Source organism: Nicotiana tomentosiformis, chromosome 12, assembly GCF_000390325.3.
Source record: "Nicotiana tomentosiformis chromosome 12, ASM39032v3, whole genome shotgun sequence".
Classification (NCBI taxonomy): domain Eukaryota; kingdom Viridiplantae; phylum Streptophyta; class Magnoliopsida; order Solanales; family Solanaceae; genus Nicotiana; species Nicotiana tomentosiformis.
In genome coordinates this window covers 22690865-22835043 of record NC_090823.1, presented here as the reverse complement: position 1 = coordinate 22835043, position 144179 = coordinate 22690865, and the positions used below count along the sequence as shown (strand labels likewise).

General features: G+C 37.5%; 8 protein-coding genes across 9 annotated transcripts; 3 read left to right on the top strand and 5 right to left on the bottom strand.

The window, feature by feature from the left end:
- Positions 1-36769: 36769 nt before the first annotated feature.
- Positions 36770-38938, bottom strand: LOC138902349 (uncharacterized). Its single transcript, XM_070190205.1, has 4 exons — positions 38785-38938; positions 38024-38616; positions 37782-37882; positions 36770-37367 (listed from the first exon to the last, which is right to left on the bottom strand). Exons 1-4 carry the CDS (start codon positions 38936-38938, stop codon positions 36770-36772), a joined length of 1446 nt encoding a protein of 481 aa, XP_070046306.1.
- Positions 38939-42685: 3747 nt separating this feature from the next.
- Positions 42686-48047, top strand: LOC138902348 (uncharacterized). The gene is made up of 6 exons (XM_070190204.1): positions 42686-43076; positions 43218-43641; positions 43702-44070; positions 44485-44660; positions 45300-45490; positions 47892-48047. Exons 1-6 carry the CDS (start codon positions 42686-42688, stop codon positions 48045-48047), a joined length of 1707 nt encoding a protein of 568 aa, XP_070046305.1.
- A 9347-nt stretch (positions 48048-57394) lies between these two features.
- LOC138902347 (uncharacterized) lies at positions 57395-61063 on the bottom strand. The gene is made up of 4 exons (XM_070190203.1): positions 60868-61063; positions 58844-59253; positions 58454-58609; positions 57395-57829 (listed from the first exon to the last, which is right to left on the bottom strand). The coding sequence occupies exons 1-4, from the start codon at positions 61061-61063 to the stop codon at positions 57395-57397; spliced, it is 1197 nt and encodes a 398-aa protein (XP_070046304.1).
- An 11592-nt stretch (positions 61064-72655) lies between these two features.
- On the top strand, positions 72656-85052 carry LOC104108520 (enhancer of rudimentary homolog). Its single transcript, XM_009617581.4, has 4 exons — positions 72656-72795; positions 75925-76018; positions 83998-84118; positions 84592-85052. The coding sequence occupies exons 1-4, from the start codon at positions 72661-72663 to the stop codon at positions 84683-84685; spliced, it is 444 nt and encodes a 147-aa protein (XP_009615876.2). The 5' UTR covers positions 72656-72660; the 3' UTR covers positions 84686-85052.
- Positions 85053-86477: 1425 nt separating this feature from the next.
- LOC104108521 (pectinesterase inhibitor 6-like) lies at positions 86478-87216 on the bottom strand. The gene has a single exon (XM_009617582.4). It carries the CDS (start codon positions 87153-87155, stop codon positions 86568-86570), a length of 588 nt encoding a protein of 195 aa, XP_009615877.1. The 5' UTR covers positions 87156-87216; the 3' UTR covers positions 86478-86567.
- An 847-nt stretch (positions 87217-88063) lies between these two features.
- LOC104108522 (probable folate-biopterin transporter 2) lies at positions 88064-95774 on the bottom strand. Of its 2 annotated transcripts, none has more exons than XM_009617583.4 (5): positions 94667-95774; positions 91284-91543; positions 91079-91174; positions 89451-89621; positions 88064-88958 (listed from the first exon to the last, which is right to left on the bottom strand). In XM_009617583.4, the coding sequence occupies exons 1-5, from the start codon at positions 95037-95039 to the stop codon at positions 88353-88355; spliced, it is 1506 nt and encodes a 501-aa protein (XP_009615878.1). In that variant the 5' UTR covers positions 95040-95774; the 3' UTR covers positions 88064-88352. The 2 variants fall into 2 exon arrangements, with proteins under 2 accessions (XP_009615878.1, XP_018630474.1); XM_018774958.3 differs by having other exon boundaries at positions 94699-94854.
- A 16123-nt stretch (positions 95775-111897) lies between these two features.
- LOC104108523 (mediator of RNA polymerase II transcription subunit 30) lies at positions 111898-115623 on the top strand. Its single transcript, XM_009617585.4, has 3 exons — positions 111898-112449; positions 114608-114706; positions 115173-115623. Exons 1-3 carry the CDS (start codon positions 112072-112074, stop codon positions 115269-115271), a joined length of 576 nt encoding a protein of 191 aa, XP_009615880.1. The 5' UTR covers positions 111898-112071; the 3' UTR covers positions 115272-115623.
- Positions 115624-116781: 1158 nt separating this feature from the next.
- On the bottom strand, positions 116782-117642 carry LOC138902346 (B3 domain-containing protein At2g24670-like). The gene has a single exon (XM_070190202.1). It carries the CDS (start codon positions 117640-117642, stop codon positions 116782-116784), a length of 861 nt encoding a protein of 286 aa, XP_070046303.1.
- Between the last annotated feature and the right edge of the window lie 26537 nt (positions 117643-144179).

Here is a 144179-nt window from a genome sequence, read left to right as displayed (position 1 = left end):
TCGACGGAACTCTAAAAAGGAGGATTTTAATGAAGAGTTAGGTCATCAGTGGGATCGGTGCACTGCTATAGTCCTAGATTGGATAATGAGCTCTGTGTGAATAGAGTTAATCACAGGGATTTTGTATGCAAAAGATGCGAGAACTAAGAATATTTGAGGGAACAATTTGATAAAGTTAACACTTCACGTGTGTATCAATTACACAAGGCAGTTGCGACTATTACCCAAGGATCTGACAGTGTGTCAGACTATTTTTCGAAACCTAAAAGTCTGTGGGATAAATTTGATAGTATGGTTCCTCCACCATGTGACTATTCTAGATCTAAGATATTTTTTGAATTCATGCTAAAGCAAAAGGTTTTACAGTTTTTAATGGGACTTAATGAGAGTTATGAACAAGCACGAAGCCAGATTCTCATAACTAGGCCAACACCAAATATCAACAAAGCTTACTCTATGCTTGTTGAGAGGGAGAGTCAGAGATCAGTAGCTAATGCTTCAATGATTGGAGAAAGAAATGATTTAACGGCCTTATTGGCTGGAAGAGGAGACAATTACCAGAAGCCTAAAAGAAATTGGAACTTGCAATGTGACTGCTGCAAGATGAAAGGCCACACAAAGGAAGGTTGCTACAAACAAATTGATTATCCTGCAGATTTTAAACACAAGAAGAAAGGGAATGGCAATACAACCTATAATGTTCATATTGAGAATTGCAACCCAAACATTCTAGCTGGTGGTACTGACAGGACTGGGATTCCAAATAAGATGACTGCAGGGGATCTGCCAAAGGCACCTCAACTTACTGCTGAATAATACGATCATATCATGAAGATGCTCAACAAAGATCTACCTAAAGAGACTATGACCAATATGAAAGGTATAGCTCACTCTTTCATGACTAGGATAGAAAAGTGGATAATTGACACACGAGCAACTAACCATATAGTAGCCAACTTAGACATGTTAACTAACATTAAGACAGTTAGTTTAATGAAAGGTATAAAAGTACATCTACCTAATGGTTATGTCATAATAGTGACACATATTGGTAGCTGCAAACTCACAGAAGAAGGGGACGTGCAAGATGTATTGTATGTCCCTAATTTTTAGCTGTTTCTAAGATAACCATGGATCTCCACTATTTTGTTTCTTTTCTACCCTGATTTTTGCTTGTTCCAGGCCCTCTCCACTGGGAATGTGAAGGGGATTGGTAGAGAAAAGGATGGCCTTTACCTGCTAGTTCCTAAAGCTTCTACTAGAATCGGACATAATGAGCAACTAGCAACCAAGGAGGATCTACTACTCCGGCATAAAATATTGGAACATGCATCTGGAGGGTCTATGAAAGAATTACTTGGGTACAAGTTAGAGGATTGTAAATCTATTGTAGAAAGCTGTGATGTTTGTCCACTAGCTAGACATGTACGATAGTTTTTTCCTATAAGCAGTAGCAAGTCTATTAAAGCCTTCCAATTATTACACCTAGATGTATGGGGACCCTATAGCACACCAACATTTGATGAAAATAAATGTTTTCTTACAATTGTGGATGACTTTTCTCGTGTGACCTGGATATTCCATTTAAAACTAAAAGGTGATGTGATAAATGTTCTTAAATATTTCTTGAAGTAGATACAAACTCCATTTATTGGATTAGTACAGACTGTTAGATCTGACAACGGTGGTGAGTTTGTCAGCTCAGAAATGCAAGATTTGTTTAAGTCATTAGGTATAGTTCATCAAAGAACATGTTCTTATACACCTCAGCAGAATGATGTAGCTAAAAAAAGCACAAACACCTTCTAGAGTTGCAAGGGAAATTAGATTTCAAGGGCATATTCCACTACATTTCTGGGGACATTGTATTTTAGTTGCAGCATATGTGATCAACAGATTGCCATTACAAATACTTACTGAAAAGTCATCTTATGAGTTGCTATTTGGGAAGAAACCATTTGTCACTCATTTGAGGACAATTGGATGACTTTTCTATGCTAGTGCTATGCCAAGAACTGACAAGTTTGCAAGCATGGCAGTAAAGGCAGTTTTCATAGGATATTCTGGTATCACTAAAGGTTATGTGTTGTATGATTTGGAAATGCACATATTTTGTGTCAATAGAGATGTGATTTTCAGAGAGACTGTATTTCCATTCCAACTTAACAGGGATCCCTCAATACACCCATCCTTGGGATCCTTTCTAGATGAATTGCCTACTACTGGCACTATAACATAAGATATGCCTAATGATACAACTTCTACTCCTGTTACCACACCAACTTCTGATTCTGCAGAAGTTATTCACTCAAATGATGCTGGTGTATCTTATTCTACTCCTACTCCTACTACTGAACATACTCCACCTACAGTTTCAAATACTGTTGAAGTTGGTGAGGAGACTACTCTTTCTTTTGCAACAGACACTACAACCATTCCTCTGAGGAGGTCACATAGGGAATCTAAGGAACCAACTAGGATGACAGATTATGTCACTACAGAACTTATGGGAACCATATCTTATATCCTATTGGTAACTATATTTCTTATGCCAGATTGTCAATTTTATATCAAGCTTATCTGAGTGTGTTATCTTCTATAGTGGAACTTAAGTCTTTTTAGGAAGCCTCTAAGGATAGGATATGGTTTGAAGCCACGCAAGCAGAAATTCAAGCACTGCAAGATAATAAGACCTGGGAACTGGTTTCCTTACCTCAAGGGAAGAAGCTAATTATTTGTAAATGGGTATACAAGGTAAAACTCAAAGCTGATGGTAAAGTAGAAAGGTTTAAGGCACGACTTGTTGCTAAGAGTTATAACCAAAGAGAGGGTCTTGATTACCATGAGACTTTCTCTCCAGTGGTTAAGATTGCAACAATCAGAACTATTCTTTCTCTTGTTGTAGTACATAGTTGGGTAGTCCATCAATTGGATGTCTATAATACTTTTCTCCAAGGAGATTTGATTTGCATGATGAGGTCTACATGGAGTTGCCTCAGGGTTTTACAAGCTAGGGGGAGTCTGGTGTGGTATGAAGACATGTAAAATCCTTTTATGGTTTTAAGCATGCAAGTAGACAATGAAACTTAAAGCTGAAAGAAGCTTTGTTGCAGTCTCACTTTCAACAAAGCAGCCTAGACCATTCACTATTCATCAAACAATATGGCACTAACATTGTAGTGATACTTGTATATGTGGATGATATGTTGGTCACAGGAAATAATTTGCAACTCATTGAATATACTAAAGCAACCTTACATCAAGCATTCAAATTTAAAGACTTAGGGAAATTGAAATTTTTCCTTGAGATGGAGTTCAGCAGGTCCAACAAAGGCATACTATTCAATCAAAGGAAATATGTACTGGAAATTATATCAGAATTAGGACTTAGTGGTGCCAAACCAGATTGGACTCCTTTGGAAACCAATGTGAAACTAATATCTCCATAGATTGATAGGTTGGCAGGAACATCAGAAGATCAACTACTTGAGAATGCAGGGGAATACCAGAGGCTTATTGAGAAATTGTTATATCTAACCATGATTAGGCCTGACATTTCCTTCTCAGTTCTGACCCTCAGTCAGTTACTATAACAGCCTTAGAGATCTCATTGGGATGCAACAATGAGAGTGGTAAGGTATGTTAAAAGGGAGTCAGGAATGAGGATACTATTGAGCAGCTAGAGCTCAAACCAGCTGAAGGTCTTTTGTGATACAGACTGTGCATCATGTACTAACACTAGGAAATCAGTGTCAGGATACTTGGTCAAGTATGGAGACCCCTTAGTCTCGTGAAAATCCAAGAAACAAAATACAGTCCCAAAAAGTTCAACTGAAGCTGAGTATAGGAGAATGGCCAGTGTTGTTTCTGAGGTTGTATGGTTAACAACTTTATTAAAGAAGTTGGGAACATAAGTTGAGCAACCAATTATTGTGTATAGTGACAGCAAAACTGCATTACAAATTGCAGCCAACCCAGTGTTCCATAAGAGAACAAAGCATATAGAAATTGATTGTCACTTCATTAAACAAAAGATTCAAGAAGGGCCTATAAAAATACAACATGCGGGATCAAGAGATCATGAAGCAGACATATTAACGAAAGGTATGGGAAGGCCACAACACGAGTATTTGATTGGTAAGCTAAGTGTGCTAAATGTATTTGCACCCACTAGCTTGAGGAGGGGGTGATGAAATAGGAGTAACCTGAAATGCATACACGAAGGGGCTATAGTTGTAAATATGAGTGTAGACAATTAGTGGCTACTTAATTTATTCACACGTGTACAGTTAGTTAGGTGGTTAGAAGTGTATCATATTTTCTTTATATAGTTGTGTTCTCATTTTACAATGTAACCAATAATTTATTCTCAATATAAAAATTCTCTCTCTACATTTTTGTTCTCTACTTCTTTGCATGAGCTACACGATAGAGTTAGGGTTTGACATTGCCTCTAATCTGTAAAAATCATCACCTTCCCTGGACCCTGCGTGAATATGAGATATTTTATTCACTGCCAATATTTATATATATATATATATATATATATATATATATATATATATATATATATATTGAGGGATGGATCTTCCCTGGGTATGGATCTTGTCCGAAGCATTTATATAGATGGATGGATCTTCTCTGGACATGGATCTTGTCTGAATCATTGATATTTGGGGATGGATCTTCCCCTGGGCTGGATTGGCCTTATACAGTACTGAGTGACTAACTATCAGTCGATGTGTACATATGTATATATGGGATGGATCTTCCCTGGACTGGATTGGACATATACAGTACTACGTAATTGACTAAATTGAGATTGTGAGTGCACGAGTTTTTTCACAAAGGCGCATCACATACAACATGTACATTGGCATGTATATATAGAGAGATGTAACATTCCTCATATCATTCATAATTGATCTATTTTATTTGTACTGAGTTTAACTGTTAAACTTGAAAGCATGCGTACATTTCTGTACTATTATTTCTATATCGGACTGTACCTGCTGAGCTCGTCACTACTTTCAGCCCAAAGGTTAGTCTTGTTACTTATTGAGTTGGTTGTACTCATACTACACCCTGCACCTCATGTGCAAATCCAGGTGCTCCCGGATACGACGGTTGTTAGATTTCGGAGTTATTTTGTTGGAGAATATCAAGGTAGCTTCTTGGCATCCGCGTACCTTGACTCTCTTTTCTTTCAGTTATTGTACTGTTCTATGTTTTCAGACAGTATTTTTATCAGTCAAACTTTATTATTATTTAGATGCTCATGTACTCAGTGACACCGAATTTTGGGAGTGTATTTATATCCAGTATTTGTTGGATTTTCTCTTAAATTTAATTATTATGTTTTCAGTATTTAAAAAAAATAGTGGGTTATTGATGTTGTCAGCTTGCCTAGTATTGAGATAGACGAATTCACGACATGTGTGGTTTTTGGGGTCATGACACCGTTACAAGAAAGTGTTAATTTTCTTTTCGGTTAGCCTCAATCTTTGAAACTTACATGTCGTATAAGGTTTTTAAATTTCTTTATATGAGGTCCTAAATACGCTGGACGTAAGCCTTTATTTTTTAAGCCTTTATTAAAATTTAATGTTATATTATTTAAATAAGAAATAAATTTATGTAAAGTACAACCTTTAAACTCCTAAATAGGAAAGTAAAATTTCAGTTCATTTTAAAATCCTAAATATTAGGAAAGTATCTTAAATTATGATTTTATCTAATATGAGATCTATTTTAAAGGGCAAAAAAGACAAACGAAATTTTGCTAAGTGCCTTCGTGCTTGTCACGACCAAAAATTCTAACATGTCGTAATGACACCTATCTCGATACTAGACAAGCCAACAATCTCAATAAACCACAACTTCTTTTAAGTTTGAAAATATAATATTTAAACACAATCCACAAATCTCGCAAATACCGATACAAACACTCCCAAAACTTGGTGTCACTGGGTACATGAGCATCTAATATGAATACAAGTTTAGAAAATACGGTCCATAACAGTCTGAGACCAAATACAGTAAATAAGGAGATAGGGAAGGAGAGGCAAGGTCTGCGAAATACGGCACCTACCTTTGAATCTCCGAAAAGTCAACCGTGCGAAAGAACCAATACCCGCTATATTCGGAAACAACTGGATCTCCACACGAAGTGTAGGGTGTAGTATGAGTACAACCAACTCAGCAAGAAACAATAATAAATAAAGAACTAAAGATAGTGACGAGCTACACAATTATAGTTCATTTCCAGTAATTCCAGTAAATAATAGACATGCTTTCAAATCCGACAGCTTAAGTCAAATCAATTTTATACAGTTCAAGTTTATGTAATCCGGATATAAAATCTTTCAGAGATTTCACAACAATGACAGATAGCAATTAAGTGCAACAACAAATGAAAAGCAAGTACATCCTCTCAGGGCAATAGTCACTCAACTTGTCACAATGGCTCAACCACTTGACTCTCAGCCCTCAACACTCACACTCAATGGGTACCCGCGCTCACTTGGGGTGTACAGACTCCGGAGGGGCTTCTACAACCCAAGCGCTATAATCCGCATGGATAACTCACGTGTTATAATATCTCGCACGGATAACTCACGTGCTGCATGGACAACTCACGAGCTATAATATCCATACCTCACCGACAGGCCTTTGGCCTTACTTAGTCATCAACCTCTCTAGTCTCTCGGTCTCTCGGAAATCACAAAGATCAACCCAAACAAAGATAACATAGTGTATCAACAAAAATCAAGAAAGACTGAGATATGATACGCAAGTAAAATCATGACTTAGTACAAGACAGCAATTAGCAAATAATTCAACAAGTACGCGATCTCTGCGGGTCCCAAAAGTACTATCACATAGCCTAAGCATGATTTACAGTCAAATTTTATTAACACATAGAGAGCATATAGCTAACAACAAGTTATTCAACTTTACATCTTCACGGGACGGACCAAGTCATAATCCCCTCGGTGCATGCCCGCACGCCCGTAACCTAGCATGTGCATCACCTCCAAAATAATCACATGACACAAAATCCGGGGTTTCATACCCTCAGGACCAGATTTAAAATTGTTACTTACCTCAAGCCGTATAATTCTTTATTCTACAATGTCTTTTCCTCATGAATTGGCCTCCAAACGCCTCGAATCTAGCCACAAATAATTCGATTCAGTTAATAAAATTTATTGGAATTAATTTCATAAGAAAATACTAATTTTTCATAAAAATCCAAAATTTAGTTCAAATATCGCCCGTGGGGCCCACGTCTCGGATCCCGACAAAAGTTATGAAATCCGAAAGCCAATTCAACCACGAGTCTAACCATGCCAATTTTACCAAAATCCGACCTCAACTCGACCCTCAAATCTTCAATTTAAACCAAGAGGGTTTTCTAAATTTTTCAACTTGATTCACCCAATAAATGATAAAAATAACCATGGATTCGGGTAATTTAACAATATTGAGTTAAGAATACTTACCCCATTGTTTTCCTTGAAAGTCTCCCAAAACTCGCCTCTTCCCGAGCTCCAATCCGTCAAAAATGAAGTCCCATTTTCAGAACTTAAACTCTCTGCCCAGTCATTTGCTCTACGCGATCGCGAAGTACAGTTTTCCACTGCCCAGATTTAACCTTATGCGATCGCGAAGCACAGTTTTCCACTACCCATATTTAACCCTACGTGATCGCGGACTTTTCCACCCGACGCAAAGCTCACTCTCACAGGCCTACGATCGCGGATTCGTCCACACAAACGCGAAGCACAAAACGCGTGATCTCTATTTCTGCTCCACTTACTCTACGCGAACGCGAGCTTCTTCACGCGTTCGCGAATAACAAACTCGCATAGATACGCGATCGCGTCCCTCTTCACGCGATCGCAAAGCATAAAATCATCACTGCCTCAAATAAGCTTACGCGATCGCGAATGAATCCCTACGATCGCGTACAAGGAAACCAGAACCTGCTGGAACCAGAACTTCAGCTATCAAGCCAAGTCCAAAAAATGATCCGTTAAGCATTTGAAACTCACCCGAGGCCCCCGGGACCTCAACTAAATACACCAAAAAGTCCTAAAACCTCATACGAATTTAGTGGAGTCTTCAAATCACATCAAACAACACTAAAAATACGAATCACACATAGATTCAAGCCTAATAAACTTTGAAACTTTTAATTTCTACAAATGACGTCGGAACCTATCAAATCACGTCCGATTGACCTCAAATTTTGTACATAAGTCATAAATGACATAAGGGGGGTATTTCAATTTTTAGAATTGGATTCTGACCCCGATATCAAAATGTCAACCCCCCGGTCAAACTTCCCAAAAAATTCAACTTTAGCCATTTCAAGCCTAATTCCTCTACCGACCTCCAAATAATTTTTTGGACACGCTCCTAAGTCTAAAATCACCATACATAGATATTGGAATCATCATAATTAAATTCCGAGGTCGTTTACATATAAGTCAATATCCGATCAACTTTTTCAACTTAAGTTTTCAATTATGAGACTAAGTGTCTCGTTTCACTCATAATTCCTTCTGTACCCGAACCAACTAACCCGGTAAGTCATAAAATAACTGTAAAGCATAAATTGAGTAGTAAATGGGGGAACGGGGTTATAATACTCAAAACGACCGGCCGAGTCATTACATTCTCCCCCCCCCCTAAACAAACGTTCGTACTTGAACGGGTTTAGAATCATACCTGGAGTCTCAAATAGGTGTGGATATTTGCTCCGCATCTCCCGCTCAATCTCCCAAGTAGTTTCTCTAACTGGCTAGACTCTCCATTGTACCTTCACTGATGCTATGTTCTTTGACCTCAACTTTCGAACTAGCCCGTCTAAAATAGTCACCAGCTGCACTTCATAAGTCAAATTATCGTCCAGTTGTACTGTACTGAAATCCAGAATATGAGATGGATCCTCGACATACTTTCGGAGTATGGATACATGGAACACTGGATGAACATCTGATAGACTAGGTGGCAAAGCAAGTTCATAAGCCACTTCCCCAATTTTCTTAAGTATCTCAAAAGGCCCAATATACCGAGGGCTTAACTTGCCCTTCTTCCCGAACCTCAACACACCCTTCATGGGTGAAATCTTGAGCAGAACCTTCTCCCCAACCATGTAAATAACATCACGAACCTTCCTGTCGGCATAACTCGTATGTCTAGACTGTGCCATGCGAAGCCGTTCCTGAATCACTTTGACCTTCTCTAAAGCATCCTGAACCAAGTCAGTACCCAATAGCCTAGCCTCACCCGTCTCCAATACAAAGCCTCATACGGAGCCATCTAAATGCTTGACTGGTAGCTATTATTATAAGCAAACTCCGCGAGTAGCAGAAATTGATCCCAAGAACCCCCAAAATCAATGACACAAGCACGTAGCATATCCTCTAATATCTGAATAGTGCGCTCGGACTGTCCGTTCGTCTGAGGATGGAATGTTGTACTCAATTGAACTTGTGTGCCCAATTCTCGCTAAACTGCTCTCCAAAACTGTGATGTAAACTGCGTGTCCCGATCTGAAATGATGGACACTGCATACCGTGTAGGCGAACAATCTCGCGGATATAAATCTCAGCCAACCACTCCTAAGAATAATTGGTACCAACTGGATTAAAATGCGCGGACTTAGTCAACCGATCTACAATCACCCAAACCGCATCAAACTTCCTCAAAGTCTGTGGAAGCCCAACTACGAAGTCCATGGTAATACGCTCCCATTTCCTCTCCGGAATTTCAAGCCTCTGAAGTAATCCTCCTGGTCTCTGATGCTCATACTTTACCTGTTAATAATTTAAACACCGAGCTACAAATCCAACTATATCTTTCTTCATTCGCCTCCACCAATAGTGTTGCCTCAAATCCTGATATATTTTCGTCGCACCTGGATGAATGGAGTGCCGCAAACTGTGAGCTTCCTGGAGAATGAACTCACGTAAACCATCTACATTAGGCACACATAGCCTGCCCTGTATCTGTAATACACCGTCATCTCTAATAGTGACTACCTTGGCATCACCATATTGAACTGTGTCCTTAAGGACAAGAAAATGTGGATCATCATACTGGCTCTCTTTGATGCGATCATATAAAGAAGACCGAGAAACCACACAAGCCAAAACTCGATTCGGCTCGGAAACATCCAATCTAACAAACCGGTTGGCCAAGGCCTGAACATCCAAGGATTAAGGCCTCACTATTACCGGTAAGTATGCTAAGCTGCCCAAACTCTCTGCCTTATGACTCAAGGCATCGGCCACTACATTAGCCTTTTCGGGATGATAGAGAATGGTGATATCATAATCCTTAAGCAACTCTAACCACCTCCGTTTCCGCAAATTAAGATCTTTCTGTTTGAACAGATGTTGTAGACTCCAGTGATCGGTATAAACCTCACAATGGACACCGTACAAATAGTGCCGCCAAATCTTTAAGGCATGAACAATAGCTGCTAACTCAAGGTCGTGGACTAAATAATTATTTTCATAAACCTTTAAATGTTTGGACGCATAGGCAATCACCCTACTGTCTTGCATCAGCATTGCGCCGAGACCAATATGCGACGCGTCACTATACACAGTATAAGACTCTGAACCTGTAGGTAACACTAATACTGGAGCTGTAGTCAAAGCTGTTTTGAGCTTCTGAAAGATCTCTTGACATTCATCCGACCACCTGAACGGAGCACCCTTCTAGGTCAATTTAGTCATAGGATTTCATCTAGACGAGAAACCCTCCACGAAGTGCCGATAATAACCGGCCAAGCCGAGAAAACTCCGAATCTCAGTAACTGAAGATGGCCTGGGCCAACTCTTAACTGCCTCTATTTTCTTCGGATCTACCTTAATCCCTTCACTGGACACTATGTGTCCCAAGAATGCCACCGAACTAAGTCAGAACTCACACTTAGAGAATTTGGCATAAAGTCTTTCCTCTCTCAATCTTAGCAATACAATACCCAAGTATTGTGCATGCTCTTCCTGGCTACGTGAGTACACCAGGATATCATCAATAAATACTATGACAAATGAATCAAGTTATGGATGGAATATACTATTCATCAAGTGCATAAATGTTATTGGGGAATTGGTTAGACCAAAAGACATCACAAGAAATTCATAGTGGCCATAACGAGTTCTGAACGTCGTCTTTATAATATCCGAATCCCGAATTTTCAACTGGTGATACCCAGATCTCAAATCAATTTTAGAGAACACCATCGTTCCCGGAAGCTGGTCAAATACGTCATCAATACGCGGCAAGGGATATTTATTCTTGACTGTAACTTTGTTCAACTGCCTATAATCGATGCACATCCGCATAGTACCATCTTTCTTTTTCACAAACAGAACAGGTGCACCCCAAGGTGACACACTAGGCCTAATAAACCCCTTTTCAAGGAGTTCCTGAAGTTGCTCTTTCAATTCTTTTAACTCATCTAGTGCCATATGATACGGAGGAATAGAAATGGGCTGAGTGCCCTGCACCAAGTCAATACCGAAATCAATATCCCTGTCGGATGGTATACCCGGCAGGTCTGCAGGAAATACATCCGGAAAGTCTCGCACGACCGGTACTGAATCAATAATTGGATTATCTGCATCAACATCTCTCACAAAGGCCAAATATGACAAACATCCCTTTCCCACCATACGTTGGGCCTTCAAATAAGAAATTACCCTGCTAGGAATAAAATTTAGAGAACCTCTCCATTCAACCTTTGGCAACCCCGGCATCGTCAACGGCACGGGTTTTGCGTGACAGTCCAGAATAGCATGATGATAACGCCCAACTATACCTTTTAAAAAGGACTAAGCGGTCATTGCAAATATATTTCGGCTAATAAGTCCGAAATAGAATCCCACAAGGAATTAACCTATCAAACACAACTACTAGACTCGCACAAATTCACACAATCAATCTTCAGAAATATTTAAGTAACATATTGGGTTTTATTAACTAAATATTACGTAATGAAAATGTAATAATTAACAACTAACTACGAACAGGTTGTAAACAAGAATTGGAATGATCTAAGGTTGTGATTTCCCCTATTGCCGGAATCCTTTCTGCTACGTTTCCTATAAATTTTCCTGAGTCTTCTCTACCGATCATGAGCACTCTAACTGTCGTAACTCTCTCCCAAGTAATTACCATAATTTACTAGACATATTCTCCCGAATTACGCTAGCTGGCATTAAGTACAGCTCGCTCAGATCGCAACAAGGTTTCGTTATCCCTAATCCCACCTTTAAACCTTTGTATTGATCCCTCATATACGTTTAGGAGTGATGTTGTTCAACAACTACCTAAATATGCACTCTCTCCCGAGTAATACATACTAAATAGGCACAGCTGATTGAAGGGTCCTTCAATCAACCACAAGAATAATATAGTTGAACAAATAAAGAAAATACTATGGCAAATCTATATTAACGTAACAAGAAAATCATCCTTCAATAGGTTCCATCAAAACCCTAGATTAGGAAGTTAGCTATTCATACTCATAGTAACAATATCCCAAATACTTTTCATAATTAAAATATAGAGTAAAGATGAAAAGATGAAAAGATGAAAAGATGAAAAGATGTAGAAATAATGATTCTAACTCCAAGGGGTGATTCCACCAGCTCTTCTTGCCTCTAGCTGCCCAAAAACGTGGTTGCTGAAAGAACCCCCCTTCCAAGTGGTGTTTTTAGATCTATTTATACGTGTAGAAGAAACCCTAAATGTGTGGGCCGAGTCTTAGTCTAACCCGAAACGAATTAAGTCTTCAAAAGTCGGATTGGACTTGGCCTCAGGCCTGGCGTCGCCAGCCTAACGCTTGGAATTTGGCTGGCCTCGCCAGGCTAAAGCCTGGTCCAGCCTTGCCTTAGGCTGGACTCGCCAGGCTAAAGCCTGGTCCAGCCTGGCCTTAGGCTGGCCTCACTAGGCTAAAGCCTGGTCCAGCCTGGCCTTTGGCTGGCCTCGCCAGGTCTCTCCTTTTCACTGTTTTCAAGCACACTTTCAACCTTTAAGTATCCATTTTGCTCTACTTTCATCTCCAATTCACCTACACATAAAATAGACTCCATTATGCAAAAATAAAGTGTAATTTATCATTAAAGCATGTAAAATGCAAGGCACATAATATATGAAACTATGGAATTATAGCCACACATCAATACCCCACACTTAAACATTGCTCGTCCTCGAGCAATCAAACTACACTTATAGATATGACCTTTTAAAGCAATTCTCCTAACTCATTACACCAAGAATTTTTTTTAAAATAGTTTAAGCACACAAGTGTGACATCCTCGCCTTAAGATTCGACTCACAAATACCATGCCTTATTCACAATTCACTTACTTACTCTAACATGGATGTCAACAACATTACCTTTCCTTTATGAATCACATGCCCTCACACAACAAAAGAGATTAGTTCCACACACAATAAATTTTAAGACCGTAGGAACTCAAGATAGGAAGAATTCACTCGCTCTCAGAAATAACATTCATATGCTACAAAAGATGCACCATAGGCTTTCCCGTAGTGTAATACTCTACTAATCGAGTTCATTCAGTCTAAGATCAAGTAGGACTTTCATTGGTTGTAATGTAGGTTGCGGGTCGGGTAGGATACATTTTGGATATGAGTGACTACACCTCCCTTAAGAACTTTAATACATATACTTTAACACACATCACATACTTATGTCAAACCATAACTTTCCACCTTCACTTCAATTTATATTCCCCATATTTCTTTAAGTATAATTACATTAAGAGTCGCAACTTTTCAAAGAATATTCTTTTTCCCAGCAATGCAATTTTATATATATATATATATATATATATATATATATATATATATATATATATATATATATATAATAATTTTTTTTTCGATTCAAGCGGCTCTTACTTTTTCAAAACAGTTTACCTTTCTCCTTATTTCATTAGTTCTACTCAAAAACCAAACCAATCACCCCACACTTTAACTTTTACAAAGTTCATAACAATTCGAGTGCTCATTAGAGGTAAAAAGGTTCAAATCTTGTAGTGTGGTTGCCAAAGAAACAGGATTACAGGCTCAAAGGGGTTAACTACGTTACATAACTTTTAGGTGGGTAAACTATATATATCTGGCTTAACAAAGAAACGTCTATATCACTTCTCAGACTGAACAAGACTACTATTTCGCTTTGCACACACAGGGCAAGTTCTAGATATCAAATGCAATGCACAGAATACATACAAAACTCACACACACATGGCACATAACTCACTCAGGATTGGTTTCATTGCGACACTCCAGTCAAAGCAGTTAAGCAAAATTAGGAATCTACGATTTAAGGTACTTATACGAGAGTCAAAAACTGAGCCTAAGCGTCACAACCATAATACTAACTATTTTCAAGGCATAACAAAGCTAAAAGATATTGCTACAATTAAATGCATAGCTTCGTGGTTCCTACTCCTAAAAATTAAAACTAACTACGCCCGGTTCAACTAAAAGCCCCTGGAAAAGGACTGCGGCCCAAAGAAAAACCAAGGGGGAATTACTACACTACCTGCACACGCACAAAAAAATCTTTTTGGTATTTTCTTTTGACTTACTTCCCTCAAGAAAATTGTCTGGGAGATCCATCGTCGGGATGAGTCCAATTTTTTTTTTTTTTTAGCCAAATCAATTACTAAACAACTAAAACACATACTAAAACATTTAACACTAAATAACTAAATGACTAAAATTAACCATGTACAAGTCCCCACCCCACACTTAGATCATGCATTGTCCTCAGTACATGCACAAAATGACAAAACACGAAAAATGAGTAGGGTGTGAAGAAACTCCCTGATCAAGCAACGTCTTCATCCTCTGACGCTCTCCACTCCTCATCATGTTCGTCCTCCTCCTCATCATAATCATCTCTCTCACCATCTGACTGCTCTGGTGTGTTGATATCTTCATCATTGGGGAGTCTGTATCCATTTCCTAACCCAACCAACTGCTGGGCATGAGCATTGAGCGGGTACCGGTGCTCCAATTCAGTCCTCTCCTCAGATGTGGCATGTCGACCTCCTATCCTTAGCTGCAAATCCATCATCCCATAGAGATGGGCCATAAAACTATCATCCCGAGCGTTGCGCTCGGTACTTGTCAATGATGTCATGGCAGTCTCTTCTTTCATTCGGAGGCTAGTGATGTCCATTTATCATAGGGGCTGATCAATGGTGTGGTCAAACTCTGGATCCTCCTCAACCTCCTCGTGTCTTAAGTACTGAGTTAGAAAATTGGCAAATGGCATTCGATCGATCTTTTTACTCGTTCTGACTACAGACATCTGGTAGCGGATCAGATGACCCACATTTACCCTTTGACCTGTCATGAGGAAGTAGAGTACACAGGTCCTCTCACGGCTAATGAGTGTGTCATGATTGCATGGTAGGAGCCGTGCATTTATCAGTTTAAGCCACACTTGAGCCTCCGCCCTCATCTTCTTCTTGGGAAACCTCTTGTGCCGATTAGTTATCTTATCCCGAACCCATGCTGCCATAGAATCGGCACCACAAAGCATGTGTCTCAACTCTCTGTATGTAGGCCGGCGAATGAAGTTGTCCAATGGATCCACAGGAACAGCCGGAGCACCTAAGAAGTTACATATGGCCGTAGGTGAAAAATCTATCAATCGTCCACGAATCGGCACCAGCTGTTCAGTACTCTGCGGATCAAACCCTGCATAGAATTCTCGTACTAAGTTGAGATTAATGTTCCTTGTGTTCTTGAATACATAGCTCAACCCCATATCCTGAATGCCCCTCCAAATTGCCGGATACTTTGCTTTCAAGCTGCATTCATTGATAGCTGCTTCCGGGTGTACATGTTTAGGCCTACAACTCCTGTACCAATCCTTGGTGTGTGGTGGTATATTTTTGATGCCAAACTCCCGTTGGCCTTGTGGTTGTTGACGCATAGCTGCTATAGCTGCCACAGCTTGTACTCCACTTAGATTGGAGGTAGCTCCCCCCCCCCCCTTTTCTCTTCTTTGGGGGAGGTGCTGAGGTCGCCTTTAATTTAGCCGGCACAGTGGAAGTAGCCTTGGCTTTGCCTGTGTATTTTCTGTGAGGCATCGTTGTTCCTACACAAATAAGCAGTAGTTAGATAAAACTGCATTACACATTACACACAAAAAAAATTCTGACTTTTCGAGGTTACTCAGACTTCACCTCGTCTTTTCTTAATATTAGAATTAAAGAAGAATATATGGGCTACCCGCGAGCCACACCACACTTAAGATTTTATCGTGGTGTATGACTTCATAACACTAGTCTATTAATCCCGGAGACTCGGGCTCCAATGGGGACAAGGAATTCCATTGAGGCATTATATCAAACACTTAAGATGCATTAGTGCCATGGGATTTCTTATGGACATGAGGGATGGCCTCATCCTCCCAAATCGGCTTGGGGGTTCCGTACTACCACATGTTTTCATAATCGCAACACCATTCCTATGGGGTTTCATGGGGTTGGGGCACACAAACTCAAAACCACAATGAAGAACAACCACCAATTGTTTTTTTTGTGTAATTACATGTACCTCTCTCGAAATTACAAAGTAAAGAGACTAAATCATACCTTTGAAGCTTTTGAGAGGAAGAAGCTGCCTGAGAATTTCTGATTAGTGTGAAAGAATAGCAAGACTAAACTTGACTTCAATGGGGATGGGGGAGACCACTATGGCAATGTGTTGTTGAGTGTTTATGGGTGAGGGCAATTCATGCAGTGTTTTTAGTTGAGAGCAACGTTGATGAGAAGATGTGTGTGCTTGTGAATTTCTTTTCTAAAGCTTGATGTGTTTTTGGGTTTAAGTGAGGTTAGGGTTATATGTATTGTGTTCAGTGTTTAGGGCGTGTAATGTGAGGAGGTTCGGTTAAAATAACGTAAACTGGGCCAAAATAACTTACCTGGCGTCGGCTGGCACAGTACCTGGCATTAGCCCGGCGTCGCCAGCCTAAGGCCAGGCAGACCCTAGCTTTAGCCAGGCATCGCCAGCCTAAGGCCAGGTAGACCCTGGCGTTTGCCAGACGTCTCCAGCTCCAGCGCCTGGTGTCCGTAAGGTGATGCTAAAACCCTGTTCGACTTGCCCAGCTCGCCTGCAAACTTGTTAGTACCTAAAAACAAAACAAAAAAAAGGAAGAATACTAACTACACTAAAAAAAATCAACTACGAATTGGGTTGCCTCCCAACGAGCGCCTGATTTAACGTCGTGGTACGACGCAGATAATTGCACTTAAGGCTCGCTTAACCTTGGTGGCTCTAGCAAATGAGTCACCAACACTACCTTCGCATCTTCCATGCCCAAATAATATTTTAACCTGTGCCCATTGACTTTAAACGTGTGAGAGTCATTTGATGCAGCAATCTCTATGGCTCCGGTGGGGTGAATCTCCACCATACTAAATGATCCCGACCATCATGACTTTAACTTGCCCGGGAATAACCTCAGCCTCTAGTTGTATAGCAATACCTTATCTCCGGGTTTAAAACTCCGCTCAAGAATATTTTTATCATGCATTATTTTCATTCTCTCCTTGTATAATCTTGTGCTCTCAAAAGCGTGGTAATGATATTCATCAAGCTCGTGCAGCTCTGTTACTCTACTTGTGCCTGCAGCTTCTATATCAAGATTCAACTATCACAGTGCCCATAAAGCTCTATGCTCCAACTCCACTGGTAGCTGACATGCCTTCCCAAATACCAATTTATATGGCGTCATACCAATCGAATTTTTGAAAGCGGTACGATAGGCCCAGAGTGCATCATCTAACTTTCTTGCCCAATCCGTTCTTGTAGCATTCACAGTCTTTGTCAAAACACTCTTTATCTCTCTGTTCGACACTTCTAATTGCCCACTCGTTTGTGGATGATATGGGGTGGCAACTTTGTGACGTACACCATACTTTTCTAACAGCTTTGCGAAGGCTCGATTACAGAAGTGAATGCCTCCGTCATTGATTATCGCCCTTGGAGTGCCAAATCGGGTGAATATGTTCTTTCTCAAAAAACCAATTACTCCCTTAGCACCATTTGTCGGGAGTGCTGCAGCCTTCACCCATTTCGACATGTAGTCCACAGCTACGAGTATGTATTTGTTGCTATATGAGCTGACGAAAGGCCCCATGAAATCGATTCCCCACACATCAAATACTTCTACCTCTTGAATTGGGTTCATAGGCATTTCATGTCGGCGGTAAATATTCCCAGTTCGTTGGCATTCGTCACAACCTTTCACCCATAAGTGTGCATCCTTGAACATTGTCGGCCAGTAGAAGCCCGATTCCAGCACTTTCGCGGCGGTCCTTACTCCTCCGAAGTGGCCACCATATGGTGATGCATGACAAGCCTGCAAAACAGAAGATTGGTCTATCTCGGGGATACATCTTCGGATCATGTTATCAACACAAATTCTGAACAGGTAAGGCTCATCCCAATAATACATGTGACAGTCATGAAAGAACTTTTTCTTTTGAACAGAGGAAAGGTCATAGGGAATAATACCGCTTGCCAGGTAGTTTGCAATGCCTGCATACCATGGCGTTTCCTCCAATATCACTGCTAGCAATTGTTCATCTGGGAATGTCTCAGTTATATCTTCTACCTCGACTTTCTTTTCAGCTCCCTCCAACCTTGAAAGGTGGTTTGCCACTTAGTTTTCTGCCCCTTTTCTATCACGTATCTCCAAATCAAATTCTTGTAGCAAAAGAACCCAACGGATCAAGCGTGGCTTTGACTCCTTCTTTGCTATTAGGTACCTAAGTGATGCATGGTCAGTATAAACAATCAATTTTGAACCAATCAAATAAGACCTGAATTTGTCGAATGCAAACACCACAGCCAACATCTCTTTCTCAGTCATGGTATAATTGAGTTGTGCACCGCTTAGCATTCTGCTTGCATAGTAAATTGGGTGAACCAGTTTGTCCTTCTGCTGCCCCATGAATGCTCCTATAGCATAGTCACTTGCATCACACATGAGCTCAAATAGTTGTTCCCAGCTGGGTGCAACGATAATTGGTGCAGTCACCAGTCTCCTTTTCAGCTCCTCAAAGGCTAACCAGCAGTCATCAGAAAACACAAAAGAATGATCCTTTTCAAGGAGTTTACATATGGGGTTAGCAATTTTAGAGAAATCCTTTATAAATCGCCTGTAGAACCTGGCGTGTCCAAGGAAACTTCTTACTGCCTTAACTGAAGTGGGCGGTGGCAATTTCTCAATCACCTCAACCCTAGCATGGTCAACTTTAATACCCTTACTCGACACTCGATGCCCCAGCACTATACCTTCTTGTACCATAAAATGGCACTTCTCCCAGTTCAACACTAAATTTGTCTCCACACACCTTTTTAACACTCTTTTTAAATTATGCAGACAGTCTTCAAACGAATCCCCCACCACAGAGAAATCATCCATAAAGACTTCCATAATATCTTCAACCATGTCAGTGAATATGGCTAACATACACCTCTAAAAGGTGGCAGGTGTATTGCATAGGCCAAACGGCATTCTCCGAAAGGCAAAGATGCCATACGGGCAAGTGAATGATGTCTTCTCTCTATCCTCAGGGGCTATGGAAATCTGATTGTACCCCGAATATCCATCCAAAAAGCAGAAGTGAGACCTCCCTGCCAGTCTATCAAACATTTGGTCAATGAATAGTAAAGGAAAATGGTCTTTCCGGGTGGCTGTGTTTAGTTTTCTATAATCCATACAAATTCGCCAACCCGTAACTGTACGAGTTGAGATCAACTCATTATTATCATTGGGCACTACAGTCATTCCACCCTTCTTTGGCACACACTGAACTGGGCTAATCCAGTTACTGTCAGAGATTGGGAATATGATTCCCGCATCTAACCACTTGATCACTTCTTTATTCACCACTTCTTTCATGTTGGGGTTTAGCCTTCTTTGATGTTCTCTGAAAGGTTTGTGCCCATCTTCCAATAGAATCTTATGCATACAAAATGTTGGGCTGATCCCCCTAATATCTACAATGGTCCAGCCAATTGCAGTCTTGCATTCCATTAACACCTGCAAAAGTTGTTCTGCCTGCACATCTAACAAGCTGGATGAGATAATAACAGGTAAAATGGATTTAGGTCCCAAGAAAGCGTACCTGAGGTGAGGAGGTAACGGTTTTAGTTCCAACTATGGTGGCTCTTCAATTGACGGCTTAGCTGGAGGTATTTTTCTTTCTTCTAAGTGTAAGGGCGCAAATTCAACCTCTCTTTTCCAGTACCCTCGCCCTTCAATGGCCAAAACCCACTCGGCCAAGCTTTCACCATTCACTTCTTCTAAGTTCATGAGGCATGCTGCTATAGGGTCTTTTGCATTCAGAGTCTCATCTTCCTCCTCCAAGATCACATCCACATCTTCTATCAGAGAGCAGTTAGCAAACTCACTGGGTCGCCGCATAGATTTCTGCACATTAAACGTTATCTCTTCATCGTTCAATCTCATCTTTAGCTCTCCAATTTCACAATCAATTAGGGCTCTACCAGTGGCCAAGAATGGCCTTCCCAAAATTATGGGAATCTCCTCGTCAACCCGGCAGTCTAAAATGATAAAATCTGCTGGGAAAACAAACTTCCCCACGTGTACTAATACATCATCAAGGATACCAGAGGGCCTCTTCACTGTTCGGTCAGCCAGCTGTAACAACATAGACATGGGTCTAGCTCTTCCAATGCCTAACCTTTTGTAGATAGTCAAGGGCATCAAGTTTATGCTTTCCCCCAAATCACAAAGTGCCTTAGCAAATGCATAGTTGCCTATTGTGCATGGGATTGTGAAACTCCCTGGATCAGATAACTTCTCAGCTATGGGTCTTGTCACAACAACACTATATGTCTGAGTCAGTGTAACAGTGGCCAAGTCTTGAAAGTCAAACTTACAAGACATCAAGTCCTTCATCATTTTTGCATAGCTAGGCATCTCCTTTAAGGCATCAATCAATGGAATGTTTACCTAAATTTGCTTCAACATCTCCAAGAATTTCTTATATTGCTCATCTTTTTTATATTTGGCCAATCTTTGGGGGAAGGGTGCTGGAGGCCGCTTCTTTAATGTGGTTTGATTTTGAACCTGCTCTGACACTGTTTCTGTTGCCTTCTCTTGCTCTGACTCAGTTTCCTTTGCGACTTCTTTTTTTTGCTTGTTTCGGCTGGCGCATATTATACCATCACCTATGTTAACCCTGTTGAGTCATCTATCTCGATGGGTATAGGCACAAGTGTTTCAGTAGGCTGGCTTTCGCGAGCCATCTCTTGATCCAGATCTAGGTCTCTACCATTTCGTAGACTCACTGCCATAAGCTATTTCGGGCCCTGTTCTTTTGGATTGACTTGTGTATCTGCAGGTAACGCCCCTTGGGGACGATTGTTTAGGGCCATAGAAATTTGTCCTAATTGAATCTCAATACCCTTTTATCGTTGATTCATGCGAGTCTAACCTCTGTTGCATTTTTCCTGTGAACCCAATCAATTGTTGCAGCATTCCCTCAAGTTTAGTAAACCTATCCTCTGGTCTCATAATCTGTTGTTGTTGAGGTTGTTGATAAGTCAGTGGTTGATTTTGCTAGATGTAGCTCTGTTGCCTTTGGTAAGGCGCAACTTGACCCATTGGTCGCATAGCTCCAGGATTGTTGTTGTTATTGTACTACTATTGCGCAGGTCTATATTGTTGATTATGTTGACCCCAATTCAGACCACCTTGCCTCTATCCCCCATAGTTGGCTACATAGTTCATATCTTCATGATATTGATGGTTGTCACCTTCCGCACTCCACGAGCAAACATATGGTTGGTTAATGCATGGTGTACATAAGCCCCCATTAGTTGTGTCAACTATGTGAACCTGCTACCTCTGGCCTGATTCATCAATCTTTTTGGTGAGGATACTCTTTTGTGTCATTAGAGTGGCCACATTCTCAACTATGAAGTTGTTTGGGTCCAACGCCACTGAGTGAACTACCGGAGTGATCGTGGAGGCTCTAGTCATCCATCCTGAGTTTTGTGCCATCTTATCAAGTAGGATCTTGCATTCTGGGAATGTTTTACTCAGAAATGCTCCACTTGCTGAAGCATCAACATTGGCCTTTAAGCTGTCAACCAGTCCCATGTAGAATCTCTGCCCCAACATCTGATCTGGAATATCATGATGTGGACACTTAACCAGCATGCCCTTGAACCTCTCCCATGTTTCTTGTAGTAATTCTGTTGATCTCTGCCTGTAGCTTAATATATCATTAATCTGTTGGGTAGTTTTATTTGGTGGGTAGAATTTGTTCAAAAATTGCTTGACTAATTCCTCCCAAGTAGTGATGGAATTTATGGGGAGTGAATTAAGCCAAGTCTGAGTTTCTCCTGTCAGCGAGAATGGGAACAACAAAAGCTTTATTGTGTCCGGTGTTACGTTAGGTTGCCTTTGCGTTAAACATATTGACATGAAATTCTTTCTGCTGAGCATCTTTAATGTGTGACCCTGAGAACAGTCCCTTGTTCTGCAACAAATGTAGCATGTTATTTGTGATTTGGAATGATTCTGCTTGTATATGAGGGACTGCAATTGCGGTTGCCAGATTATCGGTGGTGGGTTGTGCCCAATCATATAATGTTGTTTCTGGTACAAGAGGCACCACACCCCGATTGTTTGGTTCATTCTCATTGTTTCTGTTGTTTATTGGATTTTCTATTCCGTCCCCCATGTTTGGTTCGATTTCTTCTCTTGAGTTTCGTTGTTATTTGCTTCTCTTGTTTGCACGATTTAGTGCCTTGAAAACTTTCTCAGGATCTGATATCGCTTCAAGCAATTCACTAGTTCTTGAGGAATTCCTAGGCATGCACCTGTAACGCCCAAGACTACAAACGTTAAAATTTTAATGTATTTGGTTTTAAATGGGAAAATTGACTACACTAAGAATTCTAGCACTTTTTTTTAGCTATAATTAATATTGTTAAGTCCCCGACAATGGCGCCAAAATTTGATAACGCCCAACTATGCCTTCTAAAAAGGACTAAGCGGTAGTTTCAAATATATTCTGGCTAATAAGTCCGGAGTCGAATCCCACAAGGAATTAACCTATCAAACACAGCTACTAGACTCGCACAAATTCACACAATCAATCTTCAGAAATATTTAAGTAACATATTGGGTTTTATTAACTAAATATTACGTAATGAAAATGTAATAATTAACAACTAACTACGAACAGGTTGTAAACAAAAATTGGAATGATCTAAGGTTGTGATTTCCCCTATTGTCGGAATCCTTTCCGCTACATTTTCTTTAAATTTTTCTGAGTCTTCTCTACCGATCATGAGCACTCTAACTCTCGTAACTCTCTCCTGAGTAATTACCACAATTTATTAGACATATTCTCCCGAATTACGCTAGCTGGCATTAAGTACAGCTCACTCAGATCGCACCAAGGTTTCGTTATCCCTAATCCCACCTTTAAACCTCCGTATTGATCTCTCATATACGTTTAGGAGTGATGTTGTTCAACAACTACCTAAATATGCACTCTCTACCGAGTAATACATACTAAATAGGCACAGCTGATTAAAGGGCCCTTCAATCAACCACAAAAATAATATAGTTGAACAAATAGAGAAAATACTACGGCAAATCTATATTAATGTAACAAGAAAATCATCCTTCAATAGGTTCCATCAAAACCCTAGATTAGGAAGTTAGCTACTCATATTCATAGTAACAATATCCCAAATATTTTGCATAATTAAAATAGAGAGTAAAGATGAAAAGATGTAGAAATAATGATTCTAACTCCAAGGGGTGATTCCACCAGCTCTTCTTGCCTCTAGCTGCCCAAAAACGTGGTTGCTGAAAGAACCCCCTTCCTAGTGGTGTTTTTAGGTCTATTTATATGTGTAGAAGAAACCCTAAATGTGTGGGCCGAGTCTTAGTCAAACACGGAACGAATTAAGTCTTCAAAAGTCGGATTGGACTTGGCCTCAGGCCTGGCGTCGCCAGCCTAATGCCTGGAATTTGGCTGGCCTCGCCAGGCTAAAGCCTGGTCCAGCTTGGCCTTAGGCTGGCCTCGCCAGGTAAAGCTTGGTCCAGCCTGGCCTTAGGCTGGCCTCGCCAGGCTAAAGCCTGGTCCAGCCTGGCCTTAGGTTGGCCTCACCAGGCTAAAGCCTGGTCCAGCCTGGCCTTTGGCTGGCCTCGCCAGGTCTCTCCTTTTCACTGTTCTCGAGCACACTTTCAACCTTTAAGTATCCATTTTGCTCTACTTTCATCTCCAATTCACCTACACATAAAATAGACTCCATTATGCACAAATAAAATGTAATTTATCATTAAAGCATGTAAAATGCAAGGCACATAATGTACGAAACTATGGAATTATAGCCACACATCACATGACATGGAGACAACCAATCCATACCTAGGATTACATCGAAATCAACCATACCGAGTAATAAGAGATCAACTCTAGTCTCCAGTTCCCCAATAGTTACCACACACGACCGATACACACGGTCTACAATAATAATATCGCCCACCGGTATAGACACACAAATAGGTGAAACTAAGGACTCACAGGGCATGTCTAGATAATGAGCAAAATATGATGATATATATAAATAAGTGGATCTAGGGTCGAATAATATAGAATCCTACCTATGGCACACTGAAACAATACATGTGATCACTACATCTGAAACAACAGCATCTGGCCTGACAGAAAAAGCATAGAATCGGGCATGACCGCCACCTCACCGGCCTCCCCCTTTTGGGCAACCCCTAGCTGTGTGACCTATACCCCGAGCTGGTTGGACGGGTGGTGTAAATGATGGTGCCTTTGGTCGAGAACTCTGTTGTAGATCCCCACTCAACAACTTAGGACAATCTATCTTGAAATGACCCAATTCTCCGCACTCGAAACAACCCCTCCTCTGATGGAACTGTTGCTAATGATAACCCGAGGAATTACCTGTAGAAGCCTGGGGGGGATGAGGCATGATGAGAACTCTACACTGGTAGTGCACTAAATGAAGACTATCATGAGTGAGCACTGTAAGAACCATGGCTAGTTGATGCACCACGATAAGCTGGACGAGTCGCCTGAGCATGTCTGAAAAAATGACCCATTCTGCGGTAAAACTGACCCCCTGAAAGAACGCCGCTGAATTTACCTGAACCACGAGGCCTCTTAGCCTCCCTCTCAACCCGCTCCTGACTGCGAACTATCTTAATCTGACGAGCAATGTCGACCACCTCGTCGAAAATAGCACCAGACACACTCTCTCTCTAGTTATGAGTAATTGTAGCTAAAAAGTGAGGCCATCTATGAACCTCCTGATCCTTTATCTGTCTGTGGGAGTCAACCAGATAGCATGATGGGCCAACTATGAAAATCTCATCTCATACTGCATCACGGACATATCACCCTAACGAAGCTGCTCGAACTGCCTGCGCAGCTTCTCTCTATGGGACAGAGGCACGAACATCTCCAGGAATAGACCGGATAAATGCTGCCAGGTAAGGGGTGCTGCACCGACCAATCTACGCCTCTTGTAAGCCTCCCACCATCTGAAGGCAGCCCCAGAAAACTAAAAAGTAGTAAACGAGACCCCACTGGTCTCCAGAATACCCGTTGTCCGAAGCATCCGTTGACACCTATCTAGAAAACCCTGAGCATCCTCTGACTCAGTACCGCTAAATGGTGGAGGTAGAAGCCTCTCAAATCTCTCAAGTCTCCTATGCTCATCGTCTTCCATAACAGGAACTACCGGGGCTTGAGCAGCTGTAGCCGGCTGGGCAAGTAGTACCCCCGATTACTGAAGTCATTGTACTATCTGGTCTAGAGTATGGGCAATAGGGGTATGAGTACCTCCCCCGACCTGAGAAGTGGCAGGTGCGGCCTGAGCCAAAACCACCTAAGCAAGACCAGTAAAAACTAGCAATATATGGGCCAGAGCCTCGTGAAGGCCTGGAATCACAATAGGTGTAGTTGATGCCTGAGTTGGTCCCGCCAGCTCAACAGTATCCGGAATCTACTCCTGAGCTGGAGCAACAGGTGGTACTACAGGTGCTGCTCCAACTGCTACACGAGGTATACTTCGATCTCTACCTCGGCCCCAACCTCTACCACGGCCCCGGCCTCTCGCGACCCTAACTGGTGGCACTGGTGGCTGGCCGTCTGATCCGGTAGTACGTGTCATCACCATCTATGAGAGAATAGAATAACAGAAATTTAGTTTTCGGAATCAGCAAATTCGCATGACAAAATACAAGAAAGTGAAATTTTCCTAAGGGTTCTGCAGCCTCTCGCAGATAAGTACAGATGTCTCCATGCCGATCTGCAAGACTCTACGAAACCTGCTTATGACTCTTGAGACCTATGTAACCTAGGCTCTGATACCAACTTGTCACGACCCAAAATTCTAACTTGTCGTGATGGCGCCTATCTCGATACTAGGCAAGCCGACAATCTCAATAAACCACAATTTCTTTTAAGTTTGAAAATATAATATTTAAACACAATCCACAAATCTTGCAAATACCAATACAAACACTCCAAAACCTGGTGTCACTGAGTACATGAGCATCTAATATGAATACAAGTTTGGAAAATATGGTTGATAACAGTTTGATTCCAAATACAGTAAATAAGGAGATAGGGAAAGAGAGGCAAGGTCTGCGAAACATGGCGGCTACCTCTGAATCTCCAAAAAGTCAACCGTGCAAAAGAATCAACACCCGCTATGTCCGAGAACACCTGGATCTGCACACGAAGTGCATGGTGTAGTATGAGTACAACCAACTAAGCAAGTAACAATAATAAATAAGGAACTGAAGATAGTGACGTGCTACACAGTTATAGTTCATTTCTAGTAATTCCAACAAAGAATAGACATGCTTTCAAATCTGGCAGTTTAAGTCAAATCAATTTTATATAGTTCAAGTTCATGTAATCCGGATATAAAATCTTTCAGAGATTTCACAACAATGACAGATAGAAACTAAGTGCAACAACAAATGAAAAGCAAGTACAGCCTCTCAGGGCAACAGTCACTCAACTTGTCACAACGGCTCAACCACTCGGCTCTCCGCCCTCATCACTCACACTCAATGGGTACCCGCACTCACGGGGGGTGTACAGACTCCGGAGGGGCTCCTACAGCCCAAGCGCTATAATCCGCACATACAAATCACATGCTATAATATCCCACACGGATAACTCACGTGCCATAATATCCATACCTCACCGACAGGCCCTCGGCCTTACTTAGTCATCAACCTCTCTTGTCTCTCGGTCTCTTGGAAATCACAAAGATCAACCCAAACAAAGATAACATAGTGTATCAACAAAAAACAAGAAAGACTGAGATATGATACGCAGGTAAAATCATGACTGAGTACAAGACAGCAATTAGCAAATAATTCAACAAGTACGTGACCTCTGCGGGTCCCAAGAGTACTATCACATAGCCTAAGCATGATTTACAGTCAAATTTCATTAACACATAGAGAGCATATAGCTAACAACAAGTTATTCAACTTTATAGTTTCACGAGACGGACCAAGTCACAATCCCCTCGGTGCACGCCCGTCACCTAGCATGTGCGTCACCTCCAAAATAATCACATGACATAAACTCCGGGGTTTCATACCCTTAGGACCAGATTTAAAACCGTTACTTACCTCAAGCCGTGTAATTATTTATTCTGCAATGTCTTTTCCTCGTGAATTAGCCTCCAAACGCCTCGCATCTAGCCACAAATAATTTGATTAAGTCAATAAAATTTATTGGAATTAATTCCATAAGAAAATGCTAATTTTCCATAAAAATCCAAAATTTAGTTCAAATATTGCTCGTGGGGCCCACGTCTCGGATCCTAACAAAAGTTATGAAATCCGAAAGTCCATTCAACCACGAGTCTAACCATACCAATTTTACCAAAATCCGACCTCAACTCGACCCTCAAATCTTCAATTTAAACCAAGAGGGTTTTCTAAATTTTCCAACTTGATTCACCCAATAAATGATAAAAATAACCATGGATTCGGGTAATTTAACCAATATTGAGTTAAGAACACTTACCCCATTGTTTTCCTTGAAAATCTCCCAAAACTCACCTCTTCCCGAGCTCCAATTCGTCAAAAATAAAAAATGGGACTAAGTCTTATTTTCAGAACTTAAACTCTTTGCCCAGTCATTTGCTCTACGCGATCATGAACAATCACACACGATCGCGAAGCACAGTTTTCCGTTACCCAGATTTAACCCTACGCGATCGCGAAGCACAGTTTTTCACTACCTAGATTTAATCCTACACGATCGCGAACAATCACACGTGATCGCGAAGCACAGTTTTCCACTGCCTAGATTTAATCCTACACGATCGCGGACCTTTCCATGCGATCGCGAAGCTCACTCTCACTGGACTACGCGATCGCGGACTCGTCCATGCGAACACGAAGCACAAAACGGATGACCTCTATTTTTGCTCCACTTACTCTACGCGAACGCGACCTTCTTCACGCATTCGCGAATAACAAACTCACATAGCTACGCGATCGCTTCCCTCTTCACGCGATCGCGAAGCACATAATCATCACTTCCTCAAATAAGCTTACGTTAATACAAATGAATCCCTGCGATCGCGTACAAGGAAACCAAAACCCGCTAAAACCAGAACTTCAGCTATCAAGCCAAGTCCAAAAAATGATCCGTTAAGCATCTGAAACTCACCCGAGGCCTCCGGAACCTCAACTAAATACACCAACACGTCCTAAAACCTCATACAAACTTAGTGGAGTTTTCAAATAACATCAAACAATATTAAAAACACGAATCACACATAGATTCAAGCCTAATGAACTTTGAAACTTTTAATTTCTACAAACGACGCCAGAACCTATCAAATCACGTCCGATTGACCTCAAATATTTCACACAACTCATAAATGATATAACAGAGGTATTCCAATTTGTAGAATTGGATTACGACCCCGATATCAAAAAGTCAACCCCCCCAGTCAAACTTCCCGAAAAATTCAACTTTTGTCATTTCAAGCCTAATTCCTCTACCGACCTCTAAATAATTTTTCGGACATGCTCCTAAGTCCAAAATCACCATACGGAGCTATTGAAATCATCAGAATTAAATTTTGAGGTAGTTTACACATAAGTCAATACCCGATCAACTTTTCCAACTTAAATTTTTAATTATGAGACTAAGTGTCTTGTTTCACTCCGAATTCCTTCCGGACCCGAACCAACTAACCCGGTAAGTCATAAAATAACTGTAAAGTATAAATTGAGCAGTAAATGGGGTAACGGGATTATAATACTCAAAATAACCGGTCGGGTCGTTACAGTGCTTTTAATATAGTATAGAATAGATAGATAACAATTGCTATGTACTACTCTGATTTATGGTGTTTGATCCCATAGGAAATATGGGTCTATCCATAAGGGGTGTTCTAAGGCACATTAGGGTTATTAAAGTTAACCCTAATTATTTTAATATAAGTATTAAAAAATATACAATGCTCTGTATGCCTCTTAGTCAAACGCTAAGTTTAGATTGTGATATTGGGGTTGCTCGGATATATATCATAACAACCACTGGCCACCAGTAGTTCTAGATACGGTTCAAATTTATGCTTCTGCTACAGGAATAACAAGTAAGTTCTCTGTTTATGATTTACGTAACTTCTAATATGTTTAGATTGTCGCGTTCTTTCAGATCCATTTAAGGAATGATTGTTTATTTTGAACAATCTCAGTTGTGGTTGCCTTTTTGGACAAAAATGATAGCTTACTACAAATTAGCCACTTAAAAAGAATTACATTCTCTTGCTTCCAGATAGCACGAAGCCTATATGCAGGAAATTGAGTTTGTGGATATATGCGAACGAAATATATATATATATATTTGCACTCACTATTGGGGATGCCGACTCCGGAGGGGCTCCTTCAGCCCAAGCGCTATAACAGTCAGATCCAGGCATAAATAAATAAACATGCTGTGGCGTGCAGCCCGATCCCATAAATATCATTCAAAATCTCCAGTCTCTCGGGCTCTTAATGACATGAAAATCAACCCGACATGATGATATGATGTATCAATAAATAACAACAGAGACTGAGATATGATATGGAAGTGATAGATGTGACTGAGTACAAAATTATAAATTTAAACAAATAATTCAATAGCAATACGACCCATGCGGATCCCAAAATATATCGACACGTAGCCTAAACATGATCTTTAATATAAGTCTCAGCTCAATTTCTCTAACACGTGGAGGTTATGCGGGTAGTGACATTTATTTATATTGTGCAACTCCACGGAATCAATTAAGTCACAATTCCTATGATGCACGCCACACGTCCGTCACCTAGCGTGTGCGTCATCTCCAAACAATTCATACAACAAGTAATTTAGGGATTCATACCCTCAGCACCAAGTTTAGAAGTGTTACTTACCTCAAACCGTGTAATTCTTTACTCCGCTATGCCTTTGCCTCGCGAATTGGCCTCTGAAAGCCTCGTATCTAGTCACAATTAATTCGATTTAGTCAATACAAATTATTAGAATTAATTCCATATGAAAATACAAAGTTTCCAATAAAATTCGAAATTTAACTCAAAAATTGCCGGTGGGGCCCACATCTCGAAATTTTACCAAATTCCGACATCAACTCGACCCTCAAATCTTCAAATTAAACCAAGAGGGTTTTCTAAATTTTCCAACTTAATTCACCAATTAAATGTTAAAATCAACCTTGGATTCGGGTAATTTGACCAATATTGAGTTAAGAACATTTACCCCGTTGTTTTCCTTGAAATTCTCCCGAAAGTCGCCTCTCCCCGAGCTCCAAATCGTTAAAAAGTCAGAAATTAAACTCTCTACCCAGTCATTTCTTCTATGCGATCACGGACCAAGTCCTGCGATCGTGAAGTACAATTGTTCCACTGCCCAAAATAACCTTACGCGATCGCGAATAATTCCACGCGGTCGCGTAGAACAAAAACTCCATCAACTCGAATACACACTACGCGAACACGAAAAGATAGTCGCGAACGCGGACCACTGCCATTCCAAGCTACGCGATCGCATAACACCACACGCGACCGCATAGAGCAAATCCTTCCACTGCCCATATCCTCCCTTCTTCACTGCGAACGCGACAAAGGCCACGCGTTCGCGATTCACTGGCCCATGCAAGCTTCGCGATCGCGTATGCATACCTGCAATCGCATAGAACAAAATATGATAGCAATGACTCAAGGCTTCACGATCGTGTCCCCTCTTACACGATCGCATAAGAGGAAACAAGAACTGGACACCAGAAATTCTTCAGCAGCCTTCCAAGTCCAAAATTGATTCATTAACCATCCGAAAATCACCCGAGGGACCTCAAACAAATATACCAACAAGTCCTAAAACATCATACGAACTTAGTCGAAGCCTCAAATCACATCCAACAACGTTAAAACACTAATCATACCCCAATTCAAGCTTAATGAAATTAAGAATTTGCAACTTCTCTATTCGATGCCGAAACCATTTAAATCAAGTCCGATTAATCTCAAATTTTGCACACAAGTCATAAATGACATAACCGACCTATTCCAATTTCCAGAATCCAATTCCGACCCCCGATATCAAAAAGTCAACTCCCCTGTCAAACTTCCAAACTTAAATTTTAATTTTAGCCATTTCAAGCCTAATTTAACTACGTACTTATAAATAATTTTTCGGACTCGCTCCTAAGACCAAAATCACCATACAGAGCTATTGGAATCATCAAAACTCTATTCTGGGGTCGTTTACACATAAGTCAACATCTGGTCAACTATTTCAACTAAAACTTTAAACCTTGGAACTAAATATTTCAATTCATTCCAAAACCTCACCGGACCCAAACGAATTACCCCGGCAAGTCAAATAAAAACTGTAAAGTACAAATTGAGCAGTAAATGGGGAACGGGGATGTAATACTCAAAACTACCGGTCGGATCGTTACAAACAGACAATGAAAAAATATCATTTTTTACATAGATTTGGACAAGAAGTAAATAATACAAAATAATTTTTTAATACAACAATATAATTTTTCTCGAAAAACTATTGGTTTCTTTATTGACATTTTTTAGAAGCAACCAAGTTACAATTCCAAAATTTAGAAAACGGCAAATCTTAGAGGATGTCACAACCCGGAATTTCCACCTTGGGGACCGTGGTGGTGCTAATATTTTACTTGCTAGGCAAGCCAACGTTAGATATAGTTATTAACAATTTTAAATAATTCAAGTCAAATTAAAGACAATAAGCTGAATAAACTGAAATAAAGTAGATAAACTTATAAACGACGATATCCAAATACAATCCCAGAACTGGTGTCACGAATACATGAGCGTCTAGAGTACTACAAGAAATAGTCTCAATAAAAGTATAATTGTCTGAATCGAAATAAATAACAAAGGTAATGTAGAGGAGAGTGTTCGTGCTGCAAACATTGGGCCATTGTACCTCAAGTTTTCGTCAAGAACTGGATCCGAGCAAATCTACTGAATGACTCTAGGACCCACTATGAAATTTGCACAAGAAGTGCAGAGTGTAGTATGAGTAAAATCGACCCCATGTACTCTGTAAGTGCCGAGCCTAACCTCTACGAAGTGGTGACGAGGCAAAGGCGGGCCACTTACAATAATATGTACGCATTATAATAATAATAATAAAAGGGGAGGAAAATAGGAAATGAAAGTAAGGCAATTAATTTATGAAAAAGAACTCAATTCTTGCGACCAGAGAACCAAGAGTAACCGATCTCATAATTTCATGTAATAATGCTGGAAACCAACACAATATCAACAACTAATTCAACATACACATTCCGTTGCAATGCGCAACCCGATCCCACCGTACACACACAATCCTCCCTTATTTTATCATAGCATCTTTTATCAATATCAAGAATCACGTATAAAATTTGTTGCGGCGCGCAACCTGATTCTACCATATCATTATAATCAATGTCATAATCCTACCTTATTCCACCATATCATCATTTATCAATATCAAGCATTACATACACAACTGTTTCGGTGTGCCACCCAATCCCACCATATCATTATAATCAATATCAAAATCATCCCTTATTGGCTTATTCCATCATATCACAACTGTTGCGATGTGCAACCCGATCTATAAATATTATCAATAAAAGCAATCAATTCAATAGTTCAATTTACAAGAATCTCTACAATTAAGGAATATGAAAGCAAAACAATAAAGGAACCACGTACTAATCAAAGGAATACAACAAATAGTACAAAACCAACAAGACAAGCCGAGTACTTGACAATTAAGACAAATAGCACTTAATCACGGAGTGATGGAAGGAACAAACAATTAAAGACAAGAATAACTAATGACAAGTAACAAATTACAGCATAGAAAGCAATTAAAGCATGTAATAGTTAAGGCATGGAGTGAGATAATTCATGAAATACGAGAAAGACATGGAAACAATTATTTTGACAGCGTATATATACTCGTCACCTCGCGTATATGCCGTTTTACATATAGTTCACATAATAAGTATTTTAAGGGTTCCTTATTCCCTCAAGTCAAGGTTAGACCCGACACTTACCTCGCTCTGCAACTTAAGCAATCACTTAATCACGGCCTTGCCTTTTGAACAAGCCTCAAAACCAACCAAATTTAGCAAATTATTGACCAAATGATTCAAAATAAGCTTTAGAAACTACCCACAAATAAAAGAGATTCAATTTAGATCATTTTGAAAAAACGTCAACAAAAGTCAATCGCGCGCTCGCTTGGTCAAAATCGAGATTCAGACCAAAATTCGATCACCCATTCACCCCCGAGCCCGGTTATGTAATTTTTTTCAAAATCTGACCCCAATTCGAGGTTTAAATCTCAATTTTACAAAAATTCCCCAATTCTACCCAAATCCCTAATTTCTATTATGAAAATCCTAAATTTGATGTTGAAATCTCATGAAATATAATGGGTTATTGAAAGGAAATGGCTTAAAGTCACTTACCAATGAATTTAGAAAAAAAGGTCTCTTGGAAAATTGCCTCTCGGGTATTTAGGGTTGAGAAATTGTGAGAAATGAGTTAAGTCCCATTTCCCCCTCTTTTACCCAGTTGCGAATGTCGCAATTGTGATGTCTTGTTCGCAATTACGAACACCGCATTTGTTAGACAAGGATCGCAAAATGTGAACCCTATCACAGAAGAGCAGAAGTCGCAAATGCGACATTAAGGTCGCAAATGCGAACCCAAAACCATTTCAAATGCAACCCATAACTTCGCAAATGCAAAGCAGAACACTGGTGGTCAGTGATCGCAATTGCGATCACTTCCTTCGCAAATGGGACGGTCCACTATCCGCAAATGCGAACTATTCCCACAAATACGAGATTCCCCCAGCCCAGCCCACTCTCGCAAATGCGATTCATTCTTCGCAAAAGTGAGGCTCGTAATTGCGAGCCAGACCTCGCAATTGCGATATCTGCAATAGAGCATCAACACTAGTATTGCACCAACAGAATTTTCCTTCGCAAAACTCATCTCAAACATGTCTGAAACTCACCCGAGACCCTCGGGCTCCAAACCAAACATGCACATAAGTGTAATAAAATCATACGAACTTGCTCCCGCAATCAAATCACCAAAATAACATCTAGATCTAAGAATCAATCCTCAAAACGAATGAACTTTCAAAGTGAAACTCAAGAACACTAGAATCACGTTTAAGTGTCTGAATCATGTCAAATCAAATTCCGAATTCAACAACATTTTGCAGACAAGTTTCAAATAGCAATACAGAACTATTCCAAGTTTTAACATCAAAATCTAAACCCGTTGGCTAAGAAGTCAACTCTCGGTCAAACCTTGTAATTCTTCAACTTACAAAAATTCTAGTTTTCGGCAAAATGAGTCAAAATAAGTTAGGGACTTCCTAATTGAATTCCGAGCATACGACTAAGTCTCAAATCACGATACAGACCCACAAAGACTGTCAAAATACTGATCCGGGTCCGTTTACATAGAAAGTTGACCGTAGTCAACTCAAGTCATTTTGATGACAAAAATTCATATTTTCTTAAAATTCACATGAAAATTTTCCAAAAAATGACACGGACTGTGCACGCAAATTGAGGAATTCTAAACAGAGCTAGCCGAGGTCTTGGAACATGGAAATAAAAGCTAAAACTCATAATGACCTATCGTTTCATCACAATCTCCACATTCTCGAACGAACATAGAAAGGTACATGGACTGGTAAAAAGGTGTGGATATCTACTCCGCATGTCGGACTTGGACTCCCACGTGGCTACCTCGATCTGCTGACCTCTCCACTGCACTCGAACTAAAGGATAACTCTTAGACCTTAACTTCCAGACTTGCCGAGCTATAATTGCCATCGTCTCCTCCTCATAAGTCAAATCCTTGTCCAATTGGACTGAGCTAAAATCTAACATATGAGACGGAGCACCGCGATACTTCTGGAGTATGGAGACATGGAACATCAGATGAACTACCGATAAGCTAGGTGGCAATACAATCTTGTAGGCCACCTCCCCTACTCTCTCAAGAATCTCGAAGGGTCCGATATACCTAGGGCTTAACTTGCCCTTCTTTCCGAACCTCATCACACCCTTCATGGGTGAAACCCGGAGTAAAACCCTCTCTCAAACCATGAATGCAACATCACAAACTCTACAATCGGCATAACTCTTCTGCCTAGACTGAGCTGTGCGAAGTCAATCCTGAATCATCTTGACCTTTCCAAGGTATCCTGAACCAAATCGGTACCAAACAACTGAGTCTTTCCCGGCTCAAACCAATCAACTGGCGAACGACACCGACTCCCATACAATGCCTCATAGGGAGCCATCTGAATACTCGATTAGTAGTTGTTGTAGACAAACTCCTCAAGCGGTAAGAATTGATCCCAAGAATCTCCAAAATCCATAACGTAAGCGCGAAGCATATCCTCCAGTATTTGAATGGTGCACTCGGACTGTCGGTCCGTCTGGGGGTGAAATATTATACTCAACTCAATTAGTTTGCCTAAATCACATTGTACAGACCTCTAGAAGTACGAGGTGAACTGCATACCTCGATCAGAAATGATGGACACTAGCACACCGTGAAGGGGGACGATCTCGCGAATATAGATCTCAGTCAACCGCTATGAAGAATAGGTAACTGCTACTAGATTGAAATGTGCTCACTTGGTCAACCTGTCTACAATGACCCATACTGCGTCGAAATTCTTCGAAGTCTGTGGGAGCCCAACAACAAAATCCATGGTAATATGCTCCCACTTCCACTCAGGAATCTCCAGCCTCTGATGCTCGTACATTACTTGCTGACAATTCAAACATCGAGCTACATGTACAACTATATACTTTTTCATTCTCCTCCACCAATAATGTTGCCGCAAGTCTTCATACATCTTGGCGGCACTCGGATGAATGGAATACCGCAAACTGTGGGCCTCCTCAAGAATCAACTCACGAAGCCCATCCATATTGAGTACACAAATCTAACCCTGCATCCGCAACACCCATCATCTCTAATAGTAACCTGCTTGGACCCACCGTGCCGCACTATGTTTTTAAGGACAAACAAATGTGGGTCATCATACTAACGCTCTCTGATGCGCTCATACAAAGAAGCCCGGGAGACCGTGTAAGCTAGAACACGACTAGGCTCTGAAATATCTAACCTCATGAATTGATTGGCCAAAGCCTGAATATCTTTTGCTAGCGGCATCTCCCGAACTGAAATATACGTCAGGCTACCCATACTCACAACCTTTCTACTCAAGGCATTGGCCTTCCCGGGATGATACAAAATGGTAATATTATAGTCTTTCACCAGGTCCAACCACCTCCTCTGCCTCAAGTTGAGATCCTTTTGCTTGAACAAATACTGTAGACTCCAATGGTCCGTGTACACCTCACATGACACGCCGAAGAGGTAGTGCCTCCAAATCTTCAGCACATGAACAATGGCTGCTAACTCTAGGTCATGAATAGGGTCATTCTTCTCATGAAGCTTCAACTGCCGCGACGTGTATGCAATCACCCTGCCATCCTCCATCAATACTACACTGAGTCCAATATAAGAGGCATCACAATACACCATGTAGGATCCTAAACCTGTGGGCAACACCAACACTGGCGCCGTAGTTAACGCAGTCTTGAGCTTCTGAAAGCTCAACTCACACTCATCGGACCACCTGAACAGAGTGCCCTTCTAGGTCAATCTAGTCAATGGGGATGCTATGGATGAAAACCCCTCCCCGATAAAACATGCCCCAAAAACGCGACCGAATCTAGGTCAATCTAGTCAATGGGGATCTACTTTTGTGCCCTCGACCGATACAACATGCCCCAAAAAGGCGACCGAGTCTAACCAAAACTCACACTTTGAAAACTTGGCATATAACTGACTATCTCTCAGAGTCTGAAGTACAATTCGAAGATGTTGCTCATGCTCCTCTCGAATGCGGGAGTAGATCAAGATATCATCAATGAATACGATCACGAAAGAATCCAAATAGGGCTTGAATACCCGGTTCATCAAATCCATAAATGTTGTTGGGGAATTTGTCAACCCAAATGACATCAGTAAGAAATCATAATGCCCATACCGAGTCCAAAAAGCCGTCTTAGGGACATTCAATGTCCTAATCTTTAACTGATGGTAGCCAAACCTCAATTCAATCTTCGAAAACACTTTGACACCTTGAAACTGATCAAATAAGTCATCAATCCTCAGCAACGGATACTTGTTCTTGATAGAGACTTTGTTCAACTATCGAGAGTCTATACACATCCTCATCGAACCATCTTTCTTCTTCACAAACAATACGGGCGCACCCCAGGGCGAAACACTAGGTCTAATAAATCCCTTATCAAGCAAATCTTGCAACTGCCCATTCAATTCCTTCAACTCATGTGGGGTCATACGATATGGTGGAATAAAAATAGGTTGAGTGCCCGGAGCCAAATCAATACAGAAGTCAATATCTTTAACGGGTGGCATCTCTGGCAGATCTATAGGAAACACCTCTGGAAACTCACGCAAAACAGGTACCGAATCCATGGAAGGAACCTCCGTACTCGAATCACGAACATAGGCCAAATATGCTAGACATCCCTTCTCGATCATACGATGAGCCTTCATATAAGAAATAATCCTGCTAGTAGAATGGCCAGGAGTCCCTCTCCACTCTAATCGAGGCAACCCTGGCATAGCTAAGGTCATCATCTTGGCGTGACAATCCAATATAACATGATAAGATGACATCCAATCCATGCCGAAAATAACATCAAAGTCTACCATATCAAGAAGTAGGAGATCTACACCAGTCTCCAAACTCCCAATAATAATCACACACGAGCGATACACATGGTTTACAACTATAGAATCTCCCACTTGTGTGGACACATATATAGGAGCACTCAAAGAATCACTAGGCACAACTAGATATAAAGCAAAATAGGATGACACGTGGGAATAAGTAGAGCCCGGATCAAATAGAACTTAAGCATCTCTATGGCAAACTGGAACAATACATGTGATAACGGTGTCAGATGACTCGGCCTCAGGTCGAGCTGGGAATGTATAAAATCAGAGCTGGGCCCCACCACCCTGATCTCTATCTCTCGGACGGCCTCTAGCTGGTTGGCCTCCACCTCTAATAGCCTGGCCTCTACCACTAACGACCTGACCTCCACCTCTAGTAGCCTTACCCCTGCTTCTAGCTGGCTGAGCGGGCGGTGAAACAACCAGTGCCAGAACCATGGCACGAGAACTCTACTATGGCATGTTGCTCAACAATCTCGAACAGAACCTCCTGATGTGACCAGTACCCCCATACTCAAAACACACATCCTACTATTGTGGCTGCTGAAGCTAAAACTGACCCGAACTAGCAGGATAACCACGGTGGTAGCTCTGGATCGGAGGCGCACTAATAGAGTTGATGGTGTACGGTAGGCCGGCAGCCCAGAATGAGATACATAAGGACCATGACTCCCCAAAGCACTGTGAGATGCCTGAAGCACTGACTGAAATGGCCTAGGAGTATGGCCTCTACAAAAAGTACCCCTGCCTCCAGATGAGGCACCACTAAAACTACTAGAATGATGAGGCATGTTATCAGACACCGGTCCCCTCTCCTGACCTCGGATCATCTCGATCTGTCTAGCAATGTATATGGCCCTCTGAAAAGAAATATCATCTTCAGGCTCCTTGTCCATCTGTAGCCTGATACTGAAAGTGATCCCATTAATAAGTTGCCTCCCTCTCTCCCTCTCAGTAGGGAGTAAAACAATGGCATGGCGAGCTAGGTCCACAAATTGAGTTTCATACTAGGTAACAGTCATACTACCCTACTGAAGACGCTTAAACTTCTTGCGGCAATCCTCTCTCAGAGTGAAAGGAATGAACTTCTCTAGAAATAGCTGTGATAACTGATCCCAAGTAAGTCCATGCGTGCCAGATGGTCTAGGCAACATATAATTTGTCCACCATCTCTTGGAAGAACCGGTCATCAAGAACACTACAAAGTCGTCCCCATTGGTCTTAACAATATCCATGTTACGCAATACCTTGTGGCAACGGTCCAAGTAATCATGTGGGTCCTCAGAAGGTGCACCACTGAAATGAACAAGGAAGAGCTTGGTAAACGTATCTAGCCTCAACAAAGGCCACGGAAGACATAGCGGGCCTATCACCGGCCTGTGCCGTAACTACCGACTGAACCACCCAAACTGGATGAGCTGCTGGAGTCTGATATAGGGGATCCACCTGCTCCGGAGTGTGAGTAGCGGGAGTCTGTGCTCCTCCCCCAACCCGAGAGACGATTGGTGCCACCGGAAATGCACCACACCGGTCTGGGCCACATTCTCTATAAGGCCTACCAAGCGGACTAGAGCATCTTAAAGTACTGGAGTGCCTATGAATTCCTCAGGGACCTGAGCTAGTCCAACAGGTTCAGTCTAAGCTGGGAACTCCTCCTCAAGATCCGGATGAGGCTCCACTGCAGGTGTTACTGCCCGAGCTCTAGGTTGAGCTTTGCCTCTGCCTCGGCCTCTGCTCCTAGTAGTAGCTGCCATAGGGTGCTCCAACTCCGGTCCATATGTAGATGTTGTGTGTGTTCTCACCATTTGCAAGAGAACAAGAATAGAATGGTTCAATCATCAATGATAGAATAAAATCGCACGATAGAGAAAGAAAGAAGTGAAATTTTTTTCTAAAACTCCATAGCCTCCGGAAATTAAGTACAGACGTCTCAGTACCAATCCTCCAGACTCTACTAAGCCTACTCATGACTCGTGAGACCTAGGCAACCTAGTGCTCTGGTACCAACTTGTCAAGACCCAGAATTCCCACCCTCGGACTGTGATGGCGCCTAAGATTTCACTTGCTAGGCAAGCAAACGTTAGATATAGCTATTAACCATTTTAAACAATTCAAGTAAAATGAAAACCAATAAGCTCAATAAACTGAAATAAAGTAAATAAATTAATATACGGAGATATCCGAATACAATTCCAGAACTGGTGTCATGAATATACGAGCGTCTACAAAACTACAAATAATGGTCTGAATAAAAGCATAACTTTCTAAATAGAAATAAACAATAAAGGTAATGTAGAGGAGGGACTTCAGGTCTGCGAATGTTGTGCAACTGTACCTCAAGTCTCTGTCAAGAACTAGATCCGAGCAAATCTACCGAACGCCGCTAGGACCCAGTACAACCGATCCCATGTACTCTGTAAATGCCAAGCCTAACCTCAACGAAGTAGTGATGAGGCTAAGGCGGTCCACTTACAATAACCTGTACGCAGTATAATAATAATAATAATAATAATAATAATAATAATAATAATAATAATAATAATAATAATAATAATAATAATAATAATAATAATAATAATAATAATAATAATAATAATAATAATAATAATAATAATAATAATACATATATAATAATAAAGTCCCTATTAGAATAATTTATGATTATGGATGGTTTGATAAACTCTCTTCTAAATAACTTGTTAAAATAACTGAGCAATCTTTAGCTTTAAATTCGTCTGAACAGACTATACGTTTGTTAAACAAGCATGATGTAGATGTTTATAAACACCAGTATAATTATTTGCATATTGGTATGGTTCAAATTGCTTTTAAGCCTTTAACCCTTAAAGGGTTACCAGAGACATTTTTGGCTGCTCTCAGAGATGCCAGAAATTTAAATTTTAGACAGTCTCTGATGGGTTCTATTGAATCTACTGTCGCCTATGGCCCAGTATATTTTAATACTCAACCCAATTTGCAATTATCTTTATCTGATGTTAATATACTTAATGTATTAACATTAAATGTGAAAGCGCATGGTTATAATTATGCGCCTGGTTCTGAACTGATATGTTTATCGTACAGAATTTATTTTAAATTACTATCTACGTTAAACCCCAGATGTAAATTATATGATACATCTAATCAGATTATTCTAGTGGAAACGAATTTTGCAAAGTCTAAGGTCACCACGAGGAGACCTATTAAGTGGGAAGAAATTAATTTTCCAACCACATGGACTTTAGATTCGGTTATATCCCCCAGTCAGATAACTGATGATGTTAGTAATACTGAGTATTCTCATATTACTCAAAATCTGGATGGTAGGATTTGCATTCAGTTTGACGATAATAGTTCCACTTATAGTAGACAGTCATTTTCTAATAATAGATTGTTACCTACTATTAGTTCTAGTTATAACAGACATTCTTTTACTAGTCGTAGACTGTTGCCTGATATTCAACACATTTCTCCTGTTGAACCAGTCTATGGACCAGCTAGAAATCGTGCTGCATCTCTACACATAATTTCTACCAAAGTAGGTGATAAACCTGTTGAAAGGGTTAAGATTAACCCAAAGACAAATATTGTTCAGGATAATGATAATATTTCTGATAAGGATATTCCTTCTGCATCCGAGATGGATTTTGACCCCAATGATACTTAATGATTCCACACCAAATTGATTTTAGTCCAGGGTCACAAGCTAGAGGTTATATTCAAAAAGAATTTTTCACTGATAAATGGAACCAGTTTAAAACTTGGTTTTTTGATACTTATAGTAAAGAGGATTTAAATAATATTTCCCAAGAGTTTTATGAAACTTGTGCTTTACATAATCAAATTATATATTTTATTCATTGGTTTATAACCACATATTTACCACTTTTTATAAAAGTTTTGGAAAGATCTTATAAAGACGGGAGTGGCAATATTACTAAAGCCATTTACCCTCCTCAATCATCTTTTGTTTTACCTAATAATACAGGTATTACTTTTACTGTATTTCAAAAATTTATTGATGAAGATGTTGCTGCAGTCAGCATCGCAGAAATTAATAAATTAATTTCTCAAAATAATTATTTGAGTTTATATGTTAAAGTTTTGGGTGAAAACGTTAGTTTTCTTAATAAAAAACTGGATGATTTAACAGTCTTGATTAAGGATATGAATACTAAAAAGACTATGACTGATATTGCCTCTACTTCAGGAAGCAAATCAGAACCTCAAATTGTTGTTACTCATATTCAAAGACCCCCTGATATTCAGGATTTTAAATTTAAATCTTTTGTTGACTTAGAAGAATTTCTTGATAAAAAGTTATCCGGTTTGAATATCAAACCCACTGATTTATCAAATAATTTTGCTGATAAATTAGATTCTACTTTTGACTATAAAAAGGATGTTTTGTCAGAGTTTAATAAACTCAAAAGTTACCCCAAAAAGAATAGTAAGTTTGCAGATAGCAGATACGCTGATAAACCCAGAATGCAGACTTATTATTACAATCGTCCAACTCCTCAAGATGTTTTAATAGAGGAACGTGATTGGAATCAGACTAATACGTCTTACAGTGGTTCCGAAATCTACGAATGGAATCTTGATGGTTTGACTGATAGGCAATTGACTATTCTTGTACATAGAATGCTTATGTATGCAACTATCTGTAAGAGTGTGAAAAATACAGATAGAAATATTTGCACAATGATTGTTGCAGGTTTTACTGGCCAACTACGTGGCTGGTGGGATAATTATTTGTCTGTCGAAGAAAGGGCAATGGTTATTAACGCTAAATCCATTGACGAAGGAGTTGATAACTTAGGCATGGCCCTAGTGGCAAATAGGGAAGATGCTGTTTATACCCTTATTCTTACTATTTTAGAACACTTTAATGGTAGATTTACCAATCAGAACGAGACTGTTCGTACTCTCCTTAATAGCCTTAGATGTAAGACTTTAAGTGAGTTTAGGTGGTATAAAGACACCTTTATGAGTAGAGTGATGGAACTACCAGAAAATAAGTTTGAACATTGGAAAGCTAAGTTTATAGATAGCCTTCCCTCTTTATTTGCTGAAAGAGTTAGAAAGATTTTAAGAGGTAGTTATGGTGAAATTCCATACAGAGACTATACCTATGGTAAGTTAATAGGAATTTGCACACAGGAAGGGTTAAACATGTGCAATGAATTAAGATTGTCCAGACAGCTTAAAATGGATAAGCTTAAAGAAATAAACCAATTAAGGGACTTTTGCACCCAGTTCGATTTACCCGAGACTTCTACTCATAGGAAGAAGAAACATAAGTATCATAGATACCCCAACCAAGACAGTCCTTATAGGAGAAAAAGATCTAGATATAGATCCAAAAAAGAACGAGAAGCTAAGAAAGCCCATCGTAAGGCTACTAGATTTACCAAAAATAGGTCTAAGCGAGATCTTGCTGACATTAAGTGTTATAAGTGTGGTAAATTTGGCCATATAGCTCCAAATTGTAAGCTTCAAAAGCTGAAAACCTTAGGACTCGACGATGAGTTACGTGATAAGGTTTATGGTTTGTTATACACTTCTGGATCAGAATCAGATTATTATTATTCTGAGTCAGAATCTGAAGCTGAAATTGATTTACTTGATTTATCTGATAGTGATAAAAATGTTGATAATACTTGTACAACTTGCAAAGGTGATATATGTACTTGTGATGATGAATTTTATAAATTACAATCACAATTTGAATATCTAAACATGAAAACTATTACATCTGATAATGTAATAGAACTTTTAAAAGAAGTTACTGATGAAAAACTTCGCGAAAAGATTATTAATTTGGCTGCTAGTTCAAGTTCTAATTCAAGTTCTAGTTTTGCAAAACCTTCTGAAAAAGAATTTGAATATTCCCCGCCTTATTCTTTACTGGAGGTTAATAACCGTCTTTTAAATAAAAATACAACTCCATCAAGAGATTCTTCTTTCGATGATTTAAAAATTGAAGTTGAAAACTTGAAACGAGAGATCAAATCTCTTAAACAGAATCAAATGATTTGTGATCATAGGATTACTCAAATTGAGAAAATTAATTCTCCAGCTGAGAAATCTAATGATAAAAACAAAGGCATTTTTGAAAATGATATTGAAGAAAAACCTATTAGTCTTAATCCTAAACATGATATGTTTTTAGGAATGATGCAAATTATTACTGCTAATAAATGGTATATTAAATGTACTATTCTCATTGATAATAGTTTCTCTATTACAAATATTGTCATGATTGATAGTGGAGCAGATGTTAGCTGTATTCAAGAAGGTTTAGTACCTACGGAATATTTTCAAAAAACTACTCATATGGTTAGATCTGCATCAGGACATGCTTTAGATATAAAGTATAAACTTCCTAATACGGGTATTTATCAGAATAAAATCTGTATTCCTCACTTCTTTTTCTTGGTAAAAAACCAGTTATACCCTCCAATTATACTTGGAATACCGTTTATTAACGTCGTTTATCCTTTTACTAGCATAGACTCAAAAGGTTTTACTGCTACTTATAAGGATAAAGAGATAAGTTATACTTTTGTTACAGATCCAGTAACTAGAGATATTAATGCTTTAATTGATATGAAGCAAAAACATGTTGATTCTTTACAATTAGAATTGTTTAGTATGAATATATTTGATACTTTAAATTCTACTAAAATACAAGAAAAAATCAAATTGATTTCTGAGCAGATTGCTGTTGATATCTGTGCCGAACATCCTAGTGCTTTTTGGAATCGAAAAAAGCATATTGTTACTCTTCCATATGAAGATAATTTCACTGAGGATGATATTCCTACTAAATCTCGACCTTGTCAGATGAATGCAGAATTGGTAGAATTTTGCAAAAAAGAGATTGATAGTCTGCTATCAAAGGGTTTGATAAAACCCTCAAAATCTCCTTGGTCTTGTACAGCTTTTTATGTTAATAACGCAGCTGAAAAGGAACGTGGTGTTCCTAGATTAGTCATTAATTATAAGCCCTTGAATAAATATTTGAAATGGGTTAGGTATCCTATTCCTAATAAAAGAGATTTATTGTCTAGATTATATGACGCCAATATATTTTCAAATTTTGATTTAAAATCTGGTTATTGGCAGCTTCAAATATTTAAAGAGCATACTTATAGAATTGCTTTTAATGTTCCATTTGGGCAATATGAATGGAATGTTATGCCTTTTGGTTTAAAGAATACCCCTTCAGAATTTCAAAAAATTATGAATGATATTTTCAACCCCTATCTAGACTTCGTCATTGTTTATATTGATGACATTTTGGTATTTTCCAAAACACTTGAAATGCATATTAAGCATTTAGATATTTTCAAAAGAATTGTTATACAAAATGGTTTGGTTATCTCAAAACAAAAAATGAGTTTATTCCAAACTAACATTCGATTCTTAGGACATTATATTTGTCAGGGAAAGATTACTCCTATTCAAAGATCGATAGATTTTGCTTCAAAATTTCCCGATGTTATTACTGATAAAACTCAGTTACAAAGATTTTTGGGAAGTTTAAATTATATTTCGCCTTTTTATAAAGATCTGTCGCGTGATTTAGCCCCCTTATATGATAGGCTAAAAAAGAATTATAAAAATCCTTGGACTGATAGTCACACTATTTTAGTTAAAAATATTAAGCAACGTGTTAAATCTTTACCTTGCTTAACCCTTGCTAATCCTGCATGGCAAAAGATTATAGAGACTGATGCGTCTAATATTGGTTACGGAGGGATTTTAAAACAGATAAATCCCAATGATAAACACGAATATCTGATTAGATTCTACTTTGGTAAATGGTCTAAAGCCCAGAGAAAATACGCAATTGTGGAACATGAAATGTTAACGATAGTAAAATATATTTTAAAATTTCAGGACGATTTATACAACCAAAAGTTTTTGATAAAAACTGACGCACAATCTGTTAAATATATGTTTAACAAAGATTTTAAACATGATGCCTCAAAAATGATATTTGCAAGATGGCAGGCTCAATTGGCCCCTTTTGATTTTGAAATACAATATAAAAAGGGAATTGATAATTCCCTGCCAGATTTCTTATCTCGTGAATATTTACAGGATGGAACCCCCCTGGGGTAGGGGAAGAGGTAGAGGCTGGGGAAGATCATCCCCACAGTCCAAAGGAAGGGCATCACCTTCGGGATCGTCATATGGATCCTCATCAAACTCCCCAGTTATACAAATGGGAAGAAGGAGTTTAGTCAATGAGAGGATATCTCTCAGAGAAAAATCATCAATTGGACCATCCGTCCATCTGGAAGATAGTCCGTTATACGCACATTTGCAGGCATATTTGACTGCTCAAAAACAGAAAGATACTTCTGTTAAGCAAAGTGATACTTTTGCTTCCATTACTAAAGATGACAATGATGATATCAAGTCATACGAGAAAGTGCCAAAAAGAGAAATGATATTTCTCTTAGAAAACTCTGACATTCAGAGAAAAGAAGAACCGTGGAAGATATTCCAAAGGTATTTGATAAATGGGTTATATTATCCGGGTGAGTCATATAAAACCCGTTCCTACTATGAAATGATACTAACCAGTACTGGAAGTGCAGATTTTCAGCACTTTTCTGGGTATAGCACAAACGAGAACGTTTATAACTTCTCGAAGATTATAATTAAACAGATTATATCTGTTGAAGACTGGGGTATATCCACAATGAAGGAAAGGCAGATAAGCCTTAACCAAAATAAAATGAATTTTACTTATTGGGATTATATCCAAGCTTTTGATAAAGTATTATACTACAATAATGATAGGCACAAACATACTTGGTTTATAAAAGTATGTGCAAAGATATTTGCAACAACTGTTCCTAATTGGTTTCTAAACTGGTGGTCATACCACGGTCCAACAATAAAGATTTTACCAGATCCATTTCTCATGTTATACAAAGAATGGATAAAAATTTCTCCTTTTATTAACGATTTATATCACGCAGATCATATCTGCTACCCAGAAAAAATTAACCAAATATATTTCTTTCTGGAATTTTCTATCCCTTGGATACACAAATGGAATCCAGAAGTCGGATTCACTGAAGAACAAGTCCCCTGCTTATATAGGACTTTTTACAACAATTTTTGGGACAAGTTAATGAAGAAGGATCCCAAAACAAAGACCTTATATGGTCAAGAGCTCTTGGATTCAATCGAGATGAAGATCCAAGAATATTCCAGTAAACCTCAGAAAGAGGTAATTGATGACAGTTCAGTGAGGCATATTGCCAGAAGGATCTCCTTTCAAGAAGGAGATAAAACAGAGATGATTAATAGTTACTTGGAAGAGGTTAAAAGAAATTTACTGTCTTCCATTAATCAATATGAAAAGTCAAATACGTCAATGCAAAGTGAAACAAGCAACGATGATATTGCTGAAGATTCTCAGCCCATTGAAGCAGAAAGGATATTATCTGAAGAAGACTTACATGATGCAGAAGAATTCATCCACAAATTGAAAAAAGCGGAAAAGAAACCAGCACAGTGAAACAGCTGGACCCCACTCAAACAGTGAAGCCGCCGGACCTACAGCATAGTGAAGCCGCCGGACCCACTCGAACAGTAGATACATTGTTCATCAACAGTAAATACACTGTTTCAATAGTAGAAACACTGTTACAGGGACCCACGGGGACCCACTTTTACTGTTCATAGATTCTTTTTCTTTTTCTATTTATAGAAGTCATTCGTTCATTTTTAAGAGGCAGACGTTGAGACTCCCTCTCTCTAGAACTCTCTCTCTCTCTCTCTCTCTCTCTCTAAGTGTAAGTAAAGAGTTAGTTTGAAGTTTGTAGATTGTAATAGAAGAACAAGTAAATAAAAGTTTTCAGTTCTTCATCTTCAGGGCCTTGCTTCTTGGCCACAAGGTACATACTTCTGTCTTTCTTAGTTTAGTTTTTCTTCTAGTCTCTCCTCTCTGGCCGTGACGATGTCCGGCTAAGAGACTTCATATCTATGTTGAGTATCTAACTTCTCTCCTATATACACCATGAAAGCGACGACATCTATTAAAATATAAATGAGTTTTATATATAGATTTTTGACTTGGTGTCAAGATGGTTGGTACAGTCTAATATAACACTGCTCTTATTGGCTTTGCCTTAGTGGCTTCGTCTAGCCAGCTGTGAACCTCAGCCCGATAAAGGAGTTAAAAGGGCATCTTCTTTCACGGTTAGAACTGCTAGACACATAAACTCAATAAAAGTATGTATTATATTATGACAGACCCCTTGCTTGAGTAAAGGTTTTTAACCTTCCATACAGTCATTAAACTATATATGAAATTCAAGTATATTTCAATTCTTATCCTTACTGATTGTGCGGATTACCGCCAGCCTTTAAATATAAGGGTACTGAATTAGCTAGATTAAGAATTCTCAAATATGTTAAAATAGAAATCTTTAACTGGTGGAAACCTTCCAGGCATATAAAAGCCAGATGTGAGGTGTGAAACAAGTCCAGTTTCCCGGTCAAACGGTGATTTCTGTTTTAATTTAATTGAGAAGGCATGGCGGATTACCGCCTGCCACTTGATCCTGTTAAAATAATAATAATAATAATAATAATAATAATAATAATAATAATAATAATAATAATAATAATAATAATAATAATAATAATAATAATAATAATAATAATAATAATAATATTAATAATAATAATAATAATAATAATAGGAAATGAAACTAAGGTAGTTAATTTATGAGAAAAACTCAATCCTTCCGACCAGAGAACCCAGAATAACCGATCTCATAATTTCATGTAATAATGCTGGAAACCAACACAATATCAACAACGAATTCAACATACACACTCCATTGCGGCGCGCAATCCAATCCCACCATACACCCATAATCCTCCTTTATTTTGCCATAGTATCATTTATCAATATCAAGAATCACGTATATAAATTGTAGCAGCGCGCAACCCGATCTCACCATATAATCATAATCAATGTCATAATCCTCCCGTATTACACCATATCATCATTTATCAATATCAAGTATTACATACACAACTGTTGCGGTGCGTAACCCGATCCTACCATATCATTATAATCAATATCAAAATCCTCCCTTATTCCACCATATCATAACCGTTGCAGCGTGCATCCCGATCCATAAACATTGTCAATAAAAGCAATCAATTCAACATTTCAATTTACAAGAATCTCTACAATTAAGGAATATAAAAGTAAAGCAATAAAAGAACCGCATACTAATTAAAGGAATGCTACAAATAGTACAAAAGCAACAAGACAAGCGAAGTACGTGACAATTAAGGTGTGCAAGTAAGACAATTAAGGCAAGTAGCACATAACCATGGAGTCGTGGAAAGAACGAACAATTCAATACAAGAATAATTAATGACAAGTAGCAAATTACGGCATAGAAAGCAATTAAATCATGTAACAGTTAAGGCATGGAGTGAGATAATTTATGGAATACGAGAAAGACATGGAAACAATTATTTTGACGACGTATATACACTCGTCACCTCGCATATACATCGTTTCACACATAGTTCACATAACAAGTAGTTCAAGGGTTCCTAATTCCCTCAAGTCAAGGTTAGACCCAATACTTACCTTGCTCCGCAACTCAAGCAATCACTAAATCACGGCCTTGCCTTTTTAACAAGCCTCCAAACCAATTAAATCTAGCAAATTATTGACCAAATGATTCAAAATAAGCTTTAAAAACTACCCACAAATGAAAGATATTCAATTTAGATCCTTTTGAAAAAAAAGTCAACCCCGCCACCCGCTTGGTCAAAATCAAGATTCGAACCAAAATCCGATCACCCATTCACCTACAAGCCCGGTTATGTGATTTGTTTTGAAATTCGACCCTAATTCGAGGTCTAAATCTCAATTTTACAAAAATCCCCCAATTCTATAAATACCTAATTTCTACCATGAAAATCCTAAATTTGATGTTGAAATCTCATGAAATGTAATGGGTAATTAAAAACAATGGATGAAAGTCACTTATCAATGAATTTATGAAGAAACGTGTCATGGAAAATCGCCTCTAGGGTGTATAGGGTTGAGAAATTGTGAGAAATGAGCTAAATCCTATTTTCTCCCTCTTTTACCCATATGTGGATGTCGCAACTGCGATGTCTTGTTCGCAATTGTGAACACCGCATTTGTGAGACAAAGGTCGTAAATGCGAACCCTATCACGGAAGAGAAGAAGTCTCAAATGCGACATTGAGGTCTCAAATACGAACCCAGAAGTATCGCAAATGCGACCCATAACTTCGCAAATGCGAAGCAAAACACTGGTGGTCAGTGATCACAATTGCGACCACTTTCTTTGCAAATGTGAAGGTCCACTATCCGCAAATTCAAACTATTTCTCGCAAATACGAGATTCACTAAGCCCAGCCCATGTTCGCTAATGCGATTCATTCTTCGCAAAAATGAGGCTCGCAATTGCAAGATAGACCTCGTAATTGTGAGATCTACAATAGATCACCAGCACTGGTATTGCACCAGCAAACTTTTTCTTTGCAAAGCGCATCTGAAACATGTCTGAAACTCACCCGAGCCCCTCGGTGTAATGACTCAACCGGTCATTTTGGGAAATTAGCAACATGTTCGACGGCTTAAGGTCTCGAGAAGCTTCGTAATATGTATTATGACTTGCGTGTGTGGTCGAGATTAGTTTTCAGATGATTCAGGATTTAATTGAAAGAACAATTCTTATTTTTGAATCTTAAATGAAAAGAGTTGACTGGAATTTGGCTTTTGCTTAGACGACTACGAAATGGCATTTTGATGATTTCAATAGCTTCGTATGGTGATTTTGGACTTAGGCGTGTGTCCAGATTTGGATGTGGAGGTTTGTAGGGTAATTTGATACATTTTGGCGAAAGTTGGAAAAGTTAAAGTTTTGGAAGGTTGAAAGGTTTGACCGAGAGTTGACTTTGGTGATATCGGGGTTGGAATGTGATTTCGAGAGTTGGATTAGCTCTGTTATGTCATTTGGAACTAGCATGCAAAATTAGGCATCATTCCGGGTTGATTTGATATGTTTCAGCGCGAGTTTTAGAAGTTAGAAGATTTGGAAATTTATAAGTTCAATTCGTGGTGCGATTTGTAGTTTCGACATTGTTTGATGTGATTTGAGACCTTGATCGGGTATGTGTTATGTTATAGGACTTGTTGGTATATACGGATGAGGTCCCGAGTGGCTCGAATGAGTTTCGGATGGGGTTCGGACCGTTTGGCCCCTTGTTGGAGTTGCTGGATTTTTTGGTTGTTGGTTCCTTCGAACCTGCGCATTTTGGACCACAGGTACGTGCTCGCAGAAGCGGAGGAGAATGCATAGGAGTGCGCCTGGGTGAGCTGCGCGTGTGCTCGCATGAGTGATATCTAGCAGTGCACCTGCACTTGTGCAGAAGCGAGACCACTTCCATAGGTGCGATGAGGCTGCTGGCCAGTGTGCTCCACAGAAGCGAAGCCTGTGTCGCAAAAGAGACTCCGCAGGTGCGATTAGATTCTTGTAGAAGCGGAACTGGGCAGTGCATTTGGGGGTCGAAATTGGCCATTGTCTTCATTTTCTTTTGAGATTGAAAACCTCGATTTTGGGCGATTTTGGAGGAGTTCTTCACTACTTTGACTTGGGTAAGTGTTCTATATCCGGAAGTGATTATATTTCATGATTATATGGTTATATTCATCATTTTATTTTGAATTTAATGGAAGAAATTGAGGAAAAGTTTTAAAATCTCCTGAAAATATAAAATGAAGACTTGGAGGTCGAATTGTTGTCGGAATTTGTTAATTTTGGTATGGTTGAACTCGATATCGAATAGGTGTTCAATTTTTGTAATTTTGGTCGGGCTCCGAGACACGGGCCCGGGTCAACTTTTTAGAGCAAATTTTTAATTCTTAGCTAAGAGCATTATTTCATTATTTAAATTAACTTCTTATAGTTATATTTATAGTATGAAATTATTTTGGCTAGATTCGAACCGTTCGGAGTTGGAAAATCAATGGAAATGCCTTCTAATTGATTGATTGAGCGTGGTTTGAGGTAAGTATCTTACCTAACTTTGTGGGGGGGGGAGGGGGGACTGCCCCCTTAGGATTTGAGTTTTTGGTGCTAATTGTGTCATTTGAAGCCCATGTATGCGAGGTGACGAGTACGTGCTCGGGCTTACTTGTGGAAATGTGACCGCTTAGGGCTCTTAGTTTCTTATGTTCATTAGATATGAAGTTGTTTATTATGTTAAATCCCTCATTTACTAAATTTACCCTTACATGTCTTATTTGAAATTAATTGCTCCATGTTTTACCCTTATTGTCGATTAGACTCTTATGTGCCCTAACTGAAGTTGTTGCCTCTTTTACTGCTATGCTATCCTTCTTGTAATTGTTTATCTTTTATTGAGGTTATTATTATCTTTTCCATAATCTGCTTATCCTAAATTGAATTTGCTGAATCTCTTCCATAATTGCTCCACCCTAAGTGAAGATTTGTTATCCCTTATCATTGTTGACTTACCCTTATTTGGAGTCATTGATTCATGTTATCCATCTTATCGTTGAATTGTACCTATGTGGGATCATTGTTACAAAGTATATCTTCCTTGTTGAGCTATTGCTATGTTGTACCATTATCTCATGTTGTGTCTTTCCTTGTGAGTTCGTTCTTGCGTCTTTTTGTGTTCTGGAGTTCGTGAGTTGAATTACTTGTTGTATTCTTGTGTTATTGTCGTTGTTGCTCTGGTATCCAGTGTTGTGTGGCACGAGGTATTTTTCGTGCGGATGTTATTGTGGTACGAGGTTTCTGCCGTGCAGATGTTATTGTGGAACGTTTCTGCCGTGTGGATGTTATTGTGACACGAAGGTTCTGTCGTGCAGATGTTATTATGGCACGAGGTTTTTGTCGTGCGGATGTTATTATGGCATGAGGTTTCTGCCGTGTGGATGTTATTGTGGCACGAGGTTTCTGCCGTGCGGACGTTATTGTGGCACGAGGTTTCTGTTGTGCGGTTGTTATTGTTTGCACGAGGCTTCTACCGTGTCGTGATTCATTTATGATTTGAGACTACAAGGCAGTACCTCGGGATGACTCTATTGTCATTTTCCTTTTTTATGTGCACTTGTCTTTGATTGTTGTTTTCCTTAGCATACTATTAACTGTTTTCCTCCGTGTTGTACTATTTGCTCAACTCTGTGTAGCTAATCTTGTTATGTTGGTCGCTTCTTCGAACTTCATTACTATTTCTGTTGCATCGCACATTTCATGGTGATCGTTGCTTATGTGTCATTCATTGACTCTACTCTTATTTGTTGACTGGAATTATGGTAGCACACTTGCACAAGCATACACATAGTCAAATCACTCATATCAGTTTTAAAAGGTGAATCCTAACGACATTAGCCATTATATGTACTCTTGTCTTCTTGCCTTCTGTGTGAGGATTGTCCTATTGGCACGTGAGTCGTCCCCGTACGGTTATGAGTTGTAACGTAGGCACAAGATGCCAAGTGGTTAGGGTTCATGAATTGGGACGCGGGAGCTGTGATTATGAGGTTCGGTACCTCGTGGAAATGCTTGAACAGATTTGGTGTGAAAGCGATTGTTCTCATTGAGTTGTTGCTGGTTTTCCCTTTATTTGGTTTCCTCGGACTTAGACTGTGATTAGTACTCTACAGCATTATTACCTGACCACTTCATGTTGAATATTGTTGTTACTAGTGTATCATTGCAAGTATTGTCTTGTATTCCTTATCCCGCTTAGCTTTATATTAATATTGTTTCTCTGTTAGTTCATCTACACACTTGTTCAGGTTGTTTAGTCCGGTAGGTGTCTTGACTGTCCCTCGTCACTACTTCACTGAGGTTAGTCTTGATACTTACTGGATGCTGCTGTGGTGTACTCAAACTACACTCCTGCGCATTTTTGTGCAGATCCAGGTGCCATGGTTCTTGTTGATTAATAGTTGGTTGGTCGACCTGTGGAGACTCAAGGTAAATTTGTCGTCGCGTTCGCAGGCCTCAGAGTCACCCTCTGGTTTTATATTTGTATTGTTTAACTTCTATTTCAAATTGTATTTAGAGATTTTCCTAGTAAACTCAGTAGAGCTTTGTCACGCTCCGAACTCGAGGAGCGCGACCGGCGCTCAACCGAGTGAACCCATTCAAGTAAGAACAATCATAATATCAGTTGAAGCCTCAAACAACATCAAACCTCAAGTTAGGACCAAGACAATGTTCAAATAAATTTCCATATCTTAATTTGGGAGATCTTTTGTACCAATATGCCATCGTTCACAATACCACTGTACCTTTAGTACGGAGTCCAATCACGACCCGATCGACTAGTTTTTCTTATCCGAGACATCAACCACAATCACAATTTCAATTATAATTTCCAGCACACTCACCACCATGTGTGCTGCATGGCGTCCGATCACGACCCGATCGGCTAGGCCGTCTCACCACAATGATGTGTGGATCGACATCATCCTTTTCTACCAATCATCTCAATTTATACTGATTTCATATTTTTTTCATTTCATTGGCACTAATGGCCACAATTATAAAATCATTCTTGGTAGGTCGGCCGTATTTAGTATTTCATGCTCACCTTTTTCACTTTCAAACATCATCAGCATTAACAATAACAAGGCATTTCAAATCAAGGCTTTTAGTACACATGTGAGCAATTAAGAGTCTTAGGCACATAGAGATTTTCACAAAATTTAGCATAATAGCCATCGTTTGAACTTGACTTGGAGTCGAAATATTTCTAATGCACAACCCATACTTTGAATACATTCTCAAATGATAACATAACATGATAAAAGTAGTTGAGTTACATATTGAACATATATCTTTCAACACAAGTTTATTCGGAATAGCCAATTTTATAATAAACAACTCGGGACTTACATAAATTACATGAATACCGTAGGATTCAATTCTAAGAGAGGAGTTTAGCCAACATACCTCAACTTCGTCCCTTAATGATACTAAAATGATCCACTACACTAAGCAACTTCAATATACAATAACAACATCCAATGGGACCAATATTAATAACAAATTCCATAATTTAGGTTGTTTAGGTATTTTATCAAACACCTAGTAGGCATGAATCTCTACACCTCTTAACCATAGAATTAGTTCATCCAACTACTACCATTTACCAACAATTTATCCCACCATTATTCTTAAATAATTCATAACTTCCAACATCACATACATGACCATCCATCCACACCCAACCAACAAAATTCCATCAAATAATCACCTTTTGATCTCTACAATGGTTATGTATTTAAATTGGGAACGTATGGCTTCCAATCACCATACCATAAGTTCCAATACTTAATTCATACTAATATTCTCATAGTATATTAGTACATGTAAGTCTAAGAGTGTAGGATTACCTTTTGGAAGAAATCTTGCAAAACCCTCTTTTGAGTTCTTGACGAACTTTCTTGAAGATCTAAGTGTTTTATGTGTAGATTTCATCAATACTAGGGTAGAAATTATGGAATTTCATACCAAGATAATGGAGATTGCTTACCTTGAAGAAGAGAGGAGTTGGTGGTCTTGAGTGAGTGGAGAAGAGCTCCAAAATCCGTCCAAGTGAAGTGGGGAAAATGAACCCCGAAATTGTATTTATAGGCCCAAATGTTTAGGTTTCGGATGCTGTCCTGAATGCTATGACAGCACTTCACTGTCAGCCCTTCTTTCGGATGCGGCCTTGGATGCTTCGCATCCTCAATTCACTCATCTACCAGCCTTTGGTAATTTGGTTATAACTTCTTGTAGAAATGTCCAAATGACAAACGGTTTGAAGAGTTAGAAACTAAACTCGAAGATCTTTAATTTGACAAGTTGTACATCACATAACATCTTATATATATGTAGATACTCTCCTCCTAAGTTAGGTCTTGTGCCTAAACATAACAAATCGATTCAGAATGACCTCAAAGTTTGCACACAAGTCGTAAATAACATAATGAAGCTATTCAAATTTCTGGAATAGAAGTCCAAGCCCGATACATCAAGGTTAACTCCCGGTCAACTCATAAATACATGGCTATTCATCAACGCATAAGTCTACCCCGGCCTTGCAAAACCCACCCTGGGTTTTAGGTTAAATATTTATGGGGCCTTACATCCTCCCCCACTTAGGGTCATTCGTCCTAGAATGAGGGTCAAAATTTCACCATTTGCACCAAATATGACTCAGCTGCTATAACACACACAGCAGTTCCAATTTTTTTTTTTTGACTAACTCCCTAAATTTCCAAAATTCCGCCAGAATCTCCCTTGTAATTGGGCCTATCCACCTGCTAGATAATCCCAAAACCAATCCTAACAACATATACATGAACCAACAGTACAACATAACATTAAAACAATGCCAACTGTGGCCTTACGAGCAGTATACTACCACAAAAGAACACCTTTAACATCAATTGTACAAATGATACGTAATTCATAGGGAACAATTTCATAGAACGGTTACATAGCTATTCAAACAAATAAGGGTACTTCTTCTTCATTTCTTCCTCGGTCTCCCAGGTGGCCTCTTCAACCTGCTGGTTTTGCCATAACACTTTCACGGAGGCAATTTCTTTATTTCTTAACTTTCGGACTTGATGATCAATAATAGAAACTAGAATCTCTTCATAAGTCAATTCCTCATTAACCTCAATAGTCTCAATCGGAACAATGAGTGACGGGTCTCCGACTACTTTCTTCAACATAGACACATGAAATACCGGGTGCACTAATGATATCTCAGGTGGTAGCTCAAGCTTGTACGCCACCTCACCAATCCTCTTAATGATTCTGTACTATCCGACATACTTCGAACTCAATTTCCCTTTCTTACCAAATCGAATTACACCTTTTATGGGGGAAACCTTCAAGAATACCCAATCATCTTCTTTGAACTCCAAATCCCTATGACAAACATCCGAATAGGACTTATGACGACTCTGGTCAATTTTCAACCGCTCATTAATGATCTTAACCTTCTCCATAGCATGATGAACGAGGTCCAACCCTATCAATTCTGCTTCCCCAATCTCAAACCATCCAATGGGAGATCTACATATTCTACCATATAAATCCCCAAACGGTGCCATCTGAATGCTAGCATGATAACTGTTGCTGTAGGAAAATTCTATGAGCGGTAAGTGATCATCCCATCTACCCTTAAAGTCAAGAATACAAGCACGCAACATATCCTCAAGCGTCTGAATAGTCCGCTCTGCCTGCACGTCAGTCTGCGGGTGAAAGGTTGTACTAAGATTCACTTGAATACCCAAATCTTGCTGAAATTTCTTCCAAAAATTAGCCATGAATTGTTCCCCCCGATCTGAGATAATAGAAACTGGAGTGCCATGCAACCTGACTATTTCTTTGATGTACAACTGAGCATACTATTCCGCTATGTCGGTAGCCTTAACCAGCAAGAAATGTGTTGATTTCGTGAATCGATCCACAATCACCCAAATCGAGTCAAACTTACGAGGAGTGAGAGGTAGTTCTACCACAAAGTCCATATTAATTATTTCCCACTTCCACATTGGAATTTTTATGTTATGTGCCAACCCACCGAGCCTTTGGTGTTTGGCCTTTACTTGCTGACAATTTGTATATCTCGCCACAAAGTCTGCTACATTCCTCTTCATATCATTCCACCAATAGACTTCCTTAAGATCATGATACATTTTTATAGAGCCCGGGTGCACAGAATACCCAGAAGTGTGAGCCTCGGTCATGATTCTCTCCCGGAGACCATCTACATTTGAAACACATAGACGCCCTTGGTACCTTAGTGTACCATCACCCATGCCAAGAGAAAAGGCCATGGTCTTATGTTTATAAATCCCCTCCTTCAATTGTACCAACAATGAGTCGTTGTATTGCTTTTCCTTGACTTCTACAACAAGCGATGATTCAGCCCTATTTTGCACATTCACTCCTCTTTCACTAGAATCCGCAAGACGAACTCCCAGACTAGCCAACCGATGAACCTCCTTGGCCAACAACTTTTGATAAGCCTACAAGTGAGCCAAACTACCCATATATTTTCGGCTAAGAGCATTCGCTAGAACATTAGCCTTCCCGGGATGATACAGAATATCGATGTCGTAATCCGTAAGTAATTCCAACCATTTTATCTACCTTAAATTCAATTCCTTCTATTTGAAAATGTATTGAAGACTCTTATGGTCCGTGAATATATCCACATGGACCCCATACAGATAGTGACGCCAAATCTTTAATGCAAATACCAATGTCGCAAACTCTAAGTCATGTCTTAGATAGTTCTTTTCATGATTCTTGAGTTGCCTAGAAGCATAAGCTACCACCTTGACATGTTGCATTAACACACACCCTGGTCTGATTCTTGAAGCATCAAAATATACCACTAACCCATTTGTACCGTTTGGTAAAGTCAACGCTGGTGTTTTAGTCAACGTCGATTTCAAATCTTGGAAGCTCCTTTCATAAGCATCTGACCATTGGAACTTCACCATATTCTGTGTCAATTTAGTCAACGGAGAGGCAAAGGTAGAGAACCCCTCCACAAACTTCCTGTAATATCCAGTTAAGCCCAAGATACTGCGAATCTCAGTTGGTGTAGTAGGTCTAGGCCAATTCTTCACAGCTGCAATCTTCTGAGAATCAACCTCAATTCCTTCTTTGGAGACGACATGACCCAAGAACGTGGCAGATTCAAGCCAAAATTCATATTTCGAAAATATCGCATACAATTAGTGCTGATATAGGGTCTGCAAAACTGCCTAGAGATGATCGGCATGATCCTCTCGACTGTGTGAGTATACAAGGATATCGTCGATAAACACTAGCACAAAAGAGTCGAGGAACGGTTTGAAAACTCGGTTCATAAGATCCATGAAAGTTGTTGGGGCATTTGTTAGCCCAAAAGACATTACCATAAATTCAAAGTGCCCATACTCGTTCCTGAAAGCTATTTTTGGAATATCATGCTCCATGATCTTCAATTGGTGATACTTGTATCTTAAATCGATCTTGGAAAAGTACTTAGCACCATGCAATTGATCAAACAAGTCATATATCCTTGGTAGTGGGTATTTATTCTTGATTGTAACCTTGTTGAACTTCCGATATTCAATACACATTCTTAATTACCCATCTTTCTTTCTTATAAAGAGGACTGATGCACCCCAAGGTGACACACTCGGCCGGATGAAGCCCTTCTCTAACAAATTTTTCCATTGTTCCTTTAGCTCCTTCAATTCTACCGGTGCCATTCTGTAGGGCAAAATAGATATAGGTTGTGTGCTTGGCATCACATCAATCCCAAAATCAATCTCCATGTCTGGTGGGATCCCAGGGAGCTCATCCGGAAAGACCTCTGGAAATTCATTCACAACAGGCACTGACTCAAGTGTAGGTGCCTCAGCATCGGTGTCCGTAACCTGGACCAAATGGTAGATACACCCCTTGTTAATCATCTTCGTGGACTTATGGTAGGAAATAAACCTACCCTTCGGCACCACATCATCCCCCTTCCACTCAATAGCTGGCTCATTTGGAAATTCGAACCTAGAGGTCATGGTTCAGCAATCAAGCTTGGAAAAACATGAATAAAGCCAGTACATCCCCATTATTACATCAAAATCGACCATCCCCAATTCAATGAGATCGGCCATGGTGTCCCGACCACACAACGTGACAACACAATACCTATAAACCCGCGCAACCAAAATAGACTCACCAATCGGAGTAGATACAGAGAATGGCTCATAAAACTGTTCTGGTTCTATCCCAAATTCTATAGCAACATAAGGAGTGACATATGACAAAGTGGAACCGAGATCAATAAAAGCATACACATCATGAGATTGGACAGTCAATATACTTGTGACAACATCTGGAGAAGCCTCTGAATTCTGGAGACCCCTCATAGCATAGAAACGGTTGGATCCTCCCGAACTCTGTGCTCCACCCCTAGATGCACCATGCCATGCGGGTGTTGGAGTGCCTCGAGCTGGAGGAGGTGCTGTGGATGTAGTAGCTACAGAACTGGCTGGTTGTGCCATGCCCCTGCCCGCACCCTGGCGGGATGAACGACAGTCTCTCTGAATGTGACCCCTCAATCCGCACTTGTAGCACATAGGTAAGTCCATGTAGCATATTCCTATATGCATCTTTCCACACCTAGGGTACGGGGGCCTCCGTTGCTGTTGCAATCTACCACCATGTCGATCGTGCTGGTAAGAACCCTTATTGCCCTAACTGGGCTTGAAACGGCTCTACTACTGCTGACTGGGCCCTGATGGCGGTGCACTAACCGAAGATTGAGCAAAGGACTGAGAAGACCCTGACGACCATCCCCTAAATGCTAACCTACCGCCACCAGAAGAACCACCAAAGTTGCCCGCGGACCGGGCCTTATTGCTACCCTCTCGCCCCATTCTGTTCTTCAATTTGTGGGTCTCTACGGCTTGAGCTAATGCCACCATCTTCCCATAGTTCATATCAAAATTCAAGGCAGTTGTAGCGGCCTCATTAATTACCAAGGGACTAAGGCCCTGCAAAAACCGGCGCACTCTAACCTCCATAGTGGGCAACATGTAAATAGCATACTTGGACAGGTGCACGAATCTCATATGGTACTCCCACACATTCAGGCTACCTTGCCTCAGGCTCTCAAACTCAGCAGCACGGGTTGCCTTAGTCTCGGCATGCAAGAAATGATCAATGAAGGCATCGTCAAACTCACCCCACCTCGCTGGAGGGCTCCCCTCCTCACGGGACTCCTCCTATAGCTCAAACCAAGAATATGCCACCTCTTTCAGGCGGTAGGATGCCAACTCCACTGCCTCTATCTCAGTAGCACGCATAACTCGGAGAGTCTTGTTCCTCTCATCAATGAAGTTCTGGGGGTCTTCCAATGGGTTAGTACCTGTGATTACTGAAAGATCTAACTGAAGAAACCCGTTCACCCTGGAACTAGAAAAATCCCCTAGTTGGCTGGAAGAAGTAGGTGCAATATTCGATCTCTGGGCCTGGGAAGCCACTATCTGAGCCAACATCTGTATGGCTCCCCTAAGGTCCCCATCAGAAATACTAGGACCGGAAGCTGGGGATGGAGGTGGAACTGGAATATCAGTTGGAGGAATCTATACACCCTCAGTGGGCGTAGGAACTGGTGTAGTCTGAGCATCAGTAGTAGATACAGACAATGTAGTAGTTGGGGAATTATCCTCACCCCTAGTGTGCTCAGCCGCATCACCAAGTATAGGATCAACTGTGACTCCTGGGGTGACATTGGCTCTCTGGGCAATTCTTGCCTTCTTCTTAGGTGCCATGAACTGAAAGTTAGAGCAACGCACAAGTTAAAGGAGGAACAGTCTTACAATCAGCTTTATCGCATGATCTAGAATATCAAAGAAGGGTTTTATTCTTAAATGACCAAGTAGCCTCCTAATTATAGATGTGGTCGACAACACACCGATAAGAAGGACTCTCCTAGACACGGCTCTGAGACATCCTAGGACACTTTAAAACCTTAGGCTTTGATACCAAGTTTGTCACACCCCAAACTCGGGGAGCGCAACCGGTGCTCAACCGAATGAACCCGGTCAAGTAAGCATGTTAGATAATTTCTACCCAAACTCACTTATGAATAAATAGAATACATAATTTCGTTAATTAGACAATAAGGAGATCATGTATACAATAACAATTCATTACCATTAGTTACTTCATTTAAAAGTCTCAAATTACACACATTTTCATGGTCTGAAGTGGAACAAGTAATTCAAACACAACATAACTTGTTTGCCTTCCCCAACACTAATATACAACCAACACTATGTCTACGGAGCCTCTAATAGATACAAAAGAGTACTATGATAGTGCCGACAATAAGGCCCCGGCTATACCTCAAACACAATACACAAGGAACAAAAGATACATGACCCCAAAATGAAGCGGGGCTCACCAAGTCAGCTGGGAAGAAGGTGTACCGCTATCACTGATCAATGTCTCCTGCTGTATAACCACCTGCATCCATTGAAGATGCAGCGTCCCCGGCAAAAGGGATGTTAGTACATATGTAATAGTACTAGTATGAATGACAAACACCCTCTAAATAGAATGATTAATAATACAAGCAAGAACAACCATAATATCATTGGAAGCCTCAAACAACATCAAACCTCAAGTTAGGACCAATACAGTGTTCAAATAAATTTTCATATCTTAAGTTAGGAGATCTTTATTACCAATATGCCACCATTCACAATACCACCGTACTTTTAGCACGGAGTCCGATCATGACCCAATCGTCTAGGTTGTCTCATTCGAGACATCAATTTCTATTATAATTTCCAGCACAATCACCACCATGTGTGCGGCATAGCGTCCGATCATGACCCGATCGGCTAGGCCGTCTCACCACAATGATGTGTGGATCGATATCATCCTTTTCTACCAATCATCTCAATTCATACTTCTTTCACATCTTTTCAATTCATTGGAACTAGTGGCCACAATTACAAAATCATTCTTGGCACGTCAGTCGTATTTAGTATTTCATGCTCACCTTTTTCACTTTCAAACATCATCATCAACAACAACAACAAGGCGTTTCAAATCAAGGTTTTTAGTATACATGTCGGCAATTAAGAGTCTTAGGCACATAGAGATTTTTTACAAAATTTAGCATAATAGCCTTCGTTTGAACTTGACTTGGAGTCAAAATATTTCTAATGCACAACTCATACTTTGAACACATTCTCAAATGATAACATAACATGATAAAAGCATTTGGGACACATATTGAACATATATCTTCCAACACAAGTTTATTCGGAATAGCCAATTTTATAATGAACAACTTGGGACTTATATAAATTACATGAATATCGTGAGATTCAATTCTAAGAGAGGAGTTTAGCCAACATACCTCAAATTCGTCCCTTAATGATACTACAACGATCCACTACACTAAGCAACTTCAATATACAATAACAACATCCAATGAGACCAATATTAATAACAAATTCCATAATTTAGGCTATTTAGGCATTTTATCAAGCGCCTAGTAGCATGAATCTCTAAACCTCTTAACCATAGAATTAGTTCATCCAACTACTACCATTTACCAATAATTTATCCCACCATTATTCTTAAATAATTCATAACTTCCAACATCACATACATGACCATCCATCCACACCCAACCAACAAAATTCCATCAAATAATTACCTTTCGATCTCTACAATGGTTATGTATTTAAATTGAGAACTTATGGCTTCCAATCACCATACCATAAGTTCCAATACTTAATTCATACTCATATTCCCATAGTATATCCATACATGTAAGTCTAAGGGTGTAGGATTACTTTTTGAAAGAAATCTGGCAAAACCCTCTTTTGAGTTCTTGAAGAAATTTATTGAAGATCTAAGTATTTTATGTGTAGATTTCATCAATACTAGTGTAGAAATGATGGAATTTCATACCAAGATAATGGGGATTTCTTACCTTGAAGAAGAGAGGAATTGGTGGTCTTGAGTGAGTGGAAAAGAGCTCCAAAATCCGTCCAAGTGAAGTGGGAAAAATGAACCCCGAAATTGTATTTATAAGCCCAGTTTTTTGGGTTTCAGATGCTGCACCGGATGCTATGGCAGCACTTCACTGCCAACCCTTCTTTCGGATGCGGCCTCGGATGCTTCGCATCCGCAATTCACTCCTCTGCCAGCCTTTGGTAATTTGGTCATAACTTCTTGTAGAAATGTCCAAATGATGAACGGTTCGAAGAGTTAGAAGCTAGAGTCGAAGATCTTTCATTTGATAGGTTGTCCATCACATAAATCATTATATATATGTATATACTCTCTTCCTAAGTTAGGTCTTGTGCCAAAACATAACAAATCGATCCGGAATGATCTCAAAATTTGCACACAAGTCGTAAATGACATAACGAAACTATTCAAATTTCCAGAATCGAAGTCCAAGACCAATACATCAAGGTCAACTCTCGGTCAACTCATAAATACATGGCTATTCATCAACGCATAAGTCTATCCCGACATTTTGAAACCACGAGTTTTAGGTGAAATATTTATGGGGCCTTACAAGTTTATGACTTGTACTACCGGTTTTTAAAAATCATAAGTTGTGTAATAAGATTCTATTTCATAATTATTAATTTTTGGTCAAATTCTTCTATTAATTCAGTAAGTGTTAGGCTTACCTAGTCTTAGAGACTAGGTGCCGTCACGACATCATATGAAGAAAATTTTAGATCGTGACACTCGGGCTCCAAATCAAACATGCACACAAGTGTAACAATATCATATGAACTTGCTCGCGCAATCAAATCACCAAAATAACATTTAAATCTACGAACCAATCATTAAAACGAATAAACTTTCAAAGTGAAACTCAAGAACACTAGAATCACGTTTAAGTGTCCGGATCATGTAAAATCGAATTCCGAATTGAACCAAAATTTTGCAGACAAGTTTCAAATAACAATACAAAACTATTCTAAGTTTTAACATCAAAATCCGAACCCGTTATCTAAGAAGTCAACTCTCGAGCAAACCTTGTAATTCTTCAACTTTCAAAAATGCTAGTATTTGGCAAAATGAGTCAACACAAGTAAGGGACTTCCGAATTCATTTACGGGTATACGCCCAAGTCCCAAATCACGATACGGACTCATCAGACCGTCAAAATACTTATCCGGGTCCATTTACACAAAATATTGACCGTAGTCATCTCAAGTCATTTTAATGACAAAAATTCACATTTTCTTAAATTTTTCACTTGAAACTTTTTCGAAAAAAGACACGGACTGCGCATGCAAATTGAGAAATGCTAACCGGAGCTAGTCAAGGTCTCGGAACACGGAAATAAAAGCTAAAACTCAAAATGACTTATCGGGTCATCATAGAGAAATAATTCAAAATTATGTAATTAACTTACCATTATGTGCTTCCAATAAGATATTAGAAGTAATAAATTAAAAAACAATTTAATACTCTAATTAATTACTAAAAAAGATTAATGAATATAGCTATTTGCAAATTATTACTACTAACACTAATTATTAAATGAGTTTCATAACTCACAAATTAAAAAAATATTATTATCAAACGAAATAAAGTAAAAAACAAGAATTGAAGAGAAAAATATAAAGAATTGAATAATGAAGATCTATCAAAAATTAAAACATGACGAATTTTTGGATGAAATTAAATTCACTTTTATGGCATGATATTAGTGTTTGATTTCAACTTCTGAATCATGATTAGTGAATGGAGCTTTTGACGAGTCAAATGATTACTAATGAATTTTGATAATCTACATTACATGATGGCGCTGTAACTTTTAGACGAGCTCGTGCACAAGGCGTTGGGCATACCAAGCATACGTTCCGGACGATTGAGACAAAAGTTTTATAAGATAAGAGCCCACATATAATCTAAGAGTATTTTACGAGTGTCTAGCTCTGAGGCCATTTCAATTTTGCCTAACCCCTATTTGGCAAGTGAAAACAAAATTATTACGATTCAAGAACAATCTCAATATTTGAATAAATTATTAAGATTATTTGTTTATGTTGGAAGTCTTGATATTTAGGTTAAGAGCAATCAAGATTTTATTTTGTAAATTATTTTCTTATTTGAATAATGTAACATGACCATAATTGTTTTGGGGTATAACATAAGTATAATTCATTCGATATTATCTTTGAATTCTTTAATTTATCTACACAAGTAACAATTTTCTTTTTATTAATTGTTTTGTATTATATTTTAAGACTATACTAAACAATCAAAATAAATAACAAAAAAAAGTTAAAATTATAGTAGAGATAGAGAGAATGAAGGAGGGGAGAGAGAAAGAAAAAAGATACTCGCATAATTTGTCATTGGTGGAACACCAAAAATCACAACAAAGCATATTTTTTTAATTATTAAGCCAGCTAAATAGGATCAACATTCATCACTTTTAGGAATTTACATATTTTTAATACAAACATATTATTGTCTAATACTATATGATCTTTTAAAAAGTTATATATTCATTAATATGGATATACTCGCAAAGCGTGTATCATACTAAAAGAAATAAGTGAAAGATTTACACACAAATGGATTTGATTTGTTTTCGATAAGTTGTACTTGACGAAATAAGCATTCTTTTCCATTCTACAAAACCACATGACAGAAGAAAAAACACCCGAGCACAAGTGAGAATTTAATTGTAAACGCACCCAAAAGTACATCTTCTAATTTGTAGACACCCCAAGAAAGTTGAGGACAAACAATATACAACTCAATTGGGTATAAGAGAATTCTTGGTCAACGTGCTTTGGTAGCCCACTTCATAATACGATTACTGCAAGAGAAAAAATGAAAAAATAATATAGGAAGAATTGATAAGTGAAATTTGTCTTTTGCATAATACTAAAGTTTCCTTAAGAATTTGAACATTTTTGGCTCAAGTACACTGACGAAGTCAGAAATTTCATTAAGAGTAACATTTAATATATGTATATAAAAAAATTAATTTATATACGCAATATAATTTTTATATACCCAGTATAATTTTTCGATGAAGGGTAATCAACTAATTACCCTTTATTTTATTATATTGTATGTGGCTACGCCAGTGACGATGATGCAAATAAATTTTACGTACACGCACTATCAAGTCATTAATTTGTATATATTATAGCAAGTAACTTAATTAAAAATCTTAACTTTTTATGGTGGGTTATCCGTAGATATCTTTCGGTTAATCTAATCGTGTAAAAGAAAATTATACTGTTATATATATATGTATACACATACACGTTAAACTCATAACTTATATATATGTAGGAAATGGAGGAGTTGGAAAAAGCAGTAAGAGGGATGTATATTACTATCCAGTGTCCACAAGTCCGGAAATCTTCATTGTACATGTATAATACTATAATGTATTTGTCTTTTGTTTTGAGTATAAGTACTTATGAAGACCAATTCTATTGGTTTACGGATCCAAAGGCTGGCCCTGCATTTTGTTGGGAAATGTATTTTAACTCATTAAAAGTTTATGTACAAATATATGTCATGCATCTATTGGTTTGATATAAATACTTGATTGTCACGACTTGACAATAGTGGGTTGCTCTAGTGATGAGCACCCTCCACTTCCAATCAAGAGGTTGTGAGTTCGAGTCACCCCAAGAGCAAGGTGGGGAGTTCTTGATGGGAGGGAGCCGAGGGTCTGTCGGAAACAGTCCCTCTCTACCCTAGGATAGGCGTAAGGTCTGCGTACACACTACCCTCCCCAGACCACCCTCCCCAGACCCCACTAGTGAGATTATACTGGGTTGTTGTTGTACTCGATTGTCACGACTCTATTTTCCTCTCTGTAGGATATCGTGATTGCACTTAGTCTCTAAGACTAGGTAAGCCTAACAATTTGCGGAATCAATGAGTAACAAACTGAACTCCCATCTCAACACATGATATATAAATATAAAAATGCCATTCAATAATTACAACTCCCAAAACCCGGTGGAAACAAGTCACAAGCTTCTAAGAGCAAATACTAAGTGTCTCTATACATCAGAGTCTAAAGAAAGATAAGGAATACAACATAGTAAGGATAGAGGGGGACTGCAAGGTCTGCATACGCTGGCAGATATACCTAGAAGTCTCCACGTACGGTTTGGCTCACCGGTATCTGGTCTGGTGGAAAGAACCTGGATCTGCACAAAAGATGTGCAGAGTGTAGTATGAGTACGCCACAACGGTACCCAGTAAGTGCCAAGCCTAACATCGGTAGAGAACTGACGAGGTCAGGTCAGGGCCCTACTGATTTTAAAAAAAAGTAAGGCAGAGGATATAATAATATTTTAAAATGACTGAGAATTTAAACAATAAGAAGTTTCAGAAAATATCAGCACAATAAATAGAGGTACACAACAGGGGCACTCCCGAGGTACCGCCTCGTAGTCCCAAATGTAAAGATGCAATACATGGGGATCTCCCGAGGAATCACCTCGTAGTCACAAAGTAAATATGCAGTACATAGGGATCTCCCGAGGAACCGCCTCATAGTCCCAAAGTAAATATGTAGTACTGGGGGGTCTCCCGAGTAAACATTTCGTAGTCCCAAAGTAAATATACAGCAGGTATACAGTTAAAGATTTAATTCAAATCAAGGAAAGCAGGTAATTCAACTAAGCATGTTGCACAAAATACAAGTAAGAGTTAAGACATGTAGACATGCGATGCTAGACTAAACATGATCACTACATATGCTAAGGCAACTCAGTTAATGTATTTTTAAAAGAAGACAACTCAGTTAATGTATTTTAAAAGATGACAAATCAGCAATAACCGAATTTTTCATAATCAACACGTGTACGCACTCGTCACCTCGCGTATACGGCGCTCACATATCACAAATTGTTACAACAATACCAAATCCTAAGGAAATTTCCCCCATACAAGGTTAGATAAGTCACTTAACTCAAATGTCGTTCAATCAATCCGTAAGAATGCCTTTCCCTCGGTTTTCCAACTCCAAATGGCCCAAATCTAGCCAAAAGCAATTTCATAACATGAATACAATTACAAGAAACTAATTTAAATCATAAATTTACGACATTAGCAAGGAATCGAAAAATCACCTCAAAAAGTCGACCCGGGCCCACACCTCATAATCGGGTAAAAGTCACAAAATACGAATACACATTCAACCGCGAGTTCACCCATACTAAAATTACCAAAATCCGACATCAAGTCGCCACTCAAATCCCTAAATTATACTCTCCAAATCTCTAGCCTCAAACTCCCACATTCCACCTTAAACACACATAATCTAGGTGAAAAAATTAACGAGGAAACAAGATTATTGATCAAAAATAAGCACAGGGGACTTATCTCAAGAAATCCCTCGAAAATGCTCTAAAAAATCGCCAAAACCGAGCTCAAATGTCTAACAAATTATAAAAATCCCGAGCCCTTGAATTAATAGAATCTGCCCAGGCTTTCCGCTTTTGCGGACCAAATTTCGCTTCTGCGGTGAAGTCTCTGCATCTGCGGAATTCACTTAAATACCAAGGTTCTGCACTTGCGTGCAAATCTCCGCATCTGCGGATGCGCTTCTGCGGTCCCTCGTCCGCTTTTGCGGAAGTCTCCCCAAGCACTCGCCCGCTTCTACGATCGATCCCCCGTAGAAGCGACTCCGCTTCCGCGGCCCTCTCACTGCACATGCGATCACTGGCCAATTCCCTTAGTCCCTCACTTGCACCCCATTGCTTGCACCTGCGGGCTCTCACCTGCGATCAACCTTGCGCAGGTGCGATTACACCAGAATCAGCCCAGTACCACAAAATCTTCTAAGTCCAAAAATGATCCGTTAACCATCCGAAACTCACCCGAGGCCCCCGGGACCTCAACAAAATATACCAACCAATCCTAAAATATCACACGAACTCAGTAAAGCCTTTGAATCACATCAAATAATGCTAAAAACACGAATTACACATCGATTCAAGCCTAATGAACTTCAAAGCTTCAAACTTCTACATCTGATGCCGAAACCTATCAAATCAAGTCCGATTGACCTCAAATTTTGCACACAAGTCTTAATTGATATTACGGACCTATTTCAACTTTCGGAATCAGAATCCGACCCCGATATCAAAAAGTCAAAATCATCCCATTTCTAACTTTCGCCGATTGACGCTAAAATGACCTACGGACCTCCAATTCAATATTCGAACACACTTCTAAGACCAAAATTACCCTACGGAGCTATAGGAATCGTCAAAATTCTATTCCGGAGCCGTCTTCATACAGTTCGAACTACGGTCAATTCCTATAATTTAAACCTCTATTTTAGGAACTATGTGTCCCATTTCACTCCGAAACCAAAAATAAATTTTCTCGGCAAGTTACATAACCACTAACTGAAATAGAGGGAGCAATAAATAGGGGATCAAAGCTAATTCTCTCAAAACAATCGGCCGGATCGTTACATCGATGCAATTAAATTCATACATCCTTCTATTCTATTTACGCTCCGAGTACTATTACAGAAATTTGTTGGAATAATTTATGCAAGTGGAGCAATGGCATCAATAGTTGGAGTTATAATCTAAGACCCTCAAAAACTACCCTTTTAGGAGTACTATTCTTAGCACAACTTCTTTATGTTGTTTGTAGTGTGCTGGATTTGACCTTCATCCTTAGATGGAACTTAAATCTTGGAATTCCTAACTATTTTTTCGTCATAGTGGAAGAATGCACAAGTAGAATTATCACATGATTTAGATGGATCCCTATGATTGTATTGAACACAAGATTATGTCCTGTGGGCATTGAAGGGACATTTTTTGCTTTGTTAGTGCTCGTTTGGTCTGGGATAAGAGATAATTAATTTTCAGATTAAATTTGAGATGAGTTAATACCTCGTTTGGTTGGGATAAAATAGCGGTATAACTAATCCCGAAATTAGTTATCTCATGATTATAATACTATTTTAATCCTTATGGAAGAATGTGATAACAATCCCAGGATAACTAATTTCAGGATAATTAATCCTGAAATAACTTGTTTCTCCACCCAACGACCCCTTAATCTGTATTGACAGTCTTGGCACATTAACATCTAAATCAGCTGGAGGTTTGTTCTTCATTTTATACATGTCACAATAAGTGATTTCAAGAACTTGTGGTTGGCAATTTTCTTAAAAATTCTACTAAGAATTGCTACATGAAGTTTACTATTTTTGGTACCAAATTGTGATCAGTCTGAATATTTAGTTCCCCATGATTTTTTGACAGGAGCTATAGATACTAGTACTCCAATATGGATGATGACAATATCCAACTTGTGCCCTTGAAGGAGAAAACAGAAGTTTGAATTATTTGGAGAAGTTTCCTTGTACTTTTGTGCTGTACATGTTGTAAATCCTTTTTTCCATTTGTTCTTTATAAAAATATTTATTTTTAATAAAATATTGAACTAATTAAGACGGGAACAAATGGAGCAACATGAACAGTAAAAATTCATGTAACAAATCCTAACTAGTTCTTGGATTTGAGACGTAATAATGCTAATTGTTGATCAATAGAGAAGCGTAGTATGTTTAATAAAAGAGTCAATTATACTTTACATCAAACAACATATTTCTCTATTTTATAGTATGTGTTTTGCTCACCTTTATGACATCACTTTTATTGGATATTAATTTGTAATATATCAAACTAAACATTCACAATAATAGATACAAAGACTTGCTTCTGATGTTTGTATTACTAATATCTACATTACATTCCATGTATTATTAATCTCTCATAACTTGTTGCTAGATATAACAAACGGGCGGATCGGGTCGGATATGAACGGCTCAAAACGAGCAATGCAAAAACGAATAAATTATCCGACCTGACCCATATTTAATACGGATAGAAAATGAGTTAACAGACGAATAATATGAATATCTAAATTATCGATGACTTCTTGAACATGACAACTTTTGGGAGAATTTCTAGTGGGCGGTTGGACATAAGAATTATGAATTTTTGGAATAAAAGGGAATTTATTTCATGTGAAAATGATATTTAAAAATTAGAGTTGTGTTTGGATATAAATATAATTTGGAGATATTTTTTAATTTTTGTGAGCGATTTTGAAGTGAAAATTTTGAAAAAACGATTTTTTGAAGTTTTTTAAATTTCCGAAAAATTCCAAAATTCAACTTCAAGTGAAATTTAAATTATTTATGAGCAAACACTAATTCCGAAAAAAGTAAATTTTTTTGAAAAATGGTGAATTTCTTTACTGCCAAACGAGACCTAGTCTTCCAAACTTGAGCAACTTCCAATTTGAGTCTTTATAAATGTAAAAGTTAAATTTATTAATTATCTATTTTTTAAGTGAATAATATAATTCGTTTTAATAGTTGACCAATTTTTAAAAAATTTATTATCCAATTTATTTTTATTGAATAGTACGAATGAATAACTATTTTTTATTTATTTTGCTGCCACTACTTGTCCCAAACCAAAAAAAGGACTATGTCACTATTTAAATGTATGATATTCACGTGAAGACGCGACTATTAAAGCAGCCCTCAGATTTTCCCCTCCTTATTCCTGCGGCTTTTTCGTTTTCTCTGTTTGCAAACTCACGAAAATACAAGCCTCGTCGTTCTTCATTCGTAATGGTAAATATCATTTTTCAATTCAAACATTATTTTCGTGCTTCTTTAATTGTATATCATGTGATTGTTAGGGCTCTGTTTTCTTCCTTTCTTCAATTTGGGTGTATTTAGGTTATGCCATAGGAGTGCAAAGTAGAAATTGGGTGTATTTTCATGCTATTAGTTTTGGGGCTTTTGAACTTATTTTTTGTTTCTTTTTAACCCTGTGATATGGTATAGTGTTAAAGTTGAAATTTTTGGACCCCTACTTTTTGTCTTCTGTTTGCTGAGATGATTATGCTTTCAGCTGGCTTAAATCCTTTAACTTATTTTTTTGTTTCCCACCCGGTGTCCGTTACCCGCATTAGAGCCTGACTAAATCCGAATTCGTGCCGGGAAGTCCCACATTGGGGGATAAAGCGCTCCTAACAAAGGTGACTCCATACCCAGGGCTCAAATCCGCGACCTCTAGTTAAGGATGAAAAGTACTTAACTAACTACTCCTCTATGTTAATTTAAACTGATAAATGATTACAAAGCTACCGGTTACTTTAGCTTTAATTTTTGTTTATGTTTTTTCTTTTGGCCGGGTGGGACGGGAGTGGTATTGGTGAGATTTGAACCAATATGACTTGACTAGTTAGTTGTTGTTGTTGTTATTGATGACTTGAGTGTAAGCTTAAATTGCAACCACTAGGCTATAAATTCAGTCTCATCTTTGTTTAGCTTTATTTGATTATTTTGTGGGTTGTTTGAGGGAGGAGAGGGGGGTTTGCGAATGGGGGGAAGGGGAATCACATGGGTGAGATTTGGATCATGCACTGCCCCAGGGCTTTGGTCTTGTGTAGGCTAGGCGCTTGTAGCAGGTTCGAATACTACCATAGTAAAAGCCTGGTATTTAAATAGAGAAGGGTAGAGGGCGGGTCCACTATCCACCGAATTTCGAACCGTCCGCTATTGGCCCTCGAGGACTTCTCGGTTAGGTGAAGTTGCAATCAGTAGGTCACAACTCCAGTCTCATCTTAGTTCAGTTGTGTGTTTTGGTGTTGGAGTGCCTTTTTTCCTTTATGTTTCTTGGAGCAAACGAGGTAGTCAAGAGTTGAGGGAACAAGGTGAGACATTTCCGGTGAATTAAGCTTCATTTTCAACAATTATATGCAATCATAATTGTTTTTAAATGTATACAATGGTTGAACACTTCAGAATGAAGAGAGACGAAAATTTCGGCTGCTATGGTATGGTTATGGTTGAGTGGGTTGAGGCATATGAGTGACAATCTGGAAATCTCAGTTTTTACCCAGCTACAACACTCAGTTTGAGATAATTAGCTTTAGTTTTGGTAGACAATTTTACCCAACACCTATGTTTGTATGCACTCAATCTGGCCCAAACGTCAGCTTTGTTTTAAAAATATGGAATGAAAAAAAGCTTCTAGTTATGCCTACTATCCCCCCTCCCTTGGGGATGATCATTGTAATAATGTTGCAATAAAGACATTATATTTCTATTGAAGTAGATCCACTGGAATAGGTTGTGCCCTCTAGGAATTCTATGGTAGCAAATTGACGGTTAGGGGAGCAGTTTTGTGCTAAGTATATCCCACAGATGATGTGTGTATAATTGTTGTGTTGTGACATATCGTAAAAGCAGATATGCTGAACTGATGAGTAAATCAGTTGTTCCTCTCTTACTTTTGGTTTTTGTAATTTATCTATTAAGTTATTATTTTCTGGGGGTGAACTGGGGTGCAAGAGGCACTATTCATTACTAACTAGTAAAGGGCTGCTAGATGGACTATTCATTACTAGTTAGTCAACACCATTGCAAAGTCTTTGCTTTTCCTCCGTTTTTTGAGAAAGACTTTACTCTTCCTTCTTAGAGCATTAATATATTCATAAACTCTTGATTCCAACAGTCTGTAGAAAGGGAAAACCGAAAATCCATGTGCTTGATTAAATGGTTTGATGATGCGTGTACATGGGTCCTTATAGTACTACTGGTAATAAGGCGGAGAGGGAGGGGAGTCGTTAAAATGAGAAGGGATAATAGAAGTTATGGTCATATGTTAGCTATGATATCTAAAATTCTACCACTAGCATATGCTCAATGTTTAAAATTGGTAGAAGCAAAAGTCATGTGAATATAATGTTTCTGAAAAGACTTTCTTTTATCATGTGAAGAAACACTTCCTTGAGGAAGTTCCACTGTGAAATAAAATGAAATGATTAGAGTAGGTTGAACTTCTGTTCCAGTTATGACTGAGCCTCTGGTACTTAAACCTGTCTTCACTGATTTTGAAAGTCTTAGCCCTATTAATGAGGATGTTTATCGATTCCTATGCTTGGTATTAGTTTCTTTTGCAATGGTATCCTGTTGCTCTCCCATGGCTACACCATCTGATGCTGCTTCAATAAGGTCTTGTCTCGTTTTCGTCAAAATCATAATATGCCATCTTGTTTTATTATCTTTACCTTATAGTATGATTGCTTGGGCTGTACTGGATCACTTTCTCTTTCAAATGTTCTTTCAGTGGAAAGAGATTTTCTTCGTGATTTATGATCCTTATCCTGGGACGTACTGTATCACTTTCTTTTTTAAAATGTTCTTTCTGTGGAAAGAGATGTTCTTCGTGAATTATGTTTCTTATCCTCGAACATGGCTTTTACTTTCTTTTAAAGCTAAGGTGCCCAAAGTCTCCAATCCTCTATCTGTAACATTTTCTGAACGATCACATACATAGACATTTTTGTCCACTTTGTCTACCTTTCATGCCAAAGAAACATTCACAAAGACACGCGATATAAAAGTTCTGATACATCTGCAACAATATTTTACTAACAGTTGAGAGAAATTAATCTACATAGTTCTGATTTAAAAATCTAAAAATCGTGTTCCAATTTATATACCATTTTGGACCTTGGGACATCCCCAAAGAGAATATAGCTACGTCATCGGGCTTACATATTTTTGGGGTAAGTTGTATTTGCATTCTGATTCTGAGAAAGGGGTAAAGCTTTGAAAACTAATAGGAATACTGTATGGGACAACATGTTCTCACTGGCATGATGCTTATGACTTAAATACATGGAGAACAAAAATGAAGGCAAAAAGTTACCTGCATATTTATTTGACAACTCTTTGGGTGTTATGCAGGCCAACAGGCATACTATTATTCTCATGCAAACATCTCAGAATAGAGCAACTCGCACTTTCATGGATTACGAATCAATAAGTCAAGCAATGGATGGTATTAATCATTACACTATAACTGCATGCACTTTTGAGATATACACTTCCTGGATTACCTATGAAATTGCTTTAAAAGTTTTTTTTTCTTTTTTCGTGAATGTGGGTAAGCAGAAATATGGCATGAAACTAGGAAAATATTTGAATCACAAACCTATTTGTCAATTACAGATTTATATCAGCAGCTTGAAATATGTTACTAGAATTCAACATATTTTAGCAATCTACCTGTAGTCCTTGCAAACAATTTCATTCTGTATCATTATCTATAGGAGAAAATCCTTCTTTCTCTTATAAAACTTTGACAAATGCTTATTCTGTACCTTCTTATCGAACCTCAACGAACATTGGTCTGACTAATTCAAGTATGTTAATCTTAACTTCCCATTTTGTTCATCACACCTTTAGAATTATGGACAAGAGCTTCTGTGAGAGTAAATATGATAGACAAGAACTAGGATGGATAAAGGAATGAAGGGTATCTTTTGACTACAAGGTAAAGGAAATCAAGGCAAATAGAGAATCACTCTTATGATGGGATTGGATAGTAGAAAGGAACTGGGACCTGTATGGACTTACTTTCTAGGAATAAGTAGGATCATTACGTCAAGGGAAAGGCCTTCTTAAATCTCCATAAGACTGCATTCTTTTTCTTTTGCATTATAGGTGTGTTGTTATAGACCCCGTGACAAGCAAGAAACTTCATGGTTCTGGAATTAGTTAGTCTAGGGATGTTCTTGCATTTAATTGACTCAAGCCCTCAATGACAGTCCATATTGCTGTTAGAAGTTTATTCTGAGGCACTACATAGAGTTGTGAGATCATATGATATTCAGGAAAGTGCTCTTTCCCCTAATGCTTATACACATCTCCAAGTTAAGAAAGTTAAAACCCGTCATGTTTCACTAAAATTCACTTGGATACCTTCGATTTTGATCCACCCATCCGTTAATGGAAACAAATAGAAAGGCTTTTGCACAAGACGATAGTTATTTGTTTAATACACTTGGATGTTAATTGCCTGGAAAATGTGAAGTATCCATATAGGAAATATCAACTAACTAAACCCTAGAGAGAGAAGATGGAGTCTTTCCTCCCACCCAATCTCCTCTTCTTCCCTTCCTTTCTTCATTTATAACAGAGATAGCCCCTCCGCGACCAACCCTCAAAAAACATCTCCGGCAGAAAAGGACCCACGCACCCTCACGCGCCACCGGAAGGAGTTTTCCAGCGGTCCACGCGCCGGCGCGTGACACTGTTTCCGGCCAGATTTTGGGAATTTTTCTTCAGAACAACCTCTTCTCCTCGCAAATCCGAGCCTACCCATCCAATTAAAATCAAATTCCAACCGCTTTTATATTTTTCCGGTGTGAACAATGTGTTTTCCAGCATTTGAGTACTGCAAAAGCTTTTCCGGCATCGTTCAGTACCGGAAAATACATCTTTCCTTCCTACACCCTATTTTCACCCACTGTGATTACTGATTCTCTTAAATAAAAGTTATTTCTTATGGGGGAAAATAGAATTTATCTTAACGCTAGTTTTAAATCTTTTGATATCATCAGATGGACCTCCAACAATGATACATGGTTCGATTGGGTGGAGAGAAGTCGCAATATGATGAGACGCTTCACGTTAAGCAAAAAGACTATGGAATGGGTCTGTAATGTGCTCAAAGAAGCTTCTAATGACCAGAAGAATGTGGTACGGAGATGGAAGAATAAGGACAGACTAACTGAATATTTTTGTACTAGGAAGTACAATGACCATGGGAGATACATGAGTATATTGTCTTTCAAAAGAGACAATCGTGAGGTCATTATAATCCCTGAACTTGCTTTGAATGCAGGATGGAGAGACATTGCATTTAAGATAGAAAGGTTTATTAAATGCTCCTCCCAACTCAATTTCATAGGGCCACCCAGACTTTCTGTGGCAAATTACCCTTATGCCAAAGCAGTACAAGAGAGAGAATGGCAATCAAACAACCTTCATGAAGCAGTTGTCAGCACTAATAAAAGAGGCATCACGATCCTGGAGCCAAATGGGATGAAAGATAACGGACTTCTGACAAGATGTATCATTGGGTACTTTGAGAAGGAAACAACTGAGAGACCTACACTATCAGACATTTGAAGATGGGTCTGTATAACGTGGAAAACAACATTTGGAGTGAACATGTATAGGATGGCTGAGAATCTTTTTCTGTCTGAGTTCCCCAACAGAAACATGGCTGAGCAGATTCTCCAAGGAGAATGGAGGTGGAAGAAATGCAAGCTTTATCTCGAATGGTGGAACCCCATCACCGGTTGTCTTTCCAAATCCATATCTGTCAAAAGCACCCGGATCAGAGCCATGGGAGTCCCCCTACATCTGTGGTCACATAAGATTTTCAAAGAAATAGGAGACCTTTGTGGTGGGTGGAAAGCTACGGAAGAAGAGACAGAACTCAAAAACCATCTCAAGTGGGCAAGAATTCAATTAGCAGGAGATGGCTGCAATATACCAAACGAGGTAGTCATTGAGAGCGAGGGGGTCAAATTTTTCATACCAATATGGCCTGAAAGGAAAACTCGCTTTGAACTAGGGCCGGAGATTTCCAGGGAGACAACCGGAGATGACACAGGATCGAAGCCTCTGAAGAACGGTCGGACAAAGATAACCTACGAGGTAGAAGGGATACAGGATAGCCTTTTAGCTGTAGATGGGACGGGTAAGTACCACGTGAGGTGTACTGAGTACATTGACAAAAATAAGGGAAAGGCACGTGCAATGCAAGAGGATGGTTTGGGAGAAAAAACATTACTTTTGGGCCAATCCAGCGTGTCCAGCAATGTGCCAGGTATTAAAAATACAATTGGGCCTGACTGTGCAGCCCAAGTCATCTTTAATGAATCATATCTGGAGCCCACAGAGATAGCAAGGTTCGACTCTTTTCTAGAAGAAACGAAAGCTGTTTTGCATTCACAACAAGAAGCCAACCAGGAGAGTCAACAGAGGTTCGTTGATGTAGTTGCAAACTTGGGGAGTTCACCACATGCGGAGATGCTGATGCTAGAGGAGCCAAGAGAAGAAGAACGGAAAGGGTTACAAGAGATGAAGGTAGACGATGCTCTGCCACTAATCGTAATTGGGGAACCTCATCTTATTTTTGAAATTGAGTGTGAGAACCAACTACATCTCAATTCAATTGGGGAAAATTGGGAAGTCGAATATGTTGAACCCCTTCTGGTTCAGCATCAGGAGTCTTTTCTGGAGAAAGAGATGGATGTGACCTTATGGGTTCATCAACATTTGCTCAAACTCAGCAAAATGTTTGGGGTAGATTTTCAGGGACATGAAGAAGAAGCTTTGGAATTACTTATGCAGATATATAGTTGTAGACAAGCTAGAAGGATGGAGCCAGCACTAGACATCAAGAAAACTAGATTCAAAGGGGCATACGAGCTGAAAGGTTTGGTTTCCTTTGATGTTAAATTCCAGAGCAACGGGAAAAGATTTAGGGGAAAAAGCCTGACACTAATTGATCAATGAAGTTCAAACTAGTTTCATGGAATGTAAGGGGACTTATGATTTGGCTAAAAGAAGGATAGTAAAGAGTTTAGTTCAACTCTGGAATGCATATATTATCTGATTTCAGGAGACTAAACTTGAGGGGGAAATACAAGAGCTTGTTAAGCAGATTTGGGGAGGGCGCTGGGTGAAGATTGCTTGTCTGGAGTCTAGTGGTACTAGAAGGGGCATTATGATGTTATGGGATTGTAGAATCTGAAAAGCGGAAGTCGTTCAAATTGGATCCTATACATTTGCATGCAAATTTGAGGCATTCTTGCAGAACTCTGAATGTCACATAACAGGGGTGTATGCCCCAAACTGTAATATTGAGAGGAGGAAAGTTTGGTGGGAGATAGGAGCTGTGAGGGGTTTGGTGGAGGGCCCATGGGCTGTTTGTGGTGATTTTAACGTTACCGGATTTCCTTCTAAGAAAAGGAACTGCCTTAGGAGATCCAGAGCTATGGTGGAATTTTCAGATTTTATAAATGATATGAATCTGATCGATCTTCCACTAGGAGGTGTTTACACCTGGTTCAAAGGGGATAATCAAATAATCTCCTCAAGAATTGATAGAATCCTGATCTCTGAAGAATGGGATGACACCTTCAGGAACATCAAGCAAACCCTCTTCCAACGACTAATCTCTGACCATGTTCCTGTGTCTTTACAATGTGGTTCTTGGGAGTACACCAAGTCATACTTCAAGTTTGATAGCTGGTGGCTGAACACATAAGGCTTCATAGATAGAATCAAAGAATGGTGGACATCTTTTGAATTTTCAGGGAGGCTAGATTTCATCTTAGCTTGTAAAATGAAAACACTCAAAGGCAAGCTGAATGAATGGAGTAGAAGTAGCCAAGGGAATTTGGGATTGCAAAAGACCAACATGCTAAATCACTTAGTAATGTTGGACTTTACTCTAGAATATAGAGCCCTAACAGAAGAGGAATCAATGAAGAAGGCCTCTCTTCTCATGGAATATGAGGAACACCTGAAAAATGAAGAAATTGCATGGAGGCAGAGATCCAGAGCTCTTTGGCTTAAGGAGGGGAACAAGAATACAAGTTTCTTCCATAAAATTGCTTATGCACATAAGAGAAGCAATAAAATTGATCAGTTAGTTTATTCAGGAAGAAACAATTGTAGAGCCACAAAGAATCAAGGCTGAGATCATTGACTTTTACAAAGAGTTATATACAGAGAATGAAGAGTGGAGACCTGTGTGCAACTGTGATATATGTCCTAAAATATCTGAAGAAGAAAAGGAGTTCTTACAAAGAAGCTTTGATGAACAAGAGGTGTTGGGGTGTTTGAAGATGTGTGCAGTGGACAAGGCTCCTGGACCTGATGGTTACACAATGCGTTTTTTTTATCAAGTGCTGGGATGTATTGAAACAGGACATTATGGAGGTTTTCCACAATTTTCACTCCCGCGAAATCTTTGAAAAACGTTTTAATGCATCATAAATAGCCTTGATCCCCAAAAAGGTAGGTGCAAAGGAACTGAGTGATTTCAAGCCTATAAGCTTGATAGGCATATAAGCTAATTTCAAAAGTTTTGACAGAGAGGCTTAAAGGAGTGATGGAGAAATTGGTGGATTCACAACAGATGGCTTTCTTCAAAGGAAGGCAAATAATGGATGCTGTTCTAATTGCTAGTGAAGCTGTGGATTCAAGAACGAAACAAAAGAAGCCAGGAATTCTGTGTAAACTAGACATCGAAAAAGCATATGATCATGTAAACTGGAACTTCTTGTTAAATATGCTATGCCAAATGGGTTTTGGGGTAAAATGGATCAACTGGGTGAAATATTGTATCTCCACTGTCAAGTTTTCAATCATCATAAATGGATCTCAGGGTGATCCTTTATCTCTCTTTCTCTTTATAATAGTCATGGAAGGTCTGAATAACATGGTTAAAAAAGCAAAAAGCAATGGGTGGATTAAAGGGTTTGAGGTAGCTAGAAGTGGAAACAATAGTCTGGAAATCACACATCTTCAATATGCTGATGACACATTAATTTTCTGCGATGCAGAAAAGGAGCAGCTGAGGTTTCTAAGAGTTATTCTAGTACTGTTTGAAGGGATTTCAGGACTTCATGTTAATTGGAAAAAGAGCCATCTTTACCCAATAAATGAAGTACCTGATATGGAACAATTGACATTAATCTTGGGAGGTGAAGTAGAAACTCTACCTACTGTCTAGCTTGGCATGCCTTTGGGTGCCAAATCTAAATCATAGCCAAATCTAAATCAAAAGAGATATGGAACAATGTTATTGAAAAGTGTGAGAAGAAGCTGTCCAGATGGAAATCCTAGTACCTATCAATGGGAGGAAGACTCACCCTCATCAACTCAGTTTTAGATGCACTCCCAACATATATGATGTCACTCTTCCCTATTCCTGCAGGAGTCATACAGAGATTGGACAAACTAAGAAGAAACTTTTTGTGGCAAGGGAACAGAGAAAAAAAAGATTTTTCACTTAGTCAAGTGGAAATCTCTTATAGTTGGCAGAGCTCATGGTGGACTAGGCATCAGGAATTTGAAGGATCATAGCAATGCTCTCAAGATGAAATGGCTATGCAGGTATTCTCAAGAACCCCAAACCTTATGGGGTAATGTGATCAAAGCCAAATATGGTGAGAAAGACAAGTGGATAACAAAGGAAGTAAATACAGCATATGGAGATCCATCAGGTCACTCTGGCATATTCTAAAGAACCACTCATCTATCAAAGTGCAAGATGGCAATAAAACCTCCTTCTGGAAAGATAACTGATTGGGAGATGGATGCTTAAAGGACCTTTACCCTAATATGTATGTTCTGGCACAACATCAACACAACACAGTAGCTGAAATGTGGTCCCCACAAGGATGGACACTTGTTTTTAGAAGAAGTTTGAATGATTGGGAGGTGGCCAGAATGACTGACTTATACAAACATCTGGAAAGATTCATAGGTTTACAGAGTGGGGTGAACACAATAAGGTGCCAGGGAAATAACAGTGGCATCTATAAGGTGAATACAACATACAAGATCTTGAATCAAGCTAACCAGCTGATTAATAACTAGCCTTGGAAGCATATATGGAAAATCAAGATGTCCTATAAGGTAGCATGTTTTTGTTGGTTACTAGCAAAGAAGGTTGTTCTGACACAAGACAATCTTATAAAGAGAGGGATTCAATTGTGCTCAAGATGTCACTTATGTGGAGAAGATGTTGAGACAGTTAGCCATCTATTTTTACATTGCAAGATAACTGACCAAGTTATGAAAGATCTTTATTAATCTCAGGGGCATAGCTTGGACAATGCCTAGTAAGATTACTGAAGTTCTTTTCGGTTGGGATGAAGCTGGAACTGGAGCAAGAGACAGAGATAGATGGAGAACTATCCCAGCATGTATTTGGTGGACAATCTGGAAAGAAAGGAATTCCTGATGTTTTAAGGATAGAAAAAATTCTGTGCAGAAGATTAAGCTTAATTGTGTTTTGTTTTTTTGCTTTTGGTGTAAACAGATCTACGCAGAAGATACTGTTTCAATCCTTAGATGTCCTAGTATCTTGTTAGGCCTGAGGTCCAAGTTTTTTTCTTTTGGCTACTCACTTGTAAATATGGTTTCAGTACAACCTATGTACTGATTTTATTATAATATACAATATGTTACCATCTCAAAAAAAAAGTGCTCTTTCCCCTAGCAATTCAGGTTTATACTTTGATCCTTTAAGCCATAGGCAGCTACCATTGGGTATTATCATAAAACTTGAGAGGTACTTAAGTTGAAAGGAGAATCTTGTTACGAAATTGAAGTAACTCATGTAGAGAAGATTGTCACCCATTTTAGTCTCAAGGATTGATATGGGACAGGATTCACCAAACATGATGTTAAATAACCTAGGCTGAGTTGGTCTGCCTGCTCTCTAGAACTTCGGAAACAGCCCCACTTTTCCTGCAACCTCTTCCATCCGGCCTCCCCATACTTACCCGTCCTAAACCCTCTCTCTCCACCGTAGTTTTCTCCTCCTCCCTCTCAAGCAGTTTTCAGGCTAAGTGAACTTCAATAAATCCAACTTCATAGCCAAAAATTGGAAAAGAATAGGTCGAATAGTAGCAAAGCGCAAAACTTGCAGCATTCTATCATATGAAGTAAACATTGGGGGGGGGGGGGGGGGGTATTGCTGGAATGTTTGCTGAAGTTTTTACTTTTTTCTTTCTTGCTCCTAATCGTCTTTCCCTGGCTAGGAAAAAGGAAGCACATAAATTGATTATTGTGGTTGTAGATGGAGGAACAAAACAAAATCTTCAGCAGCAGAAGACATCTTCTTTTTACTTTTTTTGCATAAAGTCGTTACCATCTTCATGTCATTTAAGTTTCAATGTTCTCTTCTGTTATAGACCTTTTTTAAAACGTTTTTCCCTGCAGGAATTTGTGCTTTGTATGAGAGGAAACTCAAGGAACTGAACCCAGCCATCAGAGAAATTACATACGATATTTCAGATCTTTACAATTTCATAGATGGGCTTGCTGATATGAGTGCTCTAGTGTACCACTCTCTCTCTCTCTCTCTCTCACTCTCTCACTCTCTCTCTCTCATGCATGCACACACTCAGAGTCCACCCATGCGCCCCCTGTATAGAATCCCAAGCCAGAGAAATATGCAACTGTTACACATTCTGTCCTTTACACAGCAAAAGCATATATACAACAACAACCCAGTAAAAATGCAAAAGCATATATGAAAATGTAAATATGGCTCCCTGAGAGCGGATCTATGCATGCTACCTCTTTCTTTGCACCAAAGTTTTCAGTTCATCTCAATGATTTTGAAACACTGAGACGTCATATGCATGTTTTCTTTAGACCTCTCGGGTATCTGTACTTCTGTTTATTAACCGGATGAACTGCTATGTGCGCATCAAATGATTGGCCCGTGGTCCATCATACTTAGACATGATTCTTAGCACTCACTACACTGTTGAAATGTAATTAATTCCAGCATTCTTTTATGACTTGCAGGTATGATCACTCACTCCAGGCTTACCTGCCCTATGACCGACAATGGATAAAACAGAAAACATTGCAACACCTGAAAAGGCTGGCATCACATTGATTATTGTTTTGAACGCTAGTTTCTGTCTACCATATTGTTAAATTTCCTGTTGGCTTTTATGAAGAAAAGAGCCGTGAACTGGAGGGTCAGAGTGTAAGAATCTCTTACGATGGGAACACTATGTATAATATGCTTCTTTTCCCTGAAATCCAAATCCTATCTGCAAAATTTCAAGTGGAAACCAACTGTTGTCGGAACAGCACGCTGTACTGGCCTTGCAATTTGAATCGTGGATGTATAATTTGCACAAGTTCTGTAAATTGTACGAGCATTTTGAACGTGATAGTGATTTTATGAAACTTCCTGTACTTTTAAGCTACTTTTAGTGGATATATATATATATATATACAAGTTTATCTATGATAAATTAGTTGATCAATTAGGTGGGCATGAGCAAGCCTTGGTTGGACTTAAGACACCTTATTAAGGAAAGGAAGCCCAAAAGCTGTCTGATAGCCTGTTTGGCCAAGCTTCTCAACAAAGAAAAAGTGCTCTTTTTTATCTTTTTTTTTTTTTTTTCTCAAAAGCATTTTTTTTCCCTAACTTGGGGTGTTTGGCCAAGCTTTTTTGGGGAAAAAAAGTGCTTTTGGGAAGAAGCAGAAGCAGTTTCTGAGAAGTAGAAAAAGTAGCTTCTTCCCAAAAGCAGAAGCAGTTTTGACTTTTCTTCTTACCAAAAATACTCTTAACAAAATATAGTATATACCAAAATAACCGTTAAATCTAATATTTAGGATATTAATGTATAAATATTTCTTATTATTTTTAGGATAGCTTTCTAATATATAGTGACTTTAGGGGTGAATGTTTTTATATTTCTTGAATGATTTTTAATATATTTAACTTATATTAAAAGAATTAAGTACTTTTAAATTTTATTTTCATATTTTACTTAAATAAAATGAAAAGGTTTAATTATTGCCTGTAATAACAGATTTTTAAGATTATTTATTTACTTATAATATTAATTATTAAGCAAATCTATTCATGTCCTTATTCATAATTTGATACTTAAAAGCATTTTCTAAAAAAAGCTTGGCCAAACACAAATTATTGCTCAAAAGTGCTTTTCAGAGTGATTAATCAAATACAAACTGCTTCTTTGCACAAAAGTATTTTTTTCAAAAGCACTTTTGAAAAAAGTACTTCTCAAAATAAGCTGATTTCTCCGGCTTGGCCAAACAGGCTATGAGTTGGATAGGTGTTGTTGCCCAATTCGTTGTTTTTTGCTCAACTTTAGCATCCTTAATTTGAAATGCAGTGTCTTGAGTAGTTTCTTCTTCCTTCTAGGAGTTTGTCCCATCCCCAAAGCTCGAAAAGGGTGGAGGAATTTCATCCATCTCGCCATTCCGTGGTGGGGTCCAAAATCTTTGGTTGTTTGTATTTTGTTTAATTTGTAATGCCCTCCATCAGAATCATGTATCTATTGCTAGTCTTTAGACAATAACTATGTCAAAGTTGGAATATGAATGGATATTACTTGCTGTGAAGACATCCATGAATGTGATTTTCTAAGGATGATGTGTCTACTTGTTATTACTTGTCATTTTCAAATAACATCTATTTCATTGTAAAATACACTTCTTTCTCCAACGTGTAAGCACAAGTTAAAGTATAAATACCAACTTTAACTCTTATGCGACACTGTCATATTGAACTATAATGCACTTTCAATCAGAGGAGAAAAATATCTTCAGTGAATAAAAGTATGTAATTCCATAAGCGGGGTCTAGGAAGGGTAGCGTATACGTAGATCGTACTTGTACCTAGTGAAGGTAGAGAGATTGTTGGGGGAAAAAAATTGACCCAAAATATATTGATATGGTTGGTATTACATATAAGGAAGTAATTATTTACCAGATGTAAGAAAAATCTTTAATTTCTTCTATGAATTTTCTAAGCATTCTGGTCCAGTTGTTGCAAGCTTGTTAACCAAAGCAAGTGCATTGCTGGTCATGTAACTCACATTTGTGACTCTATTTAAGAGTAACTTAACTTGTTTTCTCCTCCTTTGGTCTTCAAATCCATCTAAACAAGTATCTTCATCAGTAAGTGCAGCACTTAGCCAAGTAGTCACATCTCCCATTTGGTCATTAAAAGTTTGGCTGCTAAGTTTTCTTAGCACACCAAGTGAGTTGTGAAGATTGTCAAGTGCATCTTGAAAACATTCAGCACAATCTAAAAGAGCAACTCTTCCTCTCCCTTTCAAGGAATTGTGTTTCTTCAATTTCAATAGGGATTGAGTAACACCCTTGGCTTGGCTTAAGGTCACCGAGACCCCGACCCGGGCCCACTTGCTAGGGTTATTCTTAGCCGTGCTCGAAAATGATGCTAGCGAATGCATGCAGATGTCCTGGTATCGAGTCACACTGCATGCATCGCGAACATAACTTTCTCCTCCCTTACTCGAAGCCGTTGTCGAACAAATTAGTATAGTTACCCATGCTAAGACTAACATAAATTTCCAAGTCATGGATAAAAGTAAAGAGATTTGATTGAAGCAAATAAAAATTGGTAATATAATGTTTATATGAAGCCCCTTTATAAAGAAATATGGTTTATGACTAACTAGGAAAGTAGGGCAGTTTTTTTGTGTGTGTGTGTAGTTAGTTATGAAGCAAGAAGGTGATGAATACATTAAAAGAAGGTAACTGTCTTAGATAAAGAGGGAATAGATCAGGAGAATAATGATGAACATGTAAAAAGGCCAAAAGGCAGATGAGGTTCACATTAATACAGGAGAAAAAGCTGTTTATTATCTATTTCTAACAACACTTTTTTGGAAACTAAGGAAAAGGAAGTGAAATATGAGATAAATCAAATCTTTATTTTTTTACCCACTGAGTGTGGTAAGATAATTCGGATTTCTCCACCTTCAAGTAGAGGTCTTGGATTCGAGTCTTTGGAATGGAAACTTTCTTGGTAAGAAGCATCTTACCCCCTTAGTAGACCTACCAACGCGAATCCGGACTAGTCGAGCTAATAGATCTTGAATGCCTTAGTGCCTAAGTAAAAAAAAGAAAATCCTCACTTTTAACCGTTTATTACAGGGAAAATACTGTTCTCTTTGTATTTTATTTCCCCTATTAACCAACAAAAAAAGTATACTTTTCATTCTTTCCTCTTCTTTTCCTTTCCTTTTTCCTGTGGGTTCCAAACAACTTAGGGGGAATTCTTGAAAAGGCATTCATTTACAGAACATAAAATTTTTTTAAAAAAAAAAAAAAAAAAGAAACAACAAAATAAGAAACTGTAAAAACTCCTGATAAGTTAAATATAGTTACAAAAAAGCATCTCTGAGGTTTCATATAGCACAATCCATTTCTGCAGTTTCAAGCTCTAAACAATAATTTACAAATATGATAAGAATTACATCCAATATACAGAAAATTGAGCAATAAATGAAAAATCACAAGCTGAACGAGTGAATCACATTGTTCGTATACGATCCACAAGAAATAAGTGTTTTACATGTTTTCAGACTGTAATTTCCATGTTCACATTTGTTATCAATGTGACAAAAACTCATAAAGACACAGAAAAATGAATCTTCTATCCAGCAACTTTTACTATCTAAACTTTAAACGAAATAATAGATGGTGTCTAAAACTTGTACCTCGTAACTATCTCTATAAGTATGGTGTTACTTCCATAAAACGTGTATAATCCGCTATCTAGCATCCATGTTGCGAACCAGAGCGACAAGTTCAATATTTTCATTCTCGGTTGCTGGAGTTTCAATGTTTTCTTTTGAATCCGACACTTCATCAGGAAGGCTAGAGGAGTTAGGATCACTTCTTGGAACCAAAAATAGTACAAAAAGTGGAGTGATTCTCAAAATGTTCCTTATCAAAATGGCGAGCCAGAGATTATCAAACTGTGTCCTTGTAACTTTAAAGACATGAAGCAACAATCCACCTCCCCATCTTGATGTAAGAAGTCCAGTATTGTCGATTGACATGAGCAAGGCGAAAAATGTGCCTTCAATGCCAGAAGGACAGAGCTTGGAACTTAGAACAAGAAGTGGCATCCACTTTAGTCGTCTGATCATTTGAGATACGCTTGCGTCTATCACCACAAAGAAATAATCGGGAATGCCAAATTTCAAATTTAAACGTAAGACCAGCAGCAAATCTAGCATTCCTGACAGACCAAGCAGTAACTGAGTCCAAAAGAGCAGGTCTCGGAAACAATAGTCTTTCAGTCCATATTGGTACAGTATAGTCACCAATAACGATCCAACGGAGCCTACAGCTGATATATATCCAATACTTTCCTGCAGGAATAAAAAGTTTACAAGGTTACATTTCCATTGTTATCCCCAAAAGAGTACAATAACTAATCTTAGTCTAATAATCCCTTATTTGTTTTTGTCCTCATATCATTAATCTGGTATTGTTAGGTAGAGAGAGGATACTCTAAGTTACAGCAGAACCTCTCGTGTGACGTCTCCTCACTCTTAACTAAAGCCTTACATGTTGGATATTTTGGAGATGAGTTACTCCCTCCATCTCAATTTATGTGGCGGTGTTTGACTCGACACGGAGTTTAGAAAGAAAGGAAGACTTTTGAAACTTGTGAAGCTAAATTGTTCCTAAACAAGGAAGTATAACGTTCTTTTGAGACTGACTAAAAAGGAAAGTATGACATATAAATTGGAACAAATGGCATTTTAGTTTCCCTTTAATTAACAATAAGTTTAAGGAATTCATGATTCTACTATGTACTTGGCTTGATTGGAATGTAACATGTCTAGCAGTTATTCCACCTTCGAAAAATGTGGTCCTCCGTCTGAATCTGTTGCCCAGTAGAACATTCCTTCCTGGATATCTAAACTCAGCGCAAAGGACAAGTACATATAAAGACATGGTCGCCAAACTTCCGGGCATTTCAAAGTTTTCCACATAGCCTTGGCAGCATCAGTGAAGTTCTGGTTTACCTGAAGATGCATCAAGAGGATTTGGGATAATTACATTTTTGAGCCGCCCAAAAAAAAATAGGGGGGATTACATATAAATACAACTCACTCGCATGTATTGCAATTAAGTGGCCTATATTTAACTTTGCAAAGTTATAGCCCAAAAATAATAGGCTAAGATTCAACATCCAACTCCAATAGGTTCTTCAAATTACTATTCTTTTTTTAAAAAAAAAAAAATTGCTCAAGCTTTTAATCTAATTTTCAAATCAGTAATTGTAACTCAAATATTAGTTCAACAAACCAAATTCATTAGGGTGGTAGAAATTAGATTTTTAAGATGATCCATCGTTGTTGAACACACTTAAATAGGTAGATTTAAATTTCGAATATGATTTTTTGTGAAATTTAGAGTGGATGTTGTTTAGACTTGTTAGAAATAGTACAAGAAGGTTGTATACAGAATTTAAAGTCATTTAATGAAGATTTGGACTGGTCCACCATTGTTGAACAAGCAAATAAGTGGGTTTAAATTTTGAATTTAGTTTTGTAAGAAATTTGGAGTGGGTATTATTTAGACTTGTTAGAAACTGTATAAGGAGGTTGTATATAAAATTTGAAGTCATTTAATGGAGATTTGGATTGGTTTTGAACAAGAATTGCAACTGAAAATCGTGGAAGAATTTCGTCTGCAGACGCCTGTATAAATGGGTATAAAAATGTAAAATGGTGTATAAGAGGTGTTCATACACACATATACACTATTATACAATATTATACATCATTATACAAAAACTTACTTCGTCTTCTTTCTGGTGTCTCTTTTGAAATTTAACTCAAATCTTGCTCAAATCTACTCCAAATCACTTCAAATTTAAATTTTGAACTCCTTTTGATGTTTTGAATCAATTGAAACAACATCCAATCCAAACAACTAACAAACTCAAAAAATCTTATTTTCGAAAGCGAAGCTTTGACTGGCCTTCAATAGTGGACTTCTACTCTTCATTTGTTTTACATTACAACCATGTGACACAGGGGGAGAAGCAACAATGACAACTCCTTGAAGCATATGTAGAAGATGTGAGGAGAGAGAGAGAGAGCGCGCCAAATAAAAACGAAAAAACTGACTTACAATTTAACGTGGCTAAAGGGTGCAAAGAAAATTTCAAAATATGTACAACCTGGGCCAAACCAGGTTAGAACTTCAAATGTGGGTCGTTTTCGGATGAGCCGTAGGCCTAAGTGATATTTAATGTAATTTTGTCAAAACAATAGCCGACAAAGTGTATATGTTTTGTATATTAAGTATAAATATACATATAATATACATATTATACACATAATCAGTGTACATGTTTTGTATATTAGGGCTACCGCCTGTAATTATTTTGCTGGCGGGATAAAAATGTAAAAAGCCCTTAGGATTTTAAAGACTGACCTATTCACTAAAAAGTAGCCAGATGAGGTGTAAGTACCTGTTGATAAGCAAAATTGTATGTCTGAGGTTCCTTGAGCAAAACTCCAACCAAAAACACAAGCACAGCTGGTATGGACAATAAGCCATACACCCCCTTTTATTCAGAAAAAAAGGATTCAGAAGTAATCTTCTATATTTGGATATTCACTATGCTATAATGAGAATATCGTAGGTTGTTCGAAATTAAGGGATAAAAAGCTAACCATAGGGCCAAGTAAGTGAACTAAGGTACCACTTAAAGAAAATCCGACTAGTGCACCAATTGAGGAACTCAAGGAACATAAGCTTTGCATATCAGCTGCAAGGGAAGGATGAGAACCACTGTTTTGTGCAACGCATGCATCAACGGTCACGTCCGCAATTGCAACCCCCGCACTTCCTGCGGTCAAGGAGAGCAGTGCAAACACAATATGCAAGTTCTTGTGCAATGATAAGAATAGCATCGAGACAACTCCAAGAGAACCTGGAATCATTGAAAAGCCGTACTTCGATAAAATTGAAAATATACCAAAGAAATAATTTACAGAGAAGATATTCAGTTATTTTCCATCGAATCAACTTTGGAAAGGGGAATTAATTTCTTACATCAGTCATTAGCTAATTCTGTTAGTCAATATAGATGTCTCCTTATCAAGTACATAAAACTTAAGTAACAAGATATATGTCAAATTGTCAACACTTTCATGATCCTTCTTTCAAAAGACTTAATACTATGTATACATTGTTCTTGGCTGTCAACATTTTCTAAGATCAAGATACATTTCCATTTTTATCGTTCTAGGTAACGGCTAACCGCAAGAAAAGAAAGAAGGAATTTGTTCTTAATAGGATGAAATGGAGTCATTCACATGGACTTGGAACCTTATAGCAGTCAACACTTTTACCTATTTGTTTGCATCTTAAAATAATTAGAATCATGGCACGGAGTTGAAACTCATAAATCCAAATAGGATCTTCTAAACATATGCTATAAGTTCAACCACCTCCTCTTGCACTGTTAGATTGCTAAACAGGTCTGGAGCATGTTGGTAAATCTGTGCCGCAGCTGGTTTATGTCAAAAACCTCAGACCAATATCACCTCAAGAAACAGAGAATTCTAACCAGAAAAATACTAAAGCAGTGACACAAAAATTGAGAGAAGGGAATCATTCATTGCTTCATCTAATCAGAAAAATCACATGATCATCTAATTTTATGCTTTTTCACCCCTTCAAACTCTTGGTATTTTGTATTTCAAAGAATGCTTAGTAAAAAATTAACAAACCTCAATAGTAGCCATTGCAGATTGTTCTTGCATCTAGAGCTATGATCGAACAGACACTAGTTATCCTAATTTCATGATCCCACATATTTCCATAAAACGTTACCCTAATTTCAATCGTTTCTGTATGCCGCTTTTAAATCATCATTACATCACTATACTGACTAAAAGGTGAAGTTTGATTCTACCACCACCATGGTATTTCAAGGCAAGAACTGATGGAAGCACTGGCACTCAAACACAGTTTTATCTTGAGAGCAAAGATGGAAAACTTTAATGTTCTTTCAAGGGGGGAAGAAATAATGTTAGTGTTTTTCTTTTAGCATGACTGTAAATGCCACCATAAAAATTGACTCCTGCTTCTCCACAGAACAATACCCCACAGAGTTTTACTACAAAAATACCCATCAAATCTTGCCCAACTTCTCAATTTTGATCTCCAACGGCAGGCCTCCTATCAAACCCAACCAATGCAGCATACAACTTGTTTTTATTCAAGTTGCATTCTCTCCTCTGTGTGTGCACCTAAGTTGCTCCGACACGGCAGTTTAGGTGCCGCACCCGTGTCGACACGACACTAGTACGGCTGTGGGTATGAAATCCATATCAGATCTGGTCAAATAATTTTGGGTACTTTGACCACGGCGGATGGAAAAATTTGAGACGAGATACAATTTGATTCCCGAATCAAAACCAAAACTATGATAAATTTGAAGAAAATAGCATACCTTATCTAGGAAATTAATCCTTTACTTATGTACAACTTGAGAATGAAAAAGAATTCCACACTTGAGAATACAAAAGTATTCCACAAAATTTCTCATAATTTAGAATTTTTTTTATTTTTTTGAATTATTTTTAGCCGGATCCCCGTACCCGTATCCGTATTAGGATCCATATCCCCAAATCTTAGAATTTATATCTCGAAAGATCCGACCTCTAGATCCGCACCTGTGTCGGACACCCGCACTCATGTCCGAGCAACTTAGGTGTGCACATTTACACTGTGTGAAACGATGATATATAGCAAAATCGTGGAAACAAAAATTGTTTTGGGAAACCAAACATCTATGTCAAACCTAAAATCATAAACTATGAAGAGGAAATTTTCCAAGAAAGAACAGAATTTCATTGAGCAACCACATTCCACTTTTAATCTACCAAGCAACCAAGCCAAAAAATCAAAGAAATATAACTGTTAAAAGTACAACGAGTATCTAGGAGTGCATAGGATATTACTAAAGTTGATCAAGTTTTGGAATTACCCACTTCAATTTAAGCCTCAATCATCACTACTATTATCCAACAAAAAAATTTAGGAATTAAATTTGTTATTAGCTAATGTTGAGAACCATAGGCCAATTGACTCTCTGGCGGGAGGCATTCCTGAATATCTTATATCCCCATTTTGGAAACAGCAATGAACTACAAACACTCTACACAAAATAAAAAAATTAATTTTTTCGTACCCGACAGGTAAAAGGGCAGCCCGGTGTACGAAGCATCACGCGTTCACGCAGGGTTACGGAAAGGGCAACACCCCAAGGGTGTGACATAGTCAGTCCATCCTGATACAAGTATTAGTGTTTGATTCCACGGCTAGAACCCCTAACCTATAGGTCACATGGAGACAACTTTACTGTTGCTCCAAGGCTTCCTTCAGGCAATTTTCAGTTAATTATGGCTCTAGCTTTGAACCTTACTGATGAGAGCTATCTTTAGATAAAGAGACAATTATATTACTCTCATTCTTCCAATGACGACAAGAGTGGTTTGCTCTAGTGGTGATCACCCTCCACTTCCAACCAAAATGTTGTGAGTTCGAGCCACCCTAAGAGCAAGATGGGGAGTTCTTGGAGGGAGGGAGCCGAGGGTCTATCGAAAACAGCCTCTCTACCCTAGTGTAGGGTTAAGGTCTGCGTATAAACTACCCTCCTCAGACCCCACTATTGGAATTATATTGGGGTGTTGTTTGTTTGTTTTGTTGTTCATTCTTCCAATGACAGCTGAGGCTAAGAGCAGAGAAGTTTAACTATAGTTCTGGAAAAGATATCACATCTGGATCTTATCTTTTTGTACCAAGATTCCCAGTTATTTAGTGGACATCTGGAAACCACTAAACAATATTTTCCTTTTTAGTGATAACTCCACTTATGACATGGCATTTTCCAGTTTTAGTAAGTACTACAAAGTTATATGGATAGATTCCAACTAGTTTTATCAGCCTTAAACAACATTAACTATATCTAAACTAACAGATAATCAAGAGAAGTTCTAAAATCAGCAAGAAACTAAAAAAATCAAAATGGCATTGCATAGTTTACCCGCGAATAAGAAGTAAGGTCTGCGACGATACCCCAAAATCGGAACAACATCAGTGAGAAGACCCCATAAAGGCTTAACAATCCAAGGAATTGAAGTTATCCCAGAATAAACCTGAGATTCAGAAGGCTGCACTTTTTGTACATCCTTCATATAATACTCTGTCCCTATCATAGAAAAAGCTCCACCAAGTCCTTGGCTTACTCCATATACAATCACAACACCAAACACAAAACTCCAGTGCAATTCCACAGCTAGCATTTTAAACCAGTTGATTGGAGCACACAACATAGAACTACAACAGATCCCGTCGGTATTCTCACTTTCTTCAACTTCCTCTTCACTATGAATTTGAAGTTTGGATTCTTCCCCCATAACTCACCAAATACTTACAAATGGATCTCAAAAGAACAAGAAAACAAAACCCCAGTTCAAGATAGAGTCTTTTCAAGATTTTGGTACAAAAAAATGTCTTGAAAAGTCAACTTCCAAGCAAATGGGGATCCCTTGAGCTTGTTATTTCCATGGTATTTTAGATAGTTTTCTCCTTGAATACTCCCAATCTGTAAAATGGACTAAAAAAACAAGAAACCCCCAGTTCAAGATTGGGTTTTCTCAAGATTTTGGTACAAAAAATGACTTGAAAAGTCAACTTCCAAGAAAATGGGGATCTCTTGGGCTAGTTTTACACATGGGATTTTAGAGATTTTTCTCCTAGTTAACTTTGAATACTCCCTATAGGTAAAATGGTTTCAAAAAAACAAGAAAACCCCAGTTCAAGATTAGGTTTTTCAAGATTTTGGTTCAAAAAAATGGCTTGAAAAGTCAACTTCCAAGCAAATGGGGATCTCTTGGGCTTGTTTTCACCCAACTAACTTTGAATATGGTATGTTTTGCTCAAAAAGATTCTAACTTTATCTGATATGAAAGCTTTGTTGTTTGCTAAATGCTCAAGATTGCCCAAAACTATGTGTCAAAGACCATTAATTAATCTTTCAACTTGCATATTGCTACTAAATTATACTTTTTCTCTCTCTTTGAAGAGGGTAAGAATAAGATAGATTCAAGAATGGCTATAGGGGACAGGTAAAAATTACAAGGAGAAGATGATTTTAACAATTCTTTGTTCACACTTCACATCAACATTCTGTATATATTGTAGTTTATTATTATTGGCTGTCATAAAAACTAACATTTCAAACCAAGACTACGGCTACCTGCTTTTTCCTCTCTTTTCCTCTACTGTTTTGTCTCTTTTAAAATCAAAACTTCTGTTGTCCATTTTAGTTTTCCTAGTTATTAAAAATAATTGGTACGAAATACTTATCATTTTAAAAAATTAAAATATTAATTAATATATTCCTATTTTACCCTTATTATTATTATTTTTTAAAATTAAAAATAAATAAATTACGTACAAAGAAAATTTAGTGAAGAGAGATCAATATGATGGATGATGGAAGATATAAATAAGGATATAATAATCAAAAAGTCCTTATTAATAGTTTCTACAGGGACATATAGAAAAAAAATATATGACAACTAAAATGGATAGGAAGGAATAAAATAGAAAAACTATGTCCCCATGTCTGTCATAATTTAATGTATATTACGCTCGATATCTTTGTATAATCTCTTTTTGTACTTTGTTTTTGTTTATTTTGTTGTGGGAAAAGAGGGAACAAGAGCACATGCATAAGAAGAGAGAAATTAACTCTAAATACTTAACACTTCTCTTCGGATGGAGTTTTTGGCCAATATTGTCCCTTATTTTTTAGGATAAGTCTATTTTGGTCCCTCAAATATAGCCACGAGCATATTTAGTCCCTTAACTATGCTAAAGTGGAGCACATTTAGTCTCACTGACACAACGTGTTCAAAAACTAACGGTGTTACCCAACTCTGATTCATGAAGCAAATCTTCTGCTCTGAAGCAAAACGTTTCCTCTCCTTTTATTGGATAACGCAAATTATCATTTTAATTCCTCATTTTTAGATAATGTCTTCTAAAATTTTGACCTTGAAAATATCCCCTTCTGTGCTAGTTTTCAATGAGAAAATGACATTGTATAGCCGTTGTAAAAATAATAGCCGAAAAATATATATATATATATATATATATATATATATATATATATTGTATGTTAATATACAAAAATTATATAAATTTTATATACTTTTTCCGCTATCAGATGTAAATAATTTCTGAAGCGGGTAAAAGTGATAATACAACTTGGTTATTCGTTTGCTTCAATAATATGCCTAGAAGTGATCCTTGAAACTCTATTTTTTTTCAAATTTTAACTTTTCTTTTTGGAAAAATCAACCAAAATTTTTAAATGTATATATATATATATATATATATATATAAATTTTATATATTTTTTCGGCTATTATTTTTACAGCGGCTATACAGTATCATTTTCTCATTGAAAACTAGCACAGAAAGGGATATTTTCAAGGTCAAAATTTTAGAAGACATTATCTAAAATTGAGGAATTAAAGTGATAATTTATGTTATCCAATAAAAGGAAAGGAAACATTTTGCTTCAGAGCAGAAGATTTGTTTCATGAATCAGAGTTGGGTAACACCGTTAGTTTTTGAACATATTGTGTTAGTGGGACTAAAGGTGCTCCATTTTAGCATACTTAAGGGACTAAATATGCTCAGGGTTATATTTGAAGGACCAAAATAGACCTACCCGTCGGGTGTACAAAGAAAACCGATAAACCGCACCAAACTGATAATGCGAGTCAAACCGAAAAAAAAAAATCCAATATGGTTTGGTTTGATTTGGTTTGGTATTGAAAAATAAAACCCGACCATAACTGGTTTGGTTTGGTTTTAACTAAAAACAAAAGTTAAACCGAAACCAAACCAACTCGATAGTATATTTATATAATTTTTAAAAATATTTTATACATATAAATATTTATTGTAATATAATTTATAAATATTTCTTAAACATTTTTATAATTTTATTTTTTAATGTATTATTTCAAGTTTAGACTTAACAATCTTGAATGGTAAAAAAAATTAAATACTATAAATGTAGTAACTCAAACAAAGTTCAAATCAATACTAATGCTAACAAAAGAAATTCAATTCAATAATAGGAATGGCGATAGTGTTGGATAATTATTTTAATTTTACATTGGTTTATAATGAAAATGTATAATTTAGTTTATCTTTTTCTTTAGTGCTTAGTTATGTAATTAATATTAGTACTTATTAGCTATACTTATTTTAGCATGACTTATATAGTATTTTTAGATGTTAATTTTCATTATGGCTTATTAATTAATAATATTTATTTTATATAATTTTATTATTTTATCTTTGCTATTGAATATTTTAGTATAATGCTATGACTTATCTCATATTATTGTGTTAGTTTCTAGAAAAATACATTATATAGTTATTTTACTAGGGCTTAAGAAATATTTGGAGCATAAGTTACATATTTCATGCTATGAAGACTTTATCGGAAAAAAACCCAAAAATCCGAAAAAATCCGAAAAACCCGAGAAAAACCGATATTGAAAAATCCGACTTTGTTGGTTTGGTTTGATTTGGTTTATAAATTTAAAAATCTGTCACCATTGATTTGGTTTGATAATTGAAAATTTCGAACTAACCCGACCTATGTACACCCCTACTTCTCATGATTGTTGTTTCACGTGACTTTTAATTATTTAACTTGAGGCTGGGATAGGATTAGAGCAAAATGTTTTTTATATCAAATTAATATTTTTTTATTACTTATATAATAAATAAGATGAAAATACACATTAATTAACTTGTTGTAAAAGTTGGATGTAGGTAAGTATTTGCCGGGGAGAGGTACGGTGGGTAAGAGGGGCTCTAGTTTGCTATGGTCCCATTCTTATCATTAGTTTAAAAATATTGAAAACATAACGTTGTATAGCCGCTCTTAAAATAATAGTCGATATATATATATATATATATATATATATATATATATATATATATATATATATATATATATATATATATATAAATTATATAAATTTTATATACTTTTTTCGGTTATCGAATATAAATTCTGACGCGGGCTAAAAGTGTAAAAGGCCCTGAAATATTTATCAGTTCAAAGGCATATCCCTTGATGAAAAAACAAATATGAAAAGAAAGGAGACAATAATGAATTTTGAGAATTATTTAAAACTTCCTTGAAGTTTGTAGACTATCTCTCGCACGTTTGACATAATACTAATCACCGCTGTTCTAAGTATTTGTCAACTACTTAATTAGATAGTTTAATCATTAATGTCATCCACTACGACCAAAAAAAAAAGTAGATTTATATCTCTTTCTAACAAAGAGGGAGCTAGAACGTTAAATTCTTTAAATTCCAAAGATTAGTACGGGTTCGGTCAAATTCTTTAAATTTACTCTAAACTTTAAAGTTATATTAAGTATCTAATAAATGTTAAATTTAGAACTCCTAGTTTGCTTCTTATCATAGATTTCGCTATTAATCTTTGGAATAGTAAAATATTCTTGTAATATATTTGCCTTTCATTCCTATTTTAAGTTTTTATATTAATGATACTTTAACTAAAACTTTTACCTATTTGACACTATAAGGGGTCGTTTGGTAAGAGGTATTAGAAAAAATAATGCAAGTATTAGTCTTGTGCATTACTAATATCTTGTTTGATATATTTTTTCAACTTATGTATAACTAATACTTGCATTAGTTATACATCATACTTGGTATTAGCCTATGTATAAGTAATGTATAGAAAACCATGATATTAGTAATACCAAGGCCATTAATGCATGCATTAGTATGGTTAAAGACAAAATTGTCCTTAAAGTCCCTTAAAACTAGAGAATATGGAGGGCAATTTTGAAAACAACTATTTTTCTTAAAAATTATGCAATGCATTATAATTTTTAATACACCACACTAAACAGTTTATAAGAAATAATATATGCATAACTAATGCTTGTATTACTAACCCATGCATTACTAACTCATGCATTACTAATCCCTGCATTACTAATACACTATATTCTGCATTATTCTTATATACCCTACCAAACGACCCCTAACATTAATGAATCAGTCCAGAATTCTTTGAGGCGGGGAAAGAGTTTTTGCAGGTCTACACCCTATTTGGTCGATCTTCTAAAGTTAAGTTTGTGGTCACGTTCTTTATAAAGGCAGGAATAATTCTAAGCATCATTCGTGGGCAAGTGCACAAATAGTCATTCTTAACTATCTTATTTAGAAATTAGTCCGTAGTTATTTTATTCTAAAATTTTAAGCTATAAATTTTAATTACAGAACAATTCAAAACATTTTTGTCCCGAAAAATTGAATTAAAAAACTGAAATTCGGGACGCACTAGCTAATTCTTAAATATCAGCCCTTTAGAGTGAATGCCTGATGTCATTTCTATATCATCCGTAAACATAAATTAAAAGGGGGATTTGCATCCGTACCCTATATTTGTGCCATCTTTTAACCTGTATTTTTTAAAATTATTGATTTGGTAGCTATCTCACAAAAAATCCGTAATAATATGACAATTACATCCCTGACAAAAGATATAAAACGATCTCCTCCTCTCCTCTCAGCAACTTTATAAAAAAATCAGAAAATTGTCCAGATTCATCTTCAGAATCACACTTGCATGAAGTTGTTTCACCTTGAAGCTAAAACTTCATGCTAATGTAGCATGAAGTTGTTTCATGTTGAAGCTAAAATTTCATACTAATATAGCACGAAGTTGTTTCACATTAAAGCTAAAACTTCATGCTAATGCATGCTGAAGTTATTTATCATGCAGTCTACAGTTTTGTCATGAATTTTATCCGAAACTTCAGTCTAAACAAGCTGAAGTTATTTAGTTCATTTGCTAAAATTTCAGAATAAACATGCTAAAGTTATTTAGTTCATTTGCTAAAATTTCAGACTAAACATGTTGAAGTTATTTAGTTCATTTGCTAAAACATCAGATTAAACATGCTTAAGTTATTTAGTTCATTTGCTAAAACTTCAGACTAAACATGCTTAAGTTATTTAGTTCATTTGCTAAAATTTCAGACTAAACATGCTTAAGTTATTTAGTTCATTTGCTAAAATTTCGAATTAAACATGCTTAAGTTATTTAGTTCATTTGCTAAAACTTCAAACTAAACATACTTAAATTTATTAGTTCATTTGTAAAATTTCAGACTAAACATGTTTAAGTTTTTGTCTTGTAGTATGTAATTTTCTAATGAGTTTTTGCTAATGCATGCTGAAGTTATTTAGTTCATTTGCTAAAATTTCAGACTAAATATGCTGAAATTTTTTAGTTCATTTGCTAAAACTTCAAACTAAACATGCTTAAGTTTTTGTCTTGCAGTATGTAATTTTCTAAAGAGTTTTTGCTAATGCATCCTGAAGTTATTTAGTTCATTTGCTAAAATTTCATACCAAAACATGCTGAAGTTTTGTAACGCAGTCTACAGTTTTGTCCTGAGTTTTACCCGAAATTTCAGTCTAAACAACCTGAAGTATTTTAGTTTATTTGCTAAAATTTCAGCCTAAACATGCTTAAATTTTTGTCCCGCAGTTTGTCAATAGTCTTTTATTAAAGAAGGGCAAAATCGTATTTTTAAAATACTTTTTAACAAAAAAATGAGTACGGATACAAACGGAAAAACAAAACGGGTATAAGTTAAAAAGAGGCAACCAAATAGAACGTCCCATGCAATTTTTACAAATTAAAAGGATTCGTAGTCTAAACTCTAAAAGCCAAAATCAAAGGCCTACAAATCCCTACCTTTTATATTATTAATTGTGACAGTGTAACAACTCATACTAATAGTAGAATTTGTTCAGATATATACATTACTTTGATAAGACAACTAAAAAATAATGGCCTATAAAGGTGGTATTACTTATTCGCAGTATTTATATCAAATCAATTAAATTTACCGTATATGAATAGATGATGTAGACTTCGATCCGTCCTATTTAATAAATTTACTAATATATTAGTTGATAACTTCAAATAGAAACTTCGAGCCTACTCGTTATTATTTACTTAAATCGTGGATTCATCTCTTTAGGATGAAGTTGAATTATTCTCTTGATTTTTCTATAGCAGAGGTCCAAAGGATTGTGTGATATTTGAGCAACAAATTAACGCCTAAATTGGTACGGGAAATTTGCACAAATATGCTGCCTAAAACAAAGGGAGAATTACATTATAATACACTCCACAAGCTAACCTTCCAATCGGATGCCCAAGATATAAGTTTACAAATATGCAGCCCAATATCAGTTGGCTAATATCCGAAAAAAACCTGCATACCCTTTTTTTTTTTTTTATTCTGGTGCAAATTTTTCATGGTTTTCTTTTTCATTCTCCTTCTTATCCAAGTTTATATATTCATATTTCAGCTATAAAAACGCAAAAAAAAACATCTAAAATCTCTTATTCTCCAAGTTCTAAAAAGAAGAATTTGCTCCAAAGTTTCTTATTTGGTAGAAAAATCAATAAGGAAAGAAAAATCTAGAAGTTCATGATTTAATAGATAAATTAACGAAAAAAATGACTTTATACATAAATTGTTCGAGAAAAAATAAGACAAATACAAAATTTTATTTTCAGTTTTAACTGCATATGTACAGTACATGTATAATGATGTATAACTTTGTATAAACTTGTATATGAAATGTTGAATAATGTATACCAGTATTGTTGAGATTTTAAGCTTGTGTAGCTTAAAGAGGGTGAATGAGAAATGGAGGAAAAATGAAATATTTGAGTTTTCCTCCTTGGCAAAGGGACATTGTCCCATATTGGAGGAAGGAAAGGCTTTTGATGGGTATATATATATAATTGCTCTTCTTCTAGATCTTAAGGAGTTAAGAAGAAGGCAAGCCTCGCGCCATCATCGTCGTCGCTCGCTCGGCTTCAGCTTCAGGCAAAGATTGATTGATTAATCTTTTTGGACAAAATTCCTTTCAATTATTTAATTATTTAATTAAATAATTAATGAAAAATTCAATCCGGAATAACCCGCGACCCGGTCCGGTCAGGCCCATTTTATTTCCCGGATTATTTTAAATCCATTTTTCCGCAATATTTCAAACAACCCTGTTCCAACAGCCATGGCTATTTCTGAGTTAAATCGTTCTATCCTGGGAGGATATATTCCAGTACCTCGGGTATTTGAGGGGAATAATTTCCTTAAGGACACACTTTGTATTCAGTGGGCTCGATTTATTCCTATACTGTTTTTCCAGAATTTATTTCGTTAAACAAGTATTACTAACTTTCTGTTTTGTTTATATATTTCAGAAAGTTTAATTGTTTATTACAGCAATACAGATTTATAACAATCTTAAGAAAATTATTTTATTATATTCTATATTTTATTTATGGAGATTAAAACCTGTGTGGTTTTCTACTCCTTCTGAATTTTACTATTCTGATTTGAAGATATAAAAAACTTTATCAGAGTATTGAAATTCATAAAACGATTTGAAGAATATAAAAACTTCATCGTTTTCTGTGAAACAGTATATAAAAAACTTTGGTTTTATTTATTATACATATTATTTTTGTTAATAACAATATTGTTTACTGTTCTGATTTTTTCATTAATTGAATTCTTCTGTTGTTTACAATGAGAAATGGCAATTGATAACGGAAATTCTTCTGCGACTGTTGCGGCAACGACGATAGCCTCGTCAAGCCGGACTGCTGTTCCACCGGCAGAGAAACCGGAGAAATTTTTCGGAGCCAACTTCAAAGGATGGCAGCAAAGGATGTTCTTCTCGCTTATCACACTTGGTATGCAGAAATTCACTAACGATGAACCTCCAGTGCCTGCTGCGGACATGCCGGACAACAAAAAATTCATGATTATTCAGGCGTGAAAGCAGGCAGATTTTCTTTGCAAATGCTATATCTTAAGCACTTTAGAGGACGACTTGTACAATGTGTACAGTGCGATGAATACTTCGAAAGAATTATGGGACGCACTTGAGAAGAAGTACAAAACTGAAGATGCATGCTTGAAGAAGTTCGTAGTTGCCAAGTTTCTAGACTATAAAATGATAGACAGCAAAACTGTTGGAACCCAAGTTCAGGAGCTTCAACTTATTTTTCATAACCTTATTGCTGAAGGTATGGTCGTGAATGAAGCATTTCAAGTGGCTGCAATGATTGAAAAATTTCCTCCTTCGTGGAGAGATTTCAAGAACTATCATAAGCACAAGCGCAAAGAAATGAAGTTGGAAGATCTTGTGATTCGTCTCAAGATTGAGGAAGACAACAAAATAGCCGAGAATAAGTCTCGTGGAAATTCAAAGATCATGGGAGCTAATATCGTTGAGGAGACTGCTCCAAAAAGTAAGAAGAGAAAAAGGTCTTCTGGACAGACTAAGGAGCAGAACAAAAAGAAATTTAAGGGCAGCTACTATAATTGTGGAAAAACCGGTCACAAAGTCCCTGATTGTCGTCTCCCGAAAAATTATAAGAAGAAGGGACATGCCAACATAGTGGAGAAGAATGATGACATTGATGATCTGTGTGCAATGCTTTCGAAATGCAACTTAGTTGGAAATTCGAAGGAGTGGTGGATTGATTCTGGAGCCACTCGACATGTTTGTACTGTCAAGGAAGCATTTGCGACTTACTCTACTGCTGGTCTCGAAGAAGAGCTTTCCATGGGAAATACTTCAATAGCCAAGATTGAAGGTTATGGAAAGATATTCCTGAAGATGACTTCCGGCAAGGTGTTAACGCTCAACAACATTCTTCATATTCCTACTATTAGGAAGAATTTAGTTTCTACTTATTTGCTTGTTAAGAATGGATTCAAATGTGTATTTGTTTCTGATAAAGTTGTTGTAAGTAAGAATGAAATGTATGGGGCTACCTCACCGAGGGTCTCTTCAAACTAAATGTAATGGTTGTTGATAGTATGAATAAAATTTCAGCTTCTTCTTATTTATTGGAGTCAAATGATTTATGGCATATTCGTTTAGGACATGTCAATTACAAAACCTTGCGGAAGTTAATTAATTTAGAAGTATTGCCTAAATTCGAGTGTAATAAATCAAAATGTCAAATATGTATTGAGTCTAAGTTTGTAAAACATCCTTATAAGTCTATTGAAAGGAATTCAAATCCTTTAGACTTAATTCATACTGGCATTTGTGATATGAAGTCGACACCATCACGAGGTGGAAAAAAGTATTTTATTACTTTTATTGACGATTGCACTCGATATTGTTATATTTATTTGCTTAATAGTAAGGATGAAGCAATTGAAGCATTTAAGCAATACAAGAATGAAGTGGAGAATCAATTGAATAAAAAGATCAAAATGATTAGAAGTGATAGGGGTGGAGAATATGAATTTCCATTTGCAGAAATATATTCGGAATATGGAATTATCCATCAAACTACTGCACCTTACACACCTCAATCCAATGGAATTGCGGAAAGGAAAAATCGGATATTAAAGAAAATGATGAATTCTTTATTAATAAGTTCTGGATTACCGCAGAGTTTGTGGGGCGAAGCTATCCTTACAACTAACCGAATACTCAACAGAGTACCCCACATCAAAACGAAACATATTCCACATGAAAAATGGAAAGGAAGAAAACCCAACTTGAAATATTTCAAAGTGTGGGGGTGTCTAGCAAAGGTACAAGTTCCTTTACCTAAAAGGGTTAAAATCGGACCAAAAACTGTTGATTGCTTTTTCATTGGATATGCTACAAACAGTAAAGCATGTCGGTTTTTGGTTCATAAATCCGATAATCCTGAAATTCACGTTAATACGGTAATGGAATCACATAATGCTAAATTTTTTGAAAGCATCTATCCGTATAAAACTGAATGTGAGTCGTTAAGTAAAAGACCTAAACGACCTTGGGAAGAACCAAAGGAAAATACTCCAAGTATAGAAGATCCAAGGCGTAGCAAACGTCAAAGAACATCTACTTCCTTTGGACCAGATTTTGTGACATTCTTGCTTGAAAATGAGCCTCAAACTTTTAAAGTAGCTATGTCATCTTCTGATTTAGCATTTTGGAAAGAGGCAGTCAATAATGAGATTCAATCAATTTTGGATAACCATACATGAGAATTGGTAGATCTTCCTCCGGGAAATAAGCCTTTAGGTTCGAAATGGATCTTTAAACAAAAAGTGAAAGCTGATGGCACTATTGATAAATATAAGGTAAGACTTGTTGTCAAAGGTTATAGACAAAAGGAAGGCCTTGATTACTTTGACACTTACTCGCCAGTAACGAGGATAATATCTATTAGGGTGTTAGTGGCACTAGCGGCCGTGTATGGTTTTGAAATCCATCAAATGGATGTTAAAACAACTTTCTTAAATGGAGAATTAGAGGAAGAGATTTACATGGAACAACTTGGGGGTTTTGTGGTTCCTAGTAAAGAAAAGAAAGTGTGCAAACTTGTTAAGTCGCTTTATGGACTTAAACAAGCACCCAAACAATGACATGCCAAATTTGACCAAATAATGTTGGCAAGTGGGTTTAAAATCAACGAGTGCGACAAATGTGTTTACATTAAAAATACTCCAGGTCATGAAGTCATTATTTGTTTATATGTTGATGACATGTTGATGATGTGCAAAAACATGGCAGATATAAATGCTACTAAGCGCATGTTGGCTAGCAAATTCGATATGAAAGACTTAGGAGTTGCTGATGTGATCTTAGGAATCAGAATTCACAAGACTCCACAAGGTCTAGCATTATCTCAGTCTCACTATATTGAAAAGGTACTTGACAAGTTCAAGTATTTGGATTTCAAAATTTTCAAGACTCCAATTGACGTGAGTTATGCACTTCAAAAGAATGAAGGTGAAAGTGACTCACAACTGGACTATGCAAGAGTATTGGGAAGTTTGATGTATATCATGAATTGTACGCGACCAGATATAGCATGCGCTATTAGTAAACTGAGTCAGTTTACAAGTAATCCCAATCACATACATTGGATGGCAATGAAACGAGTTTTGGGGTATCTCAAACATACCCAAAATTACTCTTTGCATTATAACAAATATCCCTCCGTGATCGAGGGATATAGTGATGCAAATTGGATCACTGGATCATCTGAAGTTAAATCCATGAGTGGATATGTTTTCACAATTGGGGGTGGAGCAGTGTCTTGGAAATCATCCAAACAAACATGCATCGCCCGTTCTACAATGGAATCTAAATTCATAGCTTTAGATAAGGCCGGTGAAGAAGCTGAATGGCTCCGGAATTTCTTGGAAGATATTCCATTTTGGCCCAAACCTTTGGCACCTCTTTGTATATATTATGATAGTCAAGCAGCAATAGGCAGGGCCGGGAGCGTTATGTATAACGGAAAATCTCGTCATATATGACGGAGACACAATACCGTTAGACAACTACTCTCTACTGGTGTTATCACAATTGACTACGTAAAGTTAAGAGATAACGTGTCGGATCCACTTACAAAAGGCCTATCTAAAGGGACAGTTGAAAGATCATCAAAGGGAATGGGCTTAAGGACTAGGACAAGTCATCATGGCGGTAACTCTATCTAGCAGACTGGAGATCCCACGAGCTAGGTTCAAAGAGATCAAACAAAGTTATGAATGACGGTTTAACATTGTCAAATAACTCAACCCATTCTCGTGATGAAGACAATGTTCAGAAATCGAGGTAAAGCATTAAGGCTTTTTAATGAGTCAACAAAGCTTAAAAGTTTTTTAATGATTTGCTAAGTCTGGCAGGATATGACCAGATAGTGTGTCTATAGGATTACACATTTAGAAATCACCTATGTGAGTGTGAAGTGTAAGCCGCTTCAAGGGGAATGAAAGTAAAGGCCCATTCTATAAGCACTCATGAAACCGGGCGGTGTTCATGGCTGAAACGAACACAACCGTGAGAACCATAGATGGTTAAGGATTGATTGTGTGACTTATGTTGTCTAGGTATACAATAAAGCTCGACGGTTCAAAGATACCAAATCTACCGATTGACCGAGTATATCCGATATAAGTTCACTACGGAAAGTTCAAAAGGAAACCTACTTATCCAGATGCAATTAATTCTTGCATATAAAACACACACGAGTCCGTGCATTCCTTTATTTTATAGCCTGCCCCATTCATGTGGGTTGGGATTTTAAGCTTGTGTAGCTTAAAGAGGGTGAATGAGAAATGGAGGGAAAATAAAATATTTGAGTTTCCCTCCTTGGCAAAGGGACATTGTCCCATATTGGAGGAAGAAAAGACTTTTGATGGGTATATATATAATTTCTCTTCTTCTAGCTCTTAAAGAGTTAAGAAGAAGGCAAGCCTCGCACCGTCGTCGTCGTCGCTCGCTCGGCTCGGCTTCGGCTTCTGATTCAGATTCGGATTCAGATTTGGATTTGGTCAAAGGGACATTGTCCCATATTGGAGGAAGAAAAGGCTTTTGATGGGTATATATATAATTGCTCTTCTTCTAGCTCTTAGAGAGTTAAGAAGAAGGCAAGCCTCGCGTCGTCGTCGTCGTCGCTCACTCGGCTCAGCTTCTGCTTCGGCTTCGACTTCGGTCAAAGATTGATTGATTAATCTTTTTGGACAAAATTCCTTTCAATTAATTAATTAAATAATTAACGAAAAATTCAATCCGTAATAACCCATGACCCGCGACCCGGTCCGAGCAGGCCCTTTTTTTTTTCGGATTATTTTAAATCCATTTTCCCGCAATATTTCAAACAGTTCCAACAGCCATGGCTGTTTCTGAAAGGTTGCCATCCTTTTTAGAAACAATGCCAGCAACTCTATAAATAGAGTTTGAATCCTAGAATCTTTCCTTACGAAATTTTCTAATCTTCTTCTTCTTCTGCACAAAAATTCCAGTGTGTTTTACAGCCTTCGAGTGGCTCGATGTTCACCGACGTTTTGGTACCAACACTCCGGTGAGTTAAATCGTTCTATCCTGGGAAGATATATTCCAGCACATCGGGTACTTGAGGGGATTAATTTCCTTAAGGACGCACTGTGTATTCAGTGGGCTCGATTTATTCCTATACTGTTTTTCCAGAATTTATTTCGTTAAACAAATATTACTAACTTTCTGTTTTGTTTATATATTTCAGAAAGTTTAATTGTTTATTACAACAATACAGATTTATAACAAGTATTTCGCTGGCACAGAAATGCAAAATCAATGTCAATAAAAAACATAGAGAATACGAAGTGAAAGCAAAAAGGAAAATCTAGACAAAAAGTACCCAAAATAAAAGCAAAAGGGAACTGCGGGAAACAAAATAACATGCAACAAAACTAAAATTACTACAGTGAAAGAGAAACTTACTTTAAAAAATAAGATCAATATTATATAACAGTATTTTCACACCCAACATACAATATTATATAATATTATACTCTTATTATAATTTTGTATAATGTTATATAATATTGTATAATGATGTATAACGTTGTATACAAAAACTAAATTTCATCTTCACTTTCTTTTTCAACTGGTATAGTTCCCAAAATCAACGTCAATCAAACACAATCAATCTGGCACTCAAGATTCATATTACTACAAGATTTTACAATAATTTCAAACTTAACCCATTCACTTTAGAGTTAGATTTTTCCAAATCCGAGTTGAACTTAGAGCTTCAAAACTCCTTCAATGGAGTTTTGAATATGGCTGCAACAAAACTTCAATTTTAAATTTGGACACTCATCAATTGAGATTCAAATATTTGAGTATTCAAGTTAGAGTAAACTTGAAATTGTCGCAACAGTTAGAGGCCGGTTGCCACAACGGGGTTAGAGTTAATCCTAGGTTTACAAAAGTGTTTTATAAATGAAGTTTTTGGATCAATGATTTAGTGGAGAGTTTGGAAAAATCCTACTAAGAAGTAGGTTGTGATTTTTTCACTTTTTGAGCCAGGTGTTTTCCATATAAAATACTTGTGTTCTTTACTTTCCGCATTTACTATTTCAGTAATAGTAAGTTAAGGAACATTTAGAAGAACCAGGTCCTACCATAATCAGTTTAAGCGAAAAATTGGACTCCACACAAATTACCCCCCTTCCCTTCTTGTGTGGTATTGAAGTTAAAATAACAATTTCCTTCCACAAGGAACTGCTTTTGTTGGGTTATTGTATTTGGGCACTAAAACAAAGATATATGTAAGAAAATATTGTATTCATGGCTTTACTAAAGCAGTGGCGTGCACATAAATATTTGTTAGCGGTGTCACTATTAGACGTGAAAAAATAAATAAATAAATATAATATTATATTTTAAAACACAACTAAGAAAAAAAATACAACATTCAAAGAAAGCAGCAGCGTCCCTCCAATTTAAAAATTGTATTGTGTTTCCTTTTGGGCACGCATTGTTTTTAATTTTTTTAGATGAGGCATAAAAGTATTAAAACATAAAATGAGCCTAAGTTGGTTCGAACTCGTAGCCTCACATAGAATTCTTCAGTTCTGACCAGTGAAACTACAGAGTTCTTAATGACAAGTGATGCCACTTTATTCTTTTTATTGTTTTCTTGTTTCTTCATTTGAATTATATACAAATAATTAGTAAAGATTTTCGACGAATCAGTGTCACATAATACCGCTTGGCCTAAGGTAGATCCGCCCCTGTACTAAAGGGTATAGACTTTCGTGTCAAGAGGTTCACCATTCTCGTGTTTAAAATTGAGATTGCTAATTGAGGGTGGAGAGATTCTAAATCATTCCACCACATATGCCTCTTGTGCATGAGTAGATTAAAGCTTTAACTTGTCCATATATCACGAAATATTTTGTGTATCTCACACAACTGACTCTAATTGTGTGAAGATCCTTTTGTCTCATCGTAAAAGAATTTTAAAAATAAAGTTTTTGCATATCCACACTTCAATTACATTTTGCTATTGTTCTAATATTGTTATTAGTTCCCTGATCCACGATTCAGTCTACCTAACGATAAAATCCAAGCTAGAGATATATTCAAAATGAAAGCTTCCTCAAGTTACTAAAATTTGATCTGCACAATATATATGCTTAGATACAAATAAAGCAGATACCCAAATAAGTATTCAAAAGAATTTTTGCATTTCATGCAGTTATTTTTATGAACTGGATAACGTCTCATACGCTCAAATTTGAACCTCACGAATCGTAGTTGGAGTTTAAACTTATATAGGTTTAAACCCTATAACCCTAAAAATTGTTATTGTGGTTTGAAACTTCAACAAATTTTCATACTTAGATTGTGAAAGTTTGAACCTCATAAATCGTGGTTGGGATTTGAACTCATAAATGTTTGAACCCCAAAAATCGTTCTTGGGGTTTGAAACTCCAATGAAAAAATGCACACTTATAGCCCTTGGCCAAGCTTATCCAAAGGCCACAAGTATTTGTTTTTTCAACTTATGGTGTTTGGTTAAGCTTTTTTGGGGAAAAAAATATTATTGGGAAGAAGCAAAAGCAGATTCTGAGAAGCAGAAAAAAGTAGCTTCTTACTAATAGCAGAAGCAAAAATAGTTTTGACTTTTCTTCTTACCAAAAATACCCTTAAATGAATATAGTATATACCAAATAACCTTACTTATTTTAAACTTAATACTTAGGATATTAATGTATTAATATTTCTTCTTATTTTTAGGATAACTTTCTAATATATAGTAATTTTAGGGGTGAATTCTTTTATATTTGTTGAGTAATTTTTAATATATTTAATCATATTAAAAGAATTAAAGTATTTTTTAATTTTATTTTCATATTTTACTTAAATAAAATAAAAATATTTAATTATTGTTTTTAATAACAAATTTTTGAGATTATTTAGTTATTTATAATATTAACTATTAAGCAAATATATTCATGTCCTTATTCGTAATTTGATACTTAAAAGCGCTTTTTGAAAAGCTTGGCCAAACATAAATTATTGCTCAAAAGTATTTTTCAGAGTGACTAGCCAATCACAAACTGCTTATCTCCAAAAGTGATTTTGGAAAAAGTACTTTTTAAAATAAGTTGATTTTTCCAGCTTGGCCGTACAAGCTATTAGATTGCAAAATTTATTCTACTTTTTAGTTAGGGGTATTTTTGTCTAAAACATTTTTCGTGTCAAATGAGTGACTAAATAGTAAATACAAATAGTTTTTTAAATACTAGCTACTCTAATAGCAAGAGTAAAAAAGTGGCTATTTTTCAATTTCTTCCCTCTACCCAATAACAGGAAAATCTCCTTGCCGGCCCAAAAAGTACAGGCCGGTAATACCCGACGATGTTTCACATTCTTCAATATTACACTCTTAATAGAAGTTCTCACACCGCCCATCGCCGCCACTACCACCGCCGATGATCTAGGGTTTCGACAACCCCGGCGCATTCTCCAATATGGACGAAAAAGGCGGCACAATGACAAACCCTAAGACAATACAAGAACTAGCAGTGGAAGGGCAAAAGCATTTAGAAGACACAATAGAAGCAGCACATCAAATTCTCTCCGCCATGAACGACGAGCTTTGTAACCCTACACTCTGGTCCACTACAACAAATACTGCTACTACTGCTAACGCCGTTATGAATAACGGTAACGGACATCAGCATTCAGTAAACGGGGACGTTTCGTCAGATAATTCTTCATCTTCTTCTGCATCGGCTCAACAACAATCGGAGATTGGTGGCGGTGCACTTGATGAGTCTCGTTTACGTTATAAGTTATCGGTTGCTTCATTGCGTTCTGTTCTTACGGCGATTTCTAATTCTCAGAAGGTAATTTTACAAATAGAAATGCTTATTGTTGTGTTTTGTGTGTTTGTGTTGTAATTGTTGTTTTGTCGGATTAAGATAGTGATCGAAGTAAAGTTTGTTTGATATAATCCTGAATTAACTATCGCGCGATTGCACACTAGTTGGGTTCAGCTGTATGAAGCTTTTGCTAGTTAGGGTCCATTAGGCGAATAGTATAATCAGTTATGTAAATGAATGAGGAGCTGGTAGTAAAAAAGAGTGTAAAATGCTCCAAGGCTTTGGTTCAATGCTAGCGGTAGCCTGGGCCGGAGCTAGCTCTTCGGCTATGGGTTCGGCTGAACCCACAAGTTTGAATATGTAAAAATTAGTAATTAGTTTAGAACCCAGTAAATTAAAAGGACTCTAATATCGAACCCGTAAGTTTCCTATTCTGGCTCCGCCTCTAGAGGTAGTACAGTGTCGGATGCGTGGTAGGTTCAGTAGAGTATTTCTAGTGTTACAACAACAACAACAAAGTCAGTGTAATCCCACTAGTAGGGTATGCGGAGGGTATAATGTATGCAGACTTTACTTCCTAACTGAAGAAGGTAGAGAGACTGTTTTCGGAAGACCCTCGGCTCAGGAAAGATAGAGAGGAAGGAGTAACGGCAAACAACAACACCAGCAAACCAAACAGAAAACCGAAGTGAAAGAAATAATAAGCAATAACAGAAATCTAACAGTAAGAAAATACAAGACTAGCATTGAGGAATGCATTAAAACTACTGGAACGAGCAAGGACAACGCTCGGCTACCTAGCCTACTACCTTAATTTATGACCTCTACACCTTCCTATCCAGGGCTATGTTCTCGGTAAACTGGAGAATTTTCATATCTTGCCTGTTCACCTCTCCCCAATACTTCTTCGGCCTACCTCTACCTCTCCTTAGGCCCTTCAAGACCAACCTCCATACCTCTGCTATGAAATGAAGTGGGGCCATTTGGAGTCAATGAATGCGAGGATTCTCGTACTCGAGTGTCAACTAGCTTGAGGTTGAAGCATAGCAGTCTGTTGGATACTTCGAGTTTTGATTAGGAATGCAAAAAAAGATTTAACGTAATATAGTTATCCTAGAAATTTTGTCCATTGTGGATATTGTTGAAAAGAAAAGTATCATCCAGTGTGAATGGCAGAAAATATTTGGAAAATGACATTGTATAACCGCTCTAAAATAATAGCATATATATATATACACACACACACATATACATAAATATACAAATTTTATACACTTTTGCGGCTGTCAGATATAAATAGTTTCGGCCGCGGGCTACAAGTGATATTTGTCCAAAAATATTATCTAGCGGTAGTGGAAAGTTCTATCAAGTTTGCCTTTTTTTATGGGGGTGGGGGGAGAAGAAAGGTGAATGTTTTGGCAAAGGAATTTAGTGATATTGATCTGGGAGTGGTTATATCTGTTGTTACAATATGCCTTTACAACATGAACAACATTTGTACATGTCTATTTTGTATTTTGATATTCTTATCATTTATAAGACATGAGGATAAGCATTTCTTGAGTTAAGAATATAGATTCACTTCTTTTATTATACATTATCATTAGCTGACAAAGCTCAACTGCGCTGCTTACAATTTGTATGATTTGTCTTGTTTCCTGGGGTTTGTGGGTGGTTTGGCGGGGGAGGGGGGGGATTCGACTATGTTTTCCAGGTTGTGCTCGTTCCTACTGTCTGAACACTCATGATGAGTAAGTACTTATACTAAGATAAACTACTACACTTTTTTCCTTTTCAGGAAAGAATGAGCACCATAATTACATTTTAGCTCCTTGGATTTGATATATGGATTGCCTTACATTTGTGCATTTGGAGACTCTGGTTGAAGGGTTTAGAATTTTGTAAGCTGCTTCTATTTGTTTGTTTGACAAATAGATCACTGACATCACTTGCCTTTTGGTCACTCAACATATGTGCCACTACACATTAGTTGAGTTTACTAAGTTCTTTTAAGAACATAATACTTCTGAACTTCTATATTTGCTCCATTGTAACTGCAAAGTTGTCCAAGTCCCCTTCGTATTCTGTCTCATGGTTTACATGTTATAGTTGCTTGTATGTTCTGGAAAGTTGTTCACTTGTTGTGTGATGCTTCACACTCTTCACTGAATATGTTAGCTAGGCAAAAGCGTTGGAAGCTGCTTCTGCCAGTGGTTCATTATCTGCTGCAGATCAATCTGAAATTGAGCAGCTGGAGGATCGCGCTTCTACATTAAAAAAGGTATGGACAACGTATAGAATTTTGAGGTCTTGGAATTTCTCTGAGATTGTTGTTGGTTTTGGGGTGCATGGTGGGTGGAGGTTGCGGAAAGCAATGTGTATGCGAACATTAGGACCCTGATTGGTTTGGGTATTTGCATTTCCATTAAAACAAGATTGAGATATGCTGCATGTTACCTTTCCATCGCGGACGTCCCTAGATGTCTCACTGTACAAACTTTGACAAGTCTCGCTATGTCTCACCAGCTCAAGTCCGAACAATGTGACTTTTTATGTCATGAATTTTGTAAAATTTGTAATCCTCTTTTATTGCTTTTTGTTTCCGCCTTGTGGCAGTGAAAAGTCTTCACTGGAACATAAGGAGTTTTACTTGACTGCATGTGTATATATTATCTCGTGGTACATGAAGAAAACAAGTTGCTAATCTGGTCAAGAGTAAGCATATTATATTGTTCTGTGCATTGCAGGAACTTGTAGACAAGAACAAACATCTCAAGCTTCTGATTGATCAGTTTCGAGATCTTCTTTCTGACCTATCAACATGGCAAAGTCCCTGTTCTACATGACTCTGATGCTATAACTTCAAGCAGATAGTTAAACAAGAGAGATGTTGGATGACAAAAGAACAGCGTTCAACTCTAGGAAACTGTTTTTTGTTGTACAGAGGTTACTACGTGATCCAAATACTTGGTTATTGCCAAACACCTGTTATTCTATGCAACTTAATGTTGCTCGCGGTGCTACTATTCTCTCTGTTTAGATGCTTGGGCTGAGATGTGTAAGCATGCATACCTGAGGGAAGAGGGAAAGGAACAACAGGAAAAGGAGAATGATTTTGATCTCACTTGTTATGCGCTTATTTATTTTCGTGTACACTATAATTTTCCCCTAAGTCAAGTGAAATAGTTTAAACTTAAATAGAGTTCAACATGGAGTGAATCGATCTCAAAGCTATGCATGTATGCTTTCTTGAATGAGGAAACTGAAAAATGTTTAATTAGTAGCATTCCTGTAAAGCTTCCTTGATGAGGTCTCAACAGCAAAAATAATGTTGGAGACAATTTCCAGGCTGCTCATTTCACACTTGAAGATTGACATAAAGATCACTATTTATGTCACATAGTGGTACTGAAATGATGAGCATCCGGCTGCTTGTAAGCAGTTGTATATTGCATTGGGTATGTTCTGTATTCTCTTCTCCATATTCTCAATTAAGGGCATATTCTGAGTATAGAATTTTAGCCTATTCATTTCACTACCAATTCTATCAACAACCATGCTTTGAGTTTCACTCACATTATATCCATTTTCAGCATACTCCCTCTCTTCCTTTTACTTGTCATGTTTATTAAAATTAAAATAGTTGTTTTCAAATTTTATCATTTAAATAATCAAGAAAGAATATTTATTTCTAACTTTACCCTTAATAGTAGTTCTAGAATTAAAAGGTACGTGATAGAATTCACTTATTTATTGAAAATACATAATGTGGTTAAAGATTAATTAAAATAATTAATAAAGGTAGATTACTCAAATTACTCTTATTTATATTTTCTTAAACAACGTATAAAAAATAACAATGGGGAATAAAGGGAGTAATTCATATATGTCGGCTGAGTTGGTTCGGTGAGTGGTTTATCACACGGGAGACCTGAGATCGATTTTCCTTACCTGTAGCCTCCTCAGTCAAAGCTCGTCGCACCGGGCTTACCTAGTGGAGTTTACATTAGTGAACACCGTAGGTGGTAACGGCTATAGGTTTTCCTAGAAATTCTCCATAATTCATATATGTTCACTGGACAAATCAGTCCGCCCACGTGGCAGTTCTTTAATCAATTTTTTCAACCTTAGAAACAACATAAAAAGAAACAACATGAAAAGTCAATTAAAAGTACAAGCTATAGAACATGTAAAAAAGAAGCTTCTCATAAAAATCTCAGTTACATAAATCTTAGTTTTGCCACTAATCACCTGTAGTTAGTATCAAGAATAGATAATGTGAATAAAAACTAAGTGTTAAACAACAAAGTCCAGCCATCTATTGGCTAATTACACAAATTAAACAGTGAAATTAGACTAACAATTCTGGTCTTCAGCATCAGGAGGAATCACAACAATAGCCAGCCATCGATTTGAATCTTTTCTAAACGACCACAATTGCACCACCATATTAACCTTCAAATTACTCCTCTCACAAACTGAAATCCAGTCATTCAATAACACATAACATGAACTCGAATTCATTGTCCACTTAGCCAAATGAATACTGCTTTCTTCAAGTGAAGGCTCAATGAGATTGAACTTGATTTTCGACTTTTTATTACAATAATCATCTTTTGTTTCCAATATCTCCTTCTCTTCTGGTGTCAAGAACTCCTCATTTATCACTTGCCTTGCTGGTATTGACAAACGCATGTGTTTTTTGCTTAAATCAGTAGTATAAAGAGGCTTTTCAATCACTAAAGAAACTTCAGATATTGGAACCCCCATTTCTTGAATCTTGTTCTTCAACTCCACTGGCAAAATAGCTTCTGATTTAACTCTCTTTGTACTAGTCATGAGCCTCTTTTTTGGCTTTTCTTTAAAAGCCATTTTTATCTTCTTATTTTCCCTTTTAATCACATGTTCATTTCTCAACGTAGACTTTCTTTTGCTTCTTTTATCCCTAGGAACAAGGTAATAATAATGATCAATAGCATCTACACAAACATTTGGATTTTTCAAAAAAGCTTCGTGTTGTTGGATATAATATTGAATCAACTCTTCACGTTTTCGCCTCTTCAATTCTTCCTCCATTTTTTCTTCTTCTAATTCTCCTATAGAAATAGTACTGCTACTACTACTTTCACCCCTTGATGATAAACATTGTGTAACACAAGACTCAAATTTTGACGTCCCATAATCACAAATACCAAAAGTATTACTTTCTTGAGCCATCCCAAGAGAAACAAAGAATAATTATATGAATCTTGATATATATATATATATATATATATGTATATGATCACACGTAAAAAAGAAAAGAGTATTTTCCAAGAACTTCTAATGAATTGATTCTCTGTTGTATTTGCAGGTTTCAACAGAGACGTATATATAGACTAATAGGAAATCTTGATTCTTGTCCCAGTTCTAACAGGAGTAGGGGAGTTTGAAATTATTTCTTTTAAGAAATAAAATATGTAATTCAAATCATTATTAGGGTTTTTATTAATGACATCTTTTTGACCATTTGTTGTCAGCATATTACCTGTTATTAATCACATAAATTTTATTTTATACTAGGTTCTTTAAGAATTTGATTTTATAAATAAAACTAAGCTGACTTCATTCTTTTGTTTTTATACTAGTTCTTTCCTTTTGTTCACGTAAATCTAATTGAATCAATATTTTTACAACTTTAGCTTTGTAAAGTTTTTTCTTTCAAGGTCTCGATAGATTTGTTTCAAGCTAACTAGATAGCGACACACTCCATATTAAAGTTAACTGGGAGAAATTGTGCAAGTTGGAATAATTTCAGATAGTCAATTAGATAAAAACTTTACTATTTTTCAGAAGTATCTATATTGATTATAGAATAATGTTAACGTGCCTCAGTTGAAAGAAATTTTTTAATTAATAAAATATTGCAATTAAGATCAACAATGTCTAAAGAAAAAAATTTAATTAAATAAAATTGCTATATTATCAATTAAAAAAAAATTATAAAAATTTGGCAACTTAGCATCTAAAAAGTCTAGGAGAATAAACTCTAAATAAAACTTATCAATATCTATAGTCTATACTGTTGTAAGACAACAAAACTTGAATACAAAATGTTTATCCTTCAAACAGTAAATCGTTATTGAAAGCAATACAAGATCCGACCAAACAAGAATATTATAGAGAAGTTTGACTATATATGAATAAAAAATATTCTTCATAATATTTATATCAAGAAGAAACGATTTAACTTTAAAAGTCACAAATTTAAGGTGAAAATATGATCAAGTGATAGAATTTTATATACGTGACAAAGTCTTAGATTACTTGATTTGGTAAATATATGAGTTGTAGAAGGGTTAAGTTTTTTCACTAAACCAACCTTATTTGAAAGATTAACCTAAATAGCCGTCCACCTAATCATTTAAATTATAAATTAATCAGCATTATATAACATATGTATAATATTTATACACACACGCGCGCACACACACTAATACCAACTATATTAAAAGTATGAAACCCCTTAGCAAAATATTATTTGCCTTTTTAGGATTAAAAGGACTAACTAGAAAGAATTTAGGAACTAAAGTATTGGTTGTAATATATGATGACAAATTATCAGATTTAAAGAAATATATAATAAGCTTAACGGAAGTACATGACAAATAATGGAGGAATATTCTATATAAGCCCAGACTTTATGATAAACCTGATGGAATTTGGAAAAAGTATTAAAATAGGGATACAGACTAAAGGATATGAAGAAATGAAAAATGAAAATAATTTATTAATATGTTTAGGATTCATAGGAAAAATGGCAACTAATAGTAATACGAAATTTAAATACACACACACACACACACTAATCCTAACTATACTAAAAGCATAAAACCCCTTAGCAAAATATCGTTCGCCTTTTTATCTTTTAAAAATAAATTCACATTGGACAACATTGTAATTTTATTATTTACCTAATATTTAGGACTTTGAAATCAACTATAATTTTATCTATTAAATCTTCTCTTATTTATACCATATAACAATCTCTAATATTTAGGAACTTATTCACCTAGGATATTGTTTATCCATAAAACGGTACAGTTGAATTTATAATATGATTTACAGACAAGCGAATCGATTTGATCCCATAATAATAAATAAATTAAATAAAATACAAGACTTAACGTTGAAATCGAGATAAGATAGCAAACAACTTGGTTCCGGGAGCAGGGCTTCCAAAGACAACAATAAGAATATTGAAAGACAAAAAATAAAGTATTATAGAGCTTAGAATAATGTGTAGCATAAGTTTGTCAGAATGACTAACTGTTGAAGTTACTATTTATAGCTACACCTAAGAAACAAGGTCCTAGGATCAAGCCCCTCTTAAATGACAATTATGGAGGATATTGATGAATATATAACGACATGCTATGAATGCCAAAATTCTCTGTAACGGATTGTGTATTTAATACTGAGGAATATTCTTCATTGAGTGTCATCGGGTGGCAAATATTTGTTTGTCCTCGTTATCAATGTTTTCTTCGGGGTTTGCCCGATGCTAACCGAAGCTGCTATCCTCGATCTTGGCTTCCACTTGCTTTATCTTCCGTCTGTCTCTGGTTTCATATGTCGCTCTATTATTAGAGTATTTAATATAAACTGATTTTACCCTATACAGATATTCTCTCTGCTTTCTGGTGGAACATCTTTGTGTCATCGGGAAGTTGGTGAAGATTTCTTTCTTGGCGGAAAATTTTCTGACGCTTGATTAGACGCACGTATCTCTGCATTTAATACCGGGGGACACGTGTCACCCCACGATTTAGCAATATTTTTTTCGATTCTCTAGGTAATCATGGCCATGATTTTAGCCGCCAATTTCTTTACTTATACGCCCCATTCTTCTTCTTTTACACTTCACAGTTCTACAAACTCTCTCAACTTCTTTGCATTGAACTCTTTATTGGTTTCAATCTTCTTTAATCTTCTTCTTCAAAGAACTCTTATTACTTTCTGCTAATCATGGCTTCTTCTTTCAAGAACTTAGGTTCTCTCAAAGAAAACACCGTTAATGCTGACCCCTCTACCGAAAACTCAACACAACCAAGGACTTCAAAGCGAAGTTTCCTTCTACAAGTTCTCGTACATGGGCTGTTGGCATATATGATAAGTGTGGATTTTAACCACTTATTAGTACTTTCTCGCTTTAATTTTAGTCCGAAATTTCTGTTCCCAAAACTAATGAAATTGTGCTAATTGCAGGAATATTGGAAAATTGGACTTGAATGAAGAAATTTAATTCAAAAAGGAGTGTTCTGACTCATAAGGTAAGAAGGAGCGCAGCAGGACAAAAGTGAGGTCCGCAAAAGAAAATGCGGACCGCAAAATTCTCTATGCGTCTGCAGAACTGATGTTGATTCTTAGACGATAATTGAAGTGAAGTGCGGATCGCACACAATTTGTGCGGCCACAAAACATAGCCGCATTGATAAGAATTCAAAAAGTTCAGAGAGTTTTCAAAACAACCAAGTATGAAGCCTTTCCAAGAGTGCAGTCGCAGAAGGAAAAGTGCGGTCGTAAAAGTAGAAATACGGCCCAGAAAAAATTGTGCAACCGCCAAAGCCTTCAACCTGCAGAGCCAAGTGAAGTGCGGACCGCACATAGAATTGTGCGACCGCCGATTTTTCGGAAGGGTATTTTTGTCAGCGAATTTTGGGCCACTATATATAGACGAGAATTACTTGTTTAGGTCAAGTTTGGTAGTTTGTTGAGCTGTAGCCATTGTAGTTTACCACTTTTGATAATTTGTGATCAATTTGGGTTAAAAACACATTAGTTTATCATTTTAATTTACTATTATAGCTTTGATTAGTATAATTTTTTTATTTTCTTCCATTTCTACTATGAGTAGCTAGATATTTTCTAGGGTTGTGACCCAAACCTAGTGTGTAAATCTTATGGGTAATTAATCTTATACTTGTTTATGATTGGGTGTTTATTATTTAGCCTTGTTCATGCTTTAATTTTAGAATTAATGATTGCAAAAATTGATTCATGCCTTTTTGACTTGGTCTTTACTTGAGAAATATGGACCTAGTCTAGAAAAACTTGGCTAACAAGAAATTAGGCTAGTTAAGATTTTGACTAGCTTAATTAAAGTATTTAAACTAGAGATAGGGAAAACCCAACTTGAGCTCATATCAACTATTTGGCTTGACACCCATTTGGGCTTGAGAAAGTCAAATTGAGAAAATCATTCTATGACCGAGAGGTATTGAGTGGGTAACATAGAGTTGACAGCTATAAAATACCCCGATCACTAAAATAAGTGTTAACGTAATTAATACATTAGGCTAACACCTAGGTGAAGGTTACATCCCTAGGTTTTTTACCAATTTGAAAACAACCAAAAATAATGAATCAATCTCTAGTTTCATTTCTCTAGTTAATCACTGTTAGTAAAGATTGTAGAAGTAATTTGCAAAACCATCTTGTTTGGGAGTGGATCAATTTTTGGTGCTGTTGCCGGGGAGTTATAAGGGTGTTAGCTATATATTTGAGTGTATTTTTGGAATATCTTCTTTCCCTTCCGTGTTACTAACTTATTTAAGAAATTATAGGTATAAACATGACGAATAATGAGCTCGAAAATATGCCTTTGGGGGACTTGTATGGTGATGAGGAACAACTCGATGAGGTACCTCAAGTACCACAAGCTAATCAGCGAGGCCGGGTACCACAATACAACATTCTCGTTCCACCCCAACCTCCACCACATCCAGCACAAGAGTCGGAACATCGGATATTGCTCAACGAATGTTATGCGAGTGCAATAGTCCCTCCCCGTATTAGGACGGGCAATTTTCAGATCACCAATGTGATGCTCACTTTACTTGAGAAACGGGGATTCTTCATTGGTGCACGAACCCATAATGCTTACAAACATTCGAAGGGTCTTATGGATACATGGTGGGGGAGCAAGAAAACTAAAGTTTCTGAGGATGCATTAAGGCTAAGGCTTTTTCCCTTCTCTCTACGAGAGAAAGTTTTAGATTGGTTGGAACGTTTGTCAAACCATTCAATACACTTTTGGGATGAGTTGGCGACCAAGTTCATTGCTAAATATTTCTCTCCCGGGAATATGGCTACACTTCGGGATGAGACCTTCACATTCAAACAAGAACTGAATGAGCCACTATAGGAAACTTAGGAGCGCTATAGAATAATGGTTAAGGAATGTCCCAATAATGATATGATAGAAAATATGTTGCTATAAACCTTTTATCATGGGATTAACAAAACCAAACAATGTGTAGTGACTCAACTAGTCGGTGTAAACTTCATGACTATGCCTTATGCGGAGGCGTGTGTCATTCCAGATGAGATGGTGGAGACGTCATCATCATGGAAATCCCGAGCCAATGTCCCACAATGTGATCCGAATATGATCTACCTCCACAAAGATTTCAAGACCATGGGCAAGCCATTGCCAAATTGACCACAACCATGACTCAACTAGCAAATGCCCAACTCAATCAAGTGCAAGCTCCTAAGTAAGTTCATGCTATGGAGGGAGTTAATGTTTTGGTGAATAAGAAGATGACCAAGAGTCCACAAATGCAAACCCGAGTGGAGAACTATGTGCAAGATGATGGAGGTTTTGATCAAGATGATTCTTATAATGAGCAAGAGGAGGAAGTGCAATATGTGAATAATTTTCAAGGGCAAAGAAACAACTTCCAAGGCCCAAATCAACAACAATTGCGACCACAATATAACCATGGTAGTTAGAGTTCTAACAATCAAGGGAATTGGCATAGTAATAACAATCAAGGAAATTGGAGTGGAAACAATCAAGGATATTGGGGAGGCAAAAATCAAGGTGGTTTGGGAAACAATCAATGCAACCGGGGGTCGGGTTTTCTAAAGCCCCTGATGTATCAACAACCGAGCAACCCACCTCCTTATCCTTCCCATGGTTAAAGTTCTTCAAATAATGAGATGGGACGTATTGAGAATATGTTCAAGCAAATGATGGAAACAAATGCTGATTCGAATGCCCAATTTGCCTCACACAACACATTAATCCGCAATCTAGAAGTTCAAATAGGGCAAATCTCTCAAGCTCTAAATTCTCGCCCTAAGGGTGCACTACCAAGTGATATGGTAGTGAACCCAAAGGGTGGTAACAATACGGGGCACGCTATGGTGGTTATCACAAGAAGTGAAAGATGCGGGAATACACCCACCTCAAGTGAAAGATGACTTGTCAATGATGACCAAGTAATGCAAGAAGAAGAGATCCCAAACAATATTGTTCAAGCAAATAAGAAAGTTCGAATTGATATTGATGATAGTGTGGAGAGACTCAAGAGGAAGTGAACCCTCATAGGGAACACATCATTGACATACCGGAACCGGTAGTGCAAAAGGCAAAGGCACCATTGCTTAAGCCTCCGCCTCCATACCCTCAAAGACTTGCCAAGTAAAATAGAAATTCAAAAAGTTCATTCAAATGATGAAGAGTCTTTCAATCAATGTGCCATTGGTAGAAGCTTTGGAATAAATGCCCAGTTATGCAAAGTTTATGAAAGATCCTGTGACAAAGCGGTCGATGAATTTTGAGACTATCAAAATCACTCATCAAGTGAGTGCAATTGTTCATTCAATGGCTTCTAAGTTGGAGGATCCCAGTGCTTTCACGATTCCTTGTACAATTGGAAGTGCCGAGTTTGCTAAGGCTCTTTGTGATCTTGGGGCAAGTATAAATTTGATGCCTATTCAGTTTTCAAGACTTTGGGGATTGGAAAACCAAGACCCACTTCTATGAGGTTGCAAATGGTTGATCGTACCATGAAGAAGTTGTTAAGTATGATTGAAGATGTTTTGGTCCGGGTTGATAAATTTATTCTTCCGGCGGACTTTGTCATTCTAGATTGTGAAGTTGATTATGAAGTGTCGATCATTCTTGGGAGACCTTTTCTTGCTACGGGTAAGGCTTTTGTGATGTATAAGCCGGAGAACTCACTTTCCGGGTTGGTGATAAAAAGTGGTATTTCATTTGTGTAAGTCCATGCGGCAACCAAATAGCAATGATGTGTGTTCTTTTGTGGACTTAGTCAACGATGTTATTATAGATGATACAAGTGCTAATATAAATGTTGGTGATATGTTGGAGGCCGTTTTGCTCAATTTTGATGATGACGAGATGGATGATTTCATGGAATGTGTGAACTCTTTGCAAGGAATGGGGTCGTATAACTATGTACCCCGGAAATTATCCTTGGATCTCGAAAGGAGCCTTCTATTGAAAAGCCACCTACTTTGGAGTTGAAGCCATTGCCTCCACACCTTCGGCATGAATTTCTTGTCCCTTGTTCTTCTTTACCGGTTATTCTTTCCTCGTGTTTGACTAACGTGCAGGTTGATTCCACATTGACAGTGTTACAAAAGAGGATGAAGGCTATTGGGTTGACCTTGGCGGATATTTGGGGTATAAGTCCTGCATTTTGTATGCATAAGATCAAAATGGAGGATGGTGCTAAACCGTCCATTGAACATCAAAGAATACTCAACGAGGCTATGCAATAGGTTGTCAAGAAGGAGATTATCAAGTGGCTGGATATAGGGGTTGTCTACCCCATCTCCGATAGTTCATGGACCTCTCCGGTTCAATGTATCCAAAAAGGGGGGGGGGGTATGGCGGTGGTTACCAATGATAAGAATGGATTGATTCCTACAAGAGCGGGGACTAGTTGGAAGGTTTGTATGGATTATCACAAGTTCAACAAAGTTACAAGGACGTATCACTTTCCACTTCCTTTCTTAGATCAAATGCTCGATAGATTGGCCGGTCGTGCTTTCTACTACTTTCTTGATGGGTACTCGGGCTACAACCAAATTCTCATTGCTTCGGACAATTAAGAGAAAACAACATTTACATGTCCCTATGGTACTTTTGCTTTCAAGAGGATGCCATTTGGTTTATGCAATGCACCAACGACTTTTCAACGGTGTATGCATGATGGCTATTTTCACGGACATGGTGGAGGACTACCTTGAAGTTTTCATGGATAACTTCTCATTGGTTGGATATTCTCTTGATGATTGTCTTGCAAATTTGGACAAAGTGTTGGCTAGATGTGAATAAACCAACTTGGTACTCAATTGGGAGAAATGTAATTTCATAGTTGAGGAAGGTATTGTCCTTGGCCATAAAATTTCAAGGAATGAAATTGAAGTTGACAAGGCGAAGATTGAGGTGATTTCTAAGCTTCCACCCCCAACTTTGGTGAAGGGTGTATGGAGTTCCCTAGGCCATGCGGGTTTTTACCGATGCTTTATCAAAGATTTCTCTAAAGTGGTAAACCTATTGTGTAAGCTCCTTGAGAAGGATGCGAAGTTCAATTTCAATGATGATTGCATGAGGGCTTTTGAACTATTGAAGCACAAGTTGACAACTACTCCTATCATTACCGCTCCAAATTGGAGTGTGACTTTTGAACTCATGTGTGATGCAAGTGACATAGCGGTTGGGGCTGTTTTAGGGAAACATATCAACAAACGTTTCCATTCGGTATACTATGCTAGTAATACCAAGAATAGTGCCCAGATCAATTATACCGTTATAGAGAAAGAGCTCTTTGCTATTGTATTTGCAATTGAGAAGTTTCGCCCGTACTTGATGGGTGCCAAAGTTATTGTCCACAAGGACCATGCGGCGCTTCTCTATCTTATGAGAAAAAAGGATTCCAAATCCCAGTTTATGAGATGGGTACTCTTGTTTTGATAATTTGATATTGATATCCAAGATAATAAAGGTAGTGAAAACCAAGTGGCGGACCACTTATCTCGTTTGGAGGAGGAGGGGAGGCCGCATGGGCCTTGAATTCAATGACTCATTTCCCGATGAACAACTTTTGGCAATTTCAATGAAAGAGGTGCCATGGTTTGCAGACTTAGCAAATTTTCTTGTAAGTAGTATCATTTCGGATGAGTTCTCTTCAAGCCAAAGGAAGAAGCTCAAAAGAGATTATTATTAGGATGAACCATACCTTTTCAGGATTTGTACGGGTGCGGTGATTAGGAGGTGTGTACCGGAAGAAGAGTAAGGTAATATTCTTGAGGCTTGTCATTCTTCACCATATAGTGGTCATCACGATGGAGCAAGAACGGCGGGCAAAGTTCTTAGTTATGGTTTCTATTGGCCTACTCTATAGAATGATGCTAGTGATTTGGTGAAAAGATGTGATGAATGTCATCGGGCCGGTGAAATCTCAAAGAAAAATGAAATTCCTCTCACAACCATCTTGGAAAATGATATTTTTGATTTTTGGGGCATTGACTTTATGGGCCCTTTTGTGAGCTCTTGTGGAAACACTTACATTATTTGTTGTGGTGGATTGTGTGTCCAAATGGGTTGAGGCCATTGCCTTACCCCAACAATGAGGTGAGAAGCGTAGTGGCTTTCTTGAAGAAGAATATTTTTACAAGATTTTGGTACTCCACGTGCAATCATAAGCGATGGGGGATCACACTTTTGCAAGAAAGCTTTTGACACTTTACTTAGCAAGTATGGTGTTACTCACAAGGTCGCGACTCCCTATCACCCATAAGCTAGTGGGCAAGTGGAAGTCTCCAACTGGGAGATAAAGAGTATCTTGTCTAAAACGGTTAATGTTAATCGAACGTATTGGTCCAAGAAACTTGATGATGCGTTGTGGGATTATCGGACGGCTTACAAAACACCTATTGGAATGTCTCCATACCAGTTAGTGTTCGGGAAAGCTTGTCATCTTCCGGTGGAACTAGAGCACAAAGCAATATGGACTCTAAAGAAATTGAATCTTGATTGGGATGTAACCGCTAACTTACGGGTTACACACTTGAATGGATAAATGAATTCTGGTACCATGCATATGCGAGTTCGTCCTTGTACAAAGAAAAGATGGAATATCTTCATGACAAAATACATTTGGAACAAAGAGTTCAAGGTGGGTATCTTCTATTGTTGTTTAACTCAAAGTTGAGAATGTTTCCCGGGAAGCTAAAATCCAAGTGGAGTGGTCCATTTGAAATTAGTGGTGTGACACCTTTTGGTGCATAAGACTTGAAAAACAAAAACAATGAAGTATACTAAGTCAATGGTCACCGGGTGAAGCACTACTTGTGCAAGGTTGGAGATAGCTACGTAGTGCCGGTCATTTACTTCATTTGAGGATGCTTTGATATTGCGTCATACTGCGACGTTAAATCAGGCGCTTCTTGGGAGGCAACCCATGTCCTTTTTTAGTTAAATCAGACCGCACTTTAATTGTGCGAACCGCAGAACTTCATGTGCCAAAGAAGAAGTGCTTGTGTGACTGCATATTTCCCAAACGGACCACACAATTGGAGGCTTGCCAAAGTTTCAAAATGTAAACTCTCTGAAGTTTGAGTTTGTCAATGTGGGGCAAATCTACGACCGCAAGAAAACGAGTGCTTACCGCTGTAATGACCCGACTTGTCGTTTTGAACATTTACTCTTTTTCTAACTATTTGAAGTCTTGCATAGCTTTATATGATATATTATGACGTGTGTGAATCGTCGGTTTTGATTTTCAGGTGTTTCGGGATTAGTTCGGAAGAATAATTTCCATGTTGGAAGCCTTAAGTTGAAAGAGTTGATCAAATTTGACTCTTTAGTATTCGACCTCGTATCGGAATTTTGATGGTTCTATTAGGATCGGATGGTGATTTTGAACTTGGGCGTATGCCCGTATTTACATTTGGATAGGTATAGAAGGTTTCAGCACTAATTGGCGAAAGTTGGAAATATTAAGTGGAAAAGGTGCCTTAATTTGCACAACACCTACTTTTGAACCGATATAACTCTCATAATGTGAAGATACTTTCCATGAATTTTGCTCCTAGAGTGTAGCCCTTTAAGTCTAGTTTCCAACTCATCAAACCGTTCGTCATTTGGACTTTCCTACTAAAGGTTATGATCAAATTACTAAAGTTAGACCACCCAGTTAATTTGGCGGACAGCGAAGCAAAGCTTGCTTCGCCAGACCAGACGCGGATCTTGTCTTCCCTTGCCTGCAGTGGACAGCGAAGTGAGGCACACTTCACTAGAGTAGATGCGCCCCAGCTCCAGCTCATTTTAAGCCAATTCATGGTTCATTTCCCCATTTCATTTGGACGGATTTTGGAGCTCTTCTCCACTCTATCAAGACCACCAACTCCTCTCTTCTTCAAGATCTTCAAGAAATTTATTCAAGAACTCAAAGGAGGGTTTTGCAAGATTTCTTCCAAAAAGGTAATCCTACACCCCTTAGACTTACATGTACGGATTTATTATGGCAATATGAGTATGAATTAAGTATTGTAACTCATGGTATGGTGATTGTAAGCCATAAATTATCAAGTTAAATGATATACACGTGCTTGGTAAGGAAGAGTGCAAAGCACTAAGGGTGATGCCGTGCCATTTCATATACATTATCATGTGAGGGAAAGTGTAAAGCACGAAGGGTGATGCCGTGCCATTTGAGAGTATAAAGCACGAAGGGTGATGCCGTGCCATTTGAGAGTGTAAAGCATGAAAGGTAATGCCATGCCATTTCAATTATATTATTACGTGAGGATGAGAGTGAAACCACGAAGGGTAATGCCGTACCATTATTTTTATATTATTATATGTTCATGGCACGTAGGGTATTTTCGTGCAGGCGAGGATAAGATACATACATTATATTGTGATATCTTTTCGTTGTGTATACATTCATGTCTTTATCTTGAGATGTTATTGTGCACCTATGTTTTTTATGTAACTTGTAGTCGTTGTTGCTTCCTGTGTGCCTCTCACTTTATTTCTTTTATTGTTATTGGCATTTTTCCACCTAGTTGGTATTGTTATATGTATGCTCTATGAGAAAGAGATAAATGCATGACGGGTGTTGCCGTGCCAATTGATTTGATCTACATATATATATCAAGTAAGAATGAGACAAGTGCACGAAGGTATTACCGTGCACAATACATAGACAAGTGCATGAAGGTATATATATCATTTCATTTCATATATATATTGGGTGAGAATGAGACAAGTGCACGAAGGTATTACCGTGCCATTTGATGTGATAATTTGAATATATTTCTCACACCAGGAAAGTTAAATAAGGTGTTACATGGTGACTATTTAATTGAAAGAATTATATTTGAAAGATATTTATTTGAAAGAATTATAATTGAAAGATATATATTTTAAAGGAAGTATATTCGAAACATATTTATTGGAAAGGATAATATTCTAGAAACATTTATTGAAAAACTTATAGATAAAAGATGTATATTTTGAAAGACTTGATTGTTGGTTGTACTTGTGCTTGTTGTTCATTTGAGCAATATTTATGGTGTTCCTGTTGCCTTGTTATTTATGTCACAAGTTGATTATTGTTGCCATCACTGCTATTTGTTTTCTATTATTTTTGTATGCTATATTGTACAGGTTATTTGACTAGTGAGTGTCTTGATTGTACCTCGTCTCTACTCCACCGAGGTTAGTCTTGATAATTACTGGGTACCGACTGTGGTGTACTCATACTACACTTCTGCATATTTTTGTGTTGAGCCAGGTATTGGAGATATCGGATTCGGGCAGAGATTAGAGTGTGATTGCAAGGATTCAAGGTAGGATTGCTTGGTCGTCGCAGTCCCTTGGAGTCTTTCCATTATATTGTACTATCAACTCTTATTCGAATAGTATTGTATATTCGATCCTTGAGATCATTACATGTATTCAGTTAGAGTTCGTGACTCTGTATTACCAGTCTTGGGAGGTTGTTGAATATTTTCGCTATTAGTGTTGACACTTGTATTGATATTTTAAAAAAAGGCTCGAAATGAAATTGTAATCGGCTTACCTGGTCTTACAGACTAAGTGTCATCACGACGCTTGTGGTGGGATTTTGGGTCGTGACAACCGCACTATCAGAGCTCTAGGTTCATAGGTTCTACTAGTCACGAACGAGTCTAGTAGTGTCTTGAGGATCGGTACGGAGACGTATGTACTTATCTTCAAGAGGCTACAGAATTATTAGGAAATTTTCACTTCTTTCATTCTTGTCGTGCAAAATGTGTTAATTTTGAAGTTTGAGCCTTTGTATCTCTATTCTCTTACGGATGGTGAGGAGACGCGCTACCGGGTCAGCTGAGCAGACACCCGCGTATTCTGCTAGGGCCGTAAGAGGACGAAGTCAAAGTAGAGGCCGAGGTAGAGGCCAAGGAAGGGCACATGCCGCAGTTAGAGCACTTGTTAGAGTAGCAGTTGAGAAGTTACCAGTAGCTCCGATTTGGGGACAAGTACCACAGACACCTGTTGTTACCCCAGACTTTAGGAGACTTTAGCACAGTTCCTGAACATGTTTGGTACATTGACTCAGGCATGATTGATCTGCGTTTCGCCAAATATTTCATAGATTGGGGAGGAGTTCAAACTCCTACCACCCGTACTCCAGAGCAACAGGTTCACATTGGTCAGGTTTTGAGTATAGTATCGATACAGCCTGTTATTCTGGTTCAACCTGAGTTCAGGCTAGAAGCTATCAAAAGAAGAACAAAAGAGACTTGAGAGTCTTAAGAAGTATAGTCCACCTACTTTCAGTGACACAACTACCGAAGATACCTAGGGATTTCTAGAAGAAAAAAACGGAGCATTGTGGAAGTGAGCAAAGTTACATTTACTACATTTAGCTTTCAGGAGCAGCGTATCAATGGTGGCAAGTTTATGAAGAGGATAGACCAGCCGATGCAATACCACAAACTTGGGCTCAATTTTCGGAGATGTTTTTTTTTAAAGAGTTTGTTCCCCAGACTCTCCGAGATGCTTGGTGCACAGAATTTGAACGATTGCGTCAGGACACCATGACGGTGTCAGAATATGCCATCAGGTTTGGTAAGTTAGCCCGTCATACTCCTACTTTGGTTCCTACAGCCAGAGAGCGAGTCTACAGATTCATTAAAAGACTCAATTATGATCGTAATATTTTGTACGACTCAGGAGCTACAAGCCGATACTTTATTTCGGCTAGTGATAGAAATTGCCAAGATGTTAGAACGTGTTCGGAGTGGAGGACGGGCGGGTAGAGGGAGTCCAAGAGATGGAGGCCCGACCCATTGATATATTTGTTATGGTATGGCTGAGGTTGCTATACCAGATGGTGTCATTACAAGTACGATCTCGAGTTATTATAAAGTAACAACTTCCTTAACTTGATTTGGTTCTGAGTATCGAGGCAAGTCCTCCTAATATGCTACACTCATGAGTAAGCTTCGTAATCCTGAAATCTACTTATGTGAATACTCCTGTTGGGAGATTATATGGAGATAGTTATGTCAATCATTATGTGTTGGTCACTAAAAATAGTTGTGAGGCTAAAAGTGACTTTTGTTAATCATTTCGGTGAGTTTGATGTATTTTTCGGGTAATTGATTTCAATAGTGAATTATATGTTCTACCGGTATGAGGGTTCATTATGTATTGTGATTTTGTTTAACGAAAATTATTTAAAAGAAGAAAATGGAATGCTTCGATTGGCACGATGTGCATATTACTTGTGATTCAGAACTGAGGACGAGATCCTCGCATTTTAATATGATTTTATATGTACAAACCGGGCTACGAGCCATGGTGGAAGTTATATAAGGACGAGATTCTTGTGATGAAAATTTATGTGTTTAAATTCTCCCTTGTGAAATTAAATTTGTACTATAGTACTTATAGGGAGTCATGCCTGTTAGGCTTATTTGAAAATTCTTGTATGAATTTCTCTGTGCATAATTTGCAAAATTCGTGTTGTAATTATTGAGTTTTAGCCTACGAGGTGAGTGCCCATGTGGCGTAAAAATGTGACTCGTTAATTCGGGTAAATAATTATGAGGTCTTCATGCCTCGTGTCTCGTTGTTAGTATAGTGGAGGTTTGAAACAAAATTTTTGTTAACATAAGGTTAATTGAGGATATTGTAATCGATTATGAACAACTATTAAGACCAGAGATGTGGTTATGGGCATACATATGATGTGTTTCATGTCCAGATATTATTATGATAATGCAGTACTTGTAATGTTGAGATTAATGTTATTGATATATACATTGTGGTGCTTTGTTGGGTTGTGGATGTGTTGTTAGAAGTTATTTTGGTGTTACTCTGGCAGGTGGATATGCCCAATTACAGGGGAGACTCTGTCGAAATTTCTGAAAATTTTGGGAGTTAGAAATTTTTTTGGGAGATTGAGATGTGCGAAAGAAGAGATAAGTTATGTTATGTGTTTGAGGGCGGACTCTACTTCTCATTTGAGGACAAATTACCCTAAGTGGGAGAGAATTTAACACCTCAAAAAATTTTGAAGTACTTAAGCGCTATTAAGAAAGTTGATGTGTGCGTAGGCACGAGTTGCTATAGCCAGTTGAGACTAATATTGTGTGTTGATGTGAAAATCGGACTTTTTGAAAATGTTTGGAGTGTAAGAAATTTGGTCTTAAACTTTACAATTATGGATAAAAGGAATAATCTCAATTGAGATGGTGTTGTTGGGCTTATGTCGAATGCGGTAACGTGGGATCAACCGCGAGTATATGTGTAAAAGTAAAATCATCAATTTGGTAACCTCAGAATAAGTCTTAGCACGTTCGAGGACGAACGTTTGTTTAAGAGGTGGAGAATGTAATGACCCGACTTATCATTTTGAACATTTACGCTCCTTTAACTATTTGAAGTCTTGAATAGCTTCATATGATATATTATGTCGTGTGTGAATCGTCGGTTTTTATTTTCAGGTATTTCGGGATTAGTTTGAAAGAATAAATTCCATGTTGGAAGCCTTAAGTTGAAAGAGTTGACCAAAATTGACTTTTTAGTATTCGACCTCGTATCGGAATTTTGATGGTTCCATTAGGACCGAATGGTGATTTTAAACTTGGGTGTATGCCCGGATTTGCATTTGGATAGGTCTAGAAGGTTTCGGCACTAATTGGTGAAAGTTGGAAATATTAAGTGGAAAAGGTGTCTTAATTTGCACAATACCTACTTTTGAATGGGTATAACTCTCATAATGTGAAGATACTTTTAATGAATTATATGCCTAGAGTATAGCCCTTTGAGTCTAGTTTCTAACGCATCAAACCGTTCGTCATTTGGACTTTCCTATTAAAAGTTATGATCAAATTACTAAAGTTACCCCACCCAGTTAATTTGGCGGACAGCGAAGCGAATCTCGCTTCGGCAGACCAGACGTGAATCTTGTCTTCCCTTGCCTGCAGCGGACAGCGAAGTGAGGCACACTTCACTAGAATAGACGCACCCCAGCTCCAGCTCTTTTTAAGTCAATTCGTGGTTCGTTTCCCATTTCATTTGGACGGATTTTGGAGCTCTTCTCCACTCTCTCAAGACCACCAACTCCTCTGTTCTTCAAGATCTTCAAGAAATTTATTCAAGAACTCGAAGGAGGGTTTTACAAGATTACTTCCAAAAAGGTAACCCTACACCCCTTAGACTTACATGTACGGATTTATTATGGCAATATGAGTATGAACTAAATATTGTAACTCATGGTATGGTGATTGGAAGCCATAAATTCTCAAGTTAAATGAATACCCATCGTAGAGATTGTAAAATGAATTAATTGATAAGATTTGTGGGTTGGAGTGAATTGTTGGGCATGCATATGCTAAAGGAAGTTGTGGATGGACTAGAGATGATTGTTAGGTGAATCATTTGTGTGGAAAGTGGTTGTTAGGTGAAGAAATTCCATTGAAGGAGGTTGTAGAGAATTATGCACTCTAGGTGTTTGACAAAATGCGTAAATGACCAAAAATCTGGAAATTTGTTACTGATATTGGTGCAATTGTGTCTCATTGTTGTAGATTGAAATTTGTTTAGTGTGGTGGACCATCGTAGTATTATTAAGGGGCCAATTTTAGATTTGAACCGTCCGGAAGTGGCTTCACTCGCGAAGATCATTTAAAGCATTGACTTAGTTTCGTCGAGGTAAGTATCTTGCCTAACCTTGAGTAGGGAAAATTCCCTTTAGACATTGAATCTTATGTGAAAATTGTGTGATTGAAAATCATGTACCCGAGGTGAAGAGTACGTACTTGGTTTATATGTGCAAATTATATCGGTTTAAATTCGTAGACTCCCTTATGTATTAAATTGGAAAATTGTTGGAACTTAGTAAATTCGTGATTTGTCATGCCTTATTCCTTGTTTGTCGAGTTTGTATTTTATATGATAAATTGGTGTGATTGCCACTTGGAGTTTTATGTGAATTCTGTGTGTTTGTTGATTTGATATTTCTTGGAATTAATTTCTTTATGAATTTTTCATCTGCAACTAATTAATTGAATAAGCTTAAAAAGAGGTGTTAATATATTTACCAAAAATTTGGATTAAAGAAGATGTTGTCCTATGCAAAGTTACTTTTCCATCTCTGTTGCTATTTTGAAGTTTTATATACGTTGTGTGGAGGCTTGGGCTATTTGCTTTGAAATTAATTGATTTTTATTCTATCTTTGGAGTTGGTTGTGGCTAGTGGGCAAACTATGATATGAATTGTTGTATTGTGTTGTCGTTTAAACACTCTCTGTGATGTTATTTATGCTTCTTACCTTGCTTGTTAATGATATACATGTGCTTGGTAAGGAAGAGTGTAAAGCACGAAGGGTGATGCCGTATCATTTCATATACATTATCATGTGAGGGAGAGTGTAAAACATGAAGGGTGATGTCGTGCCATTTGAGAGTGTAAAGCACGAAGGGTGATGCCGTGCCATTTGAGAGTGTAAAGCACGAAGGGTGATGCCGTGCCTTTTCAATTATATTATCACATGAGGATGAGAGTAAAAGCACGAAGGGTAATGTCATGCCATTATTTTTATATTATTATATGTTCATGGCACGAAGGGTGTTTCCGTGCAGGCGAGGACAAGAGACATACATTATATTGTGATATCTTTTCGTTATGTATACATTCATGTCTTTATCTTGAGATGTATTGTGCACCTATGTTTTCTGTGTGACTTGTAGTCGTTGTTGCTTCTTGTGTACCTCTCACTTTATTTCTTTTATTGTTATTGCTATTTTTTCCACCTAGTTGGTACTGTTATATGTATGCTCTGTGAGAAACAGATAAATGTACGAAGGGTGTTGCCGTGCCAATATATATATATATATATATATATGTAGAGTGAGAATGAGACAAGTACACGAAGGTATTACCGTGTCATTTGATGTTATATGTTGAATATATATATATATATATATATATATATATATATATATTGAGTGAGAATGATACAAGTGCACGAAGGTATTGTCGTGCCATTTGATGTAATAATTTGAATATATTTCTCATGCCAGGAAAGTTAAATGAGGTGTTACATGGTGACTATTTAATTGAAAGAATTATATTCGAAAGATATTTATTTGAAAGAATTATAATTAAAAGATATATATTTGAAGGAAATATATTCGAAACATATTTATTGGAAAGGATTATATTCTAGAAACTTTTATTGAAAAACTTATAGATAAAAGATGTATATTTTGAAGGACTTGATTATTAGTTGTACTTGTGTTTGTTGTTCGTTTGAGAAATATTTATGGTGTTCCTGTTGCCTTGTTGTTTATGTCACAAGTTGATTATTTGTGTCATCACTGTTATTTATTTTCTATTATTTTGTATGCTATATTGCACAGGTTATTTGCCTAGTGAGTGTCTTGACTGTACCTCATCACTACTCCACCGAGGTTAGTTTTGATACTTACTGGGTACCGACTGTGGTTTATTCATACTACACTTCTGCACATTTTTTGTGTAGAGCCAGGTATTGGAGATATCGGATTCGGGCAAAGATTATGGTGTGATCGTAAGGATTCAAGGTAGGACTGCTTGGTCATCGCAGTCCCTTGGAGTCTTTCTATTATAATGTATTATCAACTCTTATTCGAATAGTATTGTATATTCGATTCTTGAGATCATTGCATGTATTCAGTTAGAGTTTGTGACTCCATATTACCAGTCTTGGGTGGTTGTTGAATATTTCCGTTGTTAGTGTTGACACTTGTATTGATATTTTTTTTTAAAAATGGCTCGAAATGAAATTGTAATCGGCTTACCTAGTCTTAGAGACTAAGTGCCATCACGATGCCTGTGGTGGGATTTTGGGTCGTAACAACCGCACTTGGAATTGTGCGGCCGCACTGGGTTTTTTTTTCCTCTTAGTATCTCTAAGCATATATAGGGGTTTTGATATCATTTTACACTTTTCACTCTCTTCACAAATACTGTTGCTCTGCAAGTTTTTACTGTTGCACCCTATTTTGTACTAGTCAAAATAAGATTCAACTTGTGGTTTCTCTATTGTTGATGAAAGAGAGTCACCACCAAATATTTAAAGGTATACTAGGATACCTATTTAATTACTAAGTCATATTTTTTATTAGCCTACTAACCGGTGAGATTATGGGTAAGGGTTCTTGTTCTTCTAAGGGGAAGGTGTTAGGCACCCCTTAAAATCTACCTGAGGTAGCTCCATAGGACTTAGACTAGATTTAGAATTAATTGTTTGTACTATGTCTTAACTAGTTTTAAAAGAGTACGACTTACTATGCATTAGGACATAATATTTACGAAACAAGTGTAGTTTTAAAAGGTATGAATTTATAGAGGAAAATAATGTTAGTGCATATAGGCTTGAAAAGAGCTTTAGAAGAGTATATAGGATGTTTGTATTTAAGAAATTATGTAAAAAGGAAAACTTAATTAAAACAATTGTTCCTAAAGCATGGAGGTGCATATTATTCTAATGAGATTAAGGTTCTATGAAAGTAAGCCTAAGATATACCTTGGCTTTTAGACTTAAAGAAAACCGTTTGAAAATCTTTATTTTTTGGGCGACAACACCTTATTTTCGAAATGATTTGATTTCCCTTTTGAAGATCAAACTTGCGATTCAGTTCTGATTTTCTTTTTTGAAAGAGGAGTTGTCATCTCTTACTAAGCTTTTGGGCTTCAAAATATTTAAGAAAAGTTAGCAAAAACATAGCAGAACAACTTATAATTAGCGAATGTAGGGTAAGTTACTAACTAATGCTTCTTTAAATCCTAGGTTCTTTTAAGGCTTGCCTAAGTTTTATATGACTTAAGATATAAAGTAAAGCATTCAATCCAATATATAATTATTGTACACATGTGAGATAAAATAACAACAAGAATGTAGCAAAATGCGACAAAACATTAAGGCTAAGGCAATGAAGCTGTAAATAATAAAGGAGTTTAAAGGAGAGGATTGGACTCTTGTATTTGGACCTCAAAAGGTAGGCCCAGCAATGCAGGGATGGGTAAATGTTGACTTTGGACCTTCTGAGATATAGCAATACTGGATTTGAGCATGTGTTCCTTAAGAACTCAACAAACCCAAACAAATGGTACATGTAAAAAAAAGAAGGTCATTAGATACATATTTTGTATATTCAATCATGCATGAAACACATAAATGAATGATTGGAGCAAAATATAACAAATTAACAATACTCAAATACTATGAGAACTTATACTAATGTGGCAGTTGTATATGGTAAATAATTTACATTGAAAACCTTTCGTTGTCATTAAACACTAAACCCGAAGAGAATAATAAATGTCAATGAATTATGGGTTAAGGAGAGAGTTCCACTCAAGGTCGATGCCCCCTTTGAATCCCCGACACTTCAAAGTTCCAAAGGGTCTCAAGGCCCAGGGCAATGCGTATACCAGGGAGAGCAGCTCAACCTAGAGTAAACTCTACTCCCAAATACCCCTAACCACTAACGAATCATTTTTTCCTATAGGTTTAAGTGCCAATGAGGCTCTTTCAATGTAAACCAACTATCATAATACACCCTATCATAGAAGTATACTTTTTCCTTGGCATAATAACATAAGGGCACAAAGCCAGTTTCATTTTTTATAACTATATTTCCAATACTAAGTGAATGAAACACACATTAAATAAGTCTGAAGGTCAGGGTACAAACGCACATAGAGGCAGGAACACCATAATGTTACTACAAACAAACTAAATACTTGGGATCACATTTTAAGGATAGATAAAGAGCACATAGTTCAAATATGTAGCAACCCAGAAATATAGATGCCTTTGTCCTAGCAGGCTAATCACATATTGGTTAGCTCAGGTCTTGCCACTAGCACACACATACGTTAACAATACTACTTGAAACTCTTTAAAGCATCAACAAAGATTCAGACAAACAGTTATAGTTATCAACCTCTGCAGGTGTTATTAAAGATACTAGAATATAATCAGAACTCTAAGTAGGACTATAGGTTTATATATCTAAACATGGAATTCCTAAAGGTTCTTAACAGGATCACAGATTATCAATCTTACTTCATTTTGGAATTGATTGCAGAACCACATCTTCATAAGAGTACTAATCTTATATTGATAGAAGAGTACTAACTATTATGTCCAAGTAGTTGCAATAAGAAGTTTCTCTTAGGATTTACAGACTAGGTTCAGTTCAGATTAACAGGGAAAAAGAGAACTGAGTGCAATTTCAAATCAATGTATAGGAATATGAAATCATGAAGGCAAATAGAGGTACACGCAGCCTTTTTTTCAACTACACATAGATAATTCAAACCAAGTTATGATCTTACAAGGACAACGTGAATTTCACTTATTATGAGACCAAGTCAGCAGTATCATAAATGGGGTTAAAGACAAGGAAGATATTATACCAAACAGGTTTAACTCAGTTGTACATGATGTAGTTATCCTCAGCTTGTAAAACAGTTATCATTCAACTATAGCAAACATGACTATAACCTATTTTGTGAAATATAACTTGATCATAAAAGAATATATGCAGAGGGGTTAGTGGTGTGCATAAAAACTCACCTTAATAAGACAGTTTCATATAGAGAAACCTAGAGATGCAACTAACAGTTAGACACAGACATAAGACTGTCATAGTAATGACTCAGAAGCTGCTTTTAGAGTTAATAAACACTTATATAGAGAAGGAGGGTATTTAAACACTTAAACGTCACATGCTTCAGCTAGATGTTGATGGATTAAACTATGTTTTCTTGTTTGTTTTAGCTAGAATTATCAAACAAAAATCTCGACTACAGAATGACAGAATGCAAAAAATAGTGTGGTAGGGATAGAGATCATATCAGAATCATTAAAAGAAAATCTGAAGTCTAAGCAAACATGAGAAGTCATTGAGACATATTAAGAAAGCTTAATCATGTAAACTATCTGGATTCAGAATATAAGTCATTAAGGTCACATAACAACTCAATCAATTCCAATTAGAGATACTTAAAAGTATGACATATGACCACAAATTAACAACACATCATTATGAACTGGAAATCACATATGTATACTAATGACAAATATCATAAACGAACACAATTAATAAAAGACATCAGCATGTTCATGATATTCGAATAAGACAATCAAGAGAGAAAAGGTGGAAGTGCACTGACCTTCTCTAGAATAGTAGACCAAACTACTAAGACTCTTTCTTAGCCGTATGGGATCAAGAACTCGAACTCCGACCAGTGTAAGTCTCAGAAGCAGAAAACATTTGAAGCTACTTAGAAAACCCTAACTGGCTTTTTACTACTCAAAACTAAAATTGATATTTTTTCTTTGCTCGTTAAGTGATTTCGAGGTGTATCTTTTTTCGTTGTTAGGTGAGAGCATTGAAGGCTCCTTTTATAGTGGCATTCAATTCCTCTAGGGTTCAACAAAATTCAAATTTGATAGTGGAAGATGACGATGAGCTGATGATGTGAGCAAACTGAGTGAAATCGGAAAAGAGTTGAGGGGAAAACATCGAGGATTTTTTACTTCCACCATAGATCACTATTAGTATTCTTATTCAGTGGACACACTAAGCTTTGAGGCAAATGGCTGGCATACATTTGTGTGTATCAGACTTGACTCGAGCCAGAATGAGAACATCTTGCATATTCCTCGTGCAGTTCTTGTGGCTTTTATCATGCTCAGGTACCCGATCATTGTGGGTGTCGTGATGTCAGCCAATATCACATTGGTAGCACAGCAAACCAAACGGCCTACCCCTTTCCCAACACTATCACAGAGTACCTTACCGATGCAAAGGTAGCGACAAGAACATATGATACAAAGTTAAAGCTGAAGAAGCCGTTTGACTGGTACTCGTTAATGGATCCGACCAACCCAAAGAAGAGAGCTCAGCCTTCTACCACTATATGCTAGTCTGATGAGCCGACGGTAGTAGTTTCTGACACAGCTGACATTTCATCTACATCAGCTGAGCCCTCTTCTAGTGTTGTTGTTATGCCTCCGCCACCATCTTCAGGTCCTACCACATCCCCCTAGGAATCCCCTGCTCCAGCTTTGAGGCTGGTGCCCATGCCTACAATACCATTATCTACTGTGTGAGTCTCCCAGACATTGGCGAGTCTGAAAAACTGGATGCAGACAACTACATCAAAGTTGTCTGAGATATTTATGATTGTTGCAGTGCAGACATCCACACATGCACCACAGGTTCCCACTGATTTTAATGAGAAGTTGTGCAAGGTCTTGGAGAACCAGAAGTTGATCATGAACACTCAAGTACAACATGGGTCAGTTATTGAGGACTTGACCAAGGAGGTGAAGAAGCTAAGGAAGTCCTAGCCCAGCAAGAGATCAGTTGATAAGCTTAGGAAGGAGGTGACTCGACTTGCGATAGTTGGGGATTTGCCATTTGATATGCTGCTTGACCCAGACCAGTCTGCCCCAGATCCATCTTCACCGATTGCACCAGGTGGCCAGTATGATGAGTCATGCCTTGCTGCCAACACTACTAAAGTAGTGGGCGTGATGTTTGCTACTCCTGCCACTCCCAAATATGATGATAATGAGATACAGTTGGCTGACCTAACGAGAGATGATGCTACTAGGGACACTGCCAAGGATGCTTAGGGAGTTTTCTTCGCCCTCTCTCATTTCACTCTTAATTTGTTAAGCATTGAGGACAATGCTTACTTTTATTTGGGGGTGGAGTTTATTTGATTAACACTGGATACATTCAGACTATAATAACTGGATGATTATGTTTCTTTTCTTATTTTTAGTTTATCTATCTTTATTTAGTTATTTCTCATTTGCTTCTTTAATTTTCCACTTTGGTTTTTGTTTTGTTAGTAGCTTCTTTTTATGTTAGTAGCTTATTTTGTTGTTTTTTGTAGTAGTATAGATAATAAGCATTTGGTTTTATTAATGTTATGCTTTTTTGTAGTAGTATAGATAATAAGCATTTGGTTTTATTAATGTTATGGTTCTTTCCAAAGGTAGTTTCGTGTGAATCGGGTGACTCCTCCCGAGGATGGATGGCGTGACAACCTTCTTAAGGGAATAAGTCCATTTTTGTGTTTAGGTAATAATAATAATAATAATAATAATAATAATAATAATAATAATAATAATAATAATAATAATAATAATAATAATAATAATAATAATAATAATAATAGTATTGAATAAAAGCCCTAATCAAGTCATTCTTGAAAAAGAGTTATTCATGCTTCATTTGGCACCAACATAATTAACTACGTGCTTATGGTTTGAAACAAGGTTTTTGAAAGAAAATAGCTCTAGTTAGTGACTTTGAGACTTTTGAGTTGACTTTGGTAATCATTGAGTGGTTTATCGGATCATAGTAATCTTTAACTTGATTATGGTTATTGTAGGCTCTTGATTCTATCCTCTTTTATGGTCTAGTTGTGTGAGGGGTGAGGTTATCTTTCATTGCTAGTCCAAATACCCGTGCGAATGGTCTAGAACTTGCCCCAAATGTGCTTCAAGGCGAAATCCTAAGTTTGCCTGATTTGAAAAATGATTGTAGGCTTTTCTTGATTCGTTTGAGCTTTCCATTGCCAACCAATGTTATTATCCCTAGTCAACCCCCATTTAGCCTTTAGCCTATCTTATTTGATAATAATGCTATAAGTATTTACCTGTTTTGTCGTAATCCTCTCTTGGCACCCGGACATTCCTTAACACTCTTGTAAATTAAGTGGCTTAAGGCATAAGTTTGGGGGGGGGGAGTTGAGGATTTTGAAAGAGGTATCAAGGCACTAAAAAGAAAAAAGAAATGATCGTTATGAAAAGAGAAGACAAGAAAAGAAAATGGACAAAAAGAAAATGCCAAAAGGGAATAAAAAGAAGGAATGATGAAATCAAAAATAGGTAATTATTTCTATCATGAGCATCAAGGGATAAAAAATGAAATGAATAAGAAAGAGTGATGCCAAGTCTCTCTAACCCCTAAGAAAAATAAAATGCCTCTAAGAGTTGGTAAATATGAGCCAAAAAATAAAATTGTGGAGTGCTTAATGAAAGATATAACCACTTACCCATATGGTATCCTACTCCAATCCAAAAGCCTTCATTACAACCCAAAAGAAGTCCTACTTGATTTTGAACCGAGTAAGCTTACATTAGTGGTGATCTACATGAGGGGCAAGCCTATGGTACTTGAAGCCGTACTATGACATTCTTTTGTGAGAGAAGAGTGAACCTTTCATTGATCTAAAGATTGAGCGTAACTCTTGAAGTGAGCTTGGCAAATGGAAGATAGATAAGGAAGAGCTTGGAGTCCACCATGATCTACATGATAGAACAAGAGTCTTTGATGAGTAAAGTCAATTCTTGAAGCTCAAATGTCACATTAGAACTATATGTGCATAACACGTGATTTGTCACCTTGTTGATAATGCATGAGTATTGTGGGTAATTATTGGTCCCAATTGAGTATGACTGGCTTACCATTGACTCTCTGAAATTCCCTTTCACTCTGAGGAGGTGGGAACTAATCTATTTTCTTGAGGACAATCAAAGACTTATGTTTGGGGCAGTTGATAAGTGTAGATTTTAACCACTTATTAGTACCTTCTCGCTTTAGTTTTAGTCTGAAAATGTTGATTTTTGTTCCCAAAACTAATGAAATTGTGAAAATTGTAGGAATGTTGGAGAATTGAACTTGAATGAAGAAATCTAACTCAAAAAGGAGTGTCCCGGCTCACAAGGCAAGAAGGAGCGCAGCAGGCCAAAAATGCAGTATGCATAAGTAATTCTGCGGCCGCAGAAGAAAGCGCGGACCACAGAATTCTCTATGCGGCCGCAAAACTAATGTTTATGCTCGTATGATAATTGAAGTAAAGTGCGGACCGCACACAATTTGTGCGGCCGCAAAACATGGTCGCACTAACAAGAATTCAAAAGGTTTAGAGAGTTTTCAAAATGACCAAGTATGAAGCATTGCCAATAGTACAGTCATAAAAGGAAAAGTGGGGTCGCAAAAGCTGAAGTACGGCCACAGACCAAATTGTGCGGACACTAAAGCCTTCAACCTGCAGAGCCAAATGAGGTACGGACCACACATGGAATTGTACGGCTGCCGATTCTCCTGAAGGGAAATTTTGTCAGCGGATTTTGGGCCACTATAAATAGATGAGAATCACTTTTTAGGTCAAGTTTGGTGGCTTTTTGAGCTGTAGCCATTGTAGTTTACCACTTTTGGTAATTTGTGACCAATTTGGGTTAATAACACATTAATTTATCATTTTAATTTGCTATTATGGCTTTGAATAGTGTTTCTTCTTTATTTTCTTCTATTTCTACTATGAGTAACTAGATATTTTCTAGGGCTGTGACACAACCCTAGTGTGTAAACC

Coding starts and splice junctions, on each gene's coding strand:
- LOC138902346 (XM_070190202.1), bottom strand. CDS start 117,642: ATGGCTCAAGAAAGTAATACTTTTGGTATTTGTGATTATGGGACGTCA.
- LOC104108523 (XM_009617585.4), top strand. CDS start 112,072: ATGGACGAAAAAGGCGGCACAATGACAAACCCTAAGACAATACAAGAA. Junction 112,450..114,607: donor CGATTTCTAATTCTCAGAAG/GTAATTTTACAA, acceptor TATGTTAGCTAG/GCAAAAGCGTTGGAAGCTGC. Junction 114,707..115,172: donor GCGCTTCTACATTAAAAAAG/GTATGGACAACG, acceptor TGTGCATTGCAG/GAACTTGTAGACAAGAACAA.
- LOC138902347 (XM_070190203.1), bottom strand. CDS start 61,063: ATGGTGGCATTAGCTCAAGCCGTAGAGACCCACAAATTGAAGAACAGA. Junction 59,254..60,867: donor TGCACCGCCATCAGGGCCCA/GTCAGCAGTAGT, acceptor TCGTCTCCAAAG/AAGGAATTGAGGTTGATTCT. Junction 57,830..58,453: donor AATACAACGACTCATTGTTG/GTACAATTGAAG, acceptor TTTCACCCGCAG/ACTGACGTGCAGGCAGAGCG.
- LOC104108522 (XM_009617583.4), bottom strand. CDS start 95,039: ATGGGGGAAGAATCCAAACTTCAAATTCATAGTGAAGAGGAAGTTGAA. Junction 91,175..91,283: donor TTCACTTACTTGGCCCTATG/GTTAGCTTTTTA, acceptor TCTGAATAAAAG/GGGGTGTATGGCTTATTGTC. Junction 89,622..91,078: donor ACAATTTTGCTTATCAACAG/GTACTTACACCT, acceptor ATGCATCTTCAG/GTAAACCAGAACTTCACTGA.
- LOC138902349 (XM_070190205.1), bottom strand. CDS start 38,938: ATGGTTCTGGCACTGGTTGTTTCACCGCCCGCTCAGCCAGCTAGAAGC. Junction 38,617..38,784: donor TCCGAGAGATAGAGATCAGG/GTGGTGGGGCCC, acceptor CTTTATATCTAG/TTGTGCCTAGTGATTCTTTG. Junction 37,368..37,781: donor AAGACGGCTTTTTGGACTCG/GTATGGGCATTA, acceptor CACTCTGTTCAG/GTGGTCCGATGAGTGTGAGT.
- LOC104108521 (XM_009617582.4), bottom strand. CDS start 87,155: ATGACTTGGAAATTTATGTTAGTCTTAGCATGGGTAACTATACTAATT.
- LOC138902348 (XM_070190204.1), top strand. CDS start 42,686: ATGACTGATATTGCCTCTACTTCAGGAAGCAAATCAGAACCTCAAATT. Junction 43,077..43,217: donor GACTAATACGTCTTACAGTG/GTTCCGAAATCT, acceptor TGATTGTTGCAG/GTTTTACTGGCCAACTACGT. Junction 44,071..44,484: donor GGTTTGTTATACACTTCTGG/ATCAGAATCAGA, acceptor TGATTTAAAAAT/TGAAGTTGAAAACTTGAAAC.
- LOC104108520 (XM_009617581.4), top strand. CDS start 72,661: ATGTATGATATTCACGTGAAGACGCGACTATTAAAGCAGCCCTCAGAT. Junction 72,796..75,924: donor GTCGTTCTTCATTCGTAATG/GTAAATATCATT, acceptor GGTGTTATGCAG/GCCAACAGGCATACTATTAT. Junction 76,019..83,997: donor AATAAGTCAAGCAATGGATG/GTATTAATCATT, acceptor TTTTCCCTGCAG/GAATTTGTGCTTTGTATGAG.